This window comes from Jaculus jaculus, chromosome 10 (assembly GCF_020740685.1).
Source record: "Jaculus jaculus isolate mJacJac1 chromosome 10, mJacJac1.mat.Y.cur, whole genome shotgun sequence".
NCBI lineage: Eukaryota > Metazoa > Chordata > Mammalia > Rodentia > Dipodidae > Jaculus > Jaculus jaculus.
Window position 1 is genome coordinate 16,207,501 of NC_059111.1, and position 142,371 is coordinate 16,349,871.

At 44.4% G+C, this 142,371-nt stretch overlaps 1 protein-coding gene across 3 annotated transcripts; it reads left to right on the plus strand.

Annotated features, from left to right (window-relative positions):
• Nucleotides 1-36,272: 36,272 nt before the first annotated feature.
• On the plus strand, nucleotides 36,273-113,959 carry Glce (glucuronic acid epimerase). 3 transcript variants are annotated; one of them, XM_045160392.1, is made up of 6 exons: nucleotides 36,273-36,448; nucleotides 55,848-55,983; nucleotides 67,611-67,701; nucleotides 94,212-94,810; nucleotides 101,176-101,421; nucleotides 110,174-113,959. In XM_045160392.1, exons 4-6 carry the CDS (start codon nucleotides 94,225-94,227, stop codon nucleotides 111,196-111,198), a joined length of 1,857 nt encoding a protein of 618 aa, XP_045016327.1. In that variant the 5' UTR covers nucleotides 36,273-36,448; nucleotides 55,848-55,983; nucleotides 67,611-67,701; nucleotides 94,212-94,224; the 3' UTR covers nucleotides 111,199-113,959. The 3 variants fall into 3 exon arrangements, with proteins under 3 accessions (XP_045016327.1, XP_004666799.1, XP_045016329.1); XM_004666742.2 differs by lacking the exon at nucleotides 55,848-55,983; XM_045160394.1 differs by lacking the exons at nucleotides 55,848-55,983; nucleotides 67,611-67,701.
• Nucleotides 113,960-142,371: the final 28,412 nt, after the last annotated feature.

The window sequence follows — 142,371 nt, forward strand, 5'->3', positions numbered from 1 at the left end:
GGTCAGAGATGATGGGAATGTAAGACAGCTGTTGCTTTAGGGACAGGAACTGCTGAGAGCAAGGGGACATGAATCCGGGGGCCAGGGACAGCTTTAGTGCAAGCCCTAGAGAGTTCCAGGCCACAGCCACGGGGCCCTTGGTACCACCACCAATGCAGCTGGCCTTAGCAGGCATTCTCTGTGCTGGCTGATATGTCACTGGTAGTGATCAAAGACCAGAGCTCTGAGATCCTACAGATGGTGAGTCACCCATCAGGAGCCTTCAAAATTACTCAAGAGGAAATCTGAGGTGTCATAGAGTGAATAAAAGCAGCCAAAAGATTGCATCTTAAAAAATTTTATTCATGAGGGAAAAGAGAAAGAATGGATGTGCCAGGGCCTCTAGCCACTGCAAGTGAACTCCAGATGCATGTGCCACTTTATGCATCTGGCTTTACGTGGGTCCTGGAGAATTGAACTCAGGTCCTTTTGCTATGCAGGCAAGCACTTTAACAGCTAAGCCATCTCTCCAACCCTGAGAATGGCTTTCAAAAGACATGGGCTAAGGAAATGGCTCAGAGGATAAAGTGTTTGCCAGATAAGGATGAGGATCAGAGTTCAGATCCCCAGCACCCATGTAAATGCAGGGTGGGTATGATGGCCTGCCTGTAATCCCAGTACTCAGGATGAAGAGACAGGGACCCCTATAGAGCAAGCTGGCCAGCTATAGCAGTGGAATAGGTGAGCTCTGGGTTCAAGTGAGAGACATTCTTTAGTAAATAAGGTAGAGCCAGGCGTGGTGGCGCATGCCTTTAATCCCAGCACAGAGGCAGAGGTAGGAGGATTGCCATGAGTTGGAGGCCACCCTGAGACTACATAGTGAATTCCAGGTCAGCCTGAGCAAGAGTGAAACCCTACCTCAAAAAACAAAAACAAAATAAAATAAAATTAATATTAATATTAAAAGGAATGAACTAAGGAGAGGATGGATGGATAGGTAGCGTGGTGGTTGATGTTGTCAGCTTGGTTGGATAAAGAATCAAGTAAAGAGGGCTGGAGAGATGGTTTAGCAGTTAAGACGCTTGCCTGCAAAGCCAAGGACCTCAGTTCAATTCCCCAGGACCCAGGTAAGCCAGATGCACAAGATGGTGCATGAGTCTGGAGTTCATTTGCAGTGGGTGTGCCCATTCTCTCCCTCTCTCTCTCTCTCTCTCTCTCTCTCTATCTCTCTCTCTCTCTCTCCTTCTTTCCCTCTCTCACTCTCTCAAATAAATAAAAATATAAAATTTTAAAAAATTAAAAAAGAAAAAAAGAATCAAGTAAAGAGACATTCCTCTAGGGTAGGCCTGGGCATTTCTGGGAAAGGAAGAAGACTTTCCCCCACAGTGGCAGCCTATATATAAAGTGGTTCCAGCCAGTGCCTCTTGCCTGGATGCCCAGCTGCCCTGGCTCCTTGCTGAGGGATGCATCTGCCTGACTGCTGCCATTCTTTGTGGACATCAGAGCTCAGCTTCTTTAGCCTTCCAACATGGAATCCTCCAGGTCTCCAGTCCCAAGTTGGGTCTGCTGAGACATCCCGATTCATGGAGTGAACAGCTACTGGGCTCTCAGACTCTCCAGCCTCCAGACAGCCACAGTGGGATTGCTCAGTCCAGCCTGTGTCCTGTAAACCAATCTAATAATCCTGTTTATAAAATATGTTCATTCTATCAGTCCCTTTCCTCTGGAGAACACTGATTCAGGAGGTTGCGTGGGGTGTGGGTGGATGGGTGATGGGTGGAGGGGTGGATGGGTAGATGGGTGATGGGTGGATGGGTGGATGGGTAGAGGGGTGGATGGGTGGGTGGATAGGTGGATGGGTAGAAGGGTGGATGGGTGGGTGGATGGGTGGGTGGATGGGTGGATGGGTGGAGGGGTGGGTGGATGGGTAGATGGGTGGATGGACAGATGGATAGATGGGCGGATGGGTAGATGGGTGGATGGGTAGATGGGTGGATGGATAGATGGGTGGATGGGTAGATGGGTGGATGGGTGGATGGGTGGGTGGATGGGTGGGTGGGTGGATGGGTGGATGGACAGATGGATAGATGGGCGGATGGGTGGATGGTTAGATGGGTGGATGGACAGATGGATGGATGGGTGGATGGGTGGGTGGGTGGATGGATAGATGGATAGATGGGTGGATGAATAGATGGGTGGATGGGTGGATGGGTGGATGGATAGATGGGTAGATGGGTGGATGGGTGGATGGATAGATGGGTAGATGGGTAGATGGGTGGATGGGTAGATGGGTAGATGGGTGGATGAATAGATGGGTGGATGGGTGGGTGGGTGGATGGGTGGATGGATAGATGGGTAGATGGGTGGATGGATAGATGGGTAGATGGGTAGATGGGTGGATGGGTAGATGGGTAGATGGGTGGATGGGTGGGTGGGTGGGCGGATGGGCGGATGGGTGGATAGAGCATCATTCCTGGAAAGCAGTATTGATCTCCCTTACTGATAAGAACTTGCATTGCGTTCCTCCCTACCTTTCTCTCTTTTTCTTCCTTCAACAGCGCTCTTGCTTTCCTTTGTTCATATGACCCCTATCTTTTCTCCATGTCAGCTTCCTTTCTTATCGTTTCACTCGTTGAGTTCCGAATGAAAGGCCAGGTCATTTTTCCATTAATTCATTCATTAATTAATGGAGTCAATAACTGTTTATTGAGCTTCAGCTGTTCCTTTGCCCATCCACGTAGTCACTTGAAAAGATGTTTATTGAGTTCCAGTGGTGTGTCTGATGTCGTGCCAGGAGTTTGCTGACGGGAAAGCAGAAGAACCTCAGCAAGCTCTCTGCTCTCGGGGACCCAGCAATCTACCACACCAAGTGGACAGGAGTGGCCACCACTGAGCTCTGCTGACCCATGGCTCCCCACTCACCATTGGCCCATACTCTGGCTGTCAAGGTCAATGCACTCTTAGCCTCTGTGTTGTTTGGCCTCTTGCCCCTTGTTAATTGGTCTAGCACCCTGCTACAGTGGCCACATAATTAATATGGTATTAATAGAGATGGCCAGGCTTGTCTCTTTTATTTTATTTATTTGAGACAGAAAGAGGCAGAGAAAGAGAAAGAATCTGTAAGCAAGCCCCAGACGCATGTGCCACCTTGTGCATCTGACTCACGTGGGTCCTGGGGAATCGAACCTGGTTCCTTTGGCTTCACAGGCAAACACCTTAGCCTCTAAGCCATCTTTCCAGCCCCCCCCCCCCAGGCCCTCTCTCTTCACTGCCCTCCCTGAGTCCTGCTCCTCTCATTTCTTCAGTGGCTCATGTGTCTTCCCAGCTTCAGCTCTCTGAATTGAAATAGATCCTGGAGCGTTTCTTATTATTATCATCATCATTATTAAATTATTATATTTATTTAGGGAAGTACAGAACCAAGGAAAGGAGAATGAATACATCCACATGGCTTGAGAGCCCATGTGGTAGGCCTGGAAAAACCATGGGGAGGACAGAAAAGAGAGTCAGTTCAAAGAGCTCTCACCATGTGGAGAAAGAGCGAGCCCATTATTAGAAAGCAGGGGTTACGGAGCTATCCCCTCGGCTCAGCCTGGCTGAACAGAGCGGAGGAGGAACCCACCAGCAGCTGGCTTTCCACTAGTGGTCAGGCAGCTCTCTGGGGTGTTTATTTAGCCTTATTCACAACCTCCCCCAAAGCAGGGTCCTCAGCTGGGATCAGCACCTCACTGTTTCAAGAACCTGTTCTGGCTTTGCGGAAGTAGAGTCACACGCCGAGCTTAAGTTGACCTACTTTGTCTGCGGTGCAGAAGGCAGAGCTCAGGCTAACCCTGAGCCATCTTTTGAGCTGCAGCTTTTGGGATATTTAGAATTATAGCTATTAGGTTCATTCTTGGGATTTTTTTTTTTCTTCATGATAAATAGTTACAATTTCTAACCCTTTTCAAATTTGAACACAGACTCTCGCAGTGCTAAAGAGCTCTCTCTGGACAGACTCTGCTTTTCTTATAGATCCTTAAAAATGTGCTCTGTCCCATAACAAATGACTACAAAGACAGCTATGTGGCAATTGAAGCCAGTTGGGCTGTTGTATGGTATTTTTTTAATTCAATTTTTAAAACTAATTAATTAATTTGAGAGGGAGGCAGGTAGAGAAAGAACGGGTGTGCCAGGGCCTCTAGCCACTACAAACAAACTCCAGATGCAAGCACCACCTTGTGCATCTGGCTTATGGGAGTACTGGAGAATCGAACCTGGGTTCTTAAACATCACAGGCAAGCACCTTAACTGCTAAGCCATTTCTCCATTCCTCAATTTTTTTTTTTCTATGTGAGGAGAGAGAGAAAGAGAGAGAGAGGGAGAGAATGAGTACACCATGAACTCTTGCCCCTGCAAACAAACTCTAGATACATGCACCACTCTGTGAATCTGGCTTTATGTGAGTACTGGGGAATCAAACCTGGCCAACAAGCTTTGCAAGCAAGTGTCCTGAACTGCTGAGTCATCTCCCTAGCTTCACCATCCGGTTTTAAGTGACCACTAGTCTCCTAGTCATGAGCATTTGGTTTGCATTAATTACTTTTTGCATCCTCTTAGATCTTACTGAACTGAGAGCCAGCTAATGCTTCCAAGTCCAGGCAGGAGTATAGCTCAGTGGTAGAGCATTTGCTAGTATGTGTGGGACCTGGGCAAAAGAAAACCAAACTTTAAACATCAAGTTTTTCTGACATGAATAAACTCTGAGAGTTCTGTATCAAGATTGAAATAAACCATGAAGATTATCTAGTAGTCTAGTCCACAGATTAAAAAAAAAAAACAACTTATTTATTTACAAAGAAAGAGAGAGAGAATGGGCACACCAGGACCTCTAGCCACTGCAAATGAACTCCAGACACATGCACCACCATGTGCATCTGGCTCACATGGGTACTGGGTGATCGAACGTGGGTCCTTAGGCTTCCCAGGCAAGAGCTTTAACCACTAAGCCATCTCTCCAACCTGCTGTTGGGTTTTTGAACTCAATTCATGACTCCCAAGTTTAGCCCCTTTGGATTTCACTTCCTCATTCACTCTGCTGGTCAAGATCATGGCTAGCCTTGATTTTGCCGGTCGTGACGGTGGCCGATTCTCCCTGACTGTGTCAGGCTCATTTGTGAAAGGACGTTCAGCTCTGGAGGCCCTCGGTTCTGTATCCTGCACCAGCCTGTGCCGCTGCACGCCTGGCAGGCTTGACAAGCTGCCTGAAGCTAGCCTGACTGCCGTTTCCTTCTTTCCTCGCCCTCACAGAGTTCCCACTTGCCTCCTCCTACCCTTGCTTATTTGCCCAACAAGTCTGCTTCAAGCTCCACCACTAGAACGGAACTTTGGACAAACAGAATGTTTGGTAATTCTGGAAAAATATACCCTCTGCTGAGTATCTGTATATTGCAGTGAGGAAACTTCTTCGGCCCTGTCACTCTCTGACTCAACCTTATTTCTCTTGTCTTACTTTCTTCATTTCTACGCTGAGAGGAGATGGAATCCTGTGCTCTGGGAAGACTGCTCCCCCAGGGGCTTCATTTACATGATTTTTTTTATTTACTTGTCCCCCAAGTCCTGAAGCAGACAATGCTCCTATTTCGAAGAAGAGAAAACTGATGTCAGAGAAGTTAATTTTCCAAGGATCACTGAGCTAGTGAGTGGTAGAGTTTCTTTAACCCCTGTCCTTCATGTTGAGTTATTGTAAAAATCAAATGCTTCAGTAATGAATATGAACCTGCTTTGAAAGGTATAAAGCGCTCTGCAAATATAAGGGAGCGTTATTAAAAGACTCGGGTTCCTTGCTTGCCCTCCCTCCGTCTCCTTGCCTGTCACCTCCCTAACGTACCAGCAGCTGCCTTTGGGCCAGGCCTATCAAAAAAGTGTCATAAAACCATTTTTCAAAATGTCAAATGCCTATGTACTTTAGCCCAAAGTAATTAAGCTTTTTTTTTTTTTTTTCCTCCAAGCCACAGTGCAGAACCCTGGGAGCTTGCAGAATGTGCCCTTTCTCCCCCATCCTGAACTAATGAAAATCAAGGCTGAAGGCTGAGTTTGCCTGGGAGTCCGCGAGAGTCCTTCAGTACCACAGAGGCCTGGCCTGACGTTGGCGGGGCTCCAGCAGTGACCGCAGAGCGCTGAATAATATCCGGGGGTGACTTATTTATCCAGGGGCCAATATGGCTCATGATGGCCTGGCCCACTTCTAGCAGTGCCAGGGTTCAAGGTGAGTGGTTCCCTGAGGGAGGACTGCAGGCCTGGCCTCTCCACCGCCAGCTTCCAACCTTCCCCGTGGCCCCCAATATCATTCTGCATGTGAGCACACAGCTCACTGAGCAAAAGCATCATGCCTAGAGGGCAGCTGACATTTCTGTGACATTATTGGATGTTTACACTGAGCTAGAGATATGTGCATACATTTTCCAATTTCATCTCCATAGCACCCTCTACCCCCCCCACCACACACACACACACACACACACACACACACACACACTGTTCCTGATAAAAACAATTGGGGCTTATACTCTGGATGACACCATGGGAAAGAGCGGAGCTGGACTGAGAGCCCAGGCCTGATATTTCTAGGATCCCATATGAGTATTCTCTTAAGATTCCTCTTCCCTGGCAACTATTATTATCATAGTTTTGCCTGTGCAGTATGTGTGGTGTGTACGCATAGTACACGCACACGCATGTGCACGCCTATGTGGGCCCAGGGGCCAGAGGAGGACATCGGGAGCCTTCCTCTATTTCTTACCTGCATATCTTCTTCAGGTGGAGTCTCTCCTCTAAACGTGAAGCTGTGGCTTTTGTGTGCCCAAGTGATCCGCTGGTCTCAGCTTCCCCTGTGACTGGGACCATGTCTAGCTTTTCCTTGGCTCCTGGGGAATTAGACTCAGGCAGTCTCAGGCCCTCCCTCATATTTGTGGCAAGCGCTCTAACCCACTGAGCCATTCCCTTAACCCCTGCCCCCTGGAGGTTATTTTATTTTTATTTATTTATTTGAGAGAGACAGACAAAGAGAGAAAGAGGCAGAGATAGAGAGAGAGAGAGAATAGGCGCGCCACGGCCTCCAGCCACTGCAAATGAACTCCAGATGTGTGCTCCCCCTTGTGCATCTGGTTTACGTGGTTACTGAGGAATCCAGCCTCAAACCAGTGTCCTTAGGCTTCACAGGCAACTGCTTAACTGCTAAGCTGTCTCTCCAACCCCTGACAATTATTTTTTTTTAATTTTTAAAAATTTTATTTATTTGATAGCAACAGACAGAGCGAAAGAGGCAGATAGAGAGAGAAAATGGGTGCACCAGGGCCTCTAGCCACTGCAAGTGAACTCTAGACATGTGTGCCCCCTTGTGCATCTGGCTAATGTGGGTCCTGGAGAATTGAGCCTCGAACCAGGGTCCTTAGGCTTCATAGACAAGCACTTAACTGCTAAGCCATCTCTCCCGTCCTATTTTTAAAAGCATAATTCAGGAAGCTTAGATGATACTGAGCATAGTCTTGAGAACCAGTGAATTCTTTTTTAAAAAAAATTTTTTTTTATTCATTGTTTATTTATTTATTTGAGAGCGACAGACACAGAGAGAAAGACAGATAGAGGGAGAGAGAGAGAATGGGCGCACCAGGGCTTCCAGCCACTGCAAACGAACTCCAGACACGTGCGCCCCCTTGTGCATCTGGCTAACGTGGGACCTGGGGAACCGAGCCTCGAACTGGGATCCTTAGGCTTCACAGGCAAGCACTTAACCGCTAAGCCATCTCTCCAGCCTGAGAACCAGTGAATTCTTAACAATGTTTTTATGGTCTTCTATGAACTGGTTTCAATTCTAGCTTTTTAAAATTTACTTATTTATTTGAGAGAGAGAAAGAGAGAGGGAAAGAATGCGCCTGTCAAGGCCTCCAGCCACTGCAAGCGAACTCCAGACGTATGCGCCCCCTGGTGCATCTCGCTTACATGAGTCTTGGAGAATGCGCCCGGAGTTTGTTTGCAGTGGCTAGAGTCCCTGGCACAATCATTCTCTCTCTCTATCTGCCTCTCTCTCCCTCTCAAATAAAATACATAAAAAAACATAAAAAAGAAACAAATGCCTTAACCGCTAAGCCATCTCTCCAGCCCTCAATCCTAGATTCTGATCAGATGTGATGTATTTCATTATCAGAATCATCTGGAAGCTTTAAGATAGAGTCCTGGATCCAACCATGGTTCATGATCATTCTAAATACAGAGCTCGTGAGTATTTTTAGCTTCCTCCTTGCTTATGATGAATGGTCAGGTTGAAAACCATCATCTTAAGCTAAATGTGTCTTTAGTCTCTTTCCAAATCTCCGTCAATATTCATGTCTCCACAACCCTGCTTAACTCCATGGATTGCATTTAGGTTAGCTTTTCTTCCCATTCATTAGACTTTTGTTGGTCAAGACAGGGGTCTCACCATGTAGCCTAGGATGGTCGTAAACTTGAAATCTTCCTGCCCCAGCCCCCCCCCCCCACCACCAGCACTTACCAAGTGCTGATATTAAAAAAAACAGGTACGCTCCACAAAGCCTAGCTCACTCTCTTCTATTTTGATGCAATCATTCTACCCAGAATATTATGCTAGAAGACAGGAAGGGTAGATATTGGGGAGCAACCCAGTACGCTCAACATCTACTTGACTTTGTCGTTTTCCAGTTGTGTCTGTTTCCAGCTAGACCGGAGGAGGGTCCCTGAAGACTTGCTTGTGAGCTAGGTGTCTTTCACAGGAGGAACTAGATGAGGATGTTGGTAGGAAAGAGTATTGACAAAGCTGTGGGATGTAAGGCAAATTTTTACTTTTTTATTTTAATTTTTATTTATTTAATTTTATTAATTTTTGGTTTTTTGAGGTAGAGTTTCACTCTCGTCCAGGCTGACCTAGAATTCACTATGTAGTCTCAGGGTGGCCTCAAACTTATGGTGATTCTGCAACGTCTGCCTCCCAAGTGCTAGGATTAAAAGCATGCGCCACCATGCCGGGCTCAGATTTTTATTTCCCTCCTTGCTGCCCACAATTCAGGGGATGTTTCTTTTTTGTTGTTGTTATTGTTTTACGAGGTAGGGTCTCACTCTAGCTCAGGCAGACCTGGAATTCACTATGTCGTCTCAGGGTGGCCTTGAACTCTCGTCAATCTTTCTACCTCTGCCTCCCCAAGTGCTGGGATTAAAGGCGTGTGCCAGAATGCTTGGCTAAAAGTTTCTTTTTTATGTATTTTTATTTATTTTATTTGAGAGAGAGAGAGAGAGGCAGATAGAGAGAATGATTGTGCCAGGGACTCTAGCCACTGCAAACAAACTCCAGGCGCATACGCCACCTTGTACATCTAGTTTATGTGGATCCTGGGGAATCAAACCTGGGTCCTTTGGCTTCGTAGGCAAGCACCTTCACCACTGAGCTATCTCTCGGGTCCGGAACCACACGATTTAATCAAATCAAAGGGCACTTTAGGAACTAGCCAAACCCTCTCATTTTATAGAGAAGAGAGCTGAGAACCAGAAAGGCTGATGGCTTGTCCAGGATAGGAAGCTTCCTAAATAGGATGGCCAGATCCCAGCACCCCTCCCCCCAGTGACCAGCCCAAGTGGGCACAGCACAGAGCCATCTCGCCGTGCCTGCAAAACGGGGCTCCGGGGACAAGGGGATCTTGAAACTTTCTTGCAACGGAGAAACCGTGGTGCACGGGCCGGGGGAGAAGGGGTAGCTTTCACACCTATCAATCAGATGAAACACATCCCTGGGAGAATTTCCCGAGTGCAGAACCACCCCATCCTTCCAGATGCGGCTCCACCCTCAGCACCTTAGACCATCAAGCAAAGGGCACCAAAGCTGGGAGCCAGCCTCAGGTTCCCTGCTAAGACACTGCCAAGTGCCACCAAGCAGCTTGGGGGAGGGGGAGACGGGTGGGGGGAGTGTTGAAAATCCAGGACACAGGCAGCTAAGCGGCGGTGGAGGAGGGTGTCTGAGGCGTTAAACAGAGGGACCGTCACTAGGCAAACTGGCCATCTTAATAATAACAGCCTCCGTTTATTGCTCAATGGCAATGCGCGTCCCACACTGTGAGAGGTATTTATTTTATAGGCTTGATCTCATTAAATCCTCACGACAAGCTTCTGGGATGACTGAAGGTCATACGGCTGGTAAGTGGTGATTAATTGTCGGAGGAGTGGTGTGAAGAACATAAATTATGGAGCAGTTCGGGAGGAGAGGAACAGTGTGGATGGAGACGTCTGGGCAGGCTCTGTAGGTGAGGAGTGTTACACTGGGTCCCCAGAGTGGGTGAGACTTGTAGCAGTGGCCAGAGGGGGGTATAGACAGCAAAGCTAGCCCAGACTCGGGGACACTGGAGGCCATGGGTTCTCTGGGAGAACAGTTAGAGGAGAAAGCCAAGAGGAAGCCAGGCGCGGTGGCACGCTTTTAATCCCAGCACTCGGGAGGCAGAGGTAGGAGGATTGCCGAGAGTTCGAGGCCACCCTGAGACTCCATAGTGAATTCCAGGTCAGCCTGAGCTACAGTGAGACCCTACCTCAAAACAAACAAACAAACAAAAAAGACAAGAGCAAACACCAAATGTGTGTGTCAGATCATGGTGCCAGGGAATGGTGAAGGGACACGACACACCCCAGAATCATTCTCAGAGAAGGAATAAAAAGTCAATGCGGGGACTGGGGAAATGGCTTAGCAGGGCTTAGCAGTTACAGCATTGGCCTGCAAAGCCTAAGGACCCTGGTTCGATTCCCCAGCACCAAGGTAAGCCAGATGCACAAGGAGGCACATGTGTCTGGAGTTTATATTACTGGCTAGAGGCCCTGGCATGCCCATTCTCTCTCTGTGTGTCTTTCATAAATAATCTTTTTTTAAAAAGTTAAGGGGGCTGGGGAGATGGCTTAGCAGTAAAGCCTAAGGACCCCGGTTCGAGGCTCAATTCCCCAGGACCCACATTAGCCAGATGCACAAGAGGGCACACGTGTCTGGAGTTCATTTGCAGTGGCTGGAGGCCCTGGTGCACCCATTCTCTCTCTCTCTCTATCTGCCTCTTTCTCTCTCTGTTGGTCTCAAATAAATAAATAAAAATGAACAAAAATAATAATAATAACTAAATAAATAAAGTTAAGGGATGGTCCACAGCTCATCCATGGCCTGCTGCCAAAGAAATATCAGAGGAACTGAGCATGGTGGCACATGCCTTTAATCCTAGCACTTGGGAGGCAGAGGTAGGAGGATCGCCATGAGTTCGAGGCCACCCTAAGACTATATAGTGAATTCCAGATCAGCCTGAGCTAGAGTGAAATCCTAACTCAGAAAACCAAAAAAAGAAAAAAGAAAAAGAAACGTGAGAGGAAAATGACTGGAAAGCTCTACAAGCAATTTGGGTCAAGTGCCTTCCAGAGAAGTGTATATGTCCTTTCATCCAGGAAGCTCCTTCTAGGATTTAACCCAAAGAGATTTTTGAAGACAAAATGCAAGCTGAAACAATAAAATGCCTATAATAGGAAAATCATGAATGATTATGGTGCCTTTGCGTGACAAAATCTGGGTAGCTTTTACAGACCGTGCTTCTGAAGAATATGTAATGAGATCCGGGCGTGGAGGCGCACGCCTTTAATCCCAGCACTGAGGAAGCACAGGTAGGAGGATCGTTGTGGGTTCGAGGCCACCCTGAGACTACATAGTGATTTCCAGGTCAGCCTGAACTACAGTGAGACCCTACCTTGAAAAAAAAGAATGTGTAATGCGAGTATAATATAACATCAAGTAAAGAAGCAGAATGCAGGGATGGAGAGATGGCTCAGCAGTTAAGGCACTTACAATCCAGGTTCAATTCCCCAGTGCCCATGTAAAGCCACATGCACGAAGTGGTGCATGCATCTGGTGTTTGTTTGTTTGTTTGTTTTAAAAAAGAGGTCTGGAGAGATGGCTTAGCAATTAAGATGTTTGCCTGCAAAGCCAAAGGACCCAGGTTCAGTTCCCCAGGACCCACGTTAGCCAGATGCATGAGGTGGTACATGCATCTGGAGTTCTTTTGCAGTGGCTGGAGGCCCTGGCACACCATTTTCTCTCTGTCTCTCTATCTCTTTCTCTCAAATGAATAAATAAAACTAAAATCTTTGAAAGAGAGAGAGAGAATCTGGGTAGAAGTACCCGTGGATAATGCTGTGTCCAGAAGTCACAGATGATTACAAGATAATTTCAGCACCAGGGGTGGTATACCTTCCAGGGAATTGTTAGTCAGGGCTCTCCTGATGTCCCCAAAACATTAAAACCATTGCCAAGGCTCTTGAATACCCACCAGAACCAGACGGTAAGACCTATTGCTGGCGACTTCATAGGCTTCGGCTGCAGGTCACTGAGAAAGCAAGCCAGAGCTGAGCTGGAAGCCTGCTCCCTGATGACAAGCTGTCAGGATGCTGGGGAAAGGCTATGCAGGCTATTGATGGAGAAAAGTCACCAATGGTCTTAACCAGCAGTAGACCCTACAAGCTTTTATGGCTGGCCAGCCAAGCCAAATGTACTAACTGGTGCAATGGTGGCATGCTTGTTATGGGGGAAAGCACCTGCTCTCTGGCTGGATTTGACACCCACTCAATGGTTGGGAATTCATGTCTAGTTTTCAAAACCTAATCAATAACCTATTGCCGAAGAGGTCTAAAGCCCTGGAGGGGAGACCACTGCTGTTGTCTGTGCCCACCAAACTCTCCTCTAAATACGTGTATTTATGCCCATGTCTTAATGTTACTCTCACTTTGTGTTAGAGAAGTTTCTCTTTTCAGATGATGATGAACAGTGGGGTGACTTAAAACTCATCAAAGTACCTAGAAGTGACAGTGGAGTGTTCAGCACTGTTACACCTCTCTATCACACCCTCCACAGCTCAGAGATTATCGCAGAAGTGGTTTTAGAAAGAGTCTAAGAGCCAAAAGAAGGGGAGGAGTGCCTTGCCATGCTATCTTACAGACACAACGTAGCCATGCTATCTACACAAGTCCTGCATAAGAAGAAGAGAAACTGATGACATCAAAATAGAAAAATGGGGCTGGAGAGGTGGCTTAGTGGTTAAGCGCTTGCCTGTGAAGCTTAAGGACCCCGGTTCGAGGCTTGATTCCCTAGTACTCACGTAAGCCAGATGCACAATGAGGTGCATGCATCTGGAATTTGTTTGCAGTGGCTGGAGGCCTTGCTGCACCCATTCTCTCTCTCTCCCTCTTAATCTGTCTGTCGCTCTCAAATAAATAAATAAAAATAAAACAAGTTAAAAAATAGAAAAATGATGGCATCAAAATAGAAGAGAGATTAGTTGAAAACAAGAATGGATTCAATGGAGGGAGGATAGGAGAGGGAAGAAAAGAGAGGGTGGTGAGAGGGGATTATGACCATGATATATTAACTATATATATGGAGGTTGTCAGTAAAAAGTTAAAAAAAAAACTTGCTCTTTTTTGCATGTGTTTGTATGCTATGTGTGAGTGTGCATGGGTGTGCTCATGCGTGTGAGTGCAGGTGCATTGCATGCAGAAGATAAAGGATAATGTTGACTGTTGTTCTCAAAATCACTCTCCACCTTATTTTTTAAATATTTATTCATTTATTTTATTTTATTTTTTGTTTATTTTTATTTATTTATTTGATAGTGACAGAGAGAGAAAGAGGCAGATAGGGAGAGAAGAGAGAGAATGGGCAGGCCAGGGCCTCCAGCCACTGCAAACGAACTCCAGATGCTTGCGCCCCCTTGTGCATCTGACTAACGTGGGTCCTGGGGAATTGAGCCTCGGACCGGGATCCTTAGGCTTCACAGGCAAACGCTTAACCGCTAAGCCATCTCTCCAGCCCCTTACTTATTTATTTTAAAGACAGAGAAGCAGAGAGTGAGTATGGACACACCAAAGACTCCTGCCACTGTAAATGAACTCCAGATGCTTGCACCACTTTGGGCATCTGGCTTTTCATGGGTACTGGGGACTCAAACCCAAGCCATCAAGCAAGTGAGCACCTTTAACCACTGAACTATCTCTCCAGCCCTCCACCTTATTTTTCTTTTTTAATTCATGGAAGAGAGAGAGAGTGAGTGAGAGAAAGCAGGAGAGAAAGAAGGAGAGAATTAGCACGCCAAGGCCTCCAGCCACTGCAATCGAACTCCAGACAATTGCGCCACCTAGTGCACATCTGCAACCTTGTGCTTGTTATGTGGGATCTGGAGAGTCGAACATGGGTCCTTAGACCTCACACAGGCAAGCGCCTTAACTGCTAAGCCATCACTCCAGCCCCACCTTATTTTTTGAGACAGGGTTTCTCACTGAATCCAGAGCTCATCTATGTTGCCAGACTTGCTGGCCAGCAAGCCCCAGGCATTCTCCCATCTCTAACTCCTCAGTTCTGAGATTACAGCTTTTACATAGCAGCTGGGGATCTGAACTCAGACCCTCGTGTTTGCATGCCAAGCACTTTCTCCACTGGGCCATCTCTCCTGCCCACTGTGCTTTTGTTTGTTTGTTTGCTTGTTTTAAGACAAATCATAATCGCCTCCTTCAGTATGCAGACCTGCATAGCCTGGCCAGAATATCAGTCTTGCCTCCACAGAGTTTTGGGAAGTTTATTTAAACCTGGTTTGGCTGGGCTCCCTCCTATATAAAGCTCTCAGCTCCATGGTCCTCACTGGGTGTGGAACACTAAAGCCTCCCGTTAATGGGCTCCATGGCCATTTAGATAAATTGTCTTCCCTAGAGCCATAAATCCTAAGCGAATGACACTCTTATTCCATGGGACAGGCACTGAAGCCTTTTTCAAATTCAGTGATGTGTGGGGTCTGTAGCTTTCAGAATGTCGGGGGTCCTTTGTCAATATCTGCAGGGTCTTCCCAGGTACCGGACCATACCACGTCTGTTGGGAAGATGTTATTGCATTAAGTCAAGACTTTTTACCTTTACCCTTCTGCTAGGTTTGGTTTAGGGGGTTGGTTTTTCTTCCTTCCGCTGAAGTAGTTGGGATATTAGCTGAGTGACAGAGGCAGTGCAGTAAAATATAAGTCGATCTGAATCCTACCCTGTCTTAACCTTCACCACTGGATTAATAACTGAGAGAGAGCCCCTCCTCCCACTTAACCCCAGGGCAGCACCCCATCAGCAGATGACAATTAAGAACCCTGTGTGAATGCCAATGACGGACGCAGAGCTTCGCCCAAACCAGGCAGGACCTTGCGTGAGCTCTGCATCACAGAGAGCCGACAGCGGGCAGAGCCGGGCTGAGCCTACGATGCAGCTCAGTCGTTCCGTGTCACCCAGTGAAATGATCGATGTTGCCAGGGCTGAGGGGGAGAGGAGCGGGGGAGGGAAGGAGGGAAATGAGGGAAATGAAATGGGCTTGTCTTCTGTGTGCCTGGGCAACGGCTCAACGTGTCTCTCTCTGAGATTTGAAGAGATATATTGCACAGCGATCTTGCTCATCCTGCTGGCTCTTAGACAAGGATGGCTCCACTTTAAACAGCTCTGTGTGGAAGAGGTATGATAAATGGAGGCAAGCGTATACTTTGTGATGTTGGACAAGTTACTCAAGGCTTATCTTTTCCCATCCACCAATGGCCTAGTTTTGAGAATTTTTTTTTTTTTAATTATGAGGGCTGAAGAGATGGTTCAGTGGTTAAGGCACTTAACCAAAGATTATGACCTGGGTTCAATTCCCCAGTACGCACATAAAGCCAGATGCACAAAGTGGTGCGTGCATCTGGAGTTCATTTGCAGCAGTTGGTGGCCCTAGTGTGCCCATTCTCTCTCTCTGTCCTTGCCAATAAATAAATTAAAAATATTTTTAAATTATGAATTCTTGAGTTTATTTAGGGAGAAATCATAATTTGTGAGGTTTATTTAGGGGAAATTGACATCTAGGGAATGGCTGGGGCAGTTTCACTCATACTGGAAAATTGGACACAGAAGTTCCTTCAAATGACAGACCAGAGAGGATTAAGAAATAGTGGGGGGGGACGTCCCACTAGAGAGATGGCTTAATGGTTAAGGTACTTGCCTGTGAAGCCCAAGGACTGGAATCCGTTTCCCCAGTATCCAACCAAGTAAGCCAGGTGCACAAAGTGGTACACGCATCTGAAGTTTGTTTGCAGTGGCTGAAGACCCTGATGTACCCATTCTCTGTCTCTCTCTGTCTCATGCTTCTGTCTTTCTCTCTCAAATAAATAAATAAAATATTATAAAAGGAAAAAAAAAAAGAAACAGCAAAAGGGCTCAGAGATCAAAGCTAAATCATACATGTAATCAAAGTGAGGAAGTGTCCCCAAAATGACACAGATAGAAGGCAAGGAGAGGAGTGGGGCTGGAGAGATGGCTTCGCGATTAAGGCACTTGCCTGTGAAGCCTAAGGACCCATGTTCAACTCTCCAGATCCCACCTTAGCCAGATGCACAGAGATGAGGCAAGTGTAAGGTCACACATGCCCACTAGGTGGCGCAAGCATCTGGAGTTCAATTGCAGCAGCTGAGGCCCTGGCCACCAATTCTCTCTAACATAACTAAAAAAAAAAAAAAAAAAAAAAAAAAAAGGAATCCTGAGGCTAAGAAAGTACTGGCTCCTTCCCAGCCAGACTGGGAAAAACTCACATGGATGCTCAGGCTAGGTTCCTGGGCAAAAGAAGGAGAAAATGGTTTTTTGTTGTTGTTGTTGTTGTTTGGTTTTTATTTATTTGGTTTTTCAAGGTAGGGCCTCTAGCCCAGGCTGATCTGGAATTCACTGTGTAGTCTCAGGGTGGCCTTGAACCCTTGGTGATCCTCCTACCTCTGCCTCCCGAGTGCTGGGATTAAAGGCGTGCTCTACCACGCCCAGTTTATTTTCTTTTAATCAGATATTATAATTCAATTTATAAGACATACGTCCATGTCTCTCCTATCTGAAAAAAAGTGTGGAGCTGGGCATGAGTAGAGTGAGACCCTACCTTGAAAAACCAATACATATATATATATATATATATATATATATATATATATATATGGTGGAGATTCTCTCTGTAGCTGTCTAATCCCAGCCTAGAGTGAGAGTCTTATGAGAAATAAATAAATCTCTGCACCAGAATCTTGGACTTAGTGGGGGTAGCTCAAGTGCGCAGAGCACCTGCTTAGCATTCACGAAGCCCTGTGGTCATGTCCAGCACCGTGGAAACCCGTGTGGTGGCACAGACATGTTATCCCAACACTGGGGAGGTGGAGGCGGGAGGATCAGAAGTTCAAGATCACCCTCAGCTGGGCTGGAGGGGTGGCTTAGCGGGACGCTGGGTAGGAGGATGGCTGTGAGTCTGAGGCCAGCCTGGAACTACAGAGTGAGTTCCTGGTCAGCCTGGCCTAGAGCGAGACCCTACCTCGAGAAACCAAAATAGATAAATAAATAAATAAATAAATACCCCCCTCCCCAAATAACAACAAGTAACCCAAACAAGCCAAAAGTGTCTTGGGCTCAGCCCGGCGCGGTGGCGCGCGCCTTTAATCCCAGCACTCGGGAGGCAGAGGTAGGAGGATCGCCGTGAGTTTGAGGCCACCCTGAGACTACACAGTGAATTCCAGGTCAGCCTGGGCTAGAGTGAGAGCCTACCTCAAAAAAAAAAAAAAAAAAAAAAAAAAAAAAAATTAAAAAAAATCTTGGGCTTGACCAACCAGTTGCCCATCTCATTGTGCTTGCTACCATCCATGGTCACTTTGAATTTCTTGGTCTCTGGATGAGAGCCCAATTGCCCCCAGAGCTGCTAACCACCTCTCCTAATAAAACGCAGCACATCCCATTATGATCAACATGCCACACTCTTATCCTTTAATATCCAGCCAGCCAAACTCCTAGGAATGAGGCAGAATATGTAGATGTGAGCAACCTGATGGCCTGTTGCTGTGAACATTCTTTTTAAAAACAAAAATTTTTTTTTCATTTATGTTTATTTATTAGAAGGCGACAGACAGAGAGAGAGAAAGAGGCAGATAGAGAGAGAGACAGAACGGGTGCGCCAGGGCCTCTGGCCACTGCAAATGAACTCCAGACGTGTGCGCCCCCTTGTGCATCTGGCTAATGTGGGTCCTGGAGGATCGAGCCTCAAACCGGGGTCTTTAGGCTTCATAGGCAAGCGCTTAACCACTAAGCCATCTCTCCAGCCCTGTGAACACTCTTTTATGAGTGTCTAAAGAGCTGGTGACGGCAGCAGCTCCCACTTGCTGAGCAGGACGAGTGTTGATTGCCACATAAGATGCAAACCTGGGCTGGAGAGATGGCTTAGTGGTTAAGGCGTTTGCCTGCAAAGCCAAAGGACCCAGGTTCGACTTCCCAGGACCCACGTAAACCAGATGCATGAAGTGGCACATATGTATGGAGTCCGTTTGCAATGGATAAGGCCCCTGGACTGCCTGTTCTTTCTCTACCTGCCTTTTTCTCTGTCTGTCTCTCTCAAATAAATAAGGAAGAGAAAAAGAAAAGCGAAACGATGCAAATCCCAGTGATGTTCAGAGGAAGCCAGACGTTACTGACATGTGCCTGCCCTCCGTGGGTCGCAGTGGCGGAAGGGAGGGGAGGGCTCCTTTTCCCTGGGGGATAGGTTTTCTTGCCTGTTGGTTGGTGTCACACACTGCCTGACCCCTCCGCGCCTCTCTCCTTCCTGCCACCTCTCCCCGCTTGACCCCGGTGACTTCCTGACTCCTGTGTCACTTCCCGAGCGCTGGTTTCCTGATCTTCCCTGTCTGCCTGACTTTGCTCCAGGCCTCGCTGCCCTCTTCCTGTGGTCATCAAAGCCACTTTGGACCTGATTATCTGTGCACAGCTACCCAGCCCCTCCTTGAGTATTGCCGCTGTCCCCCCACCCCCCCACCCCCACCCCCCCGAGGACTGATGTATTCTATGTCCTCTACTCGGTTCTCTGCACACAGCCCCTGGGCAAGAAAGGTTCCTATCTGATTCCCCTCTGTCCGAGCCTTTTCCTGTACCGCGGTCCAAGTCACTAGGTCCATGGTGGCATGTCCTTTTGCTTGAACCCCTGCCTTATCAGACTTCTGTCTAAACGTTGTTTACTTTACTGTGTAAAATGTGTTCCCATGGGCTGGAGGCCAGGGGGCGTTCCGGTCTCTGGATTCTGACTTCCTATGATCACGCTTAGCTAACATGGGGCTGCGGCTGCCAACGTCACCCTTGCAACCCCGAATTCCAATCTGGCCTCTACTCCTGACCTATTTATTCATCTCATCTCTGGCCGCTGTGACTTTGTTTCCCTGCATGGACTTCCTGGTGCCACTTGTTGCTGGGCAAAACCCAACACACATCTCACTGACCGATGCCAGGGTAGACCACCTATTGTGACGGTCCTAAATTCCAGCAGCCAGCAGATTAACATGATAGCACATTTCTTTCTCCTTTGCCTTTTCTTTCTTTCTTTCCTTTTTGGTTGTTTTTTGTTTTTCGAGGTAGGGTCTCTCTCTAGCCCAGGCTAACCTGGAATTTACTCTGTATTCTCAGGGTAGCCTCGAATTCATGGTGATCCTCCTACCTCTGCCTCCCGAGTGCTGGGATTAAAGGCGTGTGCCACCACACCCGGCTACTTATTTTTTTTAATTTTATTTATTTATTTGTGTATGTCTGTAAATGGATGTGGAGGTCAGAGGATAACTTTGAGATGTCTGCGCTCCACCTTCTTTGAGACAGGGTCTCTTGCCTCTGCAAACAATCTGTCGGACTGCAGAGGAGCAGCAGACTGGCTGGCCTGCCAGAGAGCTCCGCATCGTCCTGGCTCTGCCTCCCGTTGTCAGAAGCAGCGCTGGGATCACAGATGAAAGTACCAGTTTGCATTTGGCTTTGTGTGGGTGCCGGGGGAATAGAACCCGGACTGACAGGCTTTGCAAACAGACGGTTTTAACTGCTGAGCCATCTCCCAGCCTTCTTTCTCCTTTATATCACTTCAAGCACTCAACAGCTTTCTACCTGGTGACTCGGGGTCTCATTCCATCCAGTGACCTCTCCATCTTCTAGAACCCTGGTACCCTTACGTGGGTCTCTCCATACAGCCAGCCAGCAGGTCAAGGAGGCAGTGAGTGTATGCGATGATAGATGTTTTCAGGAGATTTTAGGGTTGGCCAAGAAATGGCATTCATTGCTTCTGCCTTCTTCCCTGAGCCTCACTTAGACAATGCAGGAGGAAAAAAAATGGTCTGAGGCAAAAGTTGCTTTGCCCATGAAACATAGTGGAAGTGTCTGCTTATTATTATTATTATTATTGTATTTTATTTATTTGTGTGTGCATGTCCTTGTGTGTTCACATGTGAGCGTAGGTGCATAATGCACGTGTGGAGGTCAGAGGACAACTGGTAGGTAGGTCCTCGCTTGGTCATTTCATCTGAGGCAGGGTTCCTCCCCCTAGAGTCTCACTCTGCTCTTTTCATTTTCCTCATGCGCGTGTGAGCGTTATGCTCTGGGAACTTCTCCTGTCTCTGCCTTGCATCTCGCTGTTGGCATCAAGCATGCTGGGATTCCAGAAGCCCACCATGGCTTCCAGCTTTTCATGTGGGGTCTGGGAATTGAACTCAGGAACACCACCTCGAGAGGCGAGTGATTAATCCATGGAGACATTTCCCCAGCCAAGGTGCCCATTCTCTATTATTATTATTATCATCATTATTATATTTATTTGCTAGAAGAAAGAGAGAGAGATGGAGAGACAGAAAGAATGGGTACACCAGAGCCTCCATCCATCACAAACTCCAGACGCATACGCCACCCTGTGCATCTGGCTTTACGTGGGTACTGGGGAATTGAACCCAGGTCATTAGGCTTTGCAGGCAAGTGCCTTCACCACTGAGCCATTTGCTTTCTCGGGGCGTTTTCCTCCTCAGTCCAGCCCACCTTCCTACCCCAGCCCCAGTCTGTCCATTCTACAAAGGTCCAGCCTCCTGGGAAGACATCTTAGACATGGCAGGAGATATGGACCTTGGCTTATGTCTTCCCACTTCCTAAGTAGAAGGTGGGTCCCAGGGGATAAGGCCCTCCAGGGAGAACCCCAAGCCCTCTAAAATCTTGCAAATTGAGCTCTTTTTGACAAGTGACAGCCTTTCATTTCTTCCAAGAAATATTCTCTTTTTTTCCCCCCTTGTGGGGACTTGTTCAGAGATATCCAAATGATATGTGTTTTGTGAACATCTAGATGGAAGAGGGGAAAAAAAAACAGTATGAGAAAAAATTTAGACAAAACAATGTAGATCACCATGGCAACAATCTTCAGGACACACCAGGGGAAAGGAATCATTGTTAACACAGGCCATATTTAGCACAGATACCCAATCACCAGATTCAATTTTACACCCTTCCATCAGGCTACCTCCAAAATGGCAGGGTTGCTCTGACCACAACGCACTTATACCCATCTAATAATCTTTAATGAGCATAATGCTTTAATTAAGGCAACTGACTGTTTCGCTGTGGGTTAATTTGAAATCAGTGAAAGGTCAAGTTACCATTAACTCAGCAAATTTACTAAGTTATTCCAGGGTATTTTGATTCTCACAGCAGAGGCTTATATGAATATGGCAAAGATACAGTTCGGGTTGAAATGTGCACAAGGAAAACAAGAGGTTTGTTTGGCTTTTGTATCGCCTGGAAAGGAAAAGATAAACTGTTCTTTACAACAAAAGCAGCTTTTTCTTACTTTTCTGCCCTCACGTTTACGCACAGGTGTGGAAGATTGCCGGTCAATAACAACGATTCTGTCTGGTCATTTCGGTTAAACCCTCTGGGGGTGGCTAATGAAACAGTTTGTTCCTGGGGCTTTGGAACAAATGTTGGAAGGGCAGGTGACGCATTGGAGAGGGAGGTCACCACAGTCTGTGTGCTGGGCCTATTGAGTCACAGAAATGCAGTGTCCCACCTGAGCACCCCACAAGGCAGCCTGCCGGGACTCCCGTTCCCAGGTTCCTGGAAAAAGCTGAGTACCTTCCCCCTTGGGAGGCAAAACTGTAGTCTGATCTTGTATGTGTGTGTGTGTGTGTGTTATACATATGTATGTACATGTGTGTGCCAATGTGCACGCCCCATGTGCATGAGTGGGGAGGATGTAGGAGAACATCCTGTATCCTTCCTCTACTGCCTCTCTTTTTTGAAAATATTTTTTGTTCATTTTTATTTATTTATTTGAAAGTGGCAGAAAGAGAGGAAGAGAAAGAGACAGAGAATGGGCGCGCCAGGACCTCCAGCCACTGCAAATGAACTCCAGACGCCTTCGCCCCCTTGTGCATCTGGCTAACGTGGGTCCTGGGGAACCGAGCCTCCAAACGGGGTCCTCAGGCTTCAAAAACGGAAGTGCTTAACCGTTAAGCCATCTCTCCAGCCCCCTTTTTTTCCTCTTAAGATGGAATTTCTCAATGATTCTAGAGTTGCTATTTTTTCTTTCTTTCTTTCTTTCTTTCTTTCTTTCTTTCTTTCTTTCTTTCTTTCTTTCTTTCTTTCTTTCTTTTTTTGATCAGGAGCCCCAGCGATTCTGCTGTCTCTGCCTCCCCTACGGCTGGGGTTACAGGCGTGCATGGTCATGCTCAGCGTTTTACATGTATGCTTGGGGATGGAACTCAAGTCCCCATGCTCCTATAGCAAGAGCCATCTCTCCCCAGTCCTGTAGTCTGATCTTGTCATCCCAGGATCAATAGATACCAAGTGTGAGCCCTGAAGACTTCTGTAAGGAACCTCTGAGCTCTGCTTGCTGCTTTAGTTGGCGCTACTCATCCTAATATGGCCCTCCCTCAGTGTCCATGGGGGATTGGCTCCAGGATCCTTTCAGATAGCAAAATCCATAGATGCTTAAGTTCTTTTTTAAAAAAATTTTTTTGTTTATTTTATTTTTATTTATTCATTTGAGAGATATAGGCAGAGAGAGAAAGAGAGAGAGAGAATGGGCGTGCCAGGGCTTCCAGCCACAGCAAACGAACTCCAGACACGTGCGCCCCCTTGTGCATCTGGCTAACGTGGGTCCTGGGGAATCGAGCCTCCAACCGGGTTCCTTAGGCTTCACAGGCAAGCGCTTAACCGCTAAGCCATCTTTCCAGCCCGCTTAAGTTCTTTATATAAAATGGTATATATGAAGCTGGGCGTGGTGGCGCACGCCTTTAATCCCAGCACTCGGGAGGCAGAGGTAGGAGGATCACTGTGAGTTCGAGGCCACCCTGAGACTACATAGTGAATTCCAGGCCAGCCTGAGCTAGAGTGAAACCCTACCTCGAAAAACCAAATAAATAAATAATAAAATGGTATATAGTATCTGCTTATAACCCATGAGCATCCTTCCAAGTCCTGTATGTCTAGATTAGTCTCTGCATATTCAGTATGGATGAAAACATATATATATATATTTTTTTTTTTCCAGAGAGAGACAGAGCCTTTTTTTAAATTTTATGTACTTATTTATTTGAAAGTGACACAGAGAAAGAGGCAGATAGAGAGAGAGAATGGGCGTGCCTCCTTGTGCATCAGGCTAACGTGGTCCTGCAGAATCAAGCCTTGGGCTTCACAGGCAAGCGCTTAACCACTAAGCCATCTCTCCAGCCCAGTTTTTCTTTCTTTCTTTCTTTCTTTTTTTTTTTTTTTTTTGAAGTAGGGTCTCACTCTACCACAGGCCAATCTGGAATTCACAATGTAGTCTCAGGTTGGCCTTGAACTCAGGGCGATCCTCCTACCTCTGCCTCCTGAGTGGTGGGATTAAAGGCGTGCGCCACCATGCCTTGCACCCATCTGGCTTTATGTGGGTACTGGGGACTTGAACCCAGGCCATCAGACTTTGCAAACAAGTGCTTTTAACCACTGAGCCATCCCTCCAGCCCCTCCACCACATTTTTATATATATATATATATTTTTTTTTTTTTTTTTTCCCTTTGGCAGGTTCCCACTGTAGCTCAGGCTGACCTGAAATTCACAAGGTAGTCTCAGGGTGGCCTTGAACTCACGTTGATCCTCCTACGTCTGCCGCCGAGTGCTGGGATTAAAGGCATGAGCCACCACGCCCGGCTCCCCCCTCCCCCGCCCCATATATTTTTGATCAAGGATGGTTGAATCCATGGGTGGAAACTGAGGGCCAACTGTTCGTGATATATGTGGGCTCAGGGAGAAGAAAGCCAATTTATTTACCTGAAATAAAAGCCAAACTTTCTTTCCTCCTTTCTTTCAATTCTTCCTACAAATATCTGTCAAGCATGTGGCACGTGGGCTTTCCCTCTGGGGCCACTAGTGTTTCTACTGTGTGCCTCCCACTCCTCTCTGTGGCTTTTCGAGAGACAGCTTAGCAGTTAAGTGCTTGCTTGTGAAGCCTAAGGACCCCGGTTCGAGGCTCGGCTCCCCAGGTCCCATGTTAGCCAGATGCACAAGGGGGCACATGCGTCTGGAGTTCGTTTGCAGAGGCTGGAGGCCCTGGCGCGCCCATTCTCTCTCTCTCCCTCTATCTGTCTTTCTCTCTGTGTCTGTCACTCTCAAATAAATAAATAAAAAATGAACAAAAAATATTTTTTAAAAAAATTTATTTATTTATTTGTGAGAGAGACAGAGAGAAAGAGGCAGACAGAGAATGAAGGGGCATGCCAGGGCCTCTAGCCACTGCAAATGAACTCCAGTTGCATGTGCCACTTTGTGCATCTGGCTTTACATGGGTACCGGGGAATCGAACCCAGGGTGTCAGGCTTTGTAAAGCAAGCACCTTTTACCCACTGAGCCATCTCTCCAGCTGGGCCTTCCTTTTTCCTCCACTAGACACCAGATTTCTCCCTGCTCACCATCTCTCTGTGACCTGTGCTCATCCCAGAGTTGTTGGTACCTTAGGGAAAAGGGGAGTTGCTGTGTTCCATTCCCTAGGAGAATCAATTAGCATATGACATTTGGTTTTCATTGTTCTGCAAAAGTGCTTCCTTGTTCGAGAACTTTCAGGCATCAATTTGCAGCAGGCAGGGGAGGTACTTTCAAAGCAGAAGACCTTCTCCAGAACCTTAGAGTCCCACCATCTGCTGGCCACCCACTTAGAATATGCATGAGGTTGGCTCCTTTTTATCATCAAAACAGAGAATGGAACTGATCAACCTGGGGGGGGGGGCACGTTAGCATTGCTCTCTGCCTACAAAATCCTACCTCCTACCTAACTCTTCTGCATTACTGGAGGAGAGCCACACTGGAATTTTATCACACCTCTGATCAAACACTGTCTAATCTTAGCTCATGCTAGTGCTCTAAGTGTTCAACCCCCTTCACCACACCAACTCCTTCTCCTGCCTCAGATCCATCTGCTTGGAAGCCTTCCCCGGTTCTAACGGGAATGGGATAGGACCCCGATGCATGATCTCACAGCACCCAGCAATTTGGCCGGGTTTCACTTGTGGTTTTGTAACAGGGTACTAAGGTGTCCAGGAAAGTCCTTGAACCCCAAGCCCTAGGTTCATTTCTAATTTTAATCAAAGAATTAAATCAAAAAGAAGACCGAGAAGGATAATTATTAAATTATTATATTTATTGAGGGAAGTACAGAGCCAAGGAAAGGCACCCACGTGGCTAGAGATCCCATGTGAAGGGCCTGGAAAAAAAAAACATGGAAAGAAAAAATAAAAAGCCGGGTGTGGTGGTGCACGCCTTTAATCCCAGAGGTAGAAAGACCACCGTGAGTTTGAGGCCTCCTTGAGACTACATAGTAAATTCCAGGTCAGCCTGGGCTAGAGTGAGACCCTACCTTGAAAAACCAAAAAAAAAAAAAAGAAAGAAAAAGAAAATTCAAGGAGCTTCTGCCATGTGGGGAGCTGGAGGGGGATAAAGGAGCCCATGTGGACAGTAAGGGCTGGAGGGCCCTCCCAGTTGGGCCTGTGCTGGCGGAAAAACTCACCCACAGCTGGAAGTTCCCCAGTGATCAGAGAGCCTGCCCTCCTCTTGCAAAGGTAATTATAACCTCGTGGTGGTGGTTTCTCTTCTGGCTCAGGTGATCCAGAGGGACAGCTGGTTGGTCAGGGCTAGGGGCTGTCTCAGGAAGAGGCTAGTTCCAGGGGCTAAACTTGACCAATCACAATGTTTAAATCCCATGAAAGCCCTTCCTCCCTTGAGGGGGTCCTGGTGGTTTGTGGAAAAACAGGTCTGGGGAACTAGGCAAGAGATAAGAAGTCAGATCATCCTGGATTTCTAGTAAGTGCAGACTTTCCTGTCCTTTTTACCTTCAGGGGTCCGGTCATCTTAACTCTACCCCCCACACTCCCCCTCCCCTCAGTCTCATGGAAGTAAGCCCCAGGGACATCAGTCTGCATGGCCATGTTAGTCACCACCACATATCAAACACCTAATCAGAGTGTCAATATCTGTGGGCTATGTAGGTGACTGACCTTAAGGGTAATGTTTCCAAAATATCCAATCACCAAATTCAATTTTCAACCCTTCAGTTATGTTTCTAAGACGAACTGTCAAGCATTCCCTTTCTATTAGGTGATAAAACACTGGTTAGGAGGCTTGGGAGATGGCCAAGACGGTTAAAAGTGCTTGCTTGGCAAACCTGTCAGCATGGGTTCAATTCCCCAGCCACCCACGTAGCATTAGTCAGGCATTTGTTTGCAGTAGCAAGAGACTCTGGCAAACAGACGCGCACGCGCGCACACACACAAGTGCTCATGCAAATAAATAAAATAAGTTTAAAAGCATTGATTGGCTCTACCTTAGGAAGTGATTCCCTGTTCGAGAACTTTCTACGGTTGAGGTCGCTCATTGCAGGCAAGATCCATCCTTGGGTTCTACCCTCAGTGTCTCATGCCTGGGATATTTCCCCTTCAGGCCAACTTGTGAGCTCATAGTGGATGAATTGTTCCCAGACACTAGTTTGTGCAGACTACCCTTTGGCTTAAAAGCCTCCGATGGCTTGGAACTGGCTACAAAATCAAGTTCAGGCTCTGACCTCTGATCTTGACCTTTCTTACTGTATTAACTTACCATCTGTGAGGAGCTGCTTGTTCCACCAGATGTTTTTACTCATGGACTTGGAGCTTTTGTTTATATTATTTTCTCCACCCAAAAACATCCCCTGACCTTCTGTTCATCCAGCTTCTACCCATCCCAAGAACTTCTGTTCGTTCTCTCTGTCAGATGCTGATGTCAGTTTGGTCTCAGATGAACACTAAAGACTTGCCAGAGTGCTTGCCTAGCATACACGAAGCCCTGGGTTCGATTCCACAGCACTAAATAAACTAGATGTGCTGGTGCAGCATGTAGGAGGTAGAAACAGGAGGATCAGAAGGTCAAGGTTATCCTTGGCTGCATGGTGAGTTCAAGGCCATCCTGGGATGCATGAGATCCTGTCTTAACAAAAAAGAGAGAGAGAGAGAGAAAGAAAGGTCAGGCATGGTGGCACATGCCTTTAATCTTAGCACTCAGGAGGCAGAGGTAAGAAGATAGCTGTGAGTTCGAGGCCACCCTGAGACTACATAGTGAATTTCAGGTCAGTCTGGGCTAGAGCGAGACCCTACCTCAAACAAAACAAAACAAAAACAGATAAAGAGACTGAGAAGATGGCTCAGATGTTAAAGGTGCTTGTTTGCAAAGTCTGCCCACCTGGGGTTCAAGTCCCAAGTTACCCATGTAAGCCAGATGCAAAAAGTTGTCTGCACTGGCAAGAGGCTCTGGAGCACCCCTACACACACACACACACACACACACACACGTAAATAAATAAAAAAAATTTAAGAACAAGCCGGGCATGGTGGCACATGCTTTTAATCCCAGCACTTGGGAGGCAGAGGAAGGAGGATCGCCATGAGTTCGAGGCCACCCTGAGACTACCCATTACATAGTGAATTCCATGTCAGCCTGAGCTAGAGTGAAACCCTCAAAAAAAAAATTTTTTTTTTAAAGAACAAAAATCTTACTACAAGGTACTATACACCTGACTCTCATATTATCCATGAGCACTCTTCCTCCAAGAAAATTGGCATACTATTTCTCTTCTCCCATTAATGGTGTCTTAATTCCCCCTCAAACGTCACTCGTGCAGGTCTGTGAGGCTGGCCCTCCACGGGTGGAAGCTTTTCCTTCTCGTGAGAAAGTCTTTTCCTAATATTCGCTCTGCTTTCTTCTGCTGCTAGCAGAAACTTGGGGTTTCTTTTCATTTCCTTTTCTTTTATTTCATTCTTCACAGTGTCTTATACTTAGCTACCATCCCATCCCATAAGTATTTGCTGATTGTATTTGACAATCAAGGGATGAAGGGTGAAAAACCAAGATTTCTTTTTCTCTGGGATCATATTGTTCAAAGACTTTGGCCTGGTTGCTGAAGGCGTGTCTACCAGCACGTCTATGTGATGGCCATTTGAGTCATAGAGGTGTGAATGCATTTAAACATATTTCCTTAGCTATAAGTTAATTTTTGGCCAACTTGTAAATTATTTGTATGTGTAGCCTATCTCTATGCCTCTTACATGTGCAAAATGAAGTGAAACATGCAATGTATGTAACCTGGTTTTCTTTTTATTTTGTTTTGTACGTTTCTTCTTTTTTAATTATGTAAAGAAACTGCATCTTACTGAATCTTAATTCACAGTGTTCAGACTTCAGAAATGTTGTATTATATTCAGAAAAAATTTCAGTCTTCTTGCTGTCAAACAAACCTTGCTCTCATGTGGACATTTCATCTTGTCAGGATGTCAATTTTATTTTGACAAGGGGCCCTATTGATAGCATTTTCACCTTTTTATTCTGTGCTAATATGGATGGTAAGAGGATGGCTTCCCCTCCTCCCTCCCCTCATTTTCATGGAAACATATACTTTCCCACAAGATTGGCTGAAAGCGTAGGCTTGGGAAGCACTCAAGTGTGTGGGAGGAAAAGGTTTCCTTACTGCTCAAGACCTACTATTAACTGCCTCCAAATGGCTCCACAATTGTTGTTGTCTCCAATTGTTGTAAAGCTCTTAAGGGCTTGAATCTTAAAGCGCTGGAATCTTTTTTTATTTCTATCCAGATCTGGCTTCTGGGGCATGACGGGGATTGGGGGGGCGCTGGTGATGATGGTGGTGCTGGGGAGATGGCTCAGTCAGTAAAGTGTTGACCCTGTAGGCATGAGAACCAGAGTTCAGACCCCCAGCACTGACACACAAGTTAGGCATGGTGGTGTCCCCTGTAGCCCAGCAATGGGGAGGTGGAGACAGGCAGGTCCTCACATGTACATGGACACACGTGCACATGCGTGCACACACACACACGCACATGCACAGAGAGAGAGAGAGAGAGAGAGAGAGAGAGAGAGAGAGAGAGAGAGAGAGAGAGAAATGGCTTCTTTCCCTTTGTCTTGTAAAGCCACTTGAATTTTTTTAAAAATATATTTTATAGCCAGGTGTGGTGGCGTACACCTTTAATCCCAGCACTTTGGAGGCAGATGTAGGAGGATTGCAGTGAGTTCAAGGCCACCCTAAGACTACATAGTGAATTCCAGGTTAGCCTGGGCTAGAGCAAAACCCCACCTTGAAAATCTAAAAATATATATATACATATATATATATATGTATATATATATATACATACATATATATAATTCATTTGCAAGGAGAGAGAGAATGGGCACACACCAGGGCCTCCTGCCACTGCAAACAGAACTCCAGACAAACGTGCCACTTTGAAAATCTGGCTCTACATGGGTCTTGGGAAATCGAATCTAGGCCATCGGGTTTTGCAAAGAAATACAAAAATATAGCCGGGGCGTGGTGGCACATGCCTTTAATCCCAGCATTCGGGAGGCAGAGGTAGGAGGATCGCTGTGAGTTCAAGGCCACCCTGAGACTCATAGTGAATTCCAGGTCAGCCTGGACTAGAGTGAAACCCTACCTCGGGGATGGAGGGGGGAAGGTGCTTGCAAAAAATTTGCTTGCAAAGCTGGATGGTCTGGGTTCAATTCCCCAGATGGGTAGTTGATTACAGTGGCACACTCTCCCCCTTCACACCCCACCCTCAGACAGACAGACAGACACACACACACACACACACACACACACACGAGCAAGGAAATAAATAAATTTTGTTTGGTTTTTCAAGGTAGGGTCTCACTCTAGCCCAGGCTGACCTGGAATTCACTATGTAGTCTCAGGGTGGCCTTGAACTCACAGCAATCCTCCTGCCTCTGCCTCCCGAGTGATGGGATTAAACGCATGCGCCACCATGCCCGGCTCCCTTCCACTTCTTGAGAGGTATATTAAATCATTTTGGGGGACATTTTAAAGCCATTACAAGTCTATTGATCCCCCGCCCCAACATATGCGCTTTGTGGCTTGCTCTGTACAAAACAAACAAACCAAAATCAAGGATTTAGTCAGGGATCAGTAAATATACAAATGAGTACAGTTCTGTTATTAATCTTGAGGCAATTCACAAAGAAATCAAGCCTTTTAACTTAACCAAACAAATATTCTCCCAAAATTCTGCAAGGATGGAAGTGATATTTCTACCTTTGGCTTTTAAAATATTTTATTTATTTATCTGAGAGAGAGAAAAAGAGGCGTTGGTAAGGCGGGCAGCGAGGGGGGAGCACCAGGGCCTCAGCCATTGCAAACGAACTCCAGACACATGTGCCCCCTATGCATCTGGCTTACGTGGGTCCTGGAGAATCAAACTGGGATCCTTTAGCTTTGCAGGCACATGCCTTAACCGCTAAGCCATCTCTCCAGTCCCACCTTTCAGCTTTTAAAGCAGTATTGTCTTTGTGGCCCTTGTGAAGATGAGGTGGCCTAGAGTAGCTATTCATAGGGTATGCTCAGAGAATGGGCTGTGAATAATGCTTCCTTATCATCAGGGATAGAGATGGTTGTAATCACCCAGACCAGTAGGTCAGAATGAAGGCAGAGGATGGTAAGATCTGATCAAGAAGCAGATTGGTTCTGTTCTGCCAGTGGTTGGCAGAGGCTGGTCACAGATGGTGGTGGTGAGGCTCTGTGCAGACCCCAGTGCTGGCATCAAGCACACGCCAAAGCTTCATGTGCCAGTCACCCTCAGCACCATGGGGAAGCTGGGCGGGGATCCAAGAGTGAGATTCTATGCTTTGATCTGCAAAACCCAGACCAAGGTGGCTCTGGCCCTTGGGTGGCTCTAAGAGCAAAATATAAGACAGGCAGCCCTTGGTACCAGATGGAGAGGTTGTGGGAACAGAGCATGACTGTCAGGCCACAGCCTGGTGCATCATGCCATAAAGACAGATGGTGAGAGAGGTGCCCCCATCTGTGGTGGCTTCCTGCCTTCTCGGCACTCATCTCGTTCATGTGCCCTTCACAGGGCCCTTCAGGAACATCCACTTCGAAGGCATTTTGTCTCAGAAGTCCAATGTAAGAGCTTTCTTCCAGGCCAACAGCACTTCATCACTTCTCTGTTTTTCTTTTTTTTTTTTTGTTTTTAATTTTTTTAATCCATTATTTATTTATTTATTTGAGAGCGACAGACACAGAGAGAAAGACAGATAGAGGGAGAGAGAGGGAATGGGCGCTCCAGGGCTTCCAGCCTCTGTAAACGAACTCCAGACGCGTGCGCCCCCTTGTGCATCTGGCTAACGTGGGACCTGGGGAACCGAGCCTCGAACCGGGGTCCTTAGGCTTCACAGGCAAGCGCTTAACGGCTAAGCCATCTCTCCAGCCCACTTCTCTGTTTTTCTCACCAGATTTCTGATACACCAGTTATTGAAGGGACCATGAAATGATATAACTTATGAAATTGAGCACATATCACATGTGGACGCAGAGTCAAGAATAGAGTCTCCTTTCCAGTACATTCCTCCCTCTGAGATTACAGAGCAAGGGCCAAGGGGATGGGGACATAGGAAACATCCAGATTGATATGGCAAGGTATAGCTTGAAGGCTGGGGACATGCTCACTGGATAAAGGCCTTGTGTATAAGTGTAAGGATCTGAGTTCGGATTCCCAAGACCCACATAAAGCCAGACATGTAGTGCTGACTCCTACGGCTAGATGGGAGGTGAAGACAGGAGAATCCCAGGACGCTCTGGTGAATACAGGAATGAACACATTGGCAGGATGTAAGAACTGACACCCGAGGTTCACCTCTGATATCCACACAAGTACCATGGCATGTGCATGCCTGCCTTCACACATACTAGTGCATGTGTGTGCATGTGCATGCATACACATACACATACACACACTCACAAAGTGAAAAGAAATGGTACAGGGGCTGGAGAGATGGCTTAGTGGTTTAGGCGCTTGCCTGAGGAGTCTAAGGATCCAAGTTCAATTTTCCAGGTCCCATGTAAGCCAGATGCACAAGGTGGTTCATGCATTTGGAGTTCATTTGCAGTGCCTCGAGGCCCTGGCACAGCCATTCTCTCTCCCTCTCTGTCTCTAATAAATAAATAAATAAATAAATAAAAATCTTTTAAAATAAATGATACAGGAGCTCAGCATGGTAGCTCACACCTTAAATCCAAGCACTTGGGAGGCAGAGGTAGATGGATCACTGAATTTCAGGTCAGCTTTGGCTAGAGAGCGAGAGCCTACCTTGAAAAACCAAAAGAAAACAAAGAATACAGACTGGATATGGTAGCGCACGCCTTTGATCCCAGCACTTGGGAGGCAGAAGTAGGAGGATCTCTGTGAGTTCGAGGCCACCCTGAGACTACATAGTGAATTCCAGGTCAGCCTGGGTTAGATCAAAACCCTTACCTCAAAAAACCAGTATATATATAGACTGTACTTGTCATTACTAAGAGATTTATTGGTCCTGCTAATCTCATATTTAAAGGGCCCTGACTTTAAAAGGCCCTGCTCTGGGCCTGGACAGATGGCATAAGTGGTTAAGGCGCTTGCCTGTGAAGCCTAAGGACCCATGTTCGACTCTCCAGATCCCATGTAAGCCAGATGCACAAGGTGATGCATGCATAAGTTTGCACATGTACACAAGGAGTCACAAACATCGGGAGTTTGATTGCAGTGGCTGGAGGCCAGCCCTGGCACACCAATCCTCTCTCTCATTATAGAAACAAAAACAAAAACAGAGGTCCTGCTCTGGCCCTTCTCCAGCTGCTTGCCTACATACTGAACAGTAACTCTTTGAGCCAAGAAATGTCCCCCCATAGAGCTGACTTCAGTTTATTGTACCACTGTAGATCTCACCTCAGAAACCCAGGAGGTAGAATTCCCTACCCCAATACTCCCCAAGCTTATTTTCAGGGCCCCTGTGGGGTTTCTCCCTAGATCTTGAGATATGTACCCCTGAACTTTTGAAGTGCTATGAAATGACTATTTCAGAGGGGTTGTGGAGTATCAACAAATGAACTCCCTCATTCATGTGGTGGAGATTACCTTGCAGTGTGGGGGGCTGAGCTGGCTATAGGAAGCAATGGGAGGAAGAGGCCTTTGTGGACACCAGCTCTTCCTGACCTGCCTTGCACCAGTGGGGAACTCTGAGAAGTCCCATCCTAGAATTCTAAATCCTAATCTGGTCAGCCAAGTTGTTATCAAAGTATATTTGTCAAGGTATTTAAACAATTTCAGTTTGTTAGCTTGTTTTATATATACATATATATTTTTGTTGTTTGTTGTTTGTTTTTGTTTTTTTTTTAAATTTTTTAATTTAATTTTATTTATTTATTTGAGAGCGACAGACACAGAGAGAAAGACAGATAGAGGGAGAGAGCGAGAATGGGCACGCCAGGGCTTCCAGCCTCTGCAAACGAACTCCAGACACGTGCGCCCTCTTGTGCATCTGGCTAAAGTGGGACCTGGGGAACCGAGCCTCGAACCGGGGTCCTTAGGCCTCATAGGCAAGCGCTTAACCGCTAAGCCATCTCTCCAGCCCTGTTTTTGTTTTTTGAGGTAGGGTTTCACTCTAGTCCAGGCTGACCTGGAATTCACTATGTAGTCTCAGGGTGGCCTCGAACTCACAGAGATCCGCCTACTTCTGCCTCCCAAATGCTGGAACTAAAGACGTGTGCCACCACACCCAGCTCCTATTTTTGACTTTTTTTCTGGCTACTATGTTTAAAAAATATTTTACCTTTATTTATTTGAGAGAGAAAGAGAGAGAGAGAGGCAGGTACACACACACACAGAGAATGGGCATGCCAAGGCATCCAGCCACTGCAAACAAACTCCAGATGTGTGTGCTACCTTGCGCGTCTGGCTTACGTGGGTCCTAGGGAATTGAACCTGGGTCCTTTGGCTTTGCAGGCAAACACTTTAACTGCTAAGCCATCTCTCCAGTCTTATTTTATTTTATTATTTATTTCAACTACATACATTTATTAGGACGGTTTCCATGCTTAGTTTCCTCACGGGTCCTACAAATGTTATGATTGGTATTTAAGGTCATTTACTATTTGGCTCACATTTTCATCATGCCTCCCACAAGTCTTTTGTGGGAATCTGTCAACCAAACTGGCCAATTTTCAGTCAGGCTCAGCTCATATGCTTTTCTCTGTGCTCAGGTTCACGTGCACATTATTTTTCTCTGAAAGCCTTCCATTTCTGCCCTGCATTTATATGGGCCAACTTAGTGTTTTCACCATCCAGCTCAGCCTCGGCGTCACATCTCTTCCCTTTGGACTCTTCCAACAGCTTTTGTCTGAGCCAATTTGCGGCACTCAAAAGTGTGCAATGGTGTGTGGACATTTTTCTTATTACGCACAAGGTGTGGCTATAAGATAAGGAGACATCAGTATGCAACCATTTTCAAAGTAGGAAAGGAGTCTTTAAAAATGTGGAGTACTTAGAGAATCTGAACAGAGTATATGGCAGGTGCTAAAGGAAGGCGCACTCTCTCTGCATAGTCAATAGGCTGTGGAGAGGTCATTGGGAAAAGCATCCTGGGATAGACGATCTGTCCATTAGGAAAGAGGTCTTTTGAAACCAGCGAGAGAGTAGCAGATTGTGTGAGCAGAAAGCAACACTACAGTGTGTGTGTGGGGGGGGGGGGAATCAGAGATGAGAAAATGGAGAGGGCAAATAGATTTTAATGTTTCTCAAGAAGTTGGATTCTCAGAAGGAAATGGCAGCTTGAGTGGGTGGAAGAAGAGGCAAGGTGGGTGTTTTCTCCTCAAAGGGTAACAGAGACTGTGTTTGTGGGAACGAGGAGTCAGAAATCGATAATGGGGGGGGGGAAAGCTGATTGAACAAATTCTGGGTCTGGCTGAGATCCAGTGCACAGGTGCCAGGGTTAACCTTGATGAGGAGAAAGGGCACTTTTTGCTGTGGGCGAGGGAGGAAAAGGGGAAGATGAATGAAGGTTACAGGACAGGCATGATAATGAGAGAACGGCCTGACTGTGAAGGGATTGGCTGTCAGTAAGAGGACAGGCTAGGCAAACCCAATTTTCTGGGCCGGGTCCAGCTTTCATACATGTAAGTTTCACGGTCTTCGTTCATTCGTTTCGCAAGGGCCAGACACTCCTGGGCCCTAGGGTCTACAAAGACACGACTTTTCATGTTTGGATTTTGGAATCTGTTGTTAGTGACTCAAGTGAGATTTCGTCTTTACTCTTCTGGAAGACTTTTTAAAAGTAGAAATAAATGCACGAATGAATCAGAGGGGTCCTTTGTCACAGCAGATGTCCTGGGCTGGAGCTTGGAAAACATGAGCATCTTTGACAATGTCTCCCTGTGTTTAGTGTTAAGGGAGGGGAGGCCGAGATGGGGAAAAGTGCATTAAAAGAGAGGGTCGGCGGCAGTAAACCGGAGCGGTATAAGGTCCGCCTTGGGACATGGGAACTTCTCGTTCACTCACTTCAGATCACGCTGCAAACAAAGGTAAGAGCACCTCAGTTTACACCACAGTAAATTCAGCTCCTTCCCTAGACTACGGCAGCCGAGTAGGACAAAAAAAAACCCAAAAAAATCTACCCCACCCAGATCATCCACACAGTTACCACACAGCAGAAGTCCATGGCCCCTGACTTACTTCAGGTCAGTACTACCTTTGCCCGCGGCTCATTGATGAAGGGCGGGGCGAGTCACCTTTCCTCTTTTATAATTGGTCACAGGAGGGAGTCCCGCACCGCCGCCGATAGGCTTTCAGGGCTGTCACTCAAGAAGCCTCCGCCCCCCTCCCGCCTTGATCCCGCCCCTCGCCGTGGCCCCGCCCACGATAGGCTTCAAGGACTGTCACTCGAGGAGTCTCCGCCTCCCACGGTGGTCTCCGCCCCCGTCGCCTCCGCCGATAGGTTTTAGAGGCCGTCAGTCAAGGAGTCTCCTCCCCCTCCTCCTCCGTGGCCCCGTCCCTCCGCCGTGTCTAGGATCTCGCGGGAAGAGCGGCGGGCACGGCGGTGGCGGCTGTGGTGCTCCGGCAGCGCGCGGAGCTGAGCGGAGCCGAGCGGAGCGGACAGGAGGGCTCTCCTGGCACAAGCGCTTCCTTCACCGCGAGGCTTGGAGCCGCAGCCCGTCAGGCCTGCGCCGCCGCTTCCTTCTTTTCCTCAGGGCTCCCGGGGCTCCGCTTGCCCTTCGACGCTGCTCAGGTGAGGAAGCGCGGCTCGAGGAGTGGTGGGCGCACCCGGAGCCGCCGAGGCAGGCGGGCGGGCGGGCTGCGGACCGGGGGGGGGCGGCTCCCCGTGCTGGCCCCGTGGGCGCGGGGCTCCGGGAGTGCTTGACGGGGCGAAGGAGACGCGGCTGCCGGGGAGGAGGACCCGGGGGCGGGCGGCCGTAGCGGTGCCGTGCGGAGGGGAGGGCACGATCCGGGGACGGGGCGGGGTCCCCAGGGTCCTGGGGGCGCTCTTGGCTTTGGGAGGGGGCGGCAAAGAGGGTCCGGGGCTTTGAAGGGGGTGTCGGGTGAGATCTGCCAAGAGTCCTGATGTTCCATATGGAGGTAGGTAGCGGGCGCCGGACCAACCCCTGGTCCTGAGCTCTTGGGGCGGGGGTCGATGGCGCAGGATGCAGTTTAGCAAGATCCTAGGGCAGGGGTCCCGGGAGCGCATCGTTGGGGGTCTCGGGAGTCCTGGGCGCGGGGCGGGGTCCGTTTGGCATTCCTGGGACAAAGCTTGAGAGTCGGGGAGAGGGGTCTGTTTTAGGGGGTGCCTCGGGGTTGAAAGGGAAAATGTTCTCTTTCTTGATGGGGGGGGTCGGGAATCCTTTTTGGGTGGGTGTTGGTGGGAGCTGGAGGGTGCCCAGCCCAGGCCAGCGGTCTGTCTTCTATTGGGGTTTTCTGCTTTGCCCAGAGGGGGGCGGTAACTGGGCATGTGGGCTCCCCTGTCTTTTGCGGGGCGACCGAGTGAGTTAGCGATCCCCTTGGGGTGATGTGGCCGAGTGGGCGCGGCTCCGCGGGGGCTGGGTCTCCTGGGGGTGGGGGCAGGAGGGAACTCGTGGGCTTTCAAGGCACCACCCTCAGTCAACTGCTCAGGATCCTTGGCGTGGTCTTCCCTTCCTCCCTAGATGCTCAGTTTGGAGGGTGGATCGGTGCCGGGGGCTAGTTGGAGGAATAGTGGGGTTTGTTCCGCAGTTGTCTCTCTCTGCCCCGGGATCCCTGTGGGGGCGCGCTCGTGTCGCCGGAGGAGCTCTGGGAACTCCCGAGTAGCGAAGCGCTGCACCCGAGGTGGGCCAGGTATGTGTTTGGTGCGTGTTCATTAGGTAGGGAGTTGCCCCCGGGTTGAGAGAGGAGGACTCAGCGCCCCCCAGCCGCTGCCAGGTCGGGAAGCCTCTTGTACGTGGTTTGCTTTGCTGATCCCGCATTGTTGGGAAACCTGTCCTGAATTCTCGCCTGAATATTGGGCAATCAGGGTGGTGCCGGGGAGTGTGTATTCTGGCTTCTCTGTCCTTTGGACAGCATTTGTGGAGAGGGATAATTAAAAAAAAAAAAAAAAAAAGAGAGAGCCTCGGAAGTCTCAAAGCTGCCTGTAAAAGTAGCATGTTCAACCTTCTCGGTTTTATGGTAAAGCTGTCATTAGTTTTGGATCTTAGGCAGTTCTCGGCGGCTCACCTAGGCTTAGGTGGCAGTTTAAATGAAATGACTTCTATGTATGTGCGTGTGAGTGGTTTCAAAAATGTGTGTAAGTCAGATTGTCTGCGTTTGCCTGCCAGTTCCTCAGGTGGGCTGCTAATGTGGACTGACTGACTGCCTACCCAGTCTAAGGAGAGAACTGAGAAGACGGTGGGGCCTGTACTCGGAATAGTTCACTAAACCTGAAATCTGCCACAAGCAAACATATTTGGGTATGCCAAACCAAAGAATTTTGCCTGTCCTGGCTTATTGACTTTTTTTTTGTATAGTAGTTGATTTTTTTTTTAAAGTTGACATTATTAAAGAAAATAACATTTTTTGTTGAGTTTTAGGATCAAGGTACTCATGTTTGGATTTTTACAGTTACTTTAAAAAGCAAGGGGATGCTGTGTAGGTATATTTAATTCTTTGGGGGGCATGGCTAAGATAGATTATTATTGTTGTTCAAATCAAAATCCCTAACTGCCTTTGATCGTCATCAAGACTGATCAGCTCACTGTCTATTTTGCTAAAATTACAGTCCCCTCAAATTCCTTTTCCCTGTTTTTGAGAAAAAGACAAATGACAAAGAAAGCAGATTTCATAAACACTTTTTTTTTTGGCTTTTCGATGTAGGGTCTCATTCTGCTCCAGGCTGACTTGGAATTCACTATGGAGTCTCAGGGTGGCCTTGAACTCACAGCAATCCTCCTACTTCTCCCTCCCAACTGCTGGTATTAAAGGCATGCGCCACCACACCCAGAAGATTTCATAAACTTTTAAAATAAAAGAGCTTTTATATTTTCTAAGTAAGCATAGACTGACCTGTCGGGAAGTAAGACATTAGAGGTACAGTGATTAAGTAGTCATGTAACTTACATCAAGAGGACAACAGGTAGATAAACTGATTAAACAAATTGTCCTAAGGAAGAAAGATACTGGGTACCTGGGAAATTAGCTCTTTAAAACGAACCCCTGAATACTGATATGATTGACATCTGTTGTAGTAACAAGGAACTGAGTAAGATTGCCCTCTGCCTTCTGAATCATGAGTAAATGGTGATCAGTAGAGTTAGGATGATAAGTATGTGTGGGCTCTTTGAGAACGCTTCTTTGTTGTTGTAGTTGTTTTTATTTTTATTTATTTATTTATTTGAGAGTGACAGAGAAAGAGGCAGATAGAGAGAGGGAGAGAGAGTGGGCACGCCAGGGCCTCCAGCCACTGCAAACGAACTCCAGACACGTGCGCCCCCTTGTGCATCTGGCTAATGTGGGACCTGGGGAACCGAGCCTCAAAACGGAGTCCTTAGGCTTCACAGGCAAGCGCTTAACCGCTAAGCCATCTTTCCAGGCTATTTTTTTTTTTTGGAGAACGCTTTTGTTTGGTGAGCATAAAAACATCTAAGGATACAGGGTGGAAATACAATTAGTAGAGTGCTTGCCTAGAGGTAACACATTCCTGGGATCTCAGCAAGAGGTGGCAGCAAGAGGATCCCAAGTTCAACGTCATCCTTGCCTACCTTTAGTTCCGGCTAATCTGTAAGAGTGAGGCTTCTTCAGGGAGTTTCTGAGGCATGGTAGCTGTCTAGTTTCATAACTGTATTCCTTGAATCCGTTTCAGTGAGCAGACTTTGCTTAAGTGCAAAAAAGAAAGCATTGGGAAATACAATATTTATAGGCTTTGGTCAAGGTTGCAATTTCCATCTGTTTGTACTAGTGAAGATGAAGGGTATTTCAAGTACCTAAAAATTACAGGGTGGGGAGGGAGAAGGCAAAATGAGGTAGGGAGCATATTAAAATAATAAAAGATGTGGATCCAGTGAAGTATTAAAACATGTTTAAACTACTGGATATTTAATCATGAAGACAGGATATGTTTTGTGTTCTTACTGTGGCATAACTTCAGAAAGATTTTTATTTTTGGTCAAACATATGTACATTTAATAGATATGTTTTTCTTGTGAGGCATATGAACCATAAAAATAGTTTTATACTTTCATTATTACACTGCTGGAAATGACAGCACCAAAGTGGCTTTTGAATTATCATTCAAAATCCTAGAATCATAAATGTGATATACGAAAGCACTTTCTAGAAGGGAAATTATAAGACATGAATTCTTATCTTCATTGTGCTGCTGATAGTGTGACCTTTGATAAATCCTTGGCTTCTCAGGGCCTGTTTTGTGTGTGTGTGTGGTATGTGTGTGGTGTGTTACAAACACAAAAAGGAGGGCGAGACCATTTGTGGCTTGTTCTCAGGATATAACTAGAAGCTAGCTCTTTAAAGGTGGATGGAAATATTAATTTTAGAATATGCATTCATGAAATAAATGGTTTCTTTTGGATGCTGTAGCTTTGCCTGTTAAAGCACTTTTATTTCTGATCTCTGACTGTCATAGAATATCTATGTAGGAATTTTACTTACATCTTTTAATTTTTTTTTTTTTTTTTCTGAGTTAGGGTCTTGCTCTAGCCCATGCTGACCTGGAATTTACTATGTAGTCTTCTGCTGGCCTAGAACACACCGGAATCCTCTTACCTCTGTTTCCCAAGTGCTGGAATTAAAGGCATGCCACACCATACCCGGCAAAATAGTTTTATTTATTTGAAAGAGAAAGAGAGACCCAGGGGAGGGGGCCCACACCAAGGCCTCCATCTGCTGGAATCAAACTCTAGATGCATGTGTCACCTTGTACATCTTTACATGATGGGTCCTGGGGAATCAAACCTGGATCCTTGGGCTTTGCAGGCAAACACCTTAACCACTAAGCCATCTTTCCCGGCTGCCCCCTGAACGCTGAGCCATCACTAGCTGTGTAACATCTTTAACTCTGGATGTAGTATGAGATCTCTTGTGATTACCAGGGAACAACCACAATCCTTATCTACCTCAAGGTAGTTCTTCTAAAATGCAAATCTCTTCATTGCTTCTTGCTTAAAACCCATTGTTCCTTCCCTGCAGGGTTTAGTCCTTACCCTCATTACAAGCCCTTTCATCATCCAGCCTTTTTCCGTCCCTGTTTCCCTAGCTGTGTATCTCAAGCTCCACTTGGTTGCCCTAATGAGAGAGCGGCTCGCCGAGTGAGCCATGCTGCTGCCGAGCCAGCCTTCAGCCCGCGCTCCTCACTGCTTACAGGCCGTTCCTTCCCTTGCCTTGCCGTAACAGCTGCTGGGGTTTTCCAGCAGATAACTTCACACTGTGCTTTTTAGGTCCCTGTGTCATCTGGCTCTCTCTCTTCCCACCATACTGGTTTATTCACTCAGTTAATCTTGTCCATTCTTTCTCTTAAGTTGATTAGTTTAATGTAATTCTGTCTTTTTTCAGGATTCAAGGTGTTGCAGTCAGGTTCGCATTGCTGGTAGAAATCACCCAACCAAGAACAGCTTGTGGGAAAACGAGGTTTATTTTGGCTTACAGGCTCGAGGGGAAGCTACTCGATGGCAGGGGAAAACGATGGCATGAGCAGAAGGTGGACATTACCCCCTGGCCCACTTAAGGTGGACAACAGGAACAGAAGAGTGCCAAACGCTAGCAAGGGGGAGCTGGCTATAACACCCATAAACCTGCCCCCAATAACACCCTGCCTCCAAGAGGTGTTAATTCCCAAATCTCCATCAACTGGGAATCTACCGTTCAGAACACCTAAGTTTATGGACACCAGAATCAAACCACCACACAAGGGCAGACTATTTGTTATTTTGGCCCAGACTAACCTGGAATTAACTATGCAGTTTCAGGGTGGCCTCAAACTCCTCCTGTCTCTGCCTCCCAAGTGCTGGGATTAAAGGCGTGTGCCTCCACACCCGGCTTTATATTTTATTTTTATTTATTTATTTATTTATTAGAGAGAAACAAGGAGGGAGGAAGAGAGAGGGAGAGAAAGACAGAGAATATGGGTGGGTCAGGGCCTCCAGCTGCTGCACAGGAACTCCAGATGCATGCACCACCTTGTGCTTTTGGCTCACGTCAGTCCTGGGGAATTGTACCTGGCTCCTTTGGCTTTGTAGGCTAGCACCTTAACCACTAAGCCACCCCTCCAGACCATCATTGTTTTTTAAATCCCTCTTGCTGTTTATACATAGTTGGATCTCTCTGCATGCTTCATGTCTCGGTACCAAACTTGCTGTATTTATAATGTCCAAGATAAATTAAAGTCAAATCTCAGGATTGTCCTATTTCCTTAAAACTAACCCTTTTCTCTAATTGTTCTTTTACTCCAATAACCACAAACTGATATTAGAACTGTGGTTCTTAGCCTCATGCTAAAAGTGAGTCTCATACCTCCATGAGAATTGTTTGTTACACTGTTACACTTGCAGGAAAGTCTGTAGGATCTTGAGGTACCCGCTAATTCTCAGCTATAAAATTGTCAAGTGAGGTATTAACCAAATTAGGAATTTCCAGCCTTGGGCATTAGTGATTAGTAGATATCTTCCTTGGCTGCTGTTTACTTGGGAAATGATAGTTGCCAATGTTTGTGGGCTTTTCTATTGGCTTAGTAGTTGGTTTACATACATAGCCTTTAAATTTCAAAACAATCAACATTATCTTGCTTTTAATTATTGTCTGCTAAAAACCAGCTGATGGAATAATATTTGCATTTAACATATACAATCTCTCATACTTTAAATCATAGTGGTTGTACATAAGTATACTGTATTGTTCAGGGAAAGTGATTGGGCAAAAAGGTTATAGCTGTTCAGTACAGTTCAGTACAGATTTCCCCTTCCCCAAGCTAACTTTGTATGTGTGTGCAAGTGTACATATGTGTATACACATATATGTATAACTAGTTTGTGTGTATGTACCAGAACATAAGATAAATTGTAGAGAGAATTCATTAAAATATTGTCTGGCTTAGATGTGGTATCATGTCCTATATTGTGCAGTAAAAATTAAAAAGGTCTAAAAATGATTAGTATCTGGCTACTGGCCCAGAAGGGAGAAAAGCAGGGCCTGGCAGCATTTGGCTGTAATCTTGCTTAAGACAAGTGGCCTTAGCTCTCTTTATTATTGGATCAATTCTTTGACAACAGCACTTTTGTTTCTAGTACTGATCCTGTAGTACTGTTTTAAAAGGGAAAGTCAGGTTTTTGTAAATTACATATTTGAACCCAAAAGAACCTCTTTAAAGTACAAAAGCCATTTTGAAGTATTTAGGAGAACATTTAGGGGAAACATACTGAAGTCTTGGGTATTTTAGTGTTTTCTTTTTTGTTTGTTTGGTTTTTGGCTTGGCAGTTAGAGTCTTAGCAGAATTTTTATGACTTTGTTAGTTAATACAGGCTTCTTAGCTTAAGCCTGAAAAGTTGCAAATAAAATTCATCATTTTTCTAAACTCTTATTTACCCCATTAAAAAACTAATCAGCCTTGATATAAACAAAATTTTAAATATACATTTAAAAAAGATTTTCATGCTAGTAATGACATGGTAATTTGTATCATACATCAGAGATCTTTTTAGTCTTGACTTGAATGCCGTTGCTGAATAAGTGGTTTGGTTTGAGCACTAAGAGTCAGAGAGGCTTTCACTGGATTTTGCAGACTTTTATGGTTTGGGGAAAAGCTTTAGGGATTTTTTTTTTTCGAGGTAGGGGTCTCACTGTAGCTCAGGCTGACCTGGAAGTCACTATGTAGTCTCAGGGTGGCCTTGAACTCACAGCAGGCCTCCTACCTCTGCCTCCCGAGTGCTGGGATTAAAGGTGTGCACCACCACGCCTGGCAGGGATAAATTTTTAAGGCGCCAATTTCCAACAGTAAGGTTTGAGGATGACTGTTATTTCCTGAAGACTAGCTCATTGTGTGATCCAGGACCAGTAAGGGGTAATAGAAGGGATCCTATTTGCTGTAATACATGTGTCCTATTCAAGGTTAAGTTATAAAGCCGTGGAGCTGCTGAAAAATTTACACCTCGTAATGGTTGGTAATATTTGATCAAGATTCAGCATGAGAACTAGAGAGATGACCCGTTGGTTAAGTCACTTGCCTGTAAAGCCTAATGACCTGGGTTTGATTCCCCATGACCCATGTAAAGCCAGATGCACAAAGTGGCACATGCATCTAGAATTCACTTGCAACAGCTAGAGGTCCTGACATGCCCATCTTCATTGATTGATTGATTGATTGATTCATTCTCTCTCTCTGTTTTTCTCTCGTCTCTGCTTGCAAATAAAGAAATACATAAACTACTTTTAAAAAGATTTAGCATGAAAGCCGGGCGTGGTGGCGCACGCCTTTAATCCCAGCTCTTGGGAGGCAGAGGTAGGAAGATTGCCGTAAGTTCAAGGCCACCCTGAGACTCCATAGTGAAGTCCAGGTCAGCCTGGGCTGGGGTAAGACCCTACCTTGAAAAACCAAAAAAAAAAAAAAAAAAAAAGATTTAGCATGAGTTCACCATGAACAGGGACAGATCTTGACTTCCTTACAGGACAGGGTAGGTAAGGTAGAGGGAAGATCAGAAGTACTCTGGCCGCAGCACGTATCTAGGTCATAGCTCAGTATACTGGTTGGATACCAGGTTCTTTACAATTCTGAAAGAAGTCAGATTTGTCTTAAGAAATGCCACAAACTTTTGAATGTGATGCATAAGTATTGTTAAATTCAAATGCATGCTTGTCTGTTTTTCATGTATACAAAATCATATGTGTCAAAAGCTGAAACCAGTGATTTTAATTTTTTTTGTTTTTTAATTAATTTATTTATTTATTTGAGAGCAACAGACACAGAGAGAAAGACAGATAGAGGGAGAGAGAGAGAATGGGCGTGCCAGGGCTTCCAGCCTCTGCAAACGAACTCCAGACGCGTGCGCCCCCTTGTGCATCTGGCTAACGTGGGACCTGGGGAACCGAGCCTTGAACCAGGGTCCTTAGGCTTCACAGGCCAGCGCTTAACCGCTAAGCCATCTCTCCAGCCCAATGTGATTTTAATTTTTAAAAATTCAGTTGTTAAATTCAAAATGAAAACAGGCATGATGGCACACCCCTATAATCCCTGAGGTGGGATTATTGCCACCAGTTCTAGGTCAACCTAGGCTACAGAGTGAGAACCAGGCCAGCCAGAGATATATAGGGATATTCTATCTGGAAAAAAAAAGAAGTAAATAAATAAATCCAAAATGAAATAATATGCTATTTTATTCAGCACCCCTTGAATAAGCCACTGGCTTTAAATTGGCTTTCATTACCTTCAGATACCTTTTAAAATTTTATTTTATTTCATCTTTTTGGGTTTTTGAGGTAGGGTCTCACTCTAGCCCAGGCTGACCTGGAACTCACTGTGTAGTCTCAGGGTGGTCTTGAACTCACAGCGATCCTCCTACCTCTGCCTCCCAAGTGCTGGGATTAAAGGTGTGCACCACCATGTCTGGCTCCTTCAGACACTTTTAATCCTAAATTTACTCCTTTTCTTTAACACTATTTTAAGAGCTAATCTTTGTAACTTTCCTTTAGATCTTCCTTTTTTCCCCCTCCTTTTGATCTTTTTAGTTTTTCAAGGGGGTCTTGTTCTAGCCCAGGCTGACCTGGAATTCACTATGTAGTCTCAGGGTGGTCTTGAACTCACAGTGATCCTCCTACCTCTGCCTTCTTAGTGCTGGGATTAAAGGCATGTGCCACCATACCCAGCTTTCCTTTAGATGTTTTTTAGAGGCTCCTTTGCCCATCATTGATATTGTTCATACTTTGCTAACAGTGTAATCTCTCCCCCAACCCCCCAGGTAGAGTGTCCCTCAAGCCCAGGCTGACCTGGAATTCACTATGTAGTCTCAGGGTGGCCTTGAAGTCTGGCTCAGCATATCTTCTAGTAGTACTATATTGTATACAATGTATGCTGTATACTGTTGTGAATTGTTTACTAATCACTTTACAATGTGCAACATTTTGTTTAAATATTTACTTATTTGAGAGAGAGAGAGAGAGAGAGAGAGAGAGAAAAGGAGAGAGAATGGGCATGCTACTGAACTCCAAACACATGCACCACCTTGTGTATCTGGCTTACATGGGTATTGAGGAATCAAATCTGGGTCCTTAGGCTTCATAGGCAAGTGCCTTAACTGCTAAGCCATCTCTCTGGCCCAAAGTTTTTTTTTTAATAACAGGGTTTATTTCAGGTCTCCTAAACTGGGGCTTAAAAACATATTTCAATGAAATTTAAATGTACAGGCTAGGGATTATAGCCCTGCAAATAGTAAGTAAACAAACAAAGTGAAGAAGTGAAACAGAGTTGGCTATTGAATTTCAGCTACTATCAAAACAGCAGCGTTATGTGTTGGAGAGATGGCTTAGCAGTTAAGGCGCTTGCCTTTGAAGCCTAAGGACCCAGGTTCGACTCCCCAGAACCCACGTGAGCCAGCTGCACAAGGTGGTGCGTGCACACAGGTGGCACGTGCGCACAAGGTGGTACACATATCTGGAATCCATTTGCAGTGGCTAAGGCCCCGGCACACCATTTCTCTCTCTGTAAGAAAAAGTTAAAAAAAAAAGTATTAGAAAAGCCTGTGCAGACTGGGTGTGGTGGTGCACGCCTTTATCCCAGCACTTGGGAGGCATCTCTGTGAGTTCGAGGCCAGCCCTAGACTACATAGTGAATTTTAGGTCAGTCTGGGCTAGAGTGAGACCCTACCTTGAAAAGTAAAAACAACAAAAAGCCTTTTGTAGCACTTCTATATGGTTAATTTCTACTTTTATCACCTGTGTAACTTTATTTTTGTCCATATTCAGTGATTTTCAAATAATAGTAATATATTCATTAAAAATTTTAAAATAAGAAAAAATTTTCATCATCCTTACACTCTTGTTTTACATTACTTAGACTTTTTAAACCTAGGGGTCTCGCACACAAGTAAGCAAGGATTCTACACTGCACTGTATCTCCCCCCCCCCCCAAGCCTCTTGTTTTTTTCTTTTCTTGAGGCAGGGTCTTACGAAGATTGGCCTTGAACTTGTTCTGTAGCTCGAGTAGCCCCTAAAACTTGTGATCCTTCTGCCTCAGTCTCCTGAGAAGCTGGGATTACAGCTTGTAGGCCACCAGGCCAGGTTCACCCTACATTCTTAATACCCCCGTCCTCAAATTTTTATTTTTTTCTATGCATATGACACTTTATCACTAGCCCTCAAAAGTGGCAGATGATTTACAAAAGCTTTTTTCTAATGAAATTTCTTTCAACATGCTAAGCAACCCCTGGAGGTTTATTATAGTAAATGCACTCTGCCAGCAGGAATACTTTTACTTTTCCATACGAATGTACACAGCTTAGTGAACAAAATAAAATACATTTTAAGGTGTTCATGAAATACATGGACATTTGGTTGAGCAATGGGTGATGTTACAGTCAGCTTCACATTGCTGGGATGAACCTCCAAACCAGATGCAGTCATAGGAGGAATGGGGTTTATTTATTTGAAGCTCACAGATCCAGGGGAACTTCCATAATGGCAGAAGCAACTGGCCCCCTTGCACAGGTCCATGCAGGGAGAATGCCACCCGCGCCATGAGCAAGCCCCCACCAGGAACCCAGGCAGAGCTCCAGCACTCTGCGGACCTTAGGCTGGAATTCAGAGCTGGACCCCAGGATCCTCCCACAGTGACGCCAAATTTCAGGCTTGAATAAAACTCCTGAATCTATTGAGGGACATCCATTCAAACTACCACAATCTGCACCAATAGATTCATAACTATATCACATTATAGATTGTATTCAGTCTAATTTCAAAGGTCCCCATAGCCTTTACCAACTTAAGATAGTTCTTAAGTCCCAAGTCTCATTTAAGATTTAGGATTGTTTCTTAGTTGTGAGTCCTGTAAAATCAAAACAAATTATATACTTTCTGCCTAAAAAGACGTAGTAAACATTTCCAACTGCTATAAGACATAACAAGGAGAAACTGGAGCAATGCAAACTCAACAACCGTTAAGCAAACATCAAACTTTTGCAGTTCAAGTCTGATACAATTAGTTTCATTTTCTCTGTTCTCCACATAAGGTCTGTGTCATATCCAGTGTGTAGATATCACATCAAGCAGTATTGTCATCCACGTTTTCACTGGCTTTCCCCTGGGGCTGCATGGGCCCATATCAAAAATCTTTCTGCCTTCTTCAGTCAGCGAAGCTAATGGCTTCCATTATAGGGTTTTGTTGTTTTTTTCATCTGGGGGTCTGTCTGGAGTGTCAGGAAGACATTACAGGGCTGAGAGATGGCTTAGCGGTTACGGCCCTTGCCTACGGAAGCCTAAGTCACATTTAATTCCCAGTACCCACGTAAGTCAGATGCACAGGGTAGTCACGTCGAGCTGTGTAAGTACCAAAATGGAATAGGCATAAAATTGGGTGGATACCAATTTTAGCCACGCAAGACTCACAGAGTGTAAAGGAAGACTAATACTTGGGGCCTTGTGCTAGGCAGATGAGTGAGGAGGTGATTGAATAACGCCAAACTTGGTGAGGTGAGGCTTAAGGAGGACAGGAAAACGCAAGTGCAGAAGTGCTCTCCATGGACTGTGAGGTCTGGTGGTATACACCTACGGTACAGCACCCAGGACACTGGGGCAAGAGGATGGCAGGTTTAAGGTCAGCCTGGATTACATAACGAGAGCATTTGTGAACCAAAATGAGTAAATAAATACAAAATTTAATTTAAATTTAATGGAGGCCAGGTGTCGTGGCGCACACCTTTAATCCCAGCACTTGAGAGGCAGAGGAAGGAGGATTCTATGAGTTCGAGGATACTCTGAGACTCTATATTGAATTCCAGGTTAGCCTGGGCTAGAGTGAGACCCTACCTCAAAAAAAAAAAAAAATGAATAAATAAAAAGGGTTAATGAACTGTAGATGTTTTGGTTGGATGACATTTGGAGCTGAGATATTAAAGGGTGATTATAAATGGTATTTGAAAGGGTTGCATTTACTAAAATTAAGATAGTCTGAGGCTTGGCCATGAAGTACGTGACTAAGATTGGGGTAGGTGCACTTTCCAGAGACTGTCAGGGATCTAGTGAAGGGTTGAGGAGGATTATTTAATGTTGAGATTTCTAAGCTTTACGGCAGTGGTAACAATGGAAGTGGTGTAGTGAATGAGCAGTTAAATGTTCACCAAATGAAATGCACAGTTTGGCAGCAAGGAGAGGAAGTGAGTGGTTACAGTCTGCTCACAGTAGACTCCGCGTTGGATGTTTGCAGAGAAGAGTGGGAACAGCAGATGAAGGAACAGGGACACCTAGCCTGCGTCCAGGGCTGGGAAGAGGAATTGAGAGGGTGAGCACAGCCCATGAGGAAGCTGTGGAGAAAGTGGTGGTGAGAGAGACCCAAGGGAGAGAGAGAGCAGCTCTGCTCAGAGGCATAGGATCATAGTGGGTGGTGGAGAATAGAAAAAAAAAACCAAAAACAAAAACAAAAAAAACTACCATTCAGTTTGGAATTTAGGGCCTTTCCCGTCCTGTGTGAAGTATCATTTAAACACAAGCATTCTCTATAGTTCAGAATGCAGAAGACCAGGATTAGCAGAGCATGGCTTAGTTTCCCCAGGACTTAGCTGACTCTGGCAGTTTCCCATCTGCTTCCTCAGTTCACTTGTAGCTCTGGGCCTGCAGCACAGAGTAGTGACCCGTCCCCGCCTCCCTCCAGGTCCTTCAGCAATATTCAAAGCAGAGAAGAATGTCATTTACACGTGCACCATAGACTTGTTTAATTTCTTTTCCAAAGTGTTCTGTCATCTGTTTCACCTGCCTTTGTGACTGCACCACTTGACTTACTAAATGAACAGCAGCGCTCCTAACATTTCTTCAGCATCCAAGAGGGCATTTTGCTTCGTAGTCAAATTTTATGTAGTTCCTCAGCTGTTACGTTTCAGTTAAGACTGTTTCCCCATTCAGGCAGCCTCACCCAGTAAGGAAGTGGGTCATTTTAGCACAGCTGGAAGTGGAGGAAAGGCAGGCTTCCCGATTAGGTAGTCAGTGTTGCAGTGAAGACACCCAAAGATTGCGTTCCTCCCGTTGTTCCAGCGCACTTGGCTGGTGCACGGTGGTGACAAAGGAACCAGATGCTCTGAAACAAGAAGGCTTCCTTCAAAAAGAAAGGACAAACTTAGTCTCAGAAGCCACCAGCACATCTCTCTTATTTCGTTGGCAGATTCCTCTTCAATGCTGCCTTGGTTTCCAGCAGTGAGGACAGGCCCATCTCTGAGTGGAAAAAGTCAGTTCTTCAAGTTGTCAGTCAGCTAGGGACCTGATGTTTAAGGTGACCCCCACAGTGTCTACCACAGGCCACCTTAGTTGCATTCCAGAGCTCTGAGCTTTCGAATCCATTATTGTTGTTGTGTTTTCATAATGAGCTGGATCTGCTTTCTCATATTTTATGGTTTAATTGCCACATTCACAGAGTTCTGTTATGTAAAGCAATACAATTCTTATTCCTTTCTGAAAAAAAAAAAGAAAAAGAAAAAAGACAACATGCTGGGGTAGTGAAAAGATAGGGGATAATTTGCAGATTTGAATTTGTACCTCCTTGTAACCAATATTCTGTAACCTCTTTCACCTCCAGATAATTGACTTAGCTACCATTTACATAGAAGCTTTAGTGATTTGATCTCTATCTCTTCCCTGTGTCAAATGTGGCCTGTGGCACTGTGGTGAGGGTGAGCTGGGTTATGATTGAGGCCCTAATTAATTCTAGCTCTCCTGCTGCACTCATGTGTGATCCTGGACAACTCACTTCAGCTTCCAGACCTTCCGTTCTTTCTCTCTAAGCCGGAGAGAAGGGGCTACATGATTACCAAGTGTTTTCACTGGAATTAAATAAGCCATTGTGAAGAAATTTGAAAAATACGGAGCAATATGCAATTTTAAATCAGTTTTTTACACTAATTAAAGGACAAGCAGTTACAGGAGAAAAACTTCAATAACCTGGAGATACTGGTTCCAAAAAAAATAATAATAATAAGTAATTGGAGCTGGAGGGAAGGCGTTTGCCTGCAAAGCCAAAGGACCCAGGTTCAGTTCCCCAGGACCCACGTAAGCCAGATGCACAAGGTGGCGCACACGTCTGGAGTTCATTTGCAGTGGCTGGAGGCCCTGGCATGCCCATTCTCTCTCTCTCTTTCTCTCTCACACTTCCCTCCCTCCCTCCCTCCCTCCCTCCCTCCCTCCCTCCCTCCCTCCCTCCTTCCCCCTTCCTCTGTCAAATAAATAAATAAATAAATAAATAAATAAATAAATAAATAAATAAAATAAGAAAAAATAAGTAATTGATCTAGGATTTTGAATGTCTAAGGCCTATTATAAGTAAAAAATAAAAGTAAAACGTAGAACAGCTATTTGATTCTGACTAGTTTAAGCCTAGGAACTATTATACAAATGCTCTCAGAATTTTATTTTATTTACTCACTTGCATGTGTGCATTTGCATCTGGCTTTACATGCGTGCTGGGAAATTGAACCCAGATTGGTAGGCATTGCAAGCAAGTACCTTTAATAGCTCCCAGGGGTGGTTATTTTTATTTTTATTTTTTGGTTTTCGAGGTAGGGTCTCACTGTAGCTCAGGCTGACCTGGAATTCACTATGTAGTCTCAGGGTGGCCTTGAACTCATGGTGATCCTCCTACCTCTGCCTCCTGAGTGCTGGGATTAAAGGAGTGCGCCACTACACTGGCTTCTTCTTCTTTTTTTTTTAATTAATTATTTATTTATTTGAGAGCGACAGACACAGAGAGAAAGACAGATAGAGGGAGAGAGAGAGAATGGGTGCGCCAGGGCTTCCAAACGAACTCCAGACGCGTGTGCCCCCTTGTGCACCTGGCTAATGTGGGACCTGGGGAACCGAGCCTCGAACCGGGATCCTTAGGCTTCACAGGCAAGCGCTTAACCGCTAAGCCATCTCTCCAGCCCCACTGGCTTCTTGTTGTTGGTGGTTTTCAATGTCAAAATTTTGCCCTATTTTTTCTTAAAGCAGTTTGGGAAGAAGTCAATAGAGTATATTGTAAGTTACAGTGTTTTATGTGGTTTACAGGGTGTGATGGATACATTGTTTGTTTAAGATAGAAAGAGGCAGATAGAATGAGCACACCAGGGCCTCCAGCCCCTGCAAAGGAACTGACACATGGGCCACTCTGTGCATCTGGCTTACGTGGGTCCTGGAGAATCGAGCCTGGGTCCTTTGGCTTTTGTAGGCAAATGCCTTAATCACTAAGCCATCTCTCCATCCCAGATGCAACTGTTTATGTCACTTATTGACTGTTTTTTTGCTATGCACTTTGTACTTTGTCCTTCTTGGAACATTATTCTAAGAACCCTGGAGTTTCACAGTGAAATATGAATAGCTTGGATTTTAGTACTAAAAAAGAAAACATAATTTGTTTCTGAAACTTTGACCTCATATTTGGATCTAAATGAAAATTAAATGACAGTATGAAATTCGACTTTGAAAATGACTTTATTCATGTGTTGGGTTAATATTCATTAAATATAGCTTTAGGACTGGAGAGATGGCTTAGTGGTTAAGGTGCTTACCTGCAAAGCCTAAGGACCCAGGTTTGATTCCTCAATATCCAGGTAAGCCAGATGCACATGGTGGCACATGCATCTGGAGTTCATTTGCAGTGGCTAGACACCCTGGCACACTCATATTCATTCCCCCCCTCCCTCTCTCTCTACATACATACATACATACATATATATACACACACACCACTTTAATATCTTAGTACTTTTGGCCAGCCAAGGTGCATATGCTTCTTGAATAGATAACATGTACTTTTTTTTTTTTTTCGAGGTAGGGTCTCACTGTAGCCCAGGCTGACCTGGGATTCACTATGTAGTCTCAGGATGGCCTCGAGCTCATGGCGATCCTCCTACCTCTGCCTCCCGAGTACCACCATGCCTGGCTGCATCAACCTTTTTGTATAATATGTGCTGCCATCTGCCATGATGGACTTTTTTCTCTCTCTCTCTTTTTAAAATTTATTTGAGAGAGAGAGAGAGAGAGTCGGGGCGGGGGAGGGAGAGAGAGAATGGGCATGCCAGCACCTCCAGCCGCTGCAAACGAACTCTAGAAACATGTGCAACCTGTACATCTGGTTTATGTGGGTCCTGGGGAATTGAGCCTGGGTCCTTTGGCTTTGCAGGCAAGCACCTTAACCGCTAAGCCATCCCTCTAGCCCCTTTTTGTTTTAATTAAAAAATTATTTATTTGAAAGGCAGGAAGAGCGGTGGGGTGTTGTGTGTGTGTGTGTGTGGGGTACACCAGGGCCTCTTTGCCACTGCAAACAAACTCCCAACTCACGTACCACTTTGTGCCGCTGGCTTTATGTGAATACTAGGGAATCGAACTCAGGCCATCACGTTTGCAAGTATGTGCCTTTAACCATGGAGCCCTCTCTCCAGCCTTAATGTGCCTTTAACCCCCCGACTCAGCTCAAGATTTGATCACTTTTTTCTGCAGTTTGTCTCTGCCTCCTGTGTGAAGATGTGTGTTTGTTTTTAGTGGTTTTCCTTGCACTTTTTTTTTTTCTTTTTAACTTTTTTATTGACAATTTCTATAATTACAGACAGTAAACCATAAATCCCTTCCCTCTCCCACTGTCCCCTTCACAGATTCACTCTCCATCATGTCTTCTCCCTCTCCATTAGTCTCTTTTTTATTTTGATATCATCTTTCCTCCTATTATGAGGGTCCTGTCCTTATACTTCTTAAAGGTGGGTTTCTAGTCTTTGAAATTGAAAGTTTCCCAGTCATTATTTTTCTCATATTGCCTCATTCTCTTTGTTTTCAGGTGTCCATTATACGTGTATTAGACTGATACAGCCCTCAGGCTCTTGAGACTGTTCATTTAGGGAGAAGTTTATTTTCCCACTCTCTATTTCCTTTCTTGGATAGTCTTATTCTGTCTTCAAGTTAACTGATATTTTCTTTTCTCCTGTCTCTCACTCCTTCCCCTTCACTTTTTTTGTTTGTTTGTTTGGTTTGTTTTGCTTTTCAAGGTAGGGTCTCGCTCTGGCCCAGGCTGACCTGGAATTCACTATGTGATCTCAGGCTGGCCTCGAACTCAAGGTGATCCTCCTACCTCTGCCTCCCAAGTGCTGGGATTAAAGGCATGTGCCACCATACCTAGCCCTTCACTTTTTTTTTAACTTTTAATTTTTAATTTATTTATTTTTATTTATTTATTTTTTGGTTTTTCGAGGTAGGGTCTCACTCTAACCCAGGCTGACCTGGAATTCACCATGTAGTTTCAGGGTGGCCTCAAACTCACGCTGATCCTCCTACCTGTGTCTCCCTAGTGCTGAGATTAAAGGTGTATGCCACCAGGCCCAGCTCGACCCTTCACTTTTTTTTTTCTAAAGGGGGCCTTCTTTATTTTTATTTATTTACTTGGGAGAGAGACAGAGACAGAATGAAAGAGAGAGAACGAGACAGAGAGAATGGGTGCACCAGGGCTTGGGGGATCTTGGGTAACCAAACCTGAGCCCTCTGGCTTTACAGGCAAGTGTCTTAACTGCTAAGCCATCCCTCCAGCCCCCTTCACTTTTTCCTGTAGTCTCACATGTCCCTGGCTTGACTGGAATTCACCACTTATTCCAAGCTGACCTCAAAGTTAAGATCGGTACTGATTCGGCTTCCCAAATGCTGGGATTGTAGGCATGGCCCAGCTGAGCCTTGTGTCTGTGTGTGTGTGTGTGTGTGTGTTTTTTAACAAACTACAATAAAGTATGGTGTACAGCCATCAGTCTATCAGTATTAGCTGGGAAATAGAAGAAAGAAAAGAGTCAATCATCTTTGGAAGCAAATACTGTTTGATAAGTCCAGAGCCTTGTATACTCAAGCTGTACCTACTCGTGATTTAATGTAAGGGGAGCCCCCCCCCCCAAGCCATATTCTTGTGGCACAGGCCATGGCCCAGCAGATATGCAGCTGTATCTGCAGTTTGAAAATCCCAAATTAGAAGGAAATTTATGTAAGCTTCAGAAGTGAATCCAGATTTCTACTATGTCTTCCTATAGATACGTGACACACATTTGGGCTTTGGTGGCATTAAGAACCAGGCTTTCAGTGTCACTTGATATGGATTTTTTGAGGTCTTTGGCTCGTGGCAAGCTTTTGGATTGCTTTAGGGTATTCAGAAAGTTGGAGTGATAAAGGACCCTCTCAGAATATTAAAGTTGACCTGGTAGAAACCCAGATGAAATGAGTCATGGGTTCATTTTGTTTGTCTGGACCTGAGCTAATGTCTTAAGGGAGAAGGCAAAAATAACTCATTCTTACTGTCTTCATTCAAGATGGCCGTTGGTTCAGATAGAGATGTAGGGCGAGCTCTAGCAGTGATATGGCAGGAGTTTCACCTGGGCTGGTCTTTGTTCACATCTCCCTCTAGTCCTTGTGGTAGTGTTTGGTCTCTGTTGGATAGTTCAAAGATTCTAAAACATCCATCCTGTGGGTAGAGAATAAATCATTAATCATGTTTCTGCTGCTTTAGATACTCAATTTTCAATATTTTATTGACTTCTTGGGTTTTTCCTTTTTTTAAGCTTTTTAAAAAGTACTTATTTATTTGAGAGAGAGAGAGAGAGAGAGAGGAAGAGGCAGACAGAAAGAGAGAATCTTTTTTTCTTTTTAAAAATAAGGATGCCAGCACATTTGAACCATCTGCAAAGCATTTTTGTAATGCAGTACAACACTAACAATGCAGTCCTAAAGGAGGTGCTGAGATGCTCCAGTCTGGACATATGCCATGGTACTCTTCTTCAATCCTGAGCATAGTCATCCACTGTTAGGGAAAACAGTGGGCCTGAAGCTGAAAAACCTCAATTATAGTTCAGCCTGATCTGTGTTGTGCGTAGCTTTGTAACTAACCTTCAGCAGACTTGTTAAATGTAACTCATTTTTTTTCATCTGTAAACTCTGTGTATATATTTGTGAAGTGTGGGGAGGTAGAACATCAGTCTGTCTGTCTATTGTAGATGTCAGCAGTGAAGATCATAACAAAGGCACAAAAGCACTTTGGAAGGCGGTAAAGCATGGCACAATGAAAATGTAAAATATATTCATAAAATTATTTTATCTCCGCTCACTCAAGCTTGCTTTCATGTCTTAACCGTAAGTAGAGTTTCTCATTTAAATATATTTCTTTTATCACTGATTATTCAGGAAAAACATAATGAAAAGTGTCTAGGTTGATAGACGGATGGGGAATACATTGATGTCTTATGCAGAGGATATAACTTACCTATGGAAGGATTTGTAAAGTCACTTTAGAGCGGTTTTTGTATTAATAAACTCTGAGGATCTTACTTATGTTTCTTCTATTCCTAGTCTTTAAATATCTTGAACAGACTCTGTGGCATGTTGTGTGTGAATTTTCCACCTTGATTATCTATGGAAAATTACATTTTAAAATCAGCCTGGTTGCTGCTTGTTGTCTACAATGATTGTGAACCTCTCTTCCTCCTAATTAGTATGTATTCAGGAGACTCCAAACTAACTTCATATAAGACCAGCAGGGGTGCAATTAGGGAGTTAGATCTGCTAGAATGTAAATCAGAATGATTGAAATATGAATGTAACATTTTGGTACCTTTGAAATCATTCACGTTCTGCCGTGCTGGGATAGATGAGTGAGAGATCTGTATTGGATGGCCCAGTGACTGTTGTAGCCTGCTCCTGTCATAGGAGGGCAGAGCAGAAAATAAACATGCCTGCCTGCATACAGGAAACAAGATAAAGTACACACTGTGTCTTATAGCAATAAGTACTGTAGGGAAAATAAAGAAGGGGAGGGGGATGAGGTTCGAGGTGGGAGGCAAGCTGGTTCACGGCTGGCAGACTTGAGGAAGTGACATCTGAGTGGGGACTTGAAGAGGCAGGGATCGGTATGTCTCAGGGAAGAGTATTCCTGTTACAAGGTACAGCAAATGCAAGGGTTCTCAGAACATGTGCCTGGGGAATTCAAGATGGAGGAAGCCAGTGTCACTGAATTAGAACAAGACTAGAGGAGAGTGGAAGAGGCCAGAAAAGGGATGGGATTTTGTAGGGCTTTGCCTTTTGATCTTAGAAAAGGTGCCACTGGAGAGTTTTGAGCAGAGATACTACATGATCTTTTTCTTTTTTGTTTTAAAGGATCACCATTGGTGAGGGGACTGGGAATGAAGGCAGAAAGATCAATTAGGAGGCTATTGGAATAGTTTTTGTGACCTTGGTAGCAGTGGAAATGAAAAAAAAAAAGTTGGATTTTATTTCGTAAGTAAAGCTACCAGCTACCGAGTGAGAGATGGGCATGGGGAGATAACAGGACTTACCTAAGATTTTTGGCACAGTCAACTGGAAACTTAGTGTTGCCATTAACTAAGAGGGAAAAATGGGGGGAGGAGGAGGTTGTGGGTAGTGGGGTAGTAGGGAGGCTAATGAAAGCTTTAATTTTGAACTTAGATGCATATTAAACATCCAAGTAAAATATGTTCCGTAGGTACTTGGATGTATTAGAAGACAGTAATGGAGAGAGAAGACTAAGTTATTTATCTCTCTGTAAGTAATTTTGAGCTTCATCAGTTTGTAGCTGGTATGTATGTAAAGCCTTCAGCCTTGATGAGACCCTCAGGGCATAAGCATGGGAAAGGTCCAGGGTCTGGGCTTGAGGGCATCTTGCGGGTGGAAAACTGAGCCGGTGAGAGAATGGCAAAGATGAAAGCTGGAAGAGCTGGTGTTCTGGGAGCCGTGGGCTTCAAGGACAGAGTTACTGTCTGTGTCAGCTGCTGCTCACAGATAAAGTACATGGAGATTAGGAATTTGTGATTTTACTTAGCAATGTAGAGCCTGGTTGATGTGGGCTCAAGAGAAAGGGATCGGCCTGGGATGTAGCTGGGGTGTGTTATCCGGAAAACTGCTGACAACAAGGGCTGGTGAGAGTGTAAACTGGTGCCATCGCTATGGAAATCAGTGTGGGAGCTTCTCACAGAGCTAAAAATTGAACTTCCACACGACCCAGCTATACTACTTCCTGGCACATGCCCAAAGGACTCCATGTCCTACCACAGAGACACCTGTGCATCCCTGCTCACTGCCGCTTCCTTCACAGTGGCTAGGAATGGAGTCTTCCTGGATGTCCGTCAGCAGATGACTGGATAACGAAAATAGGACATTTACCACCATGGAATTGGAAAAAATACTTACCGAAAGTGGGGAGGGAGAGAGAGAATGCCAGGGCCGCTTGCCACTGCAAACGAACTCCAGACATATGTGCATCTGGCTTTACATGGGTACTGGGTATTCAAACCTGGGCCAGCAGGCTTTGCAAGCAAGTGCCTGTAACTGCTGAGCCATCTCCCCAGCCCTCCCACAATGGAATTTTAAAGTGTGTGTATAAGTAAGTAAGGAAATAAAAGAGTGTAAACTGAATCAAGATAGAAGACCGTGAGATAGGAACAAGAAGCAACCAGAAGGGAGGGGAGGCGCAGAAGGAAACAGTAGTGTGAAAGCAAAACACGGCCTGTGCTGAGGGGAGGGCACAAGGGGCGAGAAGGGAAACAAACAGCAAAATTCACTTGAAGTACAACATACTTACCTAAGTCATTGTATGTGAGCAGTAAATAAAGAGAATTGCTGTGCCCTGAGCTCTTCCATACATACATGTATCCTTCTTATGGCCCTGCTCATATGTAGTCCTCACTTTTTTTTTCTTTTACTAGATTGACACTTTAACTTGTTATTCAACTGTTGGTTCCTTGAATGTAGTGGTTTTACTACTACATGCCAGTGTTAGCATCTGTAGGAGTCAGTTCCGCAGTGCTGAGATGTGTATCCAGCCAAACCCAGTTGTATGGGAGGAAGGGATTGATTTCAAGCTTACCGATCCAGGGGAAGTTCCGTCGATGGCAGAGGAAGCTGGTCCCTCTTTCACAGATCCAAGCAGAGAGAGAAACCACCAGCCAGCAAACACCAGAAAGCAGCTGGCATCTGGGATCCTGCAAGAGCTCAAGCGTTTCTGCACACCTTTGACCTGGAATTCCGATCCACCCCAAAACACCTTTTGTCTGGACCTCAGGATCCACCCCCAGTGACACCTGCTCCATCCAGGCGGTCTAAGACAGAAGCTTTAATACAGCCCCTGAGTCTGTGGGGGCCGTACGTTCACGTTCAAGCTACTGCAGTCTCTGTTGCTGCATAACGTATTGCTCCAAAAATGCCGCAGCTCACACAATGTACACTTACTGTTCTCTCACAGGGGATCAAGAATCCAGGGACCGCGTAAATGGCTTTCCTACAATACTGTTGTCCACCAACATGTTGACTCAAGCTTCTAGTCTTGCCCGAAGCGTTGCCATAGCAGGGTCCGCTTCTGGCTCATTTACATGGCTCTTGGCAGGATTCCTTGTTTCTCCTCCGGCTGCTGCCCAGAGGCCTCCCCTGTTTCTTGCCACACTACCTATATGCAGGTCACAGCATGGAAGTTGCTTTTGTCAGAGCAAGAAAACAAGCAAGAGGGCAAGAAAGAATGCCAGCGGAGGGCTGGAGAGATGGCGTAGTGGTTAAGCGCTTGCCTGTGAAGCCTAAGGACCCCGGTTTGAGGCTTGATTCCCCAGGACCCACGTAAGCCAGATGCACAAGGTGGTGCACGCATCTGGAGTTTGTTTGCAGTGGTTGGATGCCTTGTCGTGCCTGTTCTCTCTATCTGCCTCTTTCTCTCTCTGTCTGTTGCTCTCAAATAAATAAATAAATAAAAATAAATGAAAACGTATTTTTTTATAAAAAGAATGCCAGTGAGAGTGGTCTTTAGTAACCCAATCACAGAAGTGACACCTCATCATTTTAGCCACACTTTTCTTTTTTCTGAGGAGATGGCTAGCCCCAGCCCAGAGATTGCAGGATAAGTATGTGAATGCCGGGTCGCAAGAATGACTGGGGAGCATCCCTGAAGTCTTCAAAGCCTGGCACTGGAAGATGCTTAACTTTTTGCAGGAGTTAACCTTTTTCCTAGCATCCTCGTAACTAGTGATACATAAGACACACTTAGAGGAGGGCCAATAATGAGCAAGGTTAAGAATTCAGTTTGAGACTGTCAGATAGTAATGTGCTTGCTACTCAGGGATGCTGTCAACTCATGTTCCTGATGTTCAGAATAATTTCCATGTACGAAATAAGTTGGTAGTAATAAAACATTAAAATTCAGCCAGCTATGCTGTGGCGCACGCCAGTGGTTGTAGCATTCTGGAGGGCGAGGCGGAAGCATCCCAAGTTGGAGGCTAGCCTGAGCTACATAGCATGTGTCAGGCCAATTTGGGCTATAGAGTAAGAACTTGTTTCCAAACACAACAAAACCACCACAAACAACAGAAAAGTAAGATTTTATGTTTTAAGAGCTGAATAAAACGAGGAATGCACTGAGAGAAAAGCAGAAACTGTGTAACATGTTTTGATAGACATTCAAGAGATTGTTCCATTTTTAGGTAACTCAAGCTTTCTGACATTTCCAGCATAGATATCATTGAGTTGGCTTTCCTTATAAAACTAATCTCTTCCAGGCAGGGATAAGCATCAGGTCACAAATTTCAAGCTGGCTGGACTTCTTTGTGTTTGTTTTTTTCCCACTGTGTTATAGTGTATTAGTTATTTTTCTCATTGCTGTGACCAAATATCTGACCAGAAACGGCTGAAGGAAGGATGAACTGATTTTGGTTCACACTTCCAGGGAGTAGTTTCCATCGTGGCAGGAAGCAGAGGGCAGGTGAGGAGGGAGGCTGGGCTGTGAACCCTCAGAGCCAGCCCCGCCTTCCCCCAGGCTTCACAGGCTCCCAGACAGCACCGTCAGCTGGACCAGGTGTTCAAACACAGAAGCCTGTGAGGGACATTTTATGTTCCAACCCCAGCACATAGTTTAAATATGTAAGCAAATTCAATATTTGTAAGAAAACTGAAGAATACCATCCTAGACTCATAACACATTAGATATTAGAAATAATTTGTCCAACTATACTTTTTTCTAGGTGAGAAAATGGCTATCCAGAAAAATACCCACGCCTTTGGGGATAGAGCCAGTGCCAGAGCCCGGGCTTCGGTCTGTTTGTGCTGCGTGCCTTGCACACTGCTCGTTGAGACCACTGTGACCGCTGTGGGAGCTACAGGACCACTAATGCCTGACTCCTGCCAGATCTTTTCGTGCCATTGGCATGGGCTGGAGTTTGCACATTGGGTTTTTATTTTTATTTTTTCTTAATTTATTTGAGAGAGAGGGAAACAGATAGAAGGGGAGAGAATGGGCGTGCCAGGGCCTCCAGCCACTGCAAACGAACTCCAGATACATGCACCACCTTGCTTTCTAACGATCCAGTTTATAGCATACTTTGGGAACTTACATTTTTTTTCAGGAGTTCATGTGTTTAAGGAACTGGAGCCAGTCAAATCAGCAATGTAAGTTTTTATTCACTTTGATTCCTAATCACATAAATAACATTTGGCTAGATTTTATGAGAGTAATAAGATGAATCTTTACAATGAGAAATAACTTACATTTTGTAAGTAGATAGCCTGTGACAAATTTCCTAATCATGAAATGGAAGAGCAGTTCTTTGACACTGATCAGGAAAGGAGACAGTCTATTGCCATCTGTGTTGTCGCATCCTCTGCTGTTGTTTGAACTAGATAAAATTCTAATTACAATTAAACAGATTGTTTATGAGATTGCCTTTAATATTTTAGAGCAAATGTATAAATACAAAGTGCAAAGAAGTGATTCCCGACTTAAAAACAAAGGCTTTTACTCTGAAATGAAGTTACTCATTGTTTGACACCCAGGGTTTTTACTAGTGCACTTGCCGGCACTGCTGTGGGGAACGAGAAGTGAGCAGTGTGGAAGAACCACTCCATGAGGGTGCGCACACTCGACCACGGCCCCGACATCTCTGGGGAGCTGAAATACCAGTGCATGATTGTTTATGTCTCTCTTCTCTCCCCACCCTTGGACACTGAGTCTCATTCTATCGCCAAGGCTAGCCTCAGACTTACCAACCTCTGCTTCAGCCTTCAGGATTCCAGGCTTGCACCACCACGCCCAGCCATTTTGCTCTGGCAAACATGATTTTTCTACGTAAACGGCATATGTCAGAGTATGAAGTAGGAGAGTTAAGAGTAGTCAGATTGAAGCATTTCCACATTTTAAGTCTTTGATGGAAGCAGTCTCAGTGTTATGACAAGAAACTACTTGGGTTGCTGGTCAGAAGCTCTGGGTGCGCCTTAGTTTTCTGTTGCTCCATCGTACTTCACTGTACACAAGTAGCTTAGACAGCAGAAGTCATTCTCTTACAGTCCTATAGGTCAGTGAGCTGACCCAGTCTCAGATTGGAATCCAGATTTCAGTAAGCTAATGTTCTCTGTGGTTGTAGGCAGAATCTTTTTCCTTGCACCTTGGAATTTTGTAGAATTCAGTTCCTCGTGGCTGTAACACAGATCCGGCTGCTTTGCTGATTGCTCGACGGCCTTCCCAGCATCCGCGGTCCAGCCGCGGCACTCCTCCGTCTGCAGAGCCAGCAACCACTGGTCCCGCCCCGTCCACTTTTTAGCGTCCCCCTTTTCCGTTTCAGCTCTCTGGCATACTTTCTGCCTTTCCTTTGAAAGTGTCCATGATCCAGGACAAACCCCCCCACCTCCAGGTCCTTCACCTGAATTACAACACAAAGTCCCTTTTGCTAGTCCCTTTTTGCTTTTTGAAAGCTCACATACTAGATTTCTGTTCAGTCTTTCCTCAGCTGATCACTCACTACAACACACACATTAGATGCTCATTAGATACTGTTAGCAACTTTGTTTTCCCTTTGTATTGTGTTAGGAACCTTTTGAGTTCCCCAGTCCAAACTCTGAGGACAAAGATTGAATTACATACCTGCTGAGGAATTTTTTAAAGGCCTCAATAATTGTCCTGTGTACATTTCACTTCTTCTAATAAAACTGAAGTGCTGAAGACAGCTTACAAATACTGCCGTCTTCCAGTGCAGCAAAGTTTTGCTCTCCCTCCCCTGTTCGACTGTTAGAAAGTAATCATCCAGTTCAAAAGAACAAGTTGGTGGGCTGGGGAGCTGGCTCAGTTGGAAAGGCACTTGCCGCACAAGCATGTGGAACCTGAGTTTGGATCCCGGCACGCATGTAGCTGCCAGGTGTGGCTGCGTGCACCTGTCATCCCAGAGCTCAGGAGGCAGAGGGAGACGGGCCATCCTCAGGGCCAGTGGGCTAGCTGCACTAGCCATATTGGTCAGCGCCGGGTTTCGTGGGAGAGCCTGTCTCAATATGTGTAGCATAATTAATTTACTGGAAGCTTACGGTCTTGCTTTATTACTGGAGGTGAAAGTTGAACTCACAGAGGAACAGTTACTTCCTGAAATGCATTCCCTTGTGTCTCTGCTTGCTTCCTGTCATCCTCATTCAAATAAAGCAACCATCTTTTTTCTCCCAGATAACAAAAGTAGAACTAAATGTTGCTGTACTTTTTCATTTTCAGAATGCTGTCTGTACAATTGAAGTATAATTAATCACCCCTCCTGGTACTCTGTACGTATTGCGAATCAGTGCTCTTCAGAAAGGAGTTTATGAGAGTTCTTTTTGATGTCACTGAGCAAATGTCAGGATTTACTCTTCAATTAGGTGGGATTATGGTTACTAGTAGATTACTCTCCTCCACAGTTATTAGAGGAGCTGACATGTGGGCTGCTGATCCCCAGTGATTTTAGTGTCAGGACTGAGCTGAGAAGTTTGTCACTTGCTCTATCTTAAAAGTAGGCAGAATAAACAAGAGGGTTTTTTGTGATTGTAAAACCAGAAGTAAGCCTGGCATGGTGGCACGTGCCTTTAACCTCAGCACTTGGGAGGCTGAGGTAGGAGTATCACTGTGAGTTTGAGGCCATCCTGAGACTACATAGTAAATTCCAGGTCAGCCTGGGCCAGAGCAAGACCTTACCTTGTGAAAGCAAACAATAAAAAAAACCTAAAACCCAAAATAAATACCATAGGAAAGCTTTCATGCCTCAAAGCTTTTTCAAGTATCAGAAATTCAACTTTTATTTATTTATTTTTGAGAGAGAGAGAAAGAAAGAGAATGGGACTGTCAAGGCCTTTAGCCTGTGCAAATGAACTCAAGACACATGTGTCCCCTGTGCACATGTGTGACATTGCATGCTTGAATTGCTGCATCTGGCCACGTGGGTCCCGCAGATTCAAGCATGAGTTCATAGGCTTCACAGGCAAGCACCTTAACTGCTAAGCCATTTCTCCAGCCCAAATTTTACTTATTTTTTTATTTTTTTAAAATTTCTTTTGTTTATTTTATTTATTTATTTGAGAGCAACAGACAGAGAGGGAGAAAGAGACAGCGAGAGAAAGAATGGGCGCGCCAGGGCTTCCAGCCTCTGCAAACGAACTCCAGACATGTGCGCCCCCTTGTGCATCTGGCAAACGTGGGTCCTGGGGAATTGAGCCTTGAACTGGGGCCCTTAGGCTTCACAGGTAAGTGCTTAACCGCTACAGCTTGTAGCCACTAGTCCAGCACATAGACTTGCATTTACTCAGCATCATGCCTTTCAAGATTTGTTTGAAAGCTGGGTGTAGTGGTGCACACCTTGAATCCCAGCACTCAGGAGGCAGAGGTAGGAGGATCACCGTGAGCTTGAGGCCAGCCTGAGACTCCATAGTGAATTCCAGGTCAGCCAGAGCTAGGGTGAGACCCTACCTTGAAAAAAAAAAAAGATTTGTTTAAGTTGTTTTATGTATCTAGATTATATGTATATATAAAATCTATCTATCCACACACACACACATACATATATCCATATATACGTGTGTGTGTATATATATATATTGTGTGTGTATATATGTGTGTGTGTGTATGTGTGTGTGTATATGTATATATATATATACACACACATACATACACATATACACACACACATATATTTGTTGCTGTTGCTAGATAGTACTCGGTTATGTGGGTATACCACAGTTTTAATTGAAGGACTTTTTAAAAATAGGTTTTTAATTGTCCTTTAAATTTTTTTTGTTCATTTTTATTTATCAGCAGCAGACAGAGAAACAGGCAGAGAAAGAGAGAGAGAGAGGGAGGGAGGGAGGGAAGGAGAGGGAAAGAAAATGGGCACACCAGGGCCTCTAGCCACTGCAAATGAACTCCAGATGCATGTGCCACCTTGTGCATCTGGCTTACGTGGGTCCTGGGAATTGAGCCTTGAACCGTGGTCCTTAGGCTTCACAGGCAAATGCTTAACTGCTAAACCATCTCTCCAGCCCTAATTGTCTGTCTGTCTGTTTTACTGGTTTTTCGAGGTAGGGTCTCACTCTAGCTCTCAGGTTGACCTGGAATTCTCTATGTAGTCTCAGGGTGGCCTCGAACTCACGGATCCTCTTACCTCTGCCTCCCAAGTGCTGGGATTAAAGATGTGCGCCACCATGCCCGGCTTGTTTTTTTGAGGTAGGATCTCGTTCTAGTCCAGGCTGACCTGAAATTTCACTATGGAGTTTTGGGGTGGCCTCGAACTCACAGTAGTCCTCCTACCTCTGCCTCCAATGTGCTGACATTAATGGTATGTACCACCATGCCTGGCTGTCTGGGGGTTTTGCTGAGATGTGGGACTCATTATGTGTCCCCTGGCTAACCTCAAACTCTAGATCCTCCTGCCTCAGCTTTACACTTGACTGGGATTACAAACAAGCACATGCCACTGTGCCAGGTTTAGCTTTTAGCTGTTCTGAATGGAGCTGCTATAAATATTTATGTTCAGGGTTTTGTTTGAGTCTGAGCTTTCTCTGGAGTAAAAACACAAGGTGGAGGGACATCTGGGTCATATGGTGAGTGTATATTTAACTTTGTAAGAGATTTCCAGATTGTTTGCTAAAACAGCCTTTTGTGTTCCTGTCAGCGGTATGTGAGCTCAGTTGTTCTGCTACTCAGAAAGCACAGGCTAGGATCACGTTCTTTTTTTCTCTTAATATTTTTTTCAAAATATTTTTATTTATTTACTTATCCTTATGTAAAAGAGTGAGACAGAAATTAGTGTGCCAGGGCCTTAGCCACTATACTCAAACTCCAGACTCATGGGCCACTTGGTGTGCATGTGCAACCTTGTGTACTTGCATGGATTCGAACTTGGACCAGCAGGCTTTGCCAGTAAGCATTTTTCACCACTCAACCATTTTCCCAGCTCAGTAAACCTTTTTTGAGAAAGGTTTTTCAAGTCTTTCATCCACTTTTTTGAAATAACATTTTTATCAGACATAGTGGTACATGCCTTTAATCCCAGCACTAGGCAGAGATAGGAGGATTGCTGAGAGTTCGAGGCCAGCCTGAGACTACAGAGATCCAGGTTAGCCTGGGCTAGATTAAGACCCTACCTCAAAAAAAACCCCATCTATATCTATATACCTATATATAGATATAGATATATAATATTGGGACAATTTTCGGTTGTAGAATAGTTATAAAGATAATGGTCCTTATGCAGCTTTCCATAATGTTAACATCTTACAAGAACAAAATCAAACATATTTATCAAAAGCAAGAAACCAATGATGTTTCCTTAGTATTAACAAACTTCACATTTCACCAGATGTCCCTGCTGGTGTCCTGCTCTGGGATTCCCATGGCCTCTGTCATGTCTCTCCCAACTCCTAGAGGCCCCGGCAGCCTTAGTCTTTCCTTGCTTTTCATGGCCTTGATGGTTTTGAGTGTTAGCCATGAATCTGTCAGATGTCCTTCAGGTTGTCTTTGGGTTAGCGGTCTCCTTGTCAATTCAGTTGCGCTTTGGAAAACAGTGACATGGCAGTGAAGCGTCCTCCTTGTCACACTTTGAGGGAGGACCGATGGCCACCACTGGTGGATGGAAGAAAGTGCTTGTCAGTCTGCTCTTTCACATTTGATCCTGTGAGAATGAGATGCTAATTTCAGCCCCCTCAAGGGTTAGGGTGATTATGTTTCATGTTATGAATAAAGGAAGCCTACATATATTATTATAAGCTCGTCTGTAAGGAGAATTCTGTTCCTATTTATTTTTTAATTATTTATACCAATATGTATATATACTTACTACATTGGTTTTTAATCCAAATAAACGCACCCTAATTTATGATGGTCAGGGTTGGGGTTTGTTTTTTCAGTATGATCTGAAAACATATCCATTCAATTTTCCTGATTTTTCACTTGCAGTAAAATGAGATACTCAGCAATTAATTATGCAACGGGCTTTGCATTACAAGAGTTCCTACCTAGTTAAAGGCCAAGTGTCCTAAGCACGTGTAAGGTGTGGTGTTCAGTAGATTACATGTCTTAAATGCGTTTTTACTTTTAGTACTTTCAGCATATGACTGATTTATCAGTACGTAACCCCACATACATCTGGAGTCTCTTAGTATGTTATTTTATTACAGTGTGCCCGACACCACTTTGAAATGCTCCCGTCCTTTTCTTTTTGATGTGCATGGTTTCTGGCACCACAAGATACTCCAGCTCACTGTGCACTTTCTCAACCCTAAAATTTCTGGCTGGAGTTTCTTGTATTGGAGAATTGTGTTAAGTAACCTGCATCTGTTCACATTTCAGGATTCTCGAGTATTGTACTCCAGGAATTCTGTTTAGGTCTTTCAGCTGCATTCTCTTGAAGGGACAGGTTGGAGCATTGTGATTACTCCAGTTTATCTGCAACTAGAACCTGACTTAAAGATTTTTAATTTTGTTTCTCTAGGAGTTTAACAAGAAACTGAACTTTTCATTGAAATACATTTTGAATTGAAGCCAGAAATGCACTAGAATTTAGATTCTTTCATTTGATTAAGGTAAGATTATTAAGTAAAATATAATCGTGCCCTTAAAACATTTTTAAATATATTTTAATGCTTGCTTTATTAAACACATTTTTATTTCCCTGGCTAACTGGAGATACAGACCTCAGGAAATATTTTTGTGGTTACTCAGCGCTGAGGATATAGCTCAGTTGGTAGGGTGCTTGCTGACAGGCTACAAACCCTGATTTCACCCCGAGAACCGTATAAGCCAAGTTTGCGGCGCTTGCCGTGAGTTCAGCAGTCCAGTGCCCAGTTGGGAGGCAGAGGGAGAGAGAGCAGGACTTCGAGCTCATCCTCAGCTGCCTGGCAGGTTTGAATCCAGTTTGGGCTATGTGAGACCCTTAAGAAATATAGACAAAAAATGTTCTAATGCAGTTGTTTTCTATACAATTACCTTATGAAAAATAATTTTATTCATAGGAGGTGCCATCAGAATGTACATACATATATGAAAGAGAAGGATAAGGGCTACAGGGTTTTAATTTCTTTATTTAAACAACTTTTTTTTTTTTGTTTTGTGTTTTCGAGGTAGGGTCTCACTCTAGCTCAGGCTGACCTGGAATTCACTATGTAGTCTCAGGGTGGCCTCGAACTCACAGCAATCCTCCTACCTCTGCTTCCCGAGTGCTGGGATTAAAGGCATGTGCCACCACACCCAGCTACAATAACATTTTATTCTGAGAAAATATGGATGTCAAAGTAAGTTGAAGAAGGTTCCATAGAGTTGACAAATCTTCATTTAGTACCCTTAATGTTAACATCTCACATAGCCATGGCACAGTGGTCAGAATGAGGCATCAGCGTGGCAAAGTGGCCCAGTGGATAAAGCACTTCCGGTCCAGCATGAGGCTCAGAGCCGAGCCTAGTGCCCACGCACGTGCCGGTGGCCTGCCAGGTGACCCTGGGGCAAGCTGCTTAGCTGGACTGGCTGAATCAGTGAGCCCTCGGTACACACGCGAAAAGAAAACAAATCAGTATTGACTTGCTCTAAACTATAGTCTATTAGAATTTCACCGACGTTTTCCACTAACATCACTTTCCAGAATCTCAAGTGACATGTGGTTACTCCCTTGGAGTGCCTTCCAGTCTCTCGCAGCTCTTGCCTCCACCCCTTTCAGAACTTCCACACTCTGATTTGGCATTGGTGCAATGCCACACCGTGAGGGTTTTTTCCACATTAACTTGACTTGGGAAAGAATACCATTAGAAGTCACGTGCCTTTCTTAGCACATGCTATCAGGTGACATGATGTCAGTCTGGGTTACTGGTGATACCACCTTGATCACTGGATTATGGTGATGCATACCATTTTCCCAATAGTAATTATTTTGAGGCTCCTCAAGCATCCTGTTTCTGTTTAATGTTTTAATCACTTGGTTTTGCATTAATTGGTGGACGTTGCCTGCAGCAGTTATTATTGTGGTGTTATAATGGTGATTTTCTATTTCCCTCATTGTTCTTATACTTATTAATTATAGTTATAATTCTTTTATAAGACATAATAGTAATCTTTCTCCAAATGTTGATTTATATCATTACAGATTTATAAATTCTCACTGTAGCCCAGGCTGACCTGGAATTCACTATGTAGTGAACTCATAGCAATCTTCCTACCTCTGCCTCCTGAGTGCTGGGATTAAAGGTGTGTGCCATCATGCCCGGCTCAGATTTATGAATATTTTGTTCTCTGAATTAGAGGTGATACTATTATTGCTTATTTTCTTCTAGTTTTGCTACTGGAGACCTTTTAAGTTTGCTTGGGTAGCCTTTCTACATGTTTTGTCCATTTTTAAAAATTTTTTTAAAATATTTTATTTATTTATTTGAGAGACAGAGGAAGAGTCAGAGAGAGAGAATGGGCATGCCAGGGCCTCCAGCCACTGCAAATGAACTCCAGATGTGTGCACCCCCTTGTGGCTTACATGGGTCCTGGGGTATCAAACCAGGGTCCTTAGGCTTCACAGGCAAACACCTTAACTGCTAAGCCATTTCCCCAGCCCAGTTTTTTTTTATTGATAACTTATATACTTAGGCAGTAAATCTTGATATTTCCCTCCCTGCCCCAATTTTCCCCTTCACAACTCACTCTCCATCATATCCCTACCCCCTCTCCATTAATCCCTCTTTTATTTTGATGTCATTGTCTTCTTCTCCTATTATTCTTGTGAAGGTATTTCTAGGCACTGCGAGGTCATGGATCTCGAGGCCAATTTCTGTCTGGACAGTTGCATTGTAAGTAGTGGTACCCTTCCTTTGGCTCTAATATTCTTTCTGCCACCTCTTCCACAATGGACCCTGAGCCTTGGAGGGTGTGATAGAGATGTTTCAGTGCTGGACACTCCCCCATCACTTCTTAGAACTATGCTGTCTTTGGATCATCCCAGTGGTCATTGCCATTTAAAAAGAGAAGCTTCTCTAACCAAAAGTGAGAGTAGCATTAGTATATGAATATGAACACTAAGTATAATGCTTTCAGGGTAGTATGGTGAGAATAATATATGCATTTAACCAGACAAGAACAGGCTTTATACCTGTAAAGTTCATGACCTCCCCACTACAGGCGCTTTTTTAATTTTAAAAATATTTTTATTTATTTATTTGTAAGCAGGGAGGGATAAAAAGGAGTGTGTGTGGGGGAGTATATGCTAGGGCCTCCAGCCACTGCAAACTTAACTCCAGATGTGTGTGCTACTTTGTACATCTGTTTTTATGTGCCACAGGCTTTTGATTATGTTTTCAGTACCAGGCAAGTTACTCCCTCCCATAGAGCGGGGCTCCAGTTCAATTAGGGAGCAGTTGGTTTCTCCCAGAGCAGACATGCCACTTTTGCACCTGTTTGGTCATTTGGCCTGTCTGGCCAAACTTGAGCCTTCCTATGTCCACAGTTCTCACTGCTGATGACTCCTATCTCTCATAGGGCTGCATGCAATACAGCTTTTTCCAGCTTTCAGTTGGTGGTGTGCACAGGAAGAAGGTTTTCTGCTCAGCCTCAGCTTGATTTTTCAGTGACTTTGCTGCTCAGGCATGTGAAGTCTTCAGCAATAGGGTCTCACCATCTGTTACTTGTGGGAAACCAAGGGCCTTGGCAATAGCTGGTAATGTTTTGGGGGCAACAGGGACCTCCCTAGCCAACAACTCACTGGAAAGTATCCCATTCTTGGCACTGAAAATTTTCTAGTAGCAATCTATGGCTGCTGGATGTGCCATTATCCAAAAAAGTAGGCTTTCATATGTCTTATTTAGAATATCTTGAATTTTTGCCCTCCCCCACCCTTCTCTTATTCAGTCGCTTTCCCCTGGCCTTTATTTATTTATTTTTTAATTAAAACCAAAAGGCAACGTCTTTCTTTCTTCCTTTTTTTCTTAATGTAAAATCTCTAGCCCAGGCTGACCTAGAATTCTGTGTAGTCCCAGACTGGCCTTGAACCTCATGGTGGTCTTCCTACCTCTCTCTGCCTCTCAAATTCTAGCATTAAAGGTGTGCACCACCATGCCCAGTTCCATAAGATAATTTCTGACTTTACAAGATGCTCTAAGCACATTTGTATATTCCTGCTGCAGCCTCAGTATTACGCACTTTGCCAAGGAACGTGGGCCCACCTTCCCAGAGAATAGTATTTAGAAGGTCACATCTGGGTATCTAGGTACATTCATTACTAATGAGTTGTTGCTGCTTTTAGGCAGTTAAATGTCAGACCTTGGAGCTCTGTGAATGTACACTAGTCTGTTCATATGTACACTTTTTTGTTTCTGTAATATCTTTACAGCATAAAAACAGAAAGGTGGCTGGGCTGGAAAGATGGCTTAGTGGATAAGTGGATAAGGTGCTTGCCTGAAAAGCCAAAGGACCCAGGTTCAATTCCCCATGACCCACATGAGCCAGATGCACTAGGTGGTGCATGCATCTGGAGTTCATTTGCAGTGGCTGGAAGACTTGGTGTGTCCAATTTCCCCCTCCCTCACCTCTTTCTCTCTCTTAAATAAAATAAATTTTTTAAAAAAAAACAGAAAAATGGGGCTGGAGAGATGGCTTAGCGGTTAAGGCACTTGACTGTAAAGCCTAAGGATCCAGGTTCGATTCCCCAGTGTCCATGTAAGTCAGACGCACAAGGTGGCTCATTGGTCTGTAATTTGTCTGCAGTGGCTGTGCCCATTCTCTCTTTTTCTCTCTAATAAGTAAATAAAAATTAAAAATATCTTAAAAACTAAACAGAAAGGTGCTGGGGAAGTCGCTCAGTTAATGGAGTGCTAACCCAGCACGCCCGAGGCCCTGGGTTCAATTCCAGCATCACCCTCCAACATTAGATTATACTGCTAACTGCAGTTCCAGGCCAGCACCACAGGCGTTATTCTAGCTCTCCCTTCTGGCTGGTGCTTGTGTTTCCTGACAGTCATCGCAGGGTAGCTTCGTATCCACCATACGTGTATGGCAGTTTCACAGTCGCTGACACGTTCCTGTGAGAAACGAGGCCTCCGAGGAGCGTGCTGCGCTTTGTGCGCGCCCGGCGCTGGCCTCGGCTACTTAGCTCGGGTCTTTTTCTCTTTCTTTTCTGTATCTCCTTCAAGTCTGCCATGTCATTCCTTCACACCACAGTTGGGTTCATTTGTCTCGGTTTGTATTTATTTTAGCACTATATGTTTTTTATTATATTTATTTATTTTATCTTGGGGTCCCCTGGCATCTTGGTGGTTTGTATTTAATTTGTATTCTGTACAGTTCGCTGTGTGGTGCGGTTGCATAGGGCTTGAAAGTCGCCTCGGATCATGTGTCTCCCGACAGCAGCAGCTCACGTTAGCCAAGTTCCCTGCGGTGCTGCTTGCTGTTCCAGCTCTCTTCCCACCCCAGACCCTGACAGCTGCTGGTGGACTTCCCATTTGTTTCCTTAGCCTTTCCAGAAGCTCATGGAAATGGAGTCATACGATAGCAGTGACCTCTAGGCCTGACTTCAGTCACCTAGTCAAGTGCCTTCTAGGTTCCTCCATTTGTTGCATAAGTCATTGGCTTTTATATTTGCGTTGTTAAGTATATCATAGTGTATTTCTTCATTTACCTATTGAAGGACATCTGGCTTGCTTCCAGCTTGGGTCAGTCATAAATAAAATGCAGCAAACATACACAAAAGGTTTTGTATGTGTATGCACAAAGTTTTGCTTCACTTGGGCAAATACCTAGGAGTAGGATCATGGACCTTACTATAAATATTATAAATATGCATATATAAGGAACTGCCCAATGTTTTTCCAAATACGGGCACAATTTGTGTTCCCACCACTGGGGTGTGAGAGAGCCCCTTTCACTGTGCAGCAGCCGCAGCATGCGGGGCTGTCGGCTTGTTTGGCCTCCCGCTGTTCTAACATTTCCTGCAATGTGTTTGTGAAGAAGCAGCTGGTCTCTCTTATTTCACTGCATTTTTTCCCTTTTATGATCAACAAGGTGGCTGTAGAATCTTCCCAGGGCCCCATGCGTACTGGGCAAGGACTTTACCACCGACCTGCATTCCCAGCCTCCTCCAGTACCTTTCCATTGAATTTGTTGCCATGATATCTAGTTATTTGGCTGTGTTTTATAATGCAGTATACATTTCTATAAATTAGTTTTGGCTTTGTGCTTATTACAGGGAAATGTATGCATATTTTTTACATAGCTAGGTATTTAAAAGATAATTTCATGTTGTCCATTTCTAGATCATTTTATCGGAATTTGTTCAAAGGTTGTATCTCTGGGCCTAAAGAGATGGCATAGCAGTTAAGGTGCTTGCCTGTGAAGTCTGCAGACCCAGGTTCAATTCCCCACTACCCACATAATCCAGATAACACATGGTGGCGCATGTGTCTAGAGTTGATTTGCAGTGGCTAGAGGTCCTGTTGTGCCTCCAGCCCCTCTCCCTCTCCCCCACCTCAAATAAATAAATAAAAGTAAAATTTAAAAAAGGATTATATCACTGACTGAGCTGTGTTAATCAAGGTAAAGTGGACTAAGTGTACTAATTGACTTGACAGATATTCTAGAAAGATAAACTTTAGGCCAGATGAGATCTTTCTTTCCTCCGTTGACTATCAGATGAGCATACCTATTCCTCTTTGGCATATCTATTCATGTGTTCTAGCTTTGGTGTGTTCTTACAACTAAACAGGTATTATATGAATGAGATTAGAAATGAACAATTTTAAACTTAGAAGGTCCAGGAATATGGCTCAGCAGTAAAGCTCTTTTTGGTATGTGTAAGGTGATGAAGGGTTGGTATCTATACCACAAAAAGAGAGAAATGCTCGTAGACCTGAATGTAGGCCATTTACATACACATTTAAACTGATGCATAAAAATACTTTTAATATGTTGTTTCCAAATTAGTAAGAATTTATGGATTCTTCAGCACATCCTTATTTTTCAGAGACTACTGCTAAATAATCTCTATATCAGGGACCCATTAAATTCTTAGCTGATAATTTTTTATTAGCATGAAATAAAGACACATCAAGCTTCAGTGAACAGTTTTGGCTCTATTTGAGATTTATGCTTACTATTTGATTATTGTAAAGATCTCAGTTTTATCTATTATAATACGAGCAGGGCTACCACATTATAGGATTTTCCATTTTATTTGCCGAATAACACTTTAAAGAAATTAATACAGGGCTGGAGAGATGGTTTAGTGATTAAGGCACTTGCCTGCAAAGCCAAAGGACCTATGTACACCCATTCTCTCTGTGTATATGTGTGTACATATGTGTATGTGTATAATCTGCCTCTTTCTCTCTCTCTAATAAATAAATACTTTTTTTCAAAAAGAAATTAATACAGTATATAATACAGCCTAGTAACTCATGCCTTTAATCCCAGCACTTGGGAGGCTGAGGTAAAAGGATTGCCATGAATTTGAGGTCAGTCTGGGCTATAAAGTGAGTTTCAGATCACCTGGGTTAGTGTGTGATTTTATAGATATTAAATATGTATGCATATGTAAATATATATGTATTAAATATGTATCTGTATGTATAATATGGCATGTATGTATGTATGTATGTATGTGAGCTAATATACTCAAATTGAGAAAATATGTGTTTACTAAAGGATAGCATTATTTTGTTTGTTTGTTTGTTTTTTCGAGGTAGGGTCTCATTCTGGCCCAGACTGACCTGGAGTTCACTATGGAGTCTCAGGGTATCCTTGAACTCACGGCGATCCTCCTACCTCTGCCTCCTGAGTGCTGGGATTAAAGGCATGCACCACCACGCTCGGCTTCAAGGATAGCATTTTAAGGGAGGGTCTCACTCTAGTGCCACCACACCTAGCTGCATTTCTAATTTGAATTATTAATTCTATTGATAACTATTCTTAATTTAGTTATTCCCTATTCAGTAGAAGAAAGCCAGCCTAAGCCATTGCTTATACAGATTCTGAAAATTATGTTAGTATTCAGTCTTTAGGCTGGGCATGGTGGCGCACTCCTTTTTTAATCCCAGCACTTGCGCTTCAGAGGTAGGAGGATCTCCATGAGTTCGAGGTCACCCTGAGACTACATAGTGAATTCCAGGCCAGCCTGAACTAGAGTGAGACCCTACCTCAGAAACCCTTCCCCCCCCCACAAAAACAAAGTATCCGTGAAGTGACTTTGTTGTCACCTTTAAAATGAGCATATTTTCTTAAATGTCCTATTTAATAGTGTGAGTCCATCGCTGATCTTTCTGGTGACTGAACTTGTGTTGTTGGAGTGACAGTCTGATTTCAACTAGTGTGTTTTAAATTGAAAGTGACAACTGTAGTCACTGTATATAATTTATATGTTGTCCCACATTCTCAGGCCCTCTCTATACAAATGAGATATAATTAAGATAAGCAGTATTTACCTAGCCTTGTAAAAGGAAAATAAACAAAATATGTTTAGATAGTATTTCTTTCCTTTCTGAAAAGCAAGGGGGTTATGAATGTGGGCTTTGTTTTTGAAGGTCTTGAGTGTAGCCACTTTCTTATTTAAGAAGACTAGGAAGTGAATTTCCTAATTTCTTTGCAATATACCTTGGAGAAGTGTCCAGCTTTTTAACATTGTTACATGGGCTTGTCATCTACAAATATGTGGGGCCACTTTCCTAGTTACTCTGACGCATGCAGCTGTGGGCTGCACGTTGGACACACCTGTTGGACTCAGAGCAGGAGACTAGTAATAATAAAATGGTGGCTATAAACACTTGTGCTTTGGTGACAGTTGATAGTATAAACTTTACCTCCCAGTGTTGAAATTGGCATTTCTTTTTCTTTATTTGTTTTTCCGAGGTAGGGCCTCACTCTGGCCCAGGCTGACCTGGAATTCACTTTGGGAGTCTCAGGGTGTCCTCAAATTCACAGTGACTTTCCTCCGCTGCCTCCCGAGTGCTGGGATTAAAGGCATGTGCCACCACACCCGGCTGATTCCTGTTGTTTTTGAGGCAACTTTGACTCAGGCATTTTATTTTCCATTTGTTCTTCACAGTTAGTTACAAAGTGGATGTGACTATCCGTATTTTTACAAATAGAGAAAAATACACCTGAGAGGCAATACAGCTAATATTGAGACAGGATTTGAACCCTTGTCTCCTGGCCTGTAAGTTCACTCCTTCCCACTGAAATGTCCCTTTCTCCCTCTCTATCTGCCCCTCCCTCTTCTCACTCTCTCTCAAATAAATAAAATTTAATAATTTTTTTTAAAAAAAGGGCTGCAAAAGAACCCAGGTTCGATTCTCCAGGTCCCAGGTAAGCCATATACACATGGTGACATATGGGTCTGGAGTTCATTTGCTAGAGGTAAAAAAAAAAAAAAAAAAATTGTCAAGAAAATAGTAATGCCAATTAGGAGAAATCTTGAGGTTATCTTATCTGCTTATAGTGTTTTTCTCAACTGTGAGGGACCTCTCTTTTGGAAAACTATTGTGTACATTATCTGAGATAAGCACCAGCTTAACACTCTAGTGCTAATCATGGTCAGATATACCTTGTGATAGCTGGGAAAAGGCTCCTTAATGACAGTGTCAATTAGCCATGGTCTTGAAAAAGAAACCAAGTGCTCATGGTGAGTATACATGCCTGCATTACTGTTTGCAGAGAAATACTCCCTTCAGGGCCCAGCACATGCTCAGTAACTTTGCTCCTCTAATAAAATTCTTAGAAATGATACTATGTTTGCAAAACAAACTTGTATAACTACAAATAATGCTATAAACTGTTTGGTCGATAAACTCATTTTATGGTAGATCAATAAACTCCATTTGTATAATGATTAAACCATCTTTATCTTAACGATATTTTGTAATGTTATACTCCTAATGACTCTACAGAATTATCAGTTTGCAGAGTTCTTTTGGGGGCTCAGTAGATGAGGTGCTAGACTTGGGCCCAGCCCCCTTGTAGTGCTGAGCACACGTGGCAGTCCCGCAGCAAGCGCACAACGTGGAGGCAGAGGTGGGCTCTCTCAGGCAAGCCGCCTCACTAGACCGGTTGTGTGGGCTCATTCTAGATTCAGGTGAGGGGCCCTGTCTCAGTAAGTAAACAGACAAGGTGGGGAGCACGTGAGAACGACAGTCGACATCAGCCTGTAGTCTCCATCTGCGCATGTGCCCTTGTGCACACGCTCCCACCTGTGCACCTGCATGCATGCACACACAGAAATTTAACATTAAAAAATCATTTTAAATTCATAGCATTTTGTCTTTTCAGTGGCCTTTGCTGTACATTTAATAAATTACCTATAGGGCTGGAGAGATGGCTTAGCGGTTAAGTGCTTGCCTGTGAAGCTTAAGGACCCCGGTTCGAGGCTCGGTTCCCCAGGTCCCACGTTAGCCAGATGCACAAGGGGGCACACGCGTCTGGTGTTCGTTTGCAGAGGCTGGAAGCCCTGGTGCGCCCATTCTCTCTCTCTCCCTCTATCTGTCTTTCTCTCTATGTCTGCCGCTCTCAAATAAATAAATAAATAAATGAACAAAAAAATTAAAAAAAAAACTGATTTCTTTAAAAAAAAATTACCTATAGGCCAAGAATTAGTTATTCATTGTTTATTTGTAGCATGTTAATGTTCTCAAATCAACAGACATAAAAAATATTTCAGATATGACAAAATTAAATAGAAAACTTTCTCAGGATATAAAAGCAGTCAAATTATGTTGACCAGTAACTTAATACTTCTTTCATCACATTGAAGGGTAAAATGTATGGCGGGCTGCGCTGGGCGTAAAAAAGCATCATTTGAGTACGTTTGTGTTTCGTCTGCACTGTAGGTAGGTCAGCAAAGGTCATTTACTCAGTCCTAGTGTTCAGCGAGTTGTTACTAAGCTGACTTCTGAGATTATTTTCAGCTTGAGGATTTTTTTGATGGTTCTAATTTTTTACCATGTTAAAATACATGTAACATGCAAAAAAGAAGGAAAACATGACCCTCAGCCAGGACAAAAAACAACCAATAAGAAGAGATGTGACATGTCATAGAATGAGCAGGTAAGGACATTGAGCAGCTATTATAAACATATTCCATATGTTCAAGAGAGTAAGAAAACATGAGATCCAGGTCAAAAACTGAAAGTCATAGTCAGATGTGGTGGTGCATGCCTTTAACCCCAGCACCCCAGAGGCAGAGGTAGGAGGATCGCTGTGAGTTGGAGGCCATCCTGAGACTACATAGTGAATTCCAGATCAGCCTGGGCTAGAGTGAGACCCTGCCTCAAAAAACAAACAACAACCAAAAAAACCTGGAAGTTATATATAAAGGCACCCTACTAGAACTGTGTGTGTGTGTTATATAGATGTGTTAAAAAAACATTTAAAAGGGCTGGAGAGATGGCTTAGCGGTTAAGCACTTGCCTGTGAAGCCTAAGGACCCTGGTTCAAGGCTTGATTCCCCAGGTCCCACGTAAGCCAGGTGCACAAGGGGTTGTATGTGTCTGGAGTTCCTTTGCTGTGGCTGGAGGCCCTGGCACACCCTTTCTCTCTATCTGCCTTTTTCTTTCTGTCTGTCACTCTCAAATAAATAAAGAAAAATAAAGAAAAAAATTTATATATATATATATATATATATATATATGACTTCAATTACAGGTTATATACAGGAACCTCATTTTGAATATGAAAACACAGTTCAACATAAAAAAGACATACCATGTAGATACTAACTTAAAGGAAATTAGAGTCTTCCGTTTATACCAAGTAAAGTAAATTTCAAAGCAAGAAATACGAGGGGGAGGGCCTTTCTTAATGTACACTGGACCAGTTCATCAAGGGAGTTCAACAGTCCTAAGTTTGTAGACATCTAATAACAGCATTGAAATAGATGAAGAAAATTAAAACTGAAGAGCACAAAAGATACACAGTTCGGTATATATGTTAGTATTCTTTCTTCTTGGTGGGTTAAGTTGAACTGCACTCTGTGTCATTCTAATTTTAATATTTCCTCTTACTGGGAGTTGCTGTTTCATTAGCTAGCTCAAAGATACCCCTTCCGGTTCTGATTACCAAAATAGTATTGACTTGAATGATATCTGACTACCAACAAGCTTGGCCTAGTGAAAGCAGTGTTTACCTGGCTTGTGAGTATTAGGTGTTTATTGATGGTAATGCCCTATTACTGTTGTAACAACTTGCCACAAATTTGGTGACCTCACACACAACCCAGATTTGGTTTCTAGTAGAGATGAGTGGTCCAAAATGGGCTTCCCCAGGTGAAATCTAGGTTTCAGCAGGACTATGTTCCTGCAAGATACTTGGAAAAGGTGTTCCCTGAATTCTCCAGCTTTTAGAGTCTGCCTGTACTCCTTAGCTCATCGCTTTCTTCTCAAGAAGTCCATAGGCAGAGCTGGAGAGATGGCTTAGTGGTTAAGGTGCTTGCCTGCAAAGCCTAATGACCCAAGTTTGATTCCCCAGTACCCATGTAAGCCAGATGCACAAGGTGATGCATACATCTGGAGTTCATTTGTAGTAGCTAGAGGTCCTGGCACACCCATTCTCCCTCTTTTTCTCCCTCCCTCTGCTTCTGCCTCTGTCTCTCTCTCTCAAATAAATAAGTTAAATAAATAAAAAACTACAGTGTTACCCAGAGCTTAGGTGAAAAGAAAATTTTATGTAAATAAAGCCATTTTTTGGCTGTTAGGTATATATGTATGTATGTGTGTATGTAGGTAGATTAATAGAAGGTGAAAGGGAGAGGAGGGGAAGGTTAAAAAGGAAGGAAAAATTTATTAAAAGTAGATAAAGCCACTTTGGGGGGCTGTCCACATATGCCCATAAAAGTACAGTTTTGAAATGTAAAACTTACCAAGAATTCAGAGATCTTGATGATGCAAGCCTGCAGTTCCAGCAGCTCAGAGGATTGCAAACTCAAGGCTTGCTTAGACTCCAGAGGAAGTTCAGTGTCAGTCTGACCAACAAATTCTGTCTCAAAATAAAAAGTCAAGAGTACTGGGGATATCGCTCAGTGGCCAAGTGCTTGCTTGGCCTGCACAAGGCCTTGTGTTGAGTACCTTAAAAAAAAAAATCACATCCCCTTTGCAGTGCTGACAAATCAAGTTTCTGCCCCGTGCTGTGTTTAGGTATGAGTGGAGGGTGGTATTTTTGTTTGTTTAATCCTTCAGGTTTTTGACAACAGAAATACCTAATTTTTACCAGGTTTTCTAAACAACTAGAGATTTTATTTTTGCCATCTGCTATTTCTATCCAACCCTTCCTTAAAGATCATGTATTATGCGTGCAGATATAGTGTGCATTAATCATTCTTAGCATACACAGTGCATTCCCCATTTTATTGTCCTGTGTTTGTCTAGCCCATGAAAGACACAAATGCTTATGAACCCTCCTCATTTAAGACATGCAGGTTTCAGCTCTGCATATACACCTCTGGATAAAGTCGTCTGTTTTCTGAGTGATAGTAATTCCTTGTTTTGGTTGTTTAAGTATTTTTGGCATTTTGAGATAGAGGCTCACTATGTAGCCCAGGTTAGCCTGAAACTCATCGCCCCCTACTTCCACTGTCTAAGTGTAGGGAGTTAGAGTTGTATGCCTGTATACCCAGCTACAGTTCCCTTTTGTTTGCAAGAAAATGACACCCTTCTCATTCTTTGAACTAGAGGACTTTGTGTGTCTAGTCTGTTTATGGGCAAAGCAACAATAGACTGTCTGGTAAACTCGTCACCAGTGCTGTTCTGACAGCTAGCAGCTCATCTGCACCATTGCGTTCTAGTAACCACTGCACATATAGACTTGGCTCCTTCACAGTACATTACTAAATGTCTTTCTAGGAAAAGGAATTCTGGTCCGTCCCCCCCCACTGGGTGTCATGGAATTGGTGTGACTACATGATTTGTCAGCAAGATATGATGGACTACATGAAGTGTGTGTGTGTGTGTGTGTACATGCATGTGCCCATTTTCCTTCCCCTTGGGTTTACCTGTTATGAAAATAGAAAACATTGAGTTTTACTTTTATTCTACCAGTTGTTACTGCTTTTTACAGGAAAAAAGTAGCATCATGATTGTTAGGAGAACAAGTTAGAATTTGAAGGAGAAATTAATATTCATAGAATTTATTCAGACATATGCCAGGAATAATTAAACCATTGCATAGAAAGAGGGCTCAATCGCATAATGCAATGCACTTTGGGGAGAGGAAAATCCATTCATGTGTGAATTCCACCCACCTACCCCTGCCCCTGCAGGGGCCTTATTTTCTGATTAAGTTCAAGGGCAAGGGCATATATGACAGGCTTATGTCATCCTTGAGGGTTTTACGCTTCTGATTAGTCTGCAGTCCTGGACTGAGGTGAGAGTTTGGTGGAAGGATGGCCACGGGGAGCAGCAAGTCCACAGCTGAGACATCCTCATGCCCTATAAGGGATTACCTGTCTGGCCTTGGCTAGTAAGGATAGTATAACATCTTTATCTGGGTGTTTTAGGGTCATTCCTTACTTTTCTAGAAAGACTGAAAATTCCTGAGTCTTCTTAAAGAGGTAGTTACATAAGAAGATATATTAAGGTCAGCATATCTAGGTTTTGGGTGCTCTGTCACCAGAGTTCTGGGACTAAGGATGTCCAGAACATGTCATCAGTGTCCTGTGTCTCCAGACGTCTCGTGAAGAAGGTGGGGAAGTGAGAAATTCAGACTTCTCTGACTTTATCTGTTTTCAGTTTATAACAGCCCTTTGTTTCATGTCTGCATTCAGGCCTTAAAGATTTATACCAAGAAATGGATAGAAGAATTAACTATTAAATCAAGAAGTTGGCATCAGTAATATATTTGAACAGCCCCCGCACCTTTTGTTGAGTAGGGGAGGATAGAAAACATTGGCACCATGTCTTGAAGTTCAATATCAATCCTTCCTTTTTTAGAAATGAGTTTTGACTCCAACAAAAAAGAGCACCCCCTATCTTTATTACACATGTTTATTACAGGGCATGATAAACTTGTTTTATGACCCAGGTTTCTAGTGGGCTGTTTGGAAGGTATTTCTGCTGTGTGCACTTGGCTTGATAGAGAAGGGAAGATACGTGTAGCATTTCAACTTCTTGTTTCTTTCTCTCTCTTTTTTAATCTGTAAGGAGAGAGAGAAAGAGAGAGAGCGAGGGAGGGAGAGAGACAAACATGCAGAATGGGCGTGCTAGGGCCTCCAGTCACTGCAAACAAAGTCCAGATACATGCGCCACTTTGTGCCTCTGGCTGTAGATGGGTACTGGGGAATCGAACCTGGGTCCTTTGGCTTTGCCAGAAGATGCCCTATCCGCTGTGCCATCCCTCCAGCCCAATTTCTTGTTTCTTAATCAGTCTTTCTGCCCTTTGAAACCTCAAGTTTACCCAGTGTAATTGATTTTATTGTTTTGCACCTGTGTGAATAATTAAAACTATGCCATGAAGGAGCAGCTTTTTGAAAACCTAAAGCAGTGTGTAGATTATAAGATAGAGATTGTTGCAGGAAGAGAGTACATTCATATGCATATAAGCTGTTTGTGATGCACATACATATATGGAACCAGGGATTTCATTTAAGGGGAAAACAAAAGATAGAATTCCCTTTTTGCCAAATACTTATAATTTGAGCTTCATCTTTCTAAATAATCCTAGTGTCAAGAACTGAAGATGTTTATATAAATGTCAGCAAAATTAGGTTTTTGTGGGGAGGGTTGTGTGTTCTGTGTGAGTGTGAGCGTGATGTGCCTCAGCACATGTGGAGGTCGGGGACAACCTGGTCAGCTTTCACCTTCCACCCTGGTTGAGTTTGTCTGGTTTTGCTGTTCACTGCTGCCTTCACTCACCAGGCTAGTCAGCCCGTGGGGGATCCTCATCTTTGCCTCCCTTCTCCTGGGTGTGTGCTGGGATTACAGCGTGCTGGAGAGATGGCTTAGCAATTAAGGCTCTTGCTTGTGAAACCTAAAGACCCATGTTCTACTCTCCAGATCCTACGTAACCCAGATGCACAAAGGTGAGGCAAATGCAAGGTCACACATGCCCACTAGGTGGCACAAGTGTCTGGAGTTCGATTTCAGTGGCTGAGGCCCTGGCGCACCAATTCTCTATCTCTCTCTAAAAAAAAAATTAAGTTAAATTTTTTTAAAAAAAGAAAGAACTCTGGGGCTGGAGAGATGTCTTTAGCGGTTAAGGCAATTGCTTATAAAGCCTAAGGACCCAGGTTCAATCCCCTAGTAACCACATAAGCCATATATGCACAAGGTGGCACATGTATCTGGAGTTCATTTGCAGTGGCTGGAGGCCCTGGCATGCCCAGTCTCTCTCTGTCTCTCGCCTTCTCTCTCTCAACTAAATATGATTTTTTTTTAAGTTTTTTAGAAAAGATATTTTTATTTATTTATTTGCAAGCAGAGAGAGACAGAGTGGGGAGGAAGGGGCAAGGAGAATGGGCATGCCAGGGCCTCCAGCCACTGCAAATGAACTCCAGATGCATTGCCACTTAGTGCATCTGGCTTTATGTGGGTGCTAGAGATTGAACCCAGGCTATTAGGCATTGTGAGCAAATCCCCCCAGCTTTGAGTGAGGACCAACACATGCCAGGGATTTCAGGGAGATGACAGGGTCTTGGTGATAACAGACAGGGCAACCCAGGGCCCGGCGATGAAGCATTCAGCAGAGGGCTCCTTCTTCTCGGAGAATATGAGTTTTCCCAAGATGAAGTGTCAGCAAAGATTGCCCAAGGAGGTGACCCAAATCCAAGGGTAAAGTTTAGGGGCTTAGAGCCATACACCCAAATTCCTTCAGAGTAAGGGTCTTGGTTCGAGCCTGCCAGTAAGAGGAAATTGCACAAAATTTGAAGCCTGGTCCCCGAACTTTAAATCCCAATTGAGCAGGTGACATCAGGGCGGGGGTGGGGGTGGGTAATAGGGAAGTCACCAGGAGAAGGCTTCTGACCAGACACATATTTCTGGTTGTGAGATATGGTGGTGTTTGCCTCCTTTTGATCTCCTGGTGCTGAGCCATGTCCTGATCATAGCCAGTCTGAATACCATTTTTTGAGGCTCTGGATAGTCTTGCTTTTTTTTTTTTTTTTTTTGGTTTTTTGAAGTCTCAGTCTAACCCAGCCTGATGTGGAATTCACTATGTAGTCTCAGGGTGGCCTTGCGCTCATGGCGATCTTCCTACCTCTGCCTCCAGAGTGCTGGGATTAAAGGTGTGTGTCACCACACCCAGCTCTTGCAGTAAATTTTCTTTTGCTTAGTGTAAATAGAAGGGGCTCTGGGACATGAGAGATGGCCTAGCAGTTAAAACACTTGCCTGCAAAACCAAAGGACCAAGGTTCAATTCCCCAGCACCTACATAAAGCTAGATAAACAAGGTGGCACATGCATCTGGAGTTCATTTGCAATGAATGACTGGAGGCCCTGACACACACATGCTCTGTCTCCTCCTCCTTTCTCTTTCTCTTTGCCTCTTTCCCTCTCCTTCTCAAATAAATAAATAAACAATTTTTTTTGTTTTAAAGAGTGGCTCTGTTGAGTGTGTCCACCATGCAGTGAGTTTTGGGTGACATGCTATGTCACCTACTGCACTTACATTCAGGATCAGGCATGAATATCTATCTCCCCTACCAGACTGTCAGCTTCCTGAGTACTGGAGAATATATATATTTATTTATTTATTTTTATTTATTTATTTGAGAGCGACAGAGAGAGAAAGAGGCAGATAGAGAGACAGAATGGGCATGCTAGGGCCTTCAGTCACAGCAAACAAACTCCTGACAACGTGCGCCCTCTTGTGCATCTGGTTAACGTGGGTCCTGGGGAATTAAGCCTCGAACCAGGGTTCTTAGGCTTCACAGGCAAGTGCTTAGCCACTAAGCCATCTCTCCAGCCCAATAAATACGATTTTTTAAAAAGAGTTACTCGTACGCAAAATTTCACATCTACTTCACTTATGTTAGCTGCACAGAATTTCTATGTTGTAATTTGCATTCGCCTCATTTTAAAACCGACAGAATGCTCACCCTTTGCTCAGCATGAGTGAGGTCTTAAGTAGGAGGTAAACGAAAATTCCTGCAGTGCTGAAGTTAATTCAATTTAGTAAGCTTCCTGTTTGTTTAGAAAATGGTACATCTGGGAGAACTTAGCTTAAATCTTATTTAATTCACATTTATGGCTAATGAAATTTATGTTCCTGACTAATATGTCATTCCGTGGAAAAGCAACTCATGTTTTATTTTTTCTCTTGATTGTGATTCTTGCCAACTTTTATGAGAAAATAAAGCCTAAGCTTGTTCTTTTCAGAAGACTAGTGTTTGGTCTCTTTGCTTATTTGGGAAACATTAGTATGCTTTATAATGGACATTGAACAAGTGTTTGTTGATTCAATGAACTGATAAAGATAAAGATCACTTTTTTTTTGTTGTTCGTTTTTTATTTATTTGAGAGTGACAGACAGAGAAAGGCAGAGGGAGAGAGAGACAGAGAGGAATTGGGCGCACCAGGACTTCCAGCCACTGCAAATGAACTCCAGATGCGTGCGCCCCCTTGTGCATCTGGCTAATGTGGGCCCTGAGGGATCGAACCAGGGTCCTTAGGCTTCACAGGCAAGCGCTTAACCGCTAAGCCATTTCTCCAGCCCAAGATCACATTTTTATTGGCTTAAAAGGGATATAACATTAAACATTTTTCTTTATTTGCCTACTGTGAGTTCCTGCTATGTGACAGGCACTAAATTAAACGTCCATTTTATCCTAACACTAGAAGATGTATCAGATTTATAGATGAGGAAAATTTTTAGAAAATTTTGTCTAAAGTTGTCTATCTTACCAAGATTAAAGTTCAGGTCTGTTTGTCAAAGCATACTACCTCATGTGTTTATTTAACTTATCTGATTAGTTTCTTTTTTTATTTTCATAGTAATTTTCACTCCAAAAAAACATAAACAAAATATAAGCAGATTGTGATGATACAGTCTGTAATCCCAGGAGGGTGGTTGTGAGTCTGTCGTCTGCACCAGGCCTGGTTTGAAGTGTAGTTTGTATATGATATAATGTTCCCTCTCTATACAGTTGGAGGCCTTTTTTTCTAGGTAGGGTCTCACTCTCACCCATGCTGGCTTGAAATTCACTATGTAGCCTCAGGCTGGTCTTGAACTCATGGCAATCCTCCTACCTCTGCCTCCCGAGTACTGGGACCAAAGGTGTGTGCCACCATGCTTGGCTACAGTTTGAGTTTTTTTTTTTTTTAATTTCTATTTGTTTATTTATTTATTCATTTATTTGAGAGAGACAGAGACAAAGTGGTCTCCAGCCACAGCAAATAAACTCCAGACACATGTGCCACTGTGTGTATCTGGCTTCCGTGGGTTCTGGGGAGTGGAATCTAGGTCCTTAGGTTTTCTAAGCAAGCGCCTTTACCACTAAGCCATCTCTCCAGCCCCAGTTTGAGTTTTGATAGATATTTCTAATCATATCTGACCACAACAATCAAAATCTAGAATATGTTTGTTGTCCCTCCCCCCCCAAAACCCTTTTGCTTCTCTATAGCAAGCACTCTTATAGCCAACGTTTATCTCTATAATGTTTCTTTTTCTAGAACTTCACATAAATGGAATCATATGTAGTGAGTAGCCCTTTATACCTGGCTTCTTAGTGGAATGCTGGGATTTGTCTCCGCTGGTATCCATATCAGTGTGTGTGGGGGTTTGATTCAGGTGTCCCCCATAAGCTTAGATGTTCTGAATGCTAGGGTCCCAGATGATGGAGATTGGGGAATTAATGCCTCCTGAAGGGAGTGTATTGTTGGCGGCGGGCTTATGGCTGTCATAGCTAGTTTCTCCAAGCCAGTGTTTGGCACACTCTCCTGTTGCTATTGTCCACCTTATGTGGGTCAGGGGTTGATGTTCACCGTCTGCTCATGCCATCATTTCTCCCTGCCATCGTGGAGCTTCCCCTCAAGCCTATAAGCTAAAGTAAACCTCTTTTTCCCACAAGCTTCTCTTGGTTGTGTGATTTCTACCAGCAGTGCGAACCTGACTGCATGAACCAGAAGCAAGCAGAACCCTGAGCTTCCACTGCCGTCACACCTTTGGGCTGGAACTCAGACCAGCCCTTAGTGATACCTTAGGACTGGGCTCCAGGATCTGCACCCAGTGACACCTGCAGCTAGGCAGCTGGAGGTCCAAGTTACAAGGTTTATCTGAGTCTATGGGGTCGTAACATTCAAACTTCCACACTTCTTGGTGAACCAACCTACCTTCCTTTCCCTTTCCCTTTCCCTTTCCCTTTCCCTTTCCCTTTCCCTTTCCCTTTCCCTTTCCCTTTCCCTTTCCCTTTCCTTTCCTTTCCCTTCCCCTCCCCCTTCCCCTTTCCTTTCTTCCTTCCTTTCTCTCTTTCTCTTTTTCTTTCTTTCTTTTTGTTGTTATTGTGGTCATTCTGTCTTGCAGAATGGTACCAAACTTTGCAAAAGATATCTTGGAGAATTTATAGCAGGAAGTACTTGTAAAACTTTTGATAACTGTTTCAATTTGAACTGTGAAGTCCCCTTGCAAGAGCCTTGCAAAGTAAACACATCATTAGGTTCTTTTTCTTGGCCTTCCTAATGGGCGCAGAAACCTCACCGAGCTGTACACCCTGGGGACCCTTCCTGAACTGATTTATTTACATAGCGTGTGTTTCCTTTGACACTTGACTTAGAAGCAGGCGCAGAGCTTTGCTTCAAATTAAGCGCTGTGGAGTACTTCAAAGAGCGCGTTGGCTGCTCTGTAATTGTTGAGCTTCTCTGGACACAAAGCTCTTTGCTCTTTAGAAAACATTTCTGTCCTATTTCTTTGTATTATCGCTGCTGGAGAGGTTGAGCTGAACACATTGAGAAGCGGACCTTAGCTTCTGAAGCTGCCACAGAGCGCCTGCTGTTGGTCTCTGCGGGAGCCACGGGCAGGCCCTTGTGCTCCTGCATTGTTGGTGAGGCAACAGATACGGATAGAGAGCCAGATAGTAGGATACTGTGGGCTGATTAAAGAACTTACACATTGAAGCTAGATGAGATTGTGTGTGTGTAAATCCTACTATGAGACTAGAGAGATGGTGCAGAGGTTAAAGGTGCTTACTTGCAAAGCTTTTCTGCCCAGGGTTCGATTCCCCAGTACCCACGTAAAATCAGATGCACAAAATGGTGCATGCATCTGGAGTTTACTTGCAGTGGCAAGAGGCCCTGATGCGCCTGTTCTCTCTCTCTCTTATAAATAAATAAATAAATAAATAAATAAATATTTTTTTCAAAAATCCTGATAGGAGCCGTGCGTGGTGGCGCACACCTTTAATCCCAGCACTTGGGAGGCAGAGGTAGGAGGATCTCCGAGAGTTCGAGGCCACCCTGAGACAACATAGTGAATTCCAGGTCAGCCTGAGCCAGAGTGAGACCCTACCTCGAAAAACCAAAAAAAAAAAAAAAAAAATCCTGATAGGTGCTCCCTAACAATTTTTCTTTAGCAAAGTTAAAAGCCTGTTTGCTTAACTCTAAGCTGGTACTAATAAGAACCCCTTAAGGTTTGATTTGGTAACCAAGGAAAAAAAGAAAGTCCTTTTTTATTTTTTGACATTTTCTTAACCAAGCCTCACGAAGGTTTGAGAACAGACAGTGGTAGCAGGGTGGCTGCAAGTGGATGTGGCTGATGATTTCAGCCCCAGCTCTGTGTAATGGAAAACTAGATTCCATCACATTGAAAATGCAGGTACCAGTTGCCCTGTGGCTGGGTACATGCTTGTGTGTTTCTGAACAAGAGCCATCTCAGCTTACTGTCTGTGGGGTGCCCACGGTGGAGAAGGTGGCAGTGTTGACAGCAGGAAAAAACATACATAAAATGTAAAATACAACCTGTGCCGTCAATCTAGAGATGTCAGCAGATTTATAATAATTCCAGAAAGCTTAGCAGTTACAGTGCAGCTCAAGCTTTGAAGGCTTGTGTGGCCCTCCAGGAGAAAAGCTCTCTGCTTGCTTTTGAGCACTGTGTCAAACCAAGCACGTGCTCAGTAAAGTGAAGAGTGTTCATTGAGTTCCTCTCAGCTGTGTAGCTGGGCCGGGAATGCGTGCCGCGAGGGGAGAGAATGGTGAATTGTATTTTGGTTAGGACTTCTTGAGAATTATTTCTATGCCCATTAGTCTGTTCTGTAGGTACAGGAATAGCGCATTCTGTGCCATTAGCTGACGAGGAAATGCTTATTAAGCCAGTCTGAGTATTTATTGAACTGTTCCTTCTAGTTTTCATTACCAAAGAATGATAAATATGAACTGGCCGATATGCTAACAGTAGAACGTAACGAGCAAGCATACATGTGAGTCTGTAAGTCACAGCACACACACCTGAGTACACTGGCCTGATTACTCATTTTTTGAAAGATTGCATATACTGCTAATTTTCTGATTTTTTTCTTTCATATTATTAGCTAGCCTTCTGTAAAATAGAATACTTTATTGTGTGGAGCTATTGGTTGGTTGTAAGAATGGTTCTAAAAAATTAGTTAATAATTTTCATCAGCTTAGAAGATTATCTAAAATTTCACCCGACCTTCTTGATGTTATTTTGTGTTAGTCTTTGGTGTGTGATAAGTGTTTTTGAGCGTGGGTACACATATGCCATGGCACGCAGGTAGTGGTAGGGACAACTTTCCAGGGCTGGTTCTGGCCTTTGACCTCTCATTCATTGTTCACTGCTGCGCTTGCCAGGCTGATTGGTCTGCCAGCTTCTGGGAAACCCTTCCATCTCTGCCCCCACCTGACCACTGGCATTGCACATCATCACCATCCTGACAGATTATAGCAGCCGGTTGTGGCTTCCAGCTTTCCATGGGCTCTGGCATTCTGAACTCCAGGGCTTGTATGGCAAGTGCTGTGCCCACTGAGCCACCTCCCCACCTAGGGCCTTCTCTTGCAGCTAGCATCTAGCATCGCAGAGTAATAGATTACCCATTCGGTCTGTTTTGGTAAACTTCAGACATGATCCTCACAATTTTAACTAACAGGAAAGAGGAACTTTCAGGCTGACTACTGACTGTCTGTGTGACAGTATAGTTTTAAGTTATGGGGATGTTTAAACTGACACATAACTGCCAGTCAGATTTAGCAGTTATCAATACTTTCCAGTGTTGCTCTCATGCCCTCCCAACCTCCCTTTTTTTTTTGACGAGGTTTTTTGCTGAGTAGCCCTGGCTGTCCAAAATGTCACAGTCCTCTTGCCTCAGCCTCAGCCTCTTGAGTGCTGGGCATGCACCATCATGCTCAGCTTCTGCTCTGCCTTTTCAGCCCTGGATTATGATCACATTTGAAAATGAACTTGCTTTCTGCCGTGGGGAGTATCTCGGCCCCACGCCTGACTTTCCAAGTTCCCCTCGTGTGCGTCATCCTACGGCAGCATTGTTCCAGACGCAGTGCTCGTATTTCACTAGTGAGGAAAGGTGCTTCTCAAAATAGAACAAAAGGCTCTGCGTATTTGTTTTAACTGGTCAGTGTGTCAGGCATAGTTACACGTTGTTTAAGTGGTAACACAACTGTTCAGTTTGCATCTGTTACGACATCAGGGAACCTTTGATTTATAAATGCATGGCTTCTGGAACCTTGCTCACACTGTGCATTTCTAAAAGCATTTAATACATTTTCTTACAGGTACACATGATAAAACATATTACAGATCACTAATCCAAAAAGAAATACTGCATGGAATTTTTGAATGCTGACATGACACCACAAATGGAAAGTTCCATACCGTGAAACTGCTTCATTGTAGAATTGTATATTGTGTAAAATTGTATTCAAGCTTTGTGTATAAAGTTTATAGGGAACAAATAAAATTTGAAGTTAGAGTAGGTCTCTTCCCCAGAATAACTTATTATGTTCATGCAGGTATCCCAATAGCCTAAAGAAATCTGAAGTGTTTCTGGTTTCGAGCATTTTAGACTCTGCCTGTATTGGGTTCAAGACTCACCAAACACAGATCCTTGCTTCCCTTATCTCTTTATGTCCTACTGAAGTAAAGTGCATAGATATTAAAATGAAGAAACTTCAGTAACTTGAAGGACCTAGTAAGCAAAGGATGGTCATTGAACAGACACCCGCACCTTTGCTTGAGAGCCAAAGGGCCCAGCAGCATCTTCCGCTCCTCCCCCATACCTCCCACCATGCACTCAGGCTACAGACAGATGGCAGGCAGACACCCAAGGCAAAATACCAGGCAGATTTTCTTCAGAGAAATTGAGAAAGGCTGAAGCTTTCAGAGTGCATGCTAGGGCCCCAGAACAAAAGGAAAAGGTGTTGAAAGCGCCTAATAGTGAAAGGGTTTCCCGCCTCTCCACCCACTCCATTTAGGAGAGCATGGTGCTCAGCGATTGCCCAACCCCACAGAGCTCTTTCCTTTCATCCCTCACAGAGCAGTCTAGCCAAAGAGCAGACCATCTTCACAGTAACAGGACATCTATGGTGGCTGATACGTCATTCTGTCTTAAATATGAATGTGTAACCAGAACAATCAGGCATGTGAGGAAAACTAATGGCTTGAAAAAAACATAAGTAACCAGAAAAAATGACAGAAGTCATCACATTTTTAAAAAAAGAGCTCAGAGATCCAAGGAGATGCCATTTCCATTAAAATAATAGAACACAAATTTTGAGATTGAAAGGCTCACCCAGTGCAGAAATAGAGGATCAAATATACCATTCTTTCAAAACCACAGAATTCACAAGGTAAATAAAAGAGAATGGGCCGGGCATGGTGGTGCATGTCTTTTAATCCCAGCACTTGGGAGGCAGAGGTAGGAGGATTGCTGTGAGTTCGAGGCCACCGTGAGACTGCATAGTGAATTCCAGGTCAGCCTGAGATAGAGCGAAACCCTACCTCAAAAAAAACCAAAAAAAAAAAAAAGAAAAAGAAAAGAAAAGAAAAAGAATGAAGTCACACACAACAGGTGTCCTAGTGAAATCGAACCTCCTCAGATCTCTTTGTGCTTTGAGAGAAACTGTGTGGAATAGGAATCTGTATCCTTCTAAACTATTAGTAGTGACAGCAGAAGAAACCTGTTTTGAGACATTTGAGGGCTCAAAGCTTACCTTCTCTTGGAATTAGAAGAAATGGAAATGAGTGAATTGTGCAGTCCCTATTAATTTTATTAACATTTTAATTTTTAAATATTTTTATTTGTTTATTTGCAATCAGAAAGAGATAGAAGACAGAGAGAGAAAGAGAGAGAATGGGTGCTCCAGGGCCTCCAGCCTCTGCAGATGAACTCCAAATGCATGCATGTGCTACTGTGCATCTGGCTTTATGTGGGTATTAGAGAATTGAACTCCGAAGGCTAGGCTTCACAGGCAGCCACCTTAACTGCTGAGCCATCTCTCCAGCTCTTAACATTTAATTTTTCATTAAACACTTCTATTTTGGAATTTTCTCTTTTATTACTGCCAAAAATATTTATCATGGGAAAAATAAGATTATAAGCAAAATATCTTCAAAATATACAATACAGTAAAGAGTGAGTACCACAAGCATCGACCACACTTTATACCCTTTGCCCTCAGCACCCTCGATGTTCCGAACGTTGCACTTGTACCTGACTTGACCCCCGTGTTGTCGTCATAGCTGGCCGGCACTCCCTGGAGCAGCCGAGGCCCAGCAGCATCATTCTTCCCCCATGAGGACTGGAGTGAGGTCATCTGTCTGTCCTAAATTTAAAAGCATCATTCTAACTGCTAGTTGAGCATAGCCTTGGGGATGCAGTACTAGGGCAAGAATAGGAGCCGGGAGACCAGTTTAGGTATTGCTGCAGTATCCTAGATTAAAAAATAAATTGTGGCCTGTAGTTAGTGAAAACAGACATAGTCTGTTGGTAGAGCCAACAGGAGTTCCTGGTTAATTAGATAGGGAGAGAACAAGACAGAAATCCAAAGTTTTTAGTCTGAGCAGTATGAAAGTAGAAACAGGTTAAGAGAAAATATTGGAGTTAAGTTTTATGTGTTGCATTTTTAGAAGCTCATTTAACCTCCAAATAAAGACTTCAGTTACTTGGATTCTTATTTGGATATATTTATCTGCAGTTCCAAGGAAAAGTCTTCCCTGGAGATAGACTCTGGGATAGTTAGCATATAAATTGTATCTAAAGGCACAAAGTAAGATCATTCAGGTATGGACAGAGATGAGGAAGCCCAAGGCCTTGGACCGGAAGGCACACCAGCACTTAAGGGTCACAAAGGTCAGAAGGAGGACTCCGAGAAGACCTTGGAAGATTAGCGGGTCTGTGGGGCATAAGCAGAACCAAGAGAGAATGCAGTGCTACTCCAGAAACCATGGGAAAACAGAGGTCACTGACTACATTTTGTTGCTAAGAAGTCTAGTAAAATGAACAGTCCAAAGTCAGTTTGGCTCTGGTATATGAATCTCAGTATTTTCCTTGAAAAGATTGCATGTGTGTGTTTCTGGATAACTACTAAGGTGCTAGGACATACATACTTAAGTTGTTGGTCTTAAGTAGTTTAAAAATGGAATTTTATGCTATTCCTTTTTGTTTAGGGAGCCCTATGGAAAATTACTGAGATACCGAAAGAGCTCTACAGATTTGGACATCTGTGCTCTAGAAGATTGTGTGAACTGAGTCCTTTACATCTTGCCTTTTCCTTGCCCATGCTGAAAAGTTTGAGTTGATAATCTTTTTTAAAAAATTTATTTATTTTATTATACTTATTTGAGAGAGAGAGAGAGAGAGAGAGAGAAAGGGGGGTTGGTGAAAGAAAGAAAGGGAGGGAATGGGCGTGCCAGGGCCTCTAGCCACTGTGAACAGATTCCAGATGCATGTGTCATCTTGTGCATCTGGCTAACGTGGGCTCTGGGGAATTGAACCTGGGTCCTTTGGCTTTGCAGACAAGTGCCTTAACAGCTAAGCCATCTCTCCAGCCCTTGAGCTGATAATCTTAAATTTGATCAGTGCATGTATTTGATAAGTCTTCCTATTGTGGTTGTTGAGTGCTTTGAAAATGAAGAGACCCTTACCTGTGAAATGTCAGCAACACTTCCTTGCCTCTTTGTTTTCTTCTTGCCTCCATAGATATGGTCTGAATATGCGTTGTTTGGCAGCCCGGGTCAACTATAAGACTTTGATTATCATCTGTGCACTCTTCACTTTGGTCACAGTACTTCTGTGGAACAAGTGTTCCAGTGACAAAGCGATCCAGTTCCCAAGGCACTTGAGCAGTGGATTCAGAGTGGATGGACTAGACAAAAGAGCAGCGGCTTCGGAGAGTAACCATCATGTGAACCACATGGCCAGACTGCAGTCGGAGGCGGCATTCCCCCAGGAGCAGCAGAAAGCCCCCCCTGTGGTCGGGGGCTTCAACAGCAACGCAGGAAGCAAGGTGTTAGGGCTCAAATATGAAGAAATCGACTGTCTCATAAATGACGAGCACACGATTAAAGGGAGACGAGAGGGCAATGAAGTCTTTCTTCCATTCACTTGGGTAGAAAAATACTTTGATGTTTATGGAAAGGTGGTCCAGTACGATGGCTATGACCGGTTTGAATTCTCGCATAGTTACTCCAAAGTCTATGCACAGAGAGCCCCGTACCACCCTGATGGTGTGTTCATGTCCTTTGAAGGCTACAATGTGGAAGTCCGAGACAGAGTCAAGTGTATAAGTGGGGTTGAAGGTTGGTATCTGTTTGTTCCACCTGTGTTTTTTTTTTTTTCCTAGCCTCTGTTGAGGACTAAGAAACTGTAGGTGTTAATTATATAGCCAGTATATAGTTTAATGTGACAAGACTTTTCATTGCTATCTTAGCAAGGAGAAAACAGATTAAGTCTAAACCTAGGAAAGCTTTCCAGTTGGTGTGATTTAAGGGCAGCAATTAGACCAGACCTGAAGAAATAGGATTGTTCCATTAACTTATCTCAGAGTCTCATCAGCGAGGTCAAGGCACAAATCTCTAGAAATTTTCCTTTGAAATACATAGTTATCAGGCTAGGGATATAGTACAGCACTTGCCAGAGCCCTGAGTCAATCACTAGGACCACAAAAATAAAACAGAAATAAATATTATAAAGTTATTGTCCAAGTAGAGGGAAAGGGAAACAGATCATCTGCTGGGCCTACCAGCTGCTTAATAGACAGGTGTCATCTCTGCAAGGAGGTGTCAGGTCTGTAGGGTGAAACACTTCATAGGTGTTGCTCCTTTGAATGTAATACTGATTGCTTGCAGTCTATACATACTGTCTTTTAAGTGCCTTTAAGAACCTGGGGCAGGGCTGGAGAGATGGCTTAGTGGTTAAGGCACTTGCCAGTGGAGCCTAAGGATCCAGGTTCAATTCTCCAGGTCCCACATAAGCCAGATATGCACAAGGTGGCACATGCATTGAAGTTCAGCTCGTTTGGAGTAGCTAGAGGCCCTGGCATGCCTATTCTGTCTCTCTGTCTCACATAAATAAATAAGTAAAAATATTAAAAAAAAAAAAAAAAAAAAGCCCTGGGACAGAAATTGGGTGTGGTGGCTTACACCTTTAATCCCAGACTGAGGAGTTTGAGGTAGGAGGATCACTATGAATTTCAGTTCAAGGCCAACATTGACTACGGAGTGAGTTCCAGGTCAGCCTGAGGTAGAATGAGGTCCTGCGTCACAAAAAAGCGGGGTGGGGGGGAGGATAGAGAGATGTCATAGTGGTTAAGACACTTGCCTGCAATGCCAAAGGACCCACGTTAGCCAGATGCACAAGGGGGCGCATGTGTCTGGAGTTTGCTTGTAGTGGTTGAAGGCCATGGTGTGCCCATTCTCTCAACCTCTCTCTTTTCTCTCTCGCTCCTTTTCCGTCTCCCTCTTTCTCTGTCAAATAAATACATAAAAATAAAAATATAAAAAAGGTACCCTTACCAGCTGATTCATCACAACTTCACTGTTGCTGAAAACCTGAATTCAGTTCCCCAGGACCCATGTAAGCCAAATGCAGTGGCACATGGGTCTGGAATTCATTTGCAGCAGCTGGAGGACCTGACATGCCCATTCTCTCTCTCTCTTTCCCTCTCTCCTTGCAAAAAATAAATAAGTAAATAAAAAAGAGGAAAAGAAAAATGGACAGTTGAAGTTCTTCGTGAATGTGTGAGGTGTAATTTGGTTTTATTTCACTTGCCTCATTTTGTTATAAAGTAGATTTAATCTTTTTTTAAATTTAATTAGTTTATTTATTTGAGAGAGTAAGAGAGAAAGAGGCAGACAGACAGAGAGGGAAAGAGAGAATGGGCATGCCAGGGCCTCCAGCCACTGCAAATGAACTCCAGATGCATGTACCCCCTTGTGCATCTGGCTTACATAGTATTAGGGAATCAAACCGAGGTCCTTTGGCTTTGCAGGCAAGCGCCTTAACTGCTAAGCCATCTCTCCAGCCCAGATTTAATCATAATACTAATTTTAATTTCAATATCTAGTGTCTGTTAAGCTCTGTATCCAAACAAGCTTTCAGCTTAATATATATTTTTATTTGGGAAGGAATTTTGTGCTCATCTGGTGAAAGTATTTTCAGACTTGCTCAAAGTCAAAGGCCTTTTATAACCATGTCTGTGAAGTTAGTGGTTCTTTGGATATGATAAGTCTTAATATTTTTTACCAAATGTCTAGGTGAAAGGAAGGGACAAATTAATTTATACTACATATGATAATATATACCAAATACATTATCATCTTGCATATTCCCAGGAGATCTTTTTTTTTTTTTTTTTTTTTTTTTTGGTTTTTCGAGGTAGGGTTTCACTCTAGCTCAGGTTGACCTGGAATTCACTATGGAGTCTCAGGGTGGCCTCAAACTCATGGCGATCCTCCTACCTCTGCCTCTCGAGTGCTGGGATTAAAGGTGTGCGCCATCACGCCTGGCAGATCTTTTTCTTTTCTTTTTTTTTTAAATTATTTATTTATTTATTTGAGAGCGACAGACACAGAGAGAAAGACAGATAGAGGGAGAGAGAGAATGGGCGCGCCAGGGCTTCCAGCCTCTGCAAACAAACTCCAGACGCATGCGCCCCCTTGTGCATCTGGCTAACGTGGGACCTGGGGAACCGAGCCTTGAACCAGGGTCCTTAGGCTTCACAGGCAAGCGCTTAACCGCTAAGCCATCTCTCCAGCCCCAGATCTTTTTCTTTAGAGATATGGTTTGCTAAGGAAAGATATCCATGGCCAAACTTTAAAAAAAAAAAAAAAAAACTTAAGAAAAAACCCACAGACTAAAGAAAAAGTAAAAAACACCCTTAGCTACTATTATTTTCTTTGATGTGTTTTTCCAACCTCTTTGTTATTGATACACATTCAAAAACAAATTTGGGTCATACTTTACACTCAATTTTCATTTCATATATTATGAGTATAGTATTGCCCTAGACAGTGAACACTTACAGACATTTCAGTGATAAACATTCCATGTAAAGACATGGAGTGACATCCTTAATGCACGGGACTCTTCTCTTGGGTTGAATATTTGGGCTATTTGCAGTGGTATGGCGTGTGCATGTGTGTGTCTTTTTTTTTTTATTTTTCTGTCATAGATGATGTTACAGTTACTCATTGTTAATTTTTTTTGTACTTTGTTTTCAAGCAGAAGGAAACAGAGCAGAGGAGAGGAGGGGGGGGAGGGAAGGAGAGAGAGAACAGGCACACCAGGGCCTCTGGCCACTGCAAACAAACTCCAGATGCCTGTGCCACATTGTACACCTAGCTTTGTGTGGGGACTGGGGAATCGAACCCAGGTCTTTAGGCCTTGCAGGCAGGCCCCTTAACCACTGAGCCATCTCTCCATCCTCACTTGTTAATTTTTATTTGGCATTGGAATTACATTTACATTCTCAGTGCAGTATATTCCCTGTTTGAGAACATAGTTAACTGCAGTGTCAGATAAATTGCCTTGTCAAGTCATAGAAGCTCTAGATCTGTTCTGTCGAACAGCTTTCCAAAAAGGTAAGGTTTACTCTGGTCTCCAGGAGCAAAATAGGAGGGTGCCGTTACCATCTACGCTCACTGCCACCACGAAACACTCTCTAATAATTAATTTTTATTCCAGTCCTTTAGAGAGGGTCTGACTATGTTGCCCTGACTAGGCACTAGCCTGCAGTCCTCCTGCCTCAGCCCCGTGAGTGTCAGGATTACAGGTGTTCAGCACCATTCCCACAGCTTTCATAATTTGCTTTTTATAACAGTGCATGAGGGTAAATATCTCTTTCTCATATGTGCTTAACTATGTCTTCCTGTTCTTTCCCCCTTTCCTAATGCAGGTACTGTTGGTTGTTTAAATAAGTTTATTTTCATGTACTCTTAAATTTTCTTTTAAATTTATTTGAGTGAGAAAAAGAGGCAGATAGAATGAGACTGGGCCCACCAGGGCCTCCAGGCACTGCAAACGAACTCCAGACGCGTGCGCCCCCTTGTGCATCTGGCTAACGTGGGTCCTGGGGAATGGAGCCTTGAACCGGGGTCCTTAGGCTTCACAGGCAAGCACTTAACCGCTAAGCCATCTTGCCAGCCCTGTTTTTCATTTTGGAGACAGGGTGTTATGTAGCCCAAGGTGTCCTCGAAATGGCTATGTAGCCAAGGATGAGTTTAACGTGATCTTTCTGCCTGGGATTACAGGCGTGCACCACCATGCCTGCCTGGTTTCGTGTGGTGCTAGGGATTAAACCCAGGATTTGGGGCATGCCTGGCAAGCACTTGACCAGCTGAGTGACATCACCAAGTCCTAAGGGTATTTTCTTCAATTAAGTTGTCTTTTTTTTAAATTAATAATTGGCATGTATTTACATCTTATTTATTTATTATAACTTTAAGACTTTTCATTTTTATTTATTTGAGAGCAACAGAGAAAGATGCAGAGAGTGAGAGAGAATGGACGCATCAGGGCCTCCAGCCACTGCAAACAAACTCCAGACACATGCACCTCCTTGTGCCTCTGGCTTATGTGGGTACTGGGGAATCAAGCCTTGAACCAGGATCCTTAGGCTTCATAGGCGTGCCCTTAACCACTAAGCCATCTCTCTAGCTCCTTGGTTGTCTTTTTTAGTTTACTTGGGATTTGTTTGTTTTGGTGGGGTTTTTGTGTTGTTCTGTTTACTAAATTAATAGATTTCATTGAGCATTTGTAAGTTCTTCATTTTATGCGTAGAAACACATTTGCTACGGTGTGATCAGTTCATCATTTATATTTTTCTACAAGAGTTTTATTCTTTCTTTAACATTTAACTTCTATCCTTCTGTAGGTCAGACCTAGAGCCTCACACATTGCCAGGCAAGCATTCCATCTACATTTAGATTTTTTAGTGCAGCTAAATTAATTTATATGTTGGCAAATGATATGAAGTCTGTGTCTAATTTCAGTTGCTTCCACAACATGTATTAAATGATTTCTTTTTTTTTTTTTTTTCGAGGTAGGGTCTTGTCTTAGCTCAGGCTGACCTGGAATTCACTGTGTAGTCTCAGGGTGGCCTTGAACTCATGGCGATCCTCCTACCTCTGCCTCCCGAATGCTGGGATTAAAGGCGTGCACCACCACGCCCAGCATATTAAATGATTTCTTGTCCTGTGATTCATAAGTTCAGTCTTTATCGCTATACTAAATTCTCCTGAGTGCTGGAGCATGTTGCTGGCTTATTGTTCTACTCTAGTGATCATTCTCAATTCTTACGCCAGTTGTACATTAATGTAGTCATCACCTGTCTTTAATAAGGTTATATAAGCCTACCTCTCAGTAAATGATGAGATAGTTCTATTTAACTTGGGGAAATTACCACTTGGAGAAAGGACACAGATGTTTAAAAGCTTACCTATAGCCCAGGTCTCTTAATAGTACATGTTTGTTTGTTTTTTTTTATCACTGTAACAAAATACCTCGTGCCAAGTACTTAATAAGGAAAAGAAAGTTTAGCCCACAGTTTTGGAGGCTGACTAAAAGTTGAAGCAGCACAGTGCTGGCTTGGGGGAGGCTCCTGGCTGTGTCACGTCATGGATGGCATTGTGGAGGTAGCACCTTGGAAACAGAGACATCGACCACATGGCAAAACAGCAAGTGAGCATATAAGGAGGAAACAGTAAAAATAATAAACCTCTCGTGGGAACTACATGAATTCCTTCTGAGGGCAGTGTCCCCGTGACCTTATTACTGCCATGAGTCGCTACGTACCTCTTAGAGGTTCTGTCCTTAAACATTGTCCTTGAAACTGCCTTTAAAAACCCACATTTGTATATAGATTCCCAGTCTCCAGTGCACTGTCAGATGCTTGCTAATTCATTTTAGAACTATAGATGGGAGTTTATATCTCACCATACACAGTGTGATTGAACAATGAGGTATTCTGGACAAGGTGCATAGGAAATTACTGAAGTGAACCCTAACTAACATTGAAAGTCTCACTTGGGATGTTTCAAGAGAGAACCCATTATTTAAAAACTTGTATGGTGCCATGTGCCTCTAATCCCAGTATTCAGGAGAATTATGAGTTCCAGACCAGCCCAGACTACACAGAAAGACCCTGTTCCAAAATAAACAAACAAAAACAGGAACTTGTAATCAAATATAAAGCTTTAATTTGGTTTTTTTAAACCAGTTCTTTTTCCTAACTATTCCATTTTGGCAGGAAAGATTTGAAAAAGAACTTAGAGATATATTTGCATTTTAAGTTGCCTAGTCATGTCTGTCTCTAAGCAAATGCTTTAATCATCAGATGATATACTTGGTTATTAGAACACGTCTTGCCGTTAGAGGGAGAGATGAGTCAGTGGTATACATGAAGGTTAAGTACAAGAAAATTGTAGGATTAGTATTTGAAGCAAAACTTCAAACTAAGAAATGCAAACTATGAATTTCGAATGAAGTTTGTATGAAACATCACACCTGTAGCTGTGGAGGAAAGGTAATTTATAACGTGTAGCAGTTTAATCATGTAAGCAGGATAATAAGAGAGCTTCACAGTTGCTGATAACCCAGAGCAGTTCTCAGAATAGGCTTGTCTATGTCTGCATGTGATTATTCGTTTTGTTTCTCTTTTTTCTAGGTGTGCCATTATCCACACAATGGGGACCTCAAGGCTATTTCTACCCAATCCAGATTGCACAGTACGGGTTAAGCCATTACAGCAAGAATCTAACTGAGAAGCCCCCCCACATAGAGGTATATGAAACAGCAGAAGACAGGGACAAGAACAGCAAGCTTAGTGAGTGGACCGTGCCCAAAGGCTGCTTTATGGCCAGCGTGGCTGACAAGTCTAGATTCACCAACGTTAAACAGTTCATTGCTCCCGGTAAGTTATGTTCCACATGTGTCTCCTGAGTTTATATTGATCGATGGCCCCTAATACCCCTTTAATTTTCTTCAATGTTTTTTTAAGAAACTTATTACATAAATTAGACAAATGATATCATCTAAGTGAAATCCCCAAATAAGGAACAGCTGTTTAAAAAAAAAAAATCAGCATGATAAAGCTAAGACCCAGGTTGTAATCTGCCTCCAGGGATCTCTGTCCCATAGGAATGAAGTTCTTTGGTTTGGTTGGGTTTTGTTTGTGAGACTGGAAGCAAACCCAGAGCTTTGTGTATACTAAGCAAGCCCTCTTTCACTGAGTGTACCCTGAGATCTCCTTGCTGATGGTAATATTTCAGTGCAGCATAATTTAAATTATTCTGCACTAAGGATTTTTTCTTTTTAGTGGAGCTATCCTTTCCTTTACAAATTTTTTTCCAATGGCTTTTTATTTTCAAAAAAAAAAAAAAAAAAAAAACCCACAGTATTACCAAATAGGCCTGCTCCACATTAAATTTTGTTAATATATGAAATTATCTCAAACTTCATATAAAACCATTTTCATTAATAAAATCATTTAGAAGATCAAATTAACTTTATGCAACATTTCCCCTTTTACTAAGACAGTCTCATTAATTAGGATGCAATGTATTTTCTGCACTAATCAATATCCATGAAAATTAATGAGTCCATTACTTAAAAAGACAATGAAATAATCTTAGCACCTCCGGCTTAGGCTTAGTTCTCTATGAGAAAATGTTGTCAAGTTCAAACGTCATTCCCTCCTCCCCCCAACCTTACAGTGGGTAAATAAAAGAGAGGAAAGGTTACATGACTGCTTCTGTATTCCCTCCTTGTCCTTGATTGATGACTGTGGAATTCACAGACCTTGAAAGCCGCAATACAAATGTACTCATTCTAGAGGGCCTTAAGTAAGAGATTTATGAGTGCTTAGTGCAGTGCAAGGAAGGGGAGAGATGACCTTTAGGTTTCATTGTATGACTAGAAGTTCTCTCTCCCACAGCATTCTGTGATATCCCAATACGTAGAAAATCTTTGCTTATTGTAAGAGACTTGACTGGACCAGAAGGTATAAGGAAATGATGAAGAGTATTGATCTTGCAATACCTAAGATATCACAACAGGAAATGATCACACTAAACAGAAGAACATTTGGCTTTGGGTACACCCAGTGAACTTTCCATTGGTAGTGTTGTCTAGGTTAAGGTAGAAAGTGGCAGACGGTGTCTTGATCTCCCTGTGTGTCTTGAAGGCTTTCTGAGAACTGTCTCCTCTTCCTTGCTCTCCCCAGCAGTGTTCAGATGTCCTAGGTAATAACAAAAGGTAGATGGTGACATTCTACGTGACGGGACTTACCTTAGCCCTTCACGCAAGGGCCAGTTGAAAACTACTTTTTGAGGGCTGGAGAGATGGCTTAGCGGTTAAGCGCTTGCCTGTGAAGCCTAAGGACCCCGGTTCGAGGCTCGGTTCCCCAGGTCCCACGTTAGCCAGATGCACAAGGGGGCGCACGCGTCTGGAGTTCGTTTGCAGAGGCTGGAAGCCCTGGCGCGCCCATTCTCTCTCTCTCCCTCTACCTGTCTCTTCTACCTGTCTTTCTCTCTGTGTCTGTCGTTCTCAAATAAATAAATAAATAATTTTTAAAAAAAACCTATTTTTTGAGGTAGTTTTAAGTATATAAGGAATTGTAACAGCCACTCTGCCAGTGGGGGACACACCTACTCCCTTTTGATAAGGATGCCCCTGGGAGTAGATTCATGTTGTGTGGGCCTGTGGGGGGTGTGCGAAACGAGCACAGAGCACGCAGAAGAGAGAAGGAGCTGCAGTTAACCCCGTGCGCCTTGCAGCCGGGAGAAGGGATCAAAGGCGGAAGCCTGGCCGTGGAAACAGGACCGGGACAGGCCGCCCAGGGATTCTGGAGCACCTCTGGGGGTCAGTTCACCGCGTCGCAGTAAGGATTGTACATCAGAGCACAACCTTAAGTGAGGTGAGGCTTGGGAGGACCTCATGCTAAATGCTGTTAGCCTTTTATTTTTCTCTGTCTTGAACTTGTATTCCCCCAAAAGATTCAAAGTCATCTAGAGTAAGAGCCATTTTATAAGCCAGATGTGCTGGTACACATCTTAATGCCAGCATTCAGGCCAGAGGATTGTGTGTTTCAGGTTAGTCTGAGACCCTGGATGAGAAGATATAAATAAATAAACAAATTAGGTTTTTAAACTTTTTTTTATTAACAATTTCCATGATTGTAAACAATATCCCATGGTAATACCCCCCCCCACTTTCCCCTTTGAAACTCCACTCTCCATCATATCCCCTCCTCCTCTCAATCAGTCTCTCTCTTATTTTGATGTCATGGTCTTTTCCTCCTATTATAATGGTTTTGTGTATGTAGTGTCAGGCACTGTGAGGTCATGGATATCCAGGCCATTTTGTATCTGGAGGAGCACGTTGTAAGGAGTCCTACCCTTCCTTTGGCTCCTACATTCTTTCTGCTACCTCTTCCGCAATAGACCCTGAGCCTTGGAAGGTGTGATAGAGATATTGCAGTGCTGAGCACTCCTGTCACTTTTTTCCAGCACCATGATGCCTTCTGAGTCATCCCAAGGTCACTGCCATCTGAAAAGAGAAGGTTCTCTACCAAAAGTGAGATTAGCATTAATATATGGGTATGAACATTAAGAGAAGTGCTTACTGGGCAGTTTGATAAGCATAATCTATACATTTAGCCAGACAGCAGCAGACATTACACCCCTAGGGCTCATGACTACCCCTGTTTTAAGTTTTCAGTATCAGGGATGTATTCCCGTCCATGGAGCGGGCCTCCAATCCAATTTGAGGACAGTTGGTTTCCACTATGACAGATGTGCCACTATTGCACCCGTTGGCTCATTTGGCCTGGCTGGCAAAATTTAAAGACTTACAGTGTCCACTGTTGAGTATCTTCACTGGTGATTTCTCTCTCTGTCATTGAACTGCATGCAGAATGGCTTCTTCCAGCTTTCTGTCAGCTGGTCTACATGAGGAGGTTTTCAGCTCAGCTCCAGCAGGATTTCTCAGTGGCATGGCAGCCCAAGTATGTGGAATCTTCAGCAGTAGGGTCTTACCATCTATTCCTGGTGGGAAACAAAGGGCCTCAGCAATGGCCTGTAATGTTTTGGGGGCATCAGGGACCTCCCTGGCCAATAACTCGCTGGAAGGTATCCTATCCCTAGCACTGAATATTTTCTAGCAATAATCTGTGGCTCCTGAGTGTTCCATTGTCCAAAAAATTTGGTTTCCGTATGATTTATTTATGTCCTCTTAGATTTTGATGAGCACTCCCTCCATCTTTCCTTTACAACTGTGGGGACCATTTTATAAGTCTGCAGCATTACTGATTTATTTGTTAAATAATGTTTTCTCTTCCTTGTTTAATTTCTCAAAATAGAGTGTCATGTAACCCAGGCTGGCCATATACTCAGTACGTGACTAAGTATGGCCTACAACTCCTGGTCCTTTGCCTCCACCTCCCAAGTGCTGAGAACACAGGCAGGCGCTACCGCACCTGGCACTCTTCCTGATTTTAAAATTGCATTATCTGGACTTTGTAGCTGCTAGATCTGAAATTAGTTTTCCCAGAGCATTCTTTTCATCTCATCTCCAGGACCTTGCTTTTTCACTTTCTAGTTCTTTCTCGGGCTTCTTGTTTTCCTCTGCCTGGTCCTCACCTCAGCGCTCATCCAGGCTGAGTTTCTTGTGTTGAAAGCTCCTTTTCCTGCCTTTCTGAGCATCATTGACAAATAAATCTGTATGTATTTAAGATATATAATGGGCTGGAGAGATGGCTTAGCTATTAAAGTGCATGCCTGTGAAACCTAAGGACCCAGGTGTGAGCCTCCAGATTCCACGTAAGCCAGATGAATATGGTGGTGCATGCGTCTGGAGTTTGCAATGGCTACGGACCCTGACACATAGATTCTCACTCTTTCTCTGTCTCAAATAAATAAATAAAAAGAAATCTTAAAAAAAAAAGATAGTGTGATGCCTTGATATCAGCATATGTTGATTACCATAATCAGGACATTTAACACGTCCGTTACCTTGCATAACTCATAGAGTTGCGTGTGCGTGTGTGCACACATGCACGATGGTGGTGGTGAGAATGGTGAAGACGTATTTTCTTTTGTAAAGTATTTTATTTATTTATTTATGAGAGAGAAGGGACACCCAAGGGTCTCTATCCACTGCAAACGAACTCCAGACGCATGCACCACCATGTGCCTCTGGCTCTCATGGGTCCTAGGGTGTCAAACCTAGGTTCTTAGGCTGCTCAGGCAAGCGCCTTAATCGCTCAGCCTTTTCTCCAGCCCGAAGACCTGTCTTCTTAGCACACTGCTGTGTCATACAGGGCTCTCTCCTCACCGTGCTGCGACGCGATCCCACAACTGAAGTCTTTCATCCCTTGGCCACCGTCTTCCCCCACTTCTCAGCCCCTCATAGACACTGTTAAACAGTCTGAGTTCATCTTTCTTAACTTACTGAACCACATTAGTCATTGACTATTTTAGTGTAATTAGATATTAGGAATCTTAGTTCCCACGTGCACTGCCTTTCTCTAGCTTTGCCAGCTTTCTCCCTCAGAGTTCATCCGTGTTGTCACAAACAGCAGGACTTCCTTCTTTCATTATGACTGGATATTGTACATACACACACACTCACAAAACGCCACCAAACACACGTTTTTCCATGTGTTATTTTACAATGTAAAATATTTTTACACAGTATTTTACACAGTAAAATACTACAGTGAGCATGGAGAGGTCTCCCATCCACCTATCTCTTTGAGATACTGATTTTGTTTCCTGTGGTAAACATTTGCCCAGAAGTGAGATTATTGAATTATATGAAGGTTCTAGTTTTTTGGTTGTTTTAATTTGAGAGAGAGAATGGGCACAACAGGGCCTCCAGCCACTGCAAACGAACTCCAGATTGCCACCATGTGCATCTGGCTTTCATGGGACCTGGGGAATCAAACCTGGGTCCTTAGGCTTCACAGGCAAGCACCTTAACCTAGTTTTAATTTTTTGAGGAACCTCCGTGCTGTTTTCCAGAATGGCTATATCAATTTACATTTCCAGAGTGCACAAGAGTTACCTTCTGTCCACATCCTCACCAGTACTTGGTTAGCTTTTATTTTATATACTTTTTGATAACGGGTATTCCGGCCAGCCTACGGCGCTGTTTCATTGCGGTTTTGCTTTATGCCTCCCTGATGACTCCTGGAGATGCTGAACGACGTTACATACACTTGGGGCCTTTCATATGGCTGGAACGTGCCGACCAGACCCTTCCTTTGCCCATTCTTTCATCATGCATTTGTCTTTCCCTATGAAGTTGTCAGAGCTTCTTGTGTGTCTTGTGTATGGACTCTTGCCAGTGATAGAGTTTGCACGTCTTTCCTCTGTTGTATAGGCTGAAACACAGGAAAACATTGTGCCAGTGGCTGGGCTGTGCAGTGCAGAGCTGTGTAGTTCGTGCTGGTGGGTATTGCTGCTGGTGATTAGTGCCTGTGCTGCTAGTGTTAAATCAAGGAAATCATTGGCAACACCCATGTCAAGATGGCTTTTAAATGTACATCATCCTTTGTTGCCTAAAGTATTCTATAGCTATATACGATACTCTATATATAGTGTGTCTGCATATACATATACCAAAAGTGTGTATGTATCTAATACATACACACACGCACGCACATATATATAATCTTATATTATAACCCTGGAAATAACTATTCAGAAAGAAAAGGGGTGATGGACTTCAAGCAATAGAAAAATCAAACATTCCTGTTAGTAGATTTGACTCAGGAGTCTTCACAGCATGTTTCAAGGAGGGCTCAGATCCATCCCATATGCCAACTTTCAGACACCCCTGAGCAATGTTGGCAGGTAATAGAACCTCCTCTGTCGCTCTATGAAATGGCCCTTCAAAGACCTATTCCATAACGTTGTAAAGACTGGCTGCCCGCTGGTTAATCTCAGTGGAAGGGTGTGGCTTCTTTGTCACCTCTCCTGTATGTCTCAGTGACTCCCCTGCTAGTGGTGAGACTTCAGGAAAATTAACAGTTGTTTTTTTTAAAAAGGTTACATCCCTGACATTATTCATAACTAAATTCTTAGGACTGATCTGGCATATTAGGACATAACAAGGTGATTGATTGAACCATGTCATTTCATTAAATTTATATATAATAGAGAATTAGAATTCTGGGAGGAAATAAAGACAGGTCATTGTTACCCAGTTGGGCCAGGATAGATGTCATAATTAATAATGTCTGATAAATTGAGGCATTACCCTAAGAATGTAAAAAGAATACTCAAGATAGCCTGCTTCACTCCATCTAATTTAATCTTGACTCAGGAGACAGTTAGAAATGCTGCAGTGTATCAGGGATGAGCTGAGTTTAAGATTTTGTTTCATTGTAAAAACAGGAAAATCTAGCTAAAAGTACATCTTGGCATGTTTCCGAATAAATGGATTTTTGTTAAATTAGAAGTTTATCATTGAGATCAAGTTTTTAAGAGTCACCCAAAGCATTGATGTAATTCCTGCCTTCCATTCAGAGAAGTGAGCAAGAGCCTGGGGGCTTCAGATATTCCTCCTCGTAGAGCCCAGTGTTAACCAGGCAGTCAGCCTGCCAAGCTTCTCCCAGTAGCATAATCCTTGCTGCTGGTGACACACCAACGATCTCCTCAAGGACCGCCCGAAGCAGAGACCTGATTATACGCTGTCTAGGAGAGTTCATTATTCCGTTGAGTATTCTCATGAGGATTGTGTTTCAGCAACATTTGTCTTTCTCATGTCTATCCACGTGGGTCAGGAAACCTGGATTCCAGTCCCTGTCTGCCATTAATTAGCTTTTGGCCTTGGGCAAACTGTTTAGTTTAACCTTCATCTCCAAATAGAAATAATAATTCCTGCTTTGCTAGCCTCAGAAGAGGAAGGAGCAGTGGTGCATGGCTGTAGTCCCAGCACTAGGGGGCGTGGTGGTGCACACCTTGAGTCCCAGCGCTTGGGAGGCAGAGGTAGGAGGACTGCTGAGAGTTTGAGGCCAACCTGAGACTACATAGTTAATTCCAGCTCAGCTTGAACTAGAGTGAGACCCTACCTCCAAAAAAAAAAAAAAAAAAAAAAAAAAAGAGGAGGAGGAGGAGGAAGGAGTAAATGAGAGTATACATGTGGGTGTGTTTTGGAAATTGAAGTTGTATAAAGATCAAGATAGTCATGTTAAATATTTTGTTTGTACTGTATATATTCTTGCTGCTGTTTGTTTGGATGCACAGTGTCTTTTCTTAGCAGCTGTAGCCGAGACGCCACCATTGTTGAATGATAGCTATACAAGAGAAATTTCCTGTTTAGTAATTTGCCAGATAAAACAGTTCTTACTGCTTTATTAGCATGTATTAATTAGTGACAGTAAGCACTGTCATTTACTACTGTCCCAAGCCATGGTTTTTTTAAAAATGCTCAAAATTATCCTGCAAAATAGTATATTTAACATGAAGAAACTGAGACTCATAAAGGTCCACTTTGCCTTCTCAGAAGTAATGACAAAGCAGAAATTCAAATCCAGGGTTTTTAGATCCCAACTATATGATTTTCCCTTATCCCCTTGCTTTGTAATCTTATATGTGAACCCATTGCTTAGATCCAGTAATGTTTGTTACTCACAATTCTAGTGAATATCAGTAACATCATGTTCAACATCAGATTAAGAACGTGTACAGTGGAGCCCAACAGGACAGCCTGCGCTCAGTTCTTTGGGTCTTGAGTGGTGTTGCAGTCAGGTTCACGTTGCTGGAAGAGATCACCCAACCAAGAGCAGCTTGTGGGGAAAAGAGGTTTATTTTGGCGTACAGGCTGGAGGGGAAGCTCCATGATGGCAAGGAAAAACAATGGCATGAGCAGAGGGTGGACATCATCCCCTGGCCAAAATAAAGTGGACAATAGCAACAGGGGAATGTGCCAACACTGGCAAGGGGAAACTGGCTGTAACACCCATAAGCCCACTCCCAACAATACATGGCCTCCAGGAGGTGTTAATTTCCAATTGCCATCAGCTGGGGAGACTAGCATTCAGAATACCTAAGTTTATGGGGGACACCTGAATGAAACCACCACGGGTGGGTGACCAACCTTCGTGTCTCTCTTACTCATCTATAAAGTGGGAGTAGAATGGGGACATCCCCTTGTAACTAAGAGGGTTAGTCCACCGAGAAACGTAAAGTACGTAGAACTTAGTGAGACAGTTAATACTAAGTACCTTACAAACTGAAGTTCATACAAGACGTTCTTCCTAGAATTTCTAACCTGCCTTTTGTAATACTGCGTGCTGAGGCAGCTTTTGGGTTTTTTTTTATCTCCTTTTTACAGAATGAGTATGCTAGAATAGTCAGCCATTATTGATCAGTTGGCATTAGATCTAGAAAAGGCAATTTGGTCAATAGTTCTTTAATTATTTGCTCTGAATCTTTTGACTGTAAACCAGACAGGACAAAAGGTGGGAAGACGCCATCAAGAACTCACCAGTCTTGTTATTTAGTAAGCAGTAAAAGTGCAGCCTGAAACACAAATAGCTTAGCGTTAATTTTGTGTGGTCGATAGTTTTCAGAGGAAAGTGGGATAAATTGCAATCCCATTTCAAACACAAAACTACTGCATTCTCACTGATCTTTGTGGTCTGTTCTCCTTTACAGAAACCAGCGATGGTGTGTCCTTGCAGCTGGGAAACACAAAAGACTTTATAATTTCATTTGACCTCAAGTTCTTGACAAATGGAAGTGTGTCCGTGGTTCTCGAGACCACAGAAAAGAACCAGCTCTTTACTGTACATTATGTCTCAAATACCCAACTAATTGCTTTTAAGGAAAGAGACATATACTATGGCATTGGGCCCAGAACGTCATGGAGTACAGTTACCAGGGATTTGGTCACTGACCTCAGGAAAGGAGTGGGTCTTTCCAACACAAAAGCTGTCAAGCCAACCAAAATAATGCCCAAAAAGGTGGTTAGGTTGATTGCAAAAGGGAAAGGGTTCTTGGACAACGTAACCATCTCCACCACGGCCCACATGGCTGCGTTCTTTGCTGCTAGCGATTGGCTCGTGAGGAACCAGGATGAGAAAGGTGGCTGGCCGATCATGGTGACCCGTAAGTTAGGAGAAGGGTTTAAGTCTCTAGAGCCGGGGTGGTACTCTGCAATGGCCCAGGGGCAAGCCATTTCAACATTGGTCAGGGCGTATCTGCTGACCAAGGACCACATCTTCCTCAACTCAGCTTTAAGGGCAACAGCCCCATACAAGTTTCTGTCAGAACAGCATGGCGTGAGAGCTGTGTTCATGAATAAACATGACTGGTATGAAGAGTATCCAACCACACCTAGCTCTTTCGTTTTAAATGGCTTTATGTATTCTTTAATTGGGTTGTATGACTTAAAAGAAACCGCCGGGGAGAAGCTTGGGAGAGAAGCGAAGTCCTTGTATGAGCGCGGAATGGAGTCCCTTAAAGCCATGCTGCCCCTCTACGACACCGGCTCAGGGACCATCTACGACCTTCGGCACTTCATGCTGGGCATCGCCCCCAACCTGGCCCGCTGGGACTACCACACCACCCACATCAACCAGCTGCAGCTGCTCAGCACCATCGACGAGGCCCCAGTCTTCAAGGAGTTCGTCCGCAGGTGGAAGAGCTACCTGAAGGGCAGCCGGGCCAAGCACAACTAGGCTCACGCCCGGCTCGGCCGAGCGCCAGCACACGCCCAGAGGCCGGGCACTAGGGCTGTGTGGATTATGGCAAAGTGATAAGTGATCCTTGAAACCAGTCTTCTGAGGCAACTGCATTCCGTGGGTTGGGGGGTTCAGAAATGCCGGTGGTATTCAGGGCAGGAAGCATTTCATCAGTGAGCCAAGCCTCGCTGGCCCTCTCCTGCCCCCGTCCAGACAGTTGCCCTCCATCTGCGAAGGCGACCGGTCAGGAGCCGTTCCAGCCAGCTGCCTCGTGCTTACCTGGAAGCTTCGTACGGGGCTCTTTTACCATGTGATTATTTATATTTATATTGAAAGCAGACTTTTCAAATAACGTGCTGTTGTACTACAGTAAATACGTCCTTGTAGCCTGGATAGTGGACTGTGTTTACCTTTTCAAAAGGCATTTCTTTCTTGTAGATCCATTTCTTGGGAGTGAATGAGCATTTGTTATATTTGCTTAATTGTTATCTATGGAAAATATTTTGAATTATGATTTTCTTGGACTGTGTCAGTGAAAAACACAGCCAGTGTTCAGGCTTCACAGTTATATAACGTAAGCACACTAGCGTGAAACTTGCTGACTGCACAAGAAGTTAGGAACCTGTTGCATTTTAGGAAGCTTGATCTACGATCACTGAGAGTTTGATAATCAGTCTTTCCTCCTCCTGCCCCAGTGTGCTGGCTAATTTGCCACTGTCTAGACTTTTGAATTTCAGTTCAAACTACACTTTGGTAGTTTTGTCCATCTTAGGGAAGGGCATTTTGGGGACATGTGGAATATTTATTGCAAACCTAAATTTGGGAAGGAGCTAGGGTTTTATGTCCACCCTCACTCCCTTTTAGTATTTTCCCCCGTGAAGGAAAAATACTAGGTTAAAGGTTGCATTCATGAATCAGTAGTTTTTCCTACCTCGAACATTCTTGATCACTGCTTTGATTCTGTCCCTGTTTTCCCTTTGAAATTTAATTTTAAATTGTTGCAGCTACTAAATGGTGTCTGTGTAAGGTCGCATCTTTCGGGTTCAGCCCTCATTCCCTGGGTAGCGTCTTCCAGTGGGCGTCAGGCATCAGGTTAAAAGAGGGACTGGCTTTCCTCTGACTTCTGCTTGGAATATGAACACACAGTCACCTGCAGTTGGCAGCACGGCCCGGCTGTCAGGGCTGACGGACAGCGCAGAGTGACCTCTGCCCAATCTCCCCCGCCCTGCCGTTAACCGTAAGTAAACGAAAGTCACAGACATACACGTGAGACACATTTAGCATCAAAAGGGACAGGAGACAAGAGCTAGACTTATACTGAAGACAATATTTAACTGGCTTTAGAAAACTAAGCTAAACCCCCCAATTTATATGACCACAGCTTTCAGTGTCACCCACAACCAAAAGCTATGTGTTGCTGGCATCCCCCAGCTTTTGGCCTTTACGGTTCTTACACATTAGATATCTGAGCAGCATGGAGAGCATACGAAAGGCATTTGGTCTTGGCAATAAAACTGGGGGTCCCCTCATTTTTATTTTTAGTGTTGATGTTTTAAGACAAACCATCTCCCCGCTGGGAACCCTTACTGCACCGTTTGTCCCTGGAATGTCCCGACTTGGGCCTTGCCGGTGCACACTGGCCCTCGGTGTGCAGTGGGAATGGGTGGGAACGGCAGGTGCTGCTGTCGTGACAAATACCAGTGCCTTAACAATGCGGCCGCCCTTTCCACCAGGCAAGGAAAGATCTTCTGATGCAGAAGGCCCAGTTCATTGCTGTTGATTTTTACGCCGCCCTCCACATAGCAACAGCTTCTTGATTTGTCTTGTGATCCCAGAATCCCAAGAGGACGAGATGAGCCTGGAGCTGCACTGTGGGCTCCGACCAGGGCTTGTCAGACTAGATGCCCCCGAATGACCAGGAGCTTACTGAAATGCAGACCCGACAGCCGAGCACCTGCCTGAGAAGCGGGACCGTCTGCACGGGGTTCAGGCTCTGGGCCGTTCCAATGCCGCGAGAGCTGCCGGCGTGGAGGACCGAGGCGGGACCATCCATTGTTTTTTCTGCCTCTAGGCAACTACAGAGTTTTCTAGAGTTTTAAATCCTGTAAAATGTTTACTTATTCTGAGTTTGGAGAGAATGAGAAGGGTGTTTATTTTTTTTTTTAAAGCTTGCGTGTGTGCGTGTTTCTTTCAATTTTTCTTCATGTTAAGCCTAGGAATTGGTTTTGTTAACGTGAGTCAGCTTTGACCTGTGTGTTGCCACTTGGGTTGTATAATGTAGCCAAAAGTTTCTGGACAGAGGTCAGGCTTGACCCTTTCGGAGTTGCTGTATCTCTAGAAAGAACCACGCAGTGTGTGTGAGCAAGTGCAGAAATGATACAAGCACAGCTGTCCAGATGTGGCAGTCCTTTTCCTTTGTTGGTGTGCAAATGTCCCCCCAATGAACGCTACTACGTCACCTCCCTGCAGTGTGTTCCTCGCTTCTTCCTCCTCATCGTACATGTGGGTTATATAAACACCATGTGTTAAATATGCAATAACGTGTTTACCGGATGCCCTTCTGAAGGGTAGTCCTTTGTAAAGCTGTATAGACTGCAGTTTAAGCACAATGTGCACATGTTAGTTTTATATACAGCAAAACTTGATTTTTTTGCAAATGGAAAGGTATTTTGTTTCTATACAAAGTCAATGGATTGTTTGTGCTTCATGTAAAGCTGCTTTATAAAATTGTAAAATAAAGTTTTTATCGTAAAGGAAATGCCCCTGGAGACTTTACTTTTTCTACTTTGTGATTATTTTGAACCCAGCAAGCAAATTTCGGACCTCCATTTCCTGTCCATCCAGTGACAAGCAGCAAATGCTCACTTAAAGAACTCTCTAGCAGGGCAGACAGGAGAATAAAGAGTGCGATACGCAAGCTTTGGGGAGGCTTAGTAATAGAGGAACCAGCGTACGCTGGACGGTTTCAGAAAACCACACAGCCGGACGTGGTGGCGCACGCCTTCAATCCCCACACTCAGGAGGCAGAGGTAGGAGGATCGCTGTGAGTTCATTTTTTTGCCACCGTGAAATTCCGTAGTGAATTCCAGTGAATTCCTAGGCTAGAGTGAAACCCTACCTCGAAAAACCAAAAATAGAAAAGGAAAAGTTACACACACCACACACACAGCTGAACTGTAGTCAGCAGGTGTGGGAGGCCTAGAGCCCGTGCTGGCATTCCAGGGTTGGGGACAGGTGGAGCGAGGGAAGGGGTGACATGAGCAGAAGTGGGGCCACAGGATGATTTTCTCTCCCTGGCTAATTCAGCTGAGCAACTTGGAGATGCCTTTGAGAGCGCTGTGGCCTCTCTAATTTTCTACACCTGTCTCTTCAGAACAGTGAACAGTAGTTCATGTTCTCTCCCTTCTCCACAGTCGTTTAGGTTCCCAAACTCCTGGGAGCAGCCTGCAGCTTCACGTTGCTTTTCACTGCACGTTTCTTTGGCTAGACATCCAGTTCCATTTATTTAATGGGCCACTTGGTCACCCAGCAGCTGCTTCCAGCTGGTGGCTGCTAGTCATTCTTAGAGCTGTCCCTTTTCCACCATCTCCCGTTGAAAGATAGCCATAGTGGGGAAATGGCTCAGTGGTCAAAGGCGCTTGGTTGCAAAGACTGCTGTCCTGAGTTCGGTTCTCCAGCACCCACGAAAAAGCAGAGGCTCAGAGTAGCACACGCATCCGGAGCTCATTTGCAGCAGCAACAAGAGGCCCCAGCACGCCCATTCTTTTGTTTTCTCTCAAACACGTTTTGTAAAGAAGAGAGACCGTACAGTTGTAAGCAGTCTTGTGTGGGTCTCAGGCAGCTGTTCTTGCTTTGATTTTGCAATTTATAGCAAAAATGGGGTTGAGCATTCTTCCATAGTACTCCAAACTGGCTTCTCTGTTGCCCTTGATGGTGGCAGGGAGGGAAAGAGGATAGGCCCTCCATAGCACAGAGAACTTAACGGACCTGTGGACCTCTCCTTTCCCGCCTTTGTGTCCACTGGCCTCTGACAAAAAGCAGGCCAGGTCAGTCTCTTTTTTTCCACAGGAATCCAAAATTGGGATAGATTTTGAGCAACTGGAGGAGAGACAGAAAAAAAAATAATAAAGATGGAAAACAGAGTCTTTAACAGTGCTCAAAGGCCTGGATCCAGTGCATTTCTGAGAGCAATTAACTTCCATTCAGGTTCCACCGCCTGCCACTGTGTCCTTAGGATAAATCCCCTGTGTGTGCTGAGTGTTGGCTGCATTTGATTTCTGCTACTTGCAACAATTGAGCCATAATGAATAATACAGTGTCTCCACAATGGAGAAAATGAACTATAAGTGGTGCATGCTGCTGTGATAAAGTGCCACAGGTGAGGGTGCCTTAAATGGAGGAAATTTTTTCTCTCGCTTCTGGAGGCTAGAGGTCCAAATTTTCGGTGTTGAGAGGGTTGGTTTCCTCTGGTCACTGCCTTCTGACCGTGTCCTCACATGATTGGCCATCTGTGCGGTCTGTATCCTAATCTCATGAGGACACTAGTCATTGAATCAGGGACCATTCATATGACCTCATTTTACCTTAATTATCTCGTATATTTCATTTATTTAAGAGAGAGGGAGAGAATGAGAATGGGCATACCAGGGCATCCAGCCACTGCAGATGAACTCCGGATGCATGTACCACCTTGTACATCTGGCTTATGTGGATATTGGGTAATTGAACCTGGGTCCTTGGTCTTCACAGACAAACGCCTTAGCCGCTAAGCCATCTCTCCAGACTCTAATTACCTCTTTTACATATACATATATATATATATATATATATATATATATATATATATATATATATATATATATATAAAAAATCTGGGCTGGAGAGATGGCTCAGCAGTTAAGGTGCTTGCCTGCAGAGCCAAAAGACCACGGTTCAATTAAGCCAGATGCACAAGGCGGCACATGCCTCTGGAGTTCATTTGCTGCAGCTAGCGGCCCTGGTGTGTCCACTCTCTCATTCTCTCTCTCTGCCTATCTCAAATAAAAATAAAATATTTAGGGCTAGAGAAATGACTTAGTGGATAGTGCCTGTGAAGCCCAAGGACCTGAGTTCTGCTCTCCAGGTCCCACATTAGCCAGATATACATGGTGGCGCATGCATCTGGAGTTCTTTTGCAGTGGCTAGAAGCCCTGACATGCCCATTCTCACTCTGTGTCTCTCCCTCTCTCTGTCTCTAATAAGCAAATGTGCATGCCTGCAAAATCTAATGACCTGAGTTTGATTCCTCAGTACCCATGTCAATCTAGATGCTCAAAGGGACACATGCATCTGGAGTGGCTGGAAGCCCTGGTGCACCTATTCTTTCTCTGTTTCTTCTCTCTTCCTGCTTACTTGTTTTTTTTTTTTTAATTTTTGTTTATTTATTTGAGAGTGACAGACACAGAGAGAAAGACAGATAGAGGGAGAGAGAGAGAATGGGCGCGCCAGGGCTTCCAGCCACTGCAAACGAACTCCAGATGCATGCACCCCCTTGTGCATCTGGCTAACGTGGGACCTGGGGAACCGAGCCTCGAACCGGGGTCCTTAGGCTTCACAGGCAAGCGCTTAACCGCTAAACCATCCCTCCAGCCCCCTGCTTACGTGTTTATTTGAGAGGGAGAGAGAAAGATAAGAGAATGGGTGCACCAGGGCTTCCAGCCATTGCAAACGAACTCTAGACGCATGTCCCACCTTGTGCATCAGGCTTACACGTATCCTAGGGAATCCACCCTGGGTCCTTTGGCTTTGCAGAAAAGTGTCTTAACTGCTGAGCCATCTCTCAGCCCTCAGATAAATATTTTTAAAAAATAAGTTACATTTAAAAAATATACCAACATAAATGTTCATTCTGTTTACCCATGTACCACTTACATTAACCCATTCTGAATATAGGACTCTGAGTCACAGATCCAAAAAAGCTACAGAGCCAGGCGTGGTGGCGCACGCCATTAATCCCAGCAGTCGGGAGGCAGAGGTAGGAGGATTGCTGGGAGTTCAAGGCCACCCTGAGGTTTACATAGTGAATTCCAGGTCAGCCTGAGCTAGAATGAGACACTGCCTAGAAAAACCAAAGAAAAGAAAAGAAAAGAAGAAAGCCATAGATGTGAAGTACGTGGAAACTGCAAATTGTGAGATTTTCCTTAATCCCAATAGTGCATTATTATAAACTGTTAAAAATAGTCAACAATCAGGGGGTAAAATACTGATTCTCATTATGGCAGCTCATTAAGAATGTCAAGTTGGAAATGGATGTGAATTTGAATGTTGTGTTGATGATGAATTTGAATGTTTGCTGCTCAATTTCTGGTGAAAAATACGTTCACCATCTGGAAAAAATGATTGATAACTTGCATATGTGTGCTATAACTCCGGAATGTTAAACAGCAGTGACATTATAATTTTGCTAATCTTTTTTCCAGGAGGAGAATGGATTTTGCAAAATAACAGCCCTGCAAAGAAATCATTAAAGAATATCAAAAGAAGGGTGGTGGTGGGAAGCCCTGTACTGGATAGAAATAGCCCCTTGGCTGCTGTAAAGTACAGCGTTTCGACAAGGTCATGTGACAACTCGGGTCACTGAGGTAAAGATATCCACTTCATGGGTTGGAGATCTGGCTTAGCAGTTAAGGTGCTTGCTGGCAAAGCCAAAGGACTCAGGTTCGACTCCCCAGCACCCACATAAAGGCAGATGCAAACGGTGGTGCATGTGTCTGAAGTTTGTTTGCAGCGTCTAGAGGTCCTGGCATGCCCATTCTCTCTCTCTTTCTCTAGATCACTCTCAAATAAATAAATAAAATACTTAAAAAAATTTTTTTAAAAAGGAATGTCCATTTCATTTCAGGTCAGAAAACCAGGTATCTGCACTCTGGGGACCACAGCAAGAGGTAGATGGCTGGAGTAAGGTAAGGGAAAGGTCATGTGCAAACTGCATCATTATTTATTTATTTGCAAGGAGAGAGAGAGAATGGGCACACCTGGGCCTCCAGCCACTGAAAACAAGCTCCAGATTCATGTGCCACTTTGTGCATCTCGCTTTACATGGGTGCTGGGGAATCGAACTCGGCTCATTAGGCTTTGTAGGCAAGCTCCTTAACTGTTGAGCTATCTCTCCAGCCCTGCCTGATTTTATTTTAATGCCTGTTCTGCTATTTTTGTTCACACCTGTTGAGATTAAATCTCTGGACTTCAGTGGGAAACCCTAAATCCCATCACTAGCATGGCAAGGCGAGCTGGAAGAGAGTGTCTTACCTCCTTAGCTCCCACAGGCAGTAGAGGCACCATCTCCGTCTGAGATTCCTCACCCGAAGAAGTACTCTGTAAACTGCAGTTATTTGCTTCTGAGTGTCTGCATTCAACAAACCATTCTGCACTGGGATTTCTCGCTTGCCCGTGTCAACTACTGACACCTTCCTGCTGGTCAGTCACTTGCTGCCTGCCCAGAGCAAAGATGAGAAAACCATCCCTGTCCCCAGCCAACAGGACCAGGAATGGATTCCCAGCTAACCAGGCTGGAGAGCTCTTCTGTCTGGTGGGCACTGAGTAGTCTCCCTTTGAGAGACCAAAGATGAAGGAACGGTGGTAATGCTAATGGCTAGTGTCCAAGTGCCCAAGGTGGACAGGGCTCTGGTCAAAGGACTCCACATGCCTTCTTTCCCATCCTGACAATCTTCAAAGGAAAGATTATGTGAACTTTTATGTGAAAATCAAACTTGAGGTCTACTGACCAGAGGTCACTTTTTTCATATATTTCATTTATTTGAGAGAGGGAGAGAAAGAAAGAAGCAGACAGAATGGATGTGCCAGGGCCTTCAGCCACTGCAAACAAATTCCGGACTTATGTTCCACCTTGTACATCTGGCTTATGTGGGTACTGGGTAATTGAACCTGAGTCCTCAGCTTCATAGGCAAACTCCTTAACCACTAAGTAATCCCTCCAGCTCCACCAGAAGTCATTAAAAAAAATTTTTTTTTAGACAGCCGTGGTGGCACATGCCTTTAATCCAAACACTGGGGAGGCAGAGATAGGAGGATCGCTGTGCATTTGAGGCCAGCTTGAGACTACATAGTGAATTCTAGGTCAGCCTAGGCTAGAGTGAGACCCTGCCTCAAAAAGTCAAAAACTGGGCTGGAGAGATGGCTTAGTGGTTAAGCGCTTGCCTGTGAAGCCTAAGAACCCCAGTTCGAGGCTCGGTTCCCCAGGACCCACGTTAGCCAGATGCACAAGGGGGCGCACGTGTCTGGAGTTCGTTTGCAAAGGCTGGAAGCCCTGGTGTGCCCGTTCTCAATCTCTCTCTCTCTCTGTCTCTTTCTCTGTCTCTGTCACTCTCAAATAAATCAATAAAAAAATGAACAAAAATTTAAAAAAAAGCCAAAAACCAATATATAATTTTCAAACATGTACATAATGTGTTTTTTTTTAAGTCATGGACAGATCATGTGTTGGCACTATTTCCTCCTCCCTCCTCCCATTCCTTGTGGGCCCTCCTCTGCGGGATGCGGGGATTGACCATGGAGTTATGGTTCTGAGTTGTGAGAGCAGCAGTCAGTCTTTGTGGGGGTGGGGGGCAGTAATGGTTTTATTTTTTTTTCGAGGTAGGGTCTCTAGCTCAGGCTGACCTGGAATTCACTATGTAGTCTCAGGGTGGCCTCGAACTCATGGCGATCCTCCTCCCTCTGCCTCCCGAGTGCTGGGATTAAAGGCGTGCGCCACCACGCCCAGCTTGAATAATGTATTTTTTTATATTTATTTATTTATTTTTATTTATTTTTAATTTTTATTAACATTTTCCATGATTTGAATAATGTATTTTTTAAATAGTATTTTTGTTTTTGCAAGCAGAGAGAGAGAAGAGACAGAGAAGATGAGTGTACCTCCAGGTCCTGCAAATAAAAGTAGCATGAGACACTTTGTACATCTGGCTATTTGTGGGTCCTGGGGAATCAAACCTGAGCTGTTAGGCTTTGCAGGCAAGCGCCTTAGCTACTGAGCCATCTCTCCAGCTCTGTATACTGTATTTTGATCATAATTCTTTTCTATTACTTTAGTGCATAGATTCATATCAAATGATTACCAGGTACTTCTGGGTACAGAGCTGTAGCCATTCTCATCTGGAAGTCCATAAAGTAATAGACTTGGGAGATGCACATTGTTTATTCTTGGATATCTAAAACACAGTGTGGTTAAGGGGCTGGAGAGATTGCTCAGTGGTTAAGGCGCTCGCCTTCAAAGCCTAATGACCCTGGTTCAATTCCCCAGTACCCATGTAAAGCCAGATGCACAAAATGGTGCATGCATCTGGAGTTCATTTGTAGTGGCCAAAGGCCCTGGTGTGCCCATTCTCTGTCTGTCTGTCTGTCTTCTACCTTCTCTTTCAGCTTGCAAGCAAATAAGTAAATAGTAAATAATGTGGTTAAGCCACATATGGTGGTTCAGTCTGTGATGCCAGGTACAGGAGGCTGAGTCCGGAAAATGACGAATTTGAAGCCAGCTTGTCCCCCAAAAAATTAGTTTTAAATAATAATAATAATAATAATTTTAAATCCCAGGCCCAGGGAGACAGCTCAAGCAGTAAAGGGCTTACCCTGCAAGCATGAGTTCGATGCCTGGAGCCTTCGATTGCTGTTGTTTTTTGAAGGCCAGGCAGAGTGCTGAACAGTTATAACCCCAGTGCTGGGGAAGCAGACAGGCAGATCCTTGAGGCTCCCTGGTCAGCCAGTGTAGCTTGCTTGGCAAGTTCCAGGCGGTGAGAAGCCCTATTTCCAAAAAGATGGGTGGGGCCTCCAGGGTGCTCCAGGGTATCTTCTGGCCTCCAGCTGCGTGTATACACATGGGCAGGGGCACCCCCACACGCTGTGCGTGCTTGTGCACAAAGCATAACCCCCAAGTTAGAGCTCTAATTAAGGAGATTCTGTTTAAAAAATATATTTATTTGGCCAGGCATGGTGGCGCACGCCTTTAATCCCAGCACTCAGGAGGCAGAGGTAAGAGGATCGTCATGAGTTCAAGGGAACCCTGAGACTACACAGTGAATTCAATTCCAGGTCAGCCTGAGCTAGAGTGAAAAAAACAAAAACAAAACAACAAATAAATAAATAAATGAATATATATATATATATATATATATATATATATATATATATATATGAAAGAGAGGCAGATAGGGAGGAGAATGGGCACACCAGGGCCTCCAGCCACTGCAAATGAACTCCAGACACATGTGCCACCTTGTGCATATGACTTTACATGGGAACTGGGGAATCAAACCTGGGCCTTTGGCTTTGCAAGCCTTAACAACTAAGCCATCTCTCCAGCCTGAGATTATTTATTTGTTTTGCTTTGTTTCTGAGGCAAGCCCAACAGACTGGCTTATTTTTGTGCAAGAGAGTGAGAGTGATAGGAGAGAGAATTGGTGCACCAGGGCCTCAGCTGCTGCAGCCAAACTTCAGGCGTGTGCACCTCCTTGTGCACATGTACACCTTTGCATCACTTTGTGTGTCTGGCTTACATGGGACCTGGAGAGTCGAATATGAGTCCTTAGGCTTTGCAGGCAAGCGCCTTAACCACTAAGCCATCTCTAGCCCAAAGTTGAGTTTTTATTTGTGTGTGTGTGTGTGTGTGTGTGTGTGTGTGTGTGTGTGTGTGTTTTGCAGGAACTACCCACACTTTTGTGAACAACGAGTTGCCTTGCCTAGAGCTGAGCATTTTCTTATTTCTTAAAAAAATATTTAGGGGGCTGGAGAGATAGCTTAGTGGTTAGGGCGCTTGCCTGCTAAGCCTAAGGACCTAGGTTCAATTCCCCAGTACCCACATAAGCCAGATGCAGGGTCGCGCATATATCTGGAGTTCATTTGCAGTGGTTGGAGGCTCTGGCGTGCCCCATTCTCTATTTGCCTCTCTCTCTCTTTCTCTCTGCCTTTTTCTCTCTCAAATAAATAATTAAAATATATTTAGGGCTGGAGAGATGGCTTAGTGATTAAGGCACTTGTCTTCAAAGCAAAAGGACTCAGGTTCAATTCCCCAGTACCCACCTAAGCCAGATGCACAAGGTGGCACATGTGTCTGAAGTTCGTTTTCAGTGGCTGGATGCCCTGGCATGCCCATTCTCTCTTTCTCTCTCTCTCCTTATGTCTCCCTCTCTCTGCCTCTTTCTCTGTCTCAAATAAATAAATAAAATTTAAAAACATTTAAGAATAGTTATTTATTTATTTGAGAGAGAGAATAAGTGGGCATGCCAGGGCCTTTAGCCACTGCAAGCAAACTCCAGACACATGTGCCACCTTGTACATCTGGTTTCTGTGGGTACTGGGGAATTGAACCTGGTTCTTAAGCTTTATAGGCAAGCACATTAACCGCTAAGCGATCTCTCCAACCCAAAGCTGAGTTTTTATTTATGTATATGTGTGTGTGCAGATGTGTGGTGTAGTGTGCGTTTGACTTGTGTATGTGTGTGTGTGTGCAGATGTGTGCACACAGAGAGTGCCAAGGCCAGAGGAGTGTACTGGCTCCCTCTCTATCATTTCACTCCTCAGTGACACCTCAGTGAACCGGGAGCTGCCATTTCTTAGTTACACTGTCCACCGAGCCTCAGCGACCCTCACGTCTCCACCCAGCCTCCAGCACTGTGGTTATGCCAGTTTTTTACCTGGGTGCTGGGGATTGAACGCAGGCCCACTTGCTCGCTCGGCAAGCAAGCTCTCTCACCCACTGAGCCATCTCCCTGGCACCTGAGGTTTTATGATTTAAAACCCCTCTTCAGGGGGAAAGTCCTCCATTTAGTGAGGGAACACCTGCTCCAGTCTGCTCTTTTCAAGACCCACACTGGGCATGCCCAGAAGAGCAGTTTCTAGATTGGGTTAGCTGAGGTGGGAAGTCCCTCCCTAATTGTGGGTGGCACCATCCCCATGAGCTGGGGTCCTGGACTGAAGAGAAAGAATCATGCGTGGGGCTAGAGAGATGGCTCAGCTTGCCTGAAGAATCTGGGAAGCCAAGTTCAATTCCCCAGCGCACACGTGGAGCCAGAGATACAGGCGGCACATGCATCTGGAGTTCCTTTGCACTTGCTGGAGGCCCTGGAATGACTTTTCTCTCTCTCTCTCTCCCCACTTCTCTGTTCCTCTCTGCTTGTAAGTGAATAAAATTTGAATAAAAAGGAGAGATGGCTCAGCAGTTAAGGCACTTGCTGCAAAGCCTAACGACCTGGGCTTGATTTCCCAGGACCCACGGAAAAGCCAAATGCACAGAGGACACCTACATCTGGAGTTTGTTGGCAGGGGCAAGAAGCCCTGGTGCACCCATTCTCTCTCTCTCTCCTTGCAAGTAAATAAAATATAATAAATTAAAAAAACAAAAAGAAGCTGGGTGTGGTGGTGCACGCCTTTAATCCCATCACTGGGGGGCGGGAGAGAAGAGGTAGGAGGATCGCCATGAGTTCGAGGCCACCCTGAGACTACAGAGTGAATTCCAGGTCATCCTGGGCCAGCTTGAGACCCTACCTCAAAAAGAAAAAGAAAAAAAAAAAGAGCTGGGTGTGGTGGCACACGCCTTTAATCCCAGCACTCGGGGCAGAGGTAGGAGGATCGCTGTGAGTTCGAGGCCTTCTGACTGCAGATGCGGCATGACCAGCCGCCCTCGCCTCACACTCTGCTGCCAGGCCTTCCCTGGCACGACGGGCTGTGCCCGCTAACTGCAAGCTGAAATAAGCCCTTCCTCGTTTGCTTTTCTTGAGTATTTTGTCATGGCAACAAGAAAAGTAACGAATACAGACATCCACCGATTTGCCTCTGAATTAGCCTTAGCAGGGTTGTGGGATGGAAAATCTTTTAAGATCCGAAGTCGGTAGTAAGCTCGTCCTCCTATATGCTCCCCTCCCTGTGTTCAAGGCAGTCAGGTCCTCTGGGGAGCACATTCTGGGGAGCAGGCAATGAACCCTGAGCTAGAGGAGGGAAGTGGAGAAAGGGACCTCCCTGTGGTCACAGCCACCTAGTCTAGGGGCCTCTCTGGCTGTCTTCCCCTTCCAAGCTGCTATTCTGGTCTCTCTTTTCCGTTTATCCTCGAAAGTGGCCTTTTAATGGGGGAAAGAAATCACTTGCTGAAGGCTTTCTGTCTGGGTCACAAAGTCCCTAGCTTCGCCCAACCACTTCTATTCAACGTGCAGACACATCACCTGCCTCTGCTGTAAGCAGATCTCAGGACATGTTAAGTTTGCAATTTACTAATGGAATTGAAATAGATTGAGAGAGGAAAAGGTTAGCAGGGTCCCCGCAATGCTATTTGGAAGGAGCGCTGCGGGGGGCTCTCCCTCAGGCCTCCAGGCCTCTGTCAGCAAAGCAGGGGAGGCCATTCAGAGACCTCAGGGAGGGACTCTCTCCAGAACAGTGCCCAGAGAATTGTAGACACTTTTTAGGACCTTGTCCCTGTGTGCAATTGTTAGGGTACTGGGTGCTTCAAATTGCAACCAAAGATCTGGAAATGTTCCATAAACCCAAGTAAAAAAAAAAAGTATTATCTTGAGGCTGGAGAAATGGCTCACGTTTTAGGGCTTGAGTTTGATTCCCAGGATCCACATCAAAATGCCAGGTTAGCATGCATTTGTAATGCCAGCACTGGGGAGGTGGAGACGGGCAGACATCTGGGGTTCCCTAGCCTATGGTTAGCTCCAGGCCAATGAGAGACCCTGTCTCAAAAAAGGTGGGTGGTGCCAGGCGTAGTGGCGCACGCCTTTAATCCCAGCACTCGGGAGGCAGAGGTAGGAGGATCGCCGTGAGTTTGAGGCCACCCTGAGACTACGTAGTGAATTCCAAGTCAGCCTGGGCTACAGTGAGACCCCACCTCAAAAAACCAAAAAAAAGATAAGAAAAGGTGGGTGGTGCTTCTGAGAATGACACCCCCAAAGTTGTGCCCTGGCTTCCATATACACATGAATTAAAAAGTCATATTGGGACTGGAGAGATTGCTTAGCAGTTAAGGCAAAGCCAAAGGACCTAGGTTCAACTTCCTAGGACCCTCGTAAGCCAGTTGCATTAAGTGGCATGTGTGTCTGAAGTTCATTTGCAGCACCTGGAGGCCCTGGCACACCCATTCCCTGTCGACCTCTCTCTCTCTCAAATAATTAAATAAAAATAAAACTTTTAAAAATCATATGGCCAGACATGGTGGTGTATCCCTTTAATCCCAACACCCAGGAGGCAGGTAAGAGGATCTCTGTGAGTTTCAAGGCCAGCCTGGGACTACAAAATAAGTTCTAGGTTAGCTTGAGCTAGAGTGTGACCCTACCTTGAAAAAAGAGATCATCATATTTAAAATTACAAACATGTTTGTAAACCTTCAGAAACCAGGCAGGGGGAATATTGCAAGTAAATAATCAGGTCAGTAAGTAATAAGGAATGGTGAGGCCTAATAAGAAATATTTATGAAAAATTTTAAAAAATACAAAAAAAGAAATATTTATGATTATTTTAAAAATAAAAATTAGGGGCTAGAGAGATGGCTTAACAGTTGAGAAGCTTGCCTGTGAAGCTTGAGGACCCAGGTTCAATTCCCCAGTACTCCTGTAAACCCGATGCACGAGGGGCGCATGCATCTGGAGTTCGTTTGCAGTGGCTGGAGGCCCTGGTGTGCCCATTCTCTCTGTCCCTCACACATCTGTCTGTCTGCTTCTTTCTCTCTCTCTCAAATAAATAAAAATGTTAAAAAATAAAATAAATTTAGCTAAGGGTGGTGGCTCATGCCTGTAATCCCAGCACTGGGGAAACAGGCTGAAGAAGATTGCCTCAAGTTCAAGGCACGGCAAGACCCATATGCAGAAGCTGTTACAACCATCGTGTCAAGGAGGGTTGAGCTGAAGCTGTGAGTTCTAGGACACACTGGGCTATAGAGAAAAACCCTGTCTTTTTTTTTTTTTTTTTTTTTTGGTTTCTCGAGGTAGGATCTCGCTGTAGCCCAAGCTGATCTGGAATTCACTATGCAGTCCAGGGCTGGCATCAAATTCACAGTGATCCTTTTTACCTCTGCCTCTGAAGTGCTGGGATTAAAGGCATGCACCACCATGCCTGGCAGAGCCTGTCTCTTAAGAAAAACAAAAATTCTTTTAATTACTATTAGATAGAACAGAGACTAAATTTGACTTGTGTATAACTTGTCCATTGATTAGAATTTTCTGTGCATTTATATCGGCCTCCGTGCTCTGATTGGTAAGGAGAATAATTTCCCATCTAACTCCTGTCGTTTCATAGCAGTGTGAATTTTCTTAGTCTCGCGTGGCAAGAATTCTTGCAATTCTGCTGTTGTGAGTTCTTCAAGGGGTCAGCGCAGCACCAAGTACCAAATTCAAGTTCAACAGAACTTCTATCTAAGAAGTATTCCTACCCAAGGTAGCCCCACAGCCAGGCCCATGTCCTTTATTATTTTTAAATTATTTATTTATTTGCAAGCAGACAAAGAGTCAAACAAAGAAAGAGGGAGAGAGAAAAAGAGAATGGGCACGTCAGGGACTCTAGCCACCATGGGGGATCTTGAGGAACAATATCTGAGGTATAGTTGTCTCCAGCCTTTTGTGACCTGATTGTCAACACTTATTCCCCAAGTCAATGGCTCTCAACTGGGGTCACTTGTCCCCTGGGGGGGGGTGGTGGGAGCTATCTGACAAAGCCTGAGATGTTTAGTTGGGCAGTGGATATGGATAGGGGTACATGTGTGTCACAGCAGCCCTGTGGAGGTCAGGGGCCAATCTTGGGGTTTTATTCCCCTCCTTCCACCTTCTTTAAGATGGGGGTCTCCTTGTGTTTTTCTTTAAAATATTTTTATTTATTTGAGACAGAAAGAAAGAAGCAGAGAGAGGAGGGTAAGTGTGTCAGGGCATCCTGCCACTGTGAATGAGCTCCAGACACAGGCGATACTTTGTGCATCTGGCTTTGTGTGGGTACCGGGGAATCAAACCCTGGCCAGTGGGCTTTGCAAACAAGTGCCTTTAACAGCTGAGCCATCACCCTAGCCCGCTAGAGAGTTGTTTTGTTTTGTTTTGTTTTCCCAAGGTAAGGTCTCACTCTGGCCCAGGCTGACTGTGGAATTCACTATGTAGTCTCCGAGTGGCCAAGAGACATTTCTGGCAGTCACAATTTGAAGGAAGAGTCCATGTACAGAGCTGGAGGCATCTGTGATGTTCACAGTTTGAAGCAGGGAGGACTACTATTAAGGAGTGGGTAGAGGTCAGGGACTCTGCTCTCCATCTCTAGGGGGCAGAACAGTTACCCCAACACAGAATCATCCAGCCCCAATGTCAATAATGCTGCGCTAATCCCTGAGAACCATCTCTGTCTTCTCTACCTCGTAGGTGGAGCTCCCTCCACAAAGCATCTGCTCTGGTTTCTCTATGGAAGCCACAGAGAATGCCGTGGAACCTTCTGGAACACAAGCATGCAGGTAGCAGTCCTCTGACTTTGATGAATTTTCTTTGGGAAAAGGCTTTTGGGAACAGACTCTATTAAGCCAGTTTAATTCTTTGATCAATTTCCTATAAACCTCGGCTAGATAATTTCCAGTTGTTTTTCTCTGTTCCACTTCTAACCGGCTGAAACTATTTTCATTGGGAATCATTTCTTTTTCATTTAAATTTTACATTAGAGATTTGGTTTGTAGATCAATTTTTTTTTTTTTGTCAATATCAAATTTTACTGATACAGTTCCTGCTGTAGCCAGGGTTTTTTTTTTTTTTTTTTTTTTTTTTTGTGGCCTATAGTCCTACCAAGTCGATTTCCTGGGGTCAAACTTGGTTCTAAATTATGTCAGGGAGACAGACAATGTTGCAGTCAGGCTCACATTGCTGGTAGAAATCACCCAACCAAGAGCAGCTTGTGGGAAAAAAAAGAGGTTTATTTTGGCTTACAGCTAGCTCCATGATGGTAGGGAAAATGATGGCATGAACAGAGGGTGGACATCACCCCCTGGGCAACGTAAGGTGGACCATAGCAACAGGAGAGTGTGCCAAACACTGGCTATAACACCCATAAACCCACCCCCAGCAATACACTGCCTGCAGTGGGGCGTTAATTTTCAGTTGCCATCAGCTGGAGAGACTAACATTCAGAACATCTAAGTTTAAGGGGGACACCTGAATCAAACCACCACATTCCATTCTGGCCCCCTTAAACTGATAACCATACATGATTTAAAATGCAATGCATTCATCGAACTTTAAAAGTCCCCATAGGGGCTGGAGAGATGGCTTAGCGGTTAAGCGCTTGCCTGTGAAGCCTAAGGACCCCGGTTTGAGGCTCGGTTCCCCAGGTCCCACGTTAGCCAGATGCACAAGGGGGCGCACGCGTCTGGAGTTCGTTTGCAGAGGCTGGAAGCCCTGGCGCGCCCATTCTCTCTCTCTCCCTCTATCTGTCTTTCTCTCTGTGTCTGTTGCTCTCAAATAAATAAATAAATAAATAAAATTTTAACAAAAGTCCCCATAGTTTTTATCAATCCTAATGATGTTCAAACATCCCCATAATCCAAGCTCTTTTTTTTAAGGGGAATTTTATTTTTATTATTATTATTTATTTATTTATTTATTTATTTTGAGGTAAGGTTTCCCTTAGCCTAGGCTGACCTGGAACTCACTATGTAGTCTCAGGGTGTCCTCCTACCTCTGCCTCCTAAGTGCTGGGATTAAAGGTGTGCACCACCACGCCCTGCAATCCAAGGTCTTATAACTAAGCCACAATACCACAAAATCCCCCCCAAACCCATAATGGCACAGAATAAACACTCATACTGCAAAAGATGGCACTAGGCATAGCAAAGAAATATTCAGCCAATACAAGATTTAAACAGGGCAAACATCAAACTCTAGTGCCAAGTCCAATAACTCTAGTCAGTGACAAGTCTCCAAGTCTGGTAATTCTAACCAGAAACAAGTCTCTGGCGTTCCAATTCTGCCCCTCCAGCTAAGCAACTCACAGTCCTGGAAAACTTCATCCAGGGCTGATAGCTCTCCTTGACAGCCATTTCGTGGTCCCAGCATCTCCACTGGGTCTCCACTGCAAGCCATGGTCCCTCCTCATGGCCCCATGGGGTCTCCATGCAGGCATCCAGCAAACCTGCTTCACACTGCCCATGGCCATTTCCAAAACACAAGACCGTGTTGCAAACTCAATGACCCTCTCTTTCCTGCATTTCTTATACTCCATACCAGGTAGGGGGCCAATTTGTTAATCCAGGGGGGAATAAAACAGACTTTGAAGAACAGGACACTCCTTGAGCACTCAGGCCCCTTCAAAAGAGTTTACATCCCTCCTGTTGCCCCAGTGCAGGTCAGTGACCCAATCTCAATGGTTGTAATCTCTCAATTACACCTGAACGGGCAACAGTTTTGGCTTAAAGATTTCTTTCTGTGTCATATCCCTCACTCACACCAGACCATTTCTACTCAGTGCAACCCAGCACAAGTTCTCAGGACACAGGCATAACAGCAAGCCTCTCGCACAAACTGCTTCTAGCCCAGTCCAAGCAAAGCTCTTTCTCACCCTCACAAACAAAACCTCGCAGTCCATAGTTCTTACTGTATTCAGGCCTTTCAACTCTGACCAGAATAGTCCGTCAAGCTGTACTTACAGCACTGCAAGGCATCTCTTAGGCCAAGGTTTCAAATCCTTTCACATTCCTCTTGAAAATCAGCTCCAAAAGGCCAAAGCCACACAGTCAAGCTTCTAGCAGCAATTCCACTTGTCGGTACCACTTTATTGTTGCAGTCAGGTTCACATTGCTGGCAGAAATCACCCAACCAAGAGCAGCTTTGGTGGGGGGGGGGGGAACAGTTTATTTTGGCTTACAGACTCGAGGGGAAGCTCCACGATGGCAGGGGAAAATGATGGCATGAATAGGGGGTGGACATCACCCTCTGGCCAACATAAGGTGGACAATAGCAACAGGAGAGTGTGCCAGACACTGGCAAGGAGAAACTGGCTATAACACCCATAAACCCACCCCCAACAATACATTCCCTCCAGGAGGCTTTAATTTCCAATTGCCAGCAGCTAGGGAACCTAGTACTCAGAATACCTAAATTTATGGTGGACACCTAAATCAAACCACCACAGATAGAAAGTTGATTCTTTCATGAATTCTACTAGGAAACAACATACCCAAAGTAGCTATTTGCTTTTTCACGCATTGGGTAAAAGCCATTAGAATTTGTAGCTATTTATGAGCTAAAAACATGAAGAATTTGGGAGTTTGATGGGCAGCAAAAAGTAATGTAGGGGCTGGAGAGATGACTTTGGGGTTAAGGCACTTGCCTGCGAAGCCTTAGGACCTAGATTTGATTAACTAATACACACATATAGCCAGATGCACACGGTGGTGCATGCATCTGGAGTTCCTTTGCACTGGCTGGAGGCCCTGGCATGCCCATTCTTTCTCTCTCTCTCTCTCAAATAAATATATATATCTCTTAAATATATATATATATAAAGTAATGCAGGGGATGAAGAGATGGCTTTTGAGTTAAGGTGTTTGCCCGCGAAGCCTAAGAAATCACGTTCAATTCCCCAGTACTCACATAAGCCAGATACATATGGTGGTACATGTGTCTGGAGTTCATTTGCAGTGGCTGGATGCCCTGGCATTCTCATTCTCTCTCTATCTGCCTCTTTCTCCCTCTCAAATAAATGAAATATTTTTTAAAAATGAAAATGTTAAAAGAATGGATATAGAGTGTTCTCACCATGGAAATGAGGGCCAAGTGCAGTAATGCCTGCATCCGTCTGCATGCATAGTTCGGAACATGACACTGTAGAGTCTAAACGCAGTATTACCTGCCAATGCAAAACATTACGTTTTAAATAAATAAATATTTCAAAGCTATTAATCATAGTCTGGGGATGTGGTTCAGTATCAAGTCACTTGCCCAGCATGCAAGAGACCCTGGGTTTCATCCCCAGCACCACAAGACAAAACAAAGCACAATAAAAGCTATTAATCAGGCTTACCCGGCCTTAAAAGAAAAATGCTTTCTCTTCCTCCTTTGACAAATATACCTTCATAATGACAAAATTGAAAAGCAGCTGCTTTTGATGTGGTTGGGAACAGAGTTTTGTGTCTCTCCCTCTCCCACACTGCCTCTAGTTTTTGTTTTTATCAAAAGTCTTGATACTGTGCCCAGGCTGACCTCCAACTCTTGGGCTCAAGTGATCCTCTCAGTCTTGGCTTCCTCAGGAGCTGAGACTCTGGGTGGGTACCACCATGCCTGATGTTATATATATATATATATACATATACACATACATATATATATTTATCTATATATAATTATATGTATGTATGTATATATATATTTATATACACACACATATACACACATACATATATGTGTGTGTGTGTGTGGTTTGATTCAGGTGTCCCCCATAAACTTAGGTGTTCTGCATGCTGGGTTCCCAGCTGATGGAGATTTGGGAATTAACGCCTCCTGAAGGCAGTGTATTGTTGGGGAGTGGGCTTACGGGTGTTATAGCAAGTTTCCCCTTGCCAGTGTTTGGCACACTTCCCTGTTCCTATTGTCTACCTTATGTTGGCCAGGGGGTGATGTCCACCCTGTGCTCATGCTGTTGTTTTCCCTGCCGTCGTGGAGCTTCCCCCTTGAGTCTGCAAGCCAAAATAAATCCTTTTTTCCCAAAAGCTACTCTTGGTCAGGTGATTTCTACCAGCATTGTGAACCTGACTACAAATATACATGTGTGTGTGTGTGTGTGTGTGTGTGTGTGTGTGTGTGTGTGTGTGTGTATGTTATTTGCAAGGAGAAAGAGAGAGAATGGGTGCACTAGGGCCTCCAGCCACTGAAAATAAACTCTAAATGCATATGCCATTTTGTGCATCTGGCTTTACATGGGTACTGGGGATTGAACCCGGGTCATTAAGCTTTGCAGGCAAGTGCCTGAACCATCTCTTTGACCCCCTTCATAAAAAATTTGTGTTCTTATTTGTAAGGAGAGAGAGAGAGAGAAGAGCTGGTTTTATATGACTAAAAGTTAATGAAAAAAGGATGACTGAATTCAATCTATTGTATATGTCTGAGAATTCTGGTGACACCCAGTGATGCTTCAATAACAAACTAATAGACATGTAAGATATGTTAGCAGTAAATTATGTTGTTATTATAAAGATTTTTAAAAAATACATTTTATTTGGTTATTTGAGAGAGAGAGAATGGGTGTGCCAGGGCCTCCAGCCACTACAAACAAACTCCAGATGCATGCACCCCTTTGTGCATCTGCCTTACATGGGTACTGGAGAATCGAACCAGGGTCCTTTGGCTTTGCAGGCAAATGCCCTAACCACTAAGCCATCTCTCCAGCCCCAAAGATTTTATTTTAATAAAAAATGTGGGGCTGGAGAGATGACTTAGCAGTTAAGCATTTGACTGTGAAGCCTAAGGACCCCGGTTCGAGGCTCAATTCCCCAGGACCCATGTTAGCCAGATGCATAAGGGGGCGCATGCATCTGGAGTTCGTCTGCAGTGGCTGGAGGCCCTGGCGCACCCATTCTATCTCTCTCTCTCTCTCTACCTGCCTCTTTCTCTGTCACTCTCAAATAAATTAATAAAAATAATAAAAAAGTGTTTTACTATCAGCAGTGCCATTAGATTTTTCTTTTTCTTTTTTTAACCCAGGCTGGCCTCGAACTTCCTGCTCCTCCTGTCTCCACTTCTTCAGCAATGTCCTACCAGTATGCACCGCCACACCCGCACTCTTCCTTGAATCACTGTTTTCATCAAATTCAGTTTTCTGAGACAAGAGCACCTGGGATTAGCAGTATAGTCCTCTATGGGGTCGTTAGCTTCATACACTGACCACAGATTCTCGATGTCACGTACACACAGTACAATGGGCCCATGTATGATAACTTGTCATTAGCTTACAAAACACGACACAATTTTTCTCATTTTCCCTTGTATCTGTCACTTAGAATCTTCACTGTCAGGCTGGAAAGATGGCTTAGTGGTTAAGGCGCTTGCCTGCAAAGCCAAAGAATCCAGGTTCAATTCCCCAGGACCTATGGAAGCCAGCTATATAAGGGGCGCATGCATCTGGAGTTCGTTTACAGCGGCTGGAGGCCCTGGCGTGCCCATTCTGTCTCTCTCTCTCTCCCTCTCTCTCTCTCTCTCTATTTCCTTCTCTCCCTCTCAAATAAATAAATAAATAAAGAATCCTCTTTGCCTCTGGGATACCATCAGCACAGCACTGCTCAGAGAGCGTGTCCATAGTCGCCCCTTGCTGGTGACCAGATGGGGTGGGCATGGACGAAAGTGTCCTAAATCCATTATGAGATTAGCTGCCGCGTCTCTATAGCAAGACTTTCACAGTGAGGAACACATTCAGGGGCTGGCGAGATGGCTCTGTGGATAAAGTTATTGTCACACAAGCATGAGGACCGAAGTTTGAATCCCCAGCACCCACGTAAATGCCACCAGGGTCTGACCGCCTGTCTGTAACCCCAGCATTCCATCCCCCCACGAGATGGAGTCAAGGGAATCCCACAGGCAGGCTAGCTAGCCAGATTAGCTGAATCGGCCAAATATGCCAGTATTCCGTTGGCTCATTTGATCGAGCCTCACTTCAGTGAAAAGCACACCTTGGTGGATGCTGGTCTGAAGGCAGTCTCTATCCATGGGACTCTGAATGTGAATCCATTCATAGCTGTGCTAGTCCAGTTTTCACTGCTGTGACAAATAATGTTTTAGTTTTTTTGTGGTTTTTTTTTTGGGAGGGGTGGTTCAAGGTAGGGACTCTCTCCAGCTCAGGCTGACCTGGAATTCACTATGTCGTCTCAGGGTGGCCTTGAACTCATGGCAATCCTCCTACCTCTGCCTCCTGAGTGCTGGGATTAAAGGCGTGCGCCACCACACTTGGTTATAACTCAGAAAACTTTAAAGGAGGGAAGATTTCTTTTGGTTAGGAGCTTCAGAGGGTTTGGTCTGTAGTTGGTTTGCTCCATTGCTGTGTGTGGAGGGAAGGGCCTCTGTAGGCATATGCCTGGGGCATGCACATATGTACACACACCGACTTGCATACACCACACACCTCACACAAATTACACACATGCAAACAGAAATTATTCTTTTGGAAAACTATGTGGAAGGTAATTTTACTGTTCCCAAAATATCAAAATACAGGGGCTGTAGAAATAACTCAGTGGTTGAGGCGCTTGCCTGCAAAGCTTAAGGACCCAGGTTTGATTCCCCAGGACCCACATAAAGCCAGATGCACAAAGTGGTGCATATATCTGGAGTTGTTTGCAGTGGCTAGAAGCACTGGCATGCCTATTTTCTCTCTCTCTCTTTCTCTCTCAAATAAATAAAGTGCATCTGTTAAGTGGAAAAGGCAAAATATTAATTTAAGTAATGAATAGTAAAACAGCATCAAAATTATTTAAATCTCAGATTCCCAATTTAAAATTGTGATTGAATCTTATTAAAGATTTTTTTGAGGCAGAATCTTACTCTGTAGCCTAGCTGTCTCAAAGCCACAGCATTCCTCCTACCTCAGCCTCCTAAGTGCTGGGATTACAGGCATGAGCCCCCATGCCTGTTTTAAATCTTACTAAATATTTTTTTGTTTGCCTTTGTTTTTCGAGGTAGGGTCTTACTCTAGCCCAGGCTGACCTGGAATTCACTATGTACTCTCAGGGTGGCCTCGAACTCACGACGATCCTCCTACCTCTGCCTCCTCCCCAGTGCCGGGATTAAAGGCGTGCACCAGCACTCCGGGCCCTTGTTAAATATTTTTAAAAGCAAAGCCACTTGCAGTTTTGCCATTCAATACCCATTTAGTTGGAAATATAATGGATGATGCAATGTTGCCTCTATCAAAGTTTCCCTTGTTCCTGGACATGCCACGTTAAATGGGACAACGGGAACTTTAGTTAACAGTAGGCATCTGTTACTTATTTTTACAGCCCAAATAAGTAGGAGGGATTTGGGGGTTTTGTTGTGTTTTAGGATGGGAGAAAAAAAAGCCAGAGGCTTGTCAGGGTGTCCTCTGCTATGTGGGGGATCCTCAGGGCCTGAAGGCGGCTGCAGGCTCTAAGGGTGTCCGTGGTCATCAAGCAGAACCGTGCCCACTGCCGCAGTTTGGACCGTCACACGGGCGCCACCTGCAGGGCAGTGGGGGCATTGCCGAGCAAGCCGGGGTCCCACCTGGGCTCCATCTTCGCAGCCATCCCACCTCGCCCCTTCCCCTAGCAGAGGGAAAGCTCTTCCCGGTGTCTCAACACAGCCCCTCCAATTTCGGCGGCAACCCTTTTCACACAGGGCCTCCTCAAGAATGTTCCACAGCTGCTGCCTGGCCTTCCCAGATCTGGAGGTGCAGAACACACCTGAAGGGGTTCGAGGCCCACTCCACCAACTCGGTCCTTCGGCCACCACTCTACCCCAGACCTGGGTCCGGCTATGGCAGAGCCTGGCTGTGAGTGCCTTGCGTCTCCTGTCACCGCATTGCAACCAACAGCCTCATGACACCAAAAGATCAGAATGGCCACTAACAGTGGCAGGTTTGTCACAGGAGAAACCAACTACTCTCTCTCTGATTGTTTCTGAGGCTGGCTCGGCGGAAGAGAACCCATGCCTGGTACTGAAAACTGACTCAAAAGCCCATGCTAGGGAGGTCATGAGCTTTAGAGGGGAAACCACTACTGTTGCTGGCGAAATGGTATGTTATGCCCACCAAATTGCTCTTGAAATTCTTGTGTTTGTGCGTGTATATTAATGCTGCTCTCGCTTTAGGTTAGAGAAGCTTGTCTTTTCAGATGGCGGGGACCACTGGGGAGACTCAAAATTCACCAAAGCGCTGAGAAGAAGGGACGGACAGTGGAGTGTTCAGCACTGAGACATCTCTATCACACCCTCCAAGGCTCAGGGGCCATTGCAGAAGAGGTGGTAGAAAGAATGTATGAGCCAAAGGAAGGGAAGGATTGCTTACAATGCTGTCTCCCTGACACAAAGGGGCCTTGGTATTCATGACCTCACAGTAGCTGACACTACCTACATAAGACCTGCATAACTGGAAGCAAAGAAATAATGACATCAGGGCTGGAGAGATGGCTTAGTAGTTAAGGCACTTGCCTACAAAGCCAAAGAACCCAGGTTCGATTCTCCAGAACCCACATATGCCAGATGCACAAGGTGGCATATGTGTCTGGAGTTCACTTGCAGTGATTGGGTGCCCTGGCGTGCCCACTCTTTCTCTCTCTTTCTCTCAAATAAATAAATAAAAATAAAATATTTTTAGAAAAGAAAAGAGCACTCGGGAGGCAGAGGTAGGAGGATCGCCGTGAGTTTGAGGCCACCCTGAGACTACATAGTGAATTCTAGGTCAGCCTGGGTTAGAGTGAGACCCTATCTCGAAAAACCAAAAAAAAAAAAAAAAAAAAAAAAGGAAAAGAAATAATGACATCAGAACCAGGTGTGGTGGCACACACCTTTAATCCCAGCACTCAGGAGGCAGAGGTAGGAGGATTGCTATGAGTTTGAGGCCGGCCTGGGATTACAGAGTGAGTTTCAGGTTAACCTGGGCCAGAGTGAGACCCTAGCTCAAACAAACAAACAAAAAAGAAATAATGACATCAAAATAAAAGAAGGACTAGTTGGAAAGAAGAAAGGATTCAGTGGAGGAGGGATGGGAAGGGAGAAAAGAGAGGATGGTGGGAGGGAATTATGATCATGGTATATTGTATATATGTATGCAGGTTGTCAGTAAATTATCTTTATTTTTATTTATTTATATATTTGCAAAAAGAGAGAGAGAGAGAATGGGCACACCAGTGCTTCTAGCCATTATAAACAAACTCCAGATGCATGTGTCACTTTGTGCATCTGGCATTATGTGGGTCCTGGGGACTCAAACCAGGGTCTTTAGGTTTTGTAGATAAGTGCCTTATAACCCCTGGGCCATCTCTCCAGTCCTAAAATACTTTTTAGAGACTAGCACTTTTCACATGAGTATACTGAGAACCTGGGAGAGGATGTGACATGTTCAAGTGTGTCCCCTCTGTGGGCAAGCTTGTTCCTGTGCCTATCCTGTATTAATGGGGCCACTGGTATAAACATCCACCCCAGAGTGCCAATGCACGTACTTTGTACAACTCACCTACAGCTGGAACAACTGGATTTTCTACTAGATAACAAAACAAGGGCTGGAGAGATGGTTCCATGCTTAAGGCACTTGCCTGCATAGGCTAATGACATAGGTTCGATTCCCCAGTACCCACACAAGACAGATGCACAAAGTGGCACATATGTTGAGTTCATGTGCTGTGCCTTGAGGCCCTGGCATGCCCATTCTCTCTGTCTTTCTCTTTTCTGTCTCTCTTCCTATAAACAAACATATATATATATATATATATATATATATATATATGACAAAATGAAAATAAGGACCTCAAGTAGCCCACACTGCACACAAAAATCAACTCATAGCATAAAACGCAAACCTCTCAAACTTCTAGAAGACATTGAAGAAAATATTTATGGTCTTTGGTTAAGCACAGAGTTCTTAGACACCAAGAGCATAATCTGTAAATGGAAGTCACTGGATTAAGAGTTTTTGAGATTTACTTTTCCTCTGCAGAAGATGCTGAAAATGAACTATGATGAAACATAATCTCCAGAACCAGATATTTGCAACATCATATTCAGCAAAGGACTTGAACCCAGAATATATGAAGGACTCAACAAGAAGAAAACAAATAATCCAGTTTCTTTTTTAAAAAATGCCTTTAATCCCAGTACTTGGGAGGGGCGGTAGGAGGATCGCTATGAGGCCAGCCTGAGACTACATAGTGAATTCTAGGTCAGCCTGGGCTAGAGCGAGACCCTACCTGGAAAATCAAAACAAAACAAACAAAATAGAAAAATGCATAACAGGTCAGCATGAGGGTACACCTGTGGGTCTAGCTACTTGGGGGCTAAGAGAGGAGAACACAAGTTTGAGACCAGCCTAGGCAATTTAACTAGTTCCTGGCTCAAAATAAAAATCAAACAGAGCCGGCACATCCAATGACCCCCCGACTCAACTCAGAGAAGCCAGATTGGTCGTTGTTCCAATTCCCTAAAGGAAGTTAGAGTTCCTTCTTCAGAGGGGATGAAGAATGGGGGATAGAAATCGGCCAGGCAGCTCAGGGAAGCAAGAATAGCTTTCCCTTGGCTGAACATGGGAATTGTCCTGAGGTCTATAGGGGGAAATCTAGGTCATTTCTCTTGACTGCAGGACAGAAATGTCAGAAGGGCCTGGCCTTTCTTTATTGCTGTCCCCTAGTGAGTCTTTCCACCACCTTCTGAAAATGCCCTTCCTAGAGAATTAAGATTTCTGGAAAGATTGTCCTTTTCCAGAAATTCCGACACCAGATAGCTGACCTCAGGACTAGTCTGACAACTAGACCAGCCACCCACCCACCAGGCTCACAAAAACCAACCAACCAACCAACCTGTTTCTCAAGGTGGGCTTCTCAAACCCAACTTGTCTCCTTGGGCAAATGCTATGCCTTCCTTCTTTGCCTTAAGTGCCCCTTCTCTTAAAGCTGTCCCTTCCTAAAGCTCTAAGCTGTGAGAAAATCTTTCTCATCCTTAAAAATTATAATAAAGGGTTGAAGGGATGGCTTAGCGCTTAAGGTGCTTGCCTGCAAAGCCAAAGGACTCAGGTTCGATTCCCCATGTCCCATGTAAGCCAGATGCACAAGGGGGCGCACGCATCTGGAGTTCATTTGCAGTGGCTGGAAGCCCTGGCGCTGCCCATTCTCTCTCTCTCTTTTTCTCCCTCCCTCTTTCTCTGTCAACTAAATAAAATATAAAAAAATTATAATAAAATGAAAAGGTTGGGATGCAGCTCACTAGTAGAATGCTTGCCTGACAAAGGAAAAGCTCTGCATTCAATTCCCAGAAATCACCGAAAATTAATGGGGTTGAGGAGATGGTTCAGTGGTTAAAGGTACTTGCCTGCAAAGCCTGCTGGCCCAGGGTTCAATTCCCCAGCACCCACATAAAGCCAGATGCAAAAGGTGGAAATATGTGTTTGGTGTTTGTTGCAGCTCCCCCCCCACACACACATGTTTTTAGAAAGAAGAGAAAAAAAAATGGGCAAAAGATTTAAATACTTTATCCAGGAAGAAATGATGACTGATAAACTCATAAAAAAAGATGCTCTTCATTAGCCTTAGGAGAATACCAACAAAACCCCCCAATGAAACAGCCTACATCCTCAGAAATAAGGAATTAAATAAACAAATTATGGTTCGTTTCTATAAAATCTATTTTCCATCCTTCAAAAATTATATTTAGCACTTTAACCTGAAAAACACTTAGTAAAATTAACTCTAATGTATTAAATTAAAAAAAGGGGAAGATTTAAAGATAAAAATAGGGCTGGAGGGATGGCTTAGCCTTTAAGGTGTTTGCCTGCAAAGCCACGGGACCTAGATTTGATTCCCCAGGACCCACGTTAGCCAGATGCACAAGGGGGCACACGCGTCTGGAGTTCATTTGCAGTGGCTGGAGGCCCTGGCGGCACCCATTCTCTCTCTGCCTCTTTCTCTGGCAAATAAATAAATAAATAAAAATAAATGTTTAAAAAAGATAAAAGTAGTATTACCTCAAATAGTAAATAAACAGTGCATTACATTAGACACTGAATTGACATTGAGTAAACACGGAATTACATTGAAGAATCTCTAGGGCTCATGTTTGGGTATAATTACAGGGATTTCAGTTCCTTTTTCCTCCTTATTCTTCCAGACTCTCGATGTACAGCCCTGACTGGCCTGAATTTCATCACGTAGACCATGCTGGCCTGGAACTTGCAGCAATCCTCCTGCCTCTGCCTGTGGGGATTACAAGCATATACAGCTATGTCCAGCTAGAATTTCACTTCATTTATACTTCTTAGATTTTACCTAAATATTTTCAAACATGCCTATATTACTTTAGTTTAACCCATCACCCAGTTACCTCAGGGGAGAGGGATGGGTGCATCTCAGAGCCCCTACAGCCTGATTACCATTCATTCCATCCTCCACCTAGGAGGTGTCACCCCAGACTTCCCCTCAAGGAGCTACAAGCTTAGGTTTCCCTCCCAACAGCCTTTTTTTTTTTTTTTTTTTTTTTTTTGGTTTTCAAGGTAGGGCTTCATTCTAGCCCAGGCTGACCTGGAATGCACTATGTAGTCTCAGGGTGGCCTCGAACTCACGGCGATCCTCCTACCTCTGCCTCCTGAGTGCTGGGATTAAAGGCATGCACCACCACATCTGGCAGCCTTTTTTTAAAAAATTATTTATTAGCCGGGTGTGGTGGCATACGCCTTTAATCACAGTACTTGGGAGGCAGAGGTAGGAGGATCGCCGTGAGTTCGAGGCCACCCTGAGAATGCAGAGTGCATTCCAGGTCAGCCTGGGCTAGAGTGAAGCCCTACCTTGAAAAGCTTTTTAAAAAAGTTGTTATTTATTTATTTATTTGCAAGCAAAGAGAGAGGTAGAAAAGAGTCAGAGAGGATTGGTGTACCAGGGTCTCTAGCTATGGCAAATGAACTCCAGATACATGCGCCACTGTGCATCTGACTTTATGTGTGTGCTGGGGAATTGAACCTGGTCATTGGGCTTTGCAGGCAAATGCCTTAACCACTGAACAATCTCTCCAGCCACCCCCCCCCCACAAACAACCTTTTCTGAAGGCCACCTCTGCCTTCAGTTCCGGGTCAGCTGTCTGCCCTCCTGCCCTGACTGTCTCCTTACTCTCCTTCTGTACCTTTGCTGTTCCTCTGTTGTGATGATTTAGGGACTCAATCACCCCCTTTTCCTTCCTCACCCTCATTAGATCCCAGTGGTATTCTGATCATGTCCGTGGCCTCAGCAACATCACTCCAGACACCCACATCACTGCCCCCAGGCACTTATTGGGTGTCTGTGGCGAGGCACTCTTTCAAGGACCTGGGGTCTCTACCAAAGCAAAGGTCCTGGCATAATAACAGAAGAGCTGAGTAGTGAGCATGTCAGAAGCAAATGAGGGCTGGAGAGATGGCTTAGTGGTTAAGGCACTTGCCTACAAAGCCTAAGGACCCAGGTTTGAGTCTCCAGGTCCCACGTTCACCAGATGCACAAGGTGACTCATGCATCTGGAGTTTGTTTGCAGTGGCTGGAGGCCCTGGCATGCCCATTCTCACTCTATCTCTCTCTCCCTCTCTCTGTCTCAAATAAATAAATAAATAAATATTTTTTTAAGCAAATGAACAAGTGAACTTCAGAACCTGCATGTTAATGAGCTCTGAAGACAGGTGAATGTATGGGAAAGCGTTCCGCCCGGGTGGTACGGTGTGATTTCCATCAGGAGCTCAGCATCTCCTCAAAACCTCCATGCATGGGGCCCAGTGTCACAGTTTAACACCCTCTCCAGGGGACCCTGCCAAGGTCCCAAAGGATCTCTCAAAGTTAAGGAGCATTTATTTTGATATTTGTAGCTGATATGGAGGTGAGAAGTCTGAAATCAGCTCCTCTGGCAGCGTTGGTTCCTTCTGAGAGCTTTGGGCCGAGTCCACTGCTAGTCTGTACTGGCTTTGAGTGACTGCTAGCTTCTCTCCACCCCTACTCTCTCCCTCTAACTGACTTTGACTTCTGTCATTAGATTTCCTGCTGTGACTGACGCGTCTGAGTTGTCAGGAGGACTCTTGTGGTCCGACTGCCCACTCTTAGGCTCCAAGATAACTTTCCCAGTAATTTTTGTTGTTGTTGTTGTTATTATTATTATTATTATGTTCCAGGTAAGGTCTTACTCTAGCCCAGGCTGACTTGGAACTTACTCTGTAATCCCAGGCTGGTCTCGAACTCACAGCCATCCTCCTACTTCTGTCTCCCGAGTGCTGGATTAAAGACGTGCGCCCCCCCATGCCTGGCTGCAACTTCTTTCTTAAACCAGAGAGCGTCCATAATCCTCAATCCATTTCTTGTCTTGATCAAGGAGGAAGGGGTGCTGGGTGAAATGGCCAGCTTGTCCCTCTCCTGCGCTGGAGGAGAAGGACTTTGTCCCATCTAGTGGAATCTTTCTTGGAAACATTAATCTTCCTTCACACCTCTCTCTCTTTATTGTCCCACATTGCCGCCAGGCTGACAAAATCATT

Bases quoted from the DNA above. Each gene is read 5' to 3' on its own strand.
- Glce (XM_045160392.1), top strand. From the start codon at position 94,225: ATGCGTTGTTTGGCAGCCCGGGTCAACTATAAGACTTTGATTATCATC. The intron at 94,811-101,175 runs GTTGGTATCTGT...TCTTTTTTCTAG, and splicing joins GTGTATAAGTGGGGTTGAAG to GTGTGCCATTATCCACACAA. The intron at 101,422-110,173 runs GTAAGTTATGTT...TCTCCTTTACAG, and splicing joins TAAACAGTTCATTGCTCCCG to AAACCAGCGATGGTGTGTCC.